The sequence below is a fragment of the Thalassophryne amazonica genome, chromosome 17 (genome assembly GCF_902500255.1).
Source record: "Thalassophryne amazonica chromosome 17, fThaAma1.1, whole genome shotgun sequence".
Lineage (NCBI taxonomy): Eukaryota > Metazoa > Chordata > Actinopteri > Batrachoidiformes > Batrachoididae > Thalassophryne > Thalassophryne amazonica.
Window position 1 is genome coordinate 63,657,102 of NC_047119.1, and position 136,702 is coordinate 63,793,803.

The 136,702-nt window shown below is 41.1% G+C and overlaps 3 protein-coding genes across 5 annotated transcripts in view; all 3 read right to left on the minus strand.

The window, feature by feature from the left end:
* ror2 (receptor tyrosine kinase-like orphan receptor 2) overlaps positions 1-24,199 on the minus strand; it is a 192,993-nt gene extending 168,794 nt beyond the window's left edge. For both annotated transcript variants that reach the window (XM_034192308.1, XM_034192306.1), the window contains exon 1: positions 23,895-24,199. In XM_034192308.1, coding sequence (XP_034048199.1) covers positions 23,895-23,958 — 64 coding nt within the window. In that variant the 5' untranslated portion in view covers positions 23,959-24,199. The remainder of the gene's footprint in view (positions 1-23,894) is intronic.
* A 7,711-nt stretch (positions 24,200-31,910) lies between these two features.
* On the minus strand, positions 31,911-93,727 carry sptlc1 (serine palmitoyltransferase, long chain base subunit 1). Of its 2 annotated transcripts, none has more exons than XM_034192567.1 (15): positions 93,508-93,727; positions 88,016-88,123; positions 85,632-85,726; positions 82,688-82,781; positions 82,482-82,554; positions 80,487-80,619; positions 77,356-77,485; positions 58,852-58,941; positions 56,465-56,572; positions 55,512-55,607; positions 51,284-51,380; positions 42,938-42,992; positions 41,409-41,526; positions 37,756-37,829; positions 31,911-32,071 (listed from the first exon to the last, which is right to left on the minus strand). In XM_034192567.1, the coding sequence occupies exons 1-15, from the start codon at positions 93,616-93,618 to the stop codon at positions 31,957-31,959; spliced, it is 1,497 nt and encodes a 498-aa protein (XP_034048458.1). In that variant the 5' UTR covers positions 93,619-93,727; the 3' UTR covers positions 31,911-31,956. The 2 variants fall into 2 exon arrangements, with proteins under 2 accessions (XP_034048458.1, XP_034048459.1); XM_034192568.1 differs by lacking the exon at positions 93,508-93,727 and adding an exon at positions 89,976-89,981.
* Positions 93,728-109,527: 15,800 nt separating this feature from the next.
* On the minus strand, positions 109,528-120,643 carry LOC117529727 (chondroitin sulfate synthase 3-like). The gene is made up of 3 exons (XM_034192583.1): positions 119,866-120,643; positions 117,355-117,638; positions 109,528-111,101 (listed from the first exon to the last, which is right to left on the minus strand). The coding sequence occupies exons 1-3, from the start codon at positions 120,416-120,418 to the stop codon at positions 109,530-109,532; spliced, it is 2,409 nt and encodes an 802-aa protein (XP_034048474.1). The 5' UTR covers positions 120,419-120,643; the 3' UTR covers positions 109,528-109,529.
* Between the last annotated feature and the right edge of the window lie 16,059 nt (positions 120,644-136,702).

The window sequence follows — 136,702 nt, forward strand, 5'->3', positions numbered from 1 at the left end:
AAGTGACGTGACACGGACCCACAACAGGGGGCGTTAATGAACGGACAATGGATAAGCCAAAAAGTAACAATTTAATGTTGTGAATCGCACAACAACGTACAGACAATAACAATATGGTGACTGTCAATCATACACCAGGTGACGTGTGGGCAGGCTCGACGATAGAAGACGCCTGGAGAGAGAAGAGCTGGATCCCCACACAGCTTCCAACACCAACGGAGCTGAAGAACACCGGAGCCGCCAAGCCCTGCGCCCCAGGTGGCCGCTGTCTTCAGCAGTCAGACCCGGTACTGCTGGCAGAGAACAAAGACAGTCCAGATGAGTGTGAGTTCGCACACTCAGTAATCCACAGTCTGTCTTAAGTAAAGGAGGGAAAACCTCCACCTCCAATCACACACACTCCTGCAGCTCCTGGTCAACCACTTATCTGAGTTGGGGTGTGAGGCGAAGCCGTCGCTGTCACACCAAACGCCAATCCTCCAGATAAGGAAACACTCCAGGAAAACGGCTGCAAATAGAAGTTCAGGTTAAACACACACAGTGTCAGGCAGCAGAGAAATTACCTGAATGGTAGTTGATTTCTCGGCGAGGAGGTGGAGTTGCAGTCCGGTCTTTGTAGTGGTGTTGATTGTTGACAGCTGTCACCTCCAGCAAAGCCGACGCCCTCTCGTGCTTGAAGCCCGCACTTCAAGCAGGGCGCCATCTTGTGGTGGTGGGCCAGCAGTACCTCCTCTTCAGCGGCCCACACAACAATATCTTAAACAAACGAACCCCAATCACACTCATATTTGAAAGTGAGGTGCAGACTGGCACTCACTATCACATGACAAAGTTTGATCCAGATCTGATCCGGATGACAGATTTTGTGGCCATTTAAATTTAACATCGAAAACCCCATTTAATGTATACGAGGTCTATTAGAAAAGTATCCGACCTTATTATTTTTTTCAAAAACCATATGGATTTGATTCACGTGTGATTACATCAGACATGCTTGAACCCTCGTGGGCATGCGAGAGTTTTTTCACGCCTGTCGGTTACGTCATTCGCCTGTGGGCAGTCTTTGAGTGAGGAGTGGCCCACCCTCTCGTCGATTTTTTTCATTGTTTAGGAATGGCTCAGAGACTGCTGCTTTGTTTGATCAAAATTTTTTCAAAACTGTAAGGCACAACTGAGTGGACACCATTCGATAAATTCAGCTGGTTTTCGGTAAAAATTTTAACAGCTGATGAGAGATTTTGGTCTGGTAGTGTCGCTTTAAGGACGGCGATCTGCGCTTTGAGGCGGCAGCGTCTCGCCGTTTCAAGTTGAAAACTTCCACATTTCAGGCTCTGTTGACCCAGGAAGTCGTCAGAGAACTTTCAGAAGAAGTCGGCATGAGGAGTTTATTCGGACATTCTATTGTTAACGGACATTTTGTAATGAAAGAACGTGCGGGCAGAGTCGCATGTCGGGCCGGACCCGACCGCGGGGCGTCGCGACAGGAAAAACACCTCCGTTGGAAACCTTAACGGACAAGTTTGAACATGCCCAAGCTGTTAAACAATTTCTCAGTTACTCACTTGTTGAAAGCCATCAAAAGCCGCCTGAATTTTACAAATGGTTTTCAACACGGAGGTGTTTTTCCTGTCGCGGCGCACACAGATTCACTGAGTCATCACGGAAACGACTCGGCGTGTTTCATTACAAAATGTCCTTAAACAGTGGACTGTCCGCATAAAGTCCTCATGCCGCCCTCTTCTGAATCTTCTCTGTTCTCTCACGACGTCCTGGGTGAATTAAGCCTTAAATTAAGATGTTTTCAGGTCGAAACAGGCCGACGACGACGCCTGGAAGCGCTGCAGTACGTCCCGCTCTGTGGGAAGTCCTTACAGCGACAGAAACACCCCATAATCTCTCATCAGCCGTTAAACGTTTCACCGAAAACCAGCTTAATTTCTCGAAAAGTGTCCACTCGGATATTCCTCACAGGTCCAGAAAAAATATTGATAAAGCAACGCGCGCCGTCTGGAGCAACGTGTGAAACAAAGGAATTCAGCCGAGAGGGCGGGACCACATCTCACTCAAGGCCTGCCCACAGGGAAATGACGTCACCGACACGCGTGAAAAAACTCACGCATGCGCACGAGGGTTCAAGCATGATTGATGTAATCGCATGTCAATCAAATCCATATAGTTTTTTTTTTTTTTATAAAACTGCCGGTTAGTTTTATAAGATACCTCGTATTTTACATTACATCTTAATCAAACATGCCCCAATCACACTCATATTTTAAAGTGAGGTGCAGACTGGCACTCACTACCACCTGACAAAGTTTAATCCAGATTTGATCCAGATTACAGATTTTGTGGCCATTTAAATTTAACATTGAAAACCCCATTTAATGTATATTTTGCATTATATCTTAAACAAACGAGCCCCAATCACTCTCATATTTTAAAGTGAGGTGCAGACTGGCACTCACTATCACATGACAAAGTTTGATCCGGTCCTGATCCGGATTACAGATTTTGTGGCCATTTAAATTTAACATTGAAAATCCCATTTAGTGTATATTTTACATTATATCTTAAACAAACAAGCCCCAATCACTCTCATATTTTAAAGTGAGGTGCAGACTGGCACTCACTATCACATGACAAAGTTTGATCCAGATCTGATCCGGATTACAGATTTTGTGGCCATTTAAATTTAACATTGAAAACCCCATTTAGTGTATATTTTACATTATATCTTAATCAAATGAGCCCCAATCACTCTCATATTTTAAAGTGAGGTGCAGACTGGCACTCACTATCACATGACAAAGTTTGATCTGAATCTTATCCAGATTACAGATTTTGTGGCCATTTAAATTTAACATTGAAAACCTCATTTGGAGTATACTTTACATTATATCTTAAACAAATCAATCAATCAATCAATCAATTTTTTTTATATAGCGCCAAATCACAACAAACAGTTGCCCCAAGGCGCTTTATATTGTAAGGCAAGGCCATACAATAATTATGTAAAACCCCAACGGTCAAAACGACCCCCTGTGAGCAAGCACTTGGCTACAGTGGGAAGGAAAAACTCCCTTTTAACAGGAAGAAACCCCCAGCAGAACCAGGCTCAGGGAGGGGCAGTCTTCTGCTGGGACTGGTTGGGGCTGAGGGAGAGAACCAGGAAAAAGACATGCTGTGGAGGGGAGCAGAGATCGATCACTAATGATTAAATGCAGAGTGGTGCATACAGAGCAAAAAGAGAAAGAAACAGTGCATCATGGGAACCCCCCAGCAGTCTACGTCTATAGCAGCATAACTAAGGGATGGTTCAGGGTCACCTGATCCAGCCCTAACTATAAGCTTTAGCAAAAAGGAAAGTTTTAAGCCTAATCTTAAAAGTAGAGAGGGTGTCTGTCTCCCTGATCTGAATTGGGAGCTGGTTCCACAGGAGAGGAGCCTGAAAGCTGAAGGCTCTGCCTCCCATTCTACTCTTACAAACCCTAGGAACTACAAATAAGCCTGCAGTCTGAGAGCGAAGTGCTCTATTGGGGTGATATGGTACTACAAGGTCCCTAAGATAAGATGGGACCTGATTATTCAAAACCTTATAAGTAAGAAGAAGAATTTTAAATTCTATTCTAGAATTAACAGGAAGCCAATGAAGAGAGGCCAATATGGGTGAGATATGCTCTCTCCTTCTAGTCCCGTCAGTACTCTAGCTGCAGCATTTTGAATTAACTGAAGGCTTTTTAGGGAACTTTTAGGACAACCTGATAATAATGAATTACAATAGTCCAGCCTAGAGGAAATAAATGCATGAATTAGTTTTTCAGCATCACTCTGAGACAAGACCTTTCTGATTTTAGAGATATTGCGTAAATGCAAAAAAGCAGTCCTACATATTTGTTTAATATGCGCTTTGAATGACATATCCTGATCAAAAATGACTCCAAGATTTCTCACAGTATTACTAGAGGTCAGGGTAATGCCATCCAGAGTAAGGATCTGGTTAGACACCATGTTTCTAAGATTTGTGGGGCCAAGTACAATAACTTCAGTTTTATCTGAGTTTAAAAGCAGGAAATTAGAGGTCATCCATGTCTTTATGTCTGTAAGACAATCCTGCAGTTTAGCTAATTGGTGTGTGTCCTCTGGCTTCATGGATAGATAAAGCTGGGTATCATCTGCGTAACAATGAAAATTTAAGCAATACCGTCTAATAATACTGCCTAAGGGAAGCATGTATAAAGTGAATAAAATTGGTCCTAGCACAGAACCTTGTGGAACTCCATAATTAACTTTAGTCTGTGAAGAAGATTCCCCATTTACATGAACAAATTGTAATCTATTAGACAAATATGATTCAAACCACCGCAGCGCAGTGCCTTTAATACCTATGGCATGCTCTAATCTCTGTAATAAAATTTTATGGTCAACAGTATCAAAAGCAGCACTGAGGTCTAACAGAACAAGCACAGAGATGAGTACACTGTCCGAGGCCATAAGAAGATCATTTGTAACCTTCACTAATGCTGTTTCTGTACTATGATGAATTCTAAAACCTGACTGAAACTCTTCAAATAGACCATTCCTCTGCAGATGATCAGTTAGCTGTTTTACAACTACCCTTTCAAGAATTTTTGAGAGAAAAGGAAGGTTGGAGATTGGCCTATAATTAGCTAAGATAGCTGGGTCAAGTGATTTTTAAGTAATGGTTTAATTACTGCCACCTTAAAAGCCTGTGGTACATAGCCAACTAACAAAGATAGATTGATCATATTTAAGATCGAAGCATTAAATAATGGTAGGGCTTCCTTGAGCAGCCTGGTAGGAATGGGGTCTAATAAACATGTTGATGGTTTGGATGAAGTAACTAATGAAAATAACTCAGACAGAAGAATCGGAGAGAAAGAGTCTAACCAAATACCGGCATCACTGAAAGCAGCCAAAGATAACGATACGTCTTTGGGATGGTTATGAGTAATTTTTTCTCTAATAGTTAAAATTTTGTTAGCAAAGAAAGTCATGAAGTCATTACTAGTTAAAGTTAATGGAATACTCAGCTCAATAGAGCTCTGACTCTTTGTCAGCCTGGCTACAGTGCTGAAAAGAAACCTGGGGTTGTTCTTATTTTCTTCAATTAGTGATGAGTAGAAAGATGTCCTAGCTTTACGGAGGGCTTTTTTATAGAGCAACAGACTCTTTTTCCAGGCTAAGTGAAGATCTTCTAAATTAGTGAGACGCCATTTCCTCTCCAACTTATGGATTATCTGCTTTAAGCTACGAGTTTGTGAGTTATACCACGAAGTCAGACACTTCTGATTTAAAGCTCTCTTTTTCAGAGGAGCTACAGCATCCAAAGTTGTCTTCAATGAGGATGTAAAACTATTGACGAGATACTCTATCTCCCTTACAGAGTTTAGGTAGCTACTCTGCACTGTGTTGGTATATGGCATTAGAGAACATAAAGAAGGAATCATATCCTTAAACCTAGTTACAGCGCTTTCTGAAAGACTTCTAGTGTAATGAAACTTATTCCCCACTGCTGGGTAGTCCATCAGAGTAAATGTAAATGTTATTAAGAAATGATCAGACAGAAGGGAGTTTTCAGGGAATACTGTTAAGTCTTCTATTTCCATACCATAAGTCAGAACAAGATCTAAGATATGATTAAAGTGGTGGGTGGACTCATTTACTTTTTGAGCAAAGCCAATAGAGTCTAATAATAGATTAAATGCAGTGTTGAGGCTGTCATTCTCAGCATCTGTGTGGATGTTAAAATCGCCCACTATAATTATCTTATCTGAGCTAAGCACTAAGTCAGACAAAAGGTCTGAAAATTCACAGAGAAACTCACAGTAACGACCAGGTGGACGATAGATAATAACAAATAAAACTGGTTTTTGGGACTTCCAATTTGGATGGACAAGACTAAGAGTCAAGCTTTCAAATGAATTAAAGCGCTGTCTGGGTTTTGGATTAATTAATAAGCTGGAATGGAAGATTGCTGCTAATCCTCCGCCTCGGCCCGTGCTACGAGCATTCTGACAGTTAGTGTGACTCGGGGGTGTTGACTCATTTAAACTAACATATTCATCCTGCTGTAACCAGGTTTCTGTTAGGCAGAATAAATCAATATGTTGATCAATTATTATATCATTTACCAACAGGGACTTAGAAGAGAGAGACCTAATGTTTAATAGACCACATTTAACTGTTTTAGTCTGTGGTGCAGTTGAAGGTGCTATATTATTTTTTCTTTTTGAATTTTTATGCTTAAATAGATTTTTGCTGGTTATTGGTAGTCTGGGAGCAGGCACCGTCTCTATGGGGATGGGGTAATGAGGGGATGGCAGGGGGAGAGAAGCTGCAGAGAGGTGTGTAAGACTACAACTCTGCTTCCTGGTCCCAACCCTGGATAGTCACGGTTTGGAGGATTTAAGAAAATTGGCCAGATTTCTAGAAATGAGAGCTGCTCCATCCAAAGTGGGATGGATGCCGTCTCTCCTAACAAGACCAGGTTTTCCCCAGAAGCTTTGCCAATTATCTATGAAGCCCACCTCATTTTTTGGACACCACTCAGACAGCCAGCAATTCAAGGAGAACATGCAGCTAAACATGTCACTCCCGGTCCGATTGGGGAGGGGCCCAGAGAAAACTACAAATGAGCCCCAATCACTCTCATATTTTAAAGTGAGGTGCAGACTGGCACTCGCTATCACCTGACAAAGACTGATCAGGATTTGATCCAGATTACAGATTTTGTGGCCATTTAAATTTAACATTGAAAACCCCATTTAGTGTATATTTTACATTATATCGTAATCAAATGAGCCCCAATCACTCTCATATTTTAAAGTGAGGTGCAGACTGGCACTCGCTATCACCTGACAAAGACTGATCAGGATTTGATCCAGATTACAGATTTTGTGGCCATTTAAATTTAACATTGAAAACCCCATTTAGTGTATATTTTACATTATATCGTAATCAAATGAGTCCCAATCACTCTCATATTTTAATTATTTTTTTTAATTTAATATTTGAAGTGCAGACTGGCACTCGTTACCAGCTGACAAAGTTTGATGCAGATCTGATCCAGGTTGTGGATTTTGTGGACATTTGAATTTAATATTGAAAATCCCACTGGGAGTACATTTTGTATTATATCTCAAACAAAAGTGCCTGGATTTACTTACGCCACCTAAATTGGATGGAAGTTCCAGTTTGTCTGTCTTCCAGTTATCAGCTGGATAACAAAGATAAGCAATGTTCTGTGAAAATGATGTGGAAAACAATTCAGAAACCAAAAAAGTTGAGAAAAAGAAAAACCCAACACCAAAAAAAAAAAAAAAAAAAATTATTCAAATGCATGAACTAAATACATACTCCTGACATTTGATCCCATGTAATTTATCTTATAAAAAGCCACTTCTAACAGGACTTCGACCTTGAACATTTTTTCCAAGGTAAAATTTTTGTGGAATTGTTAACTTGTGTTGGCAGAGGTTTGTGCTTTATCTAGTTCATACATTCTTTCAGGATTGTACACAGACTGTATTTTAACCCCAGACCTACTGATGGCGCTGTAGCGCACACCTGTAGTGAAAATCAACATGAACGGACATTTTTTTACCATGAAAGATATTCACCTTATTCAGGAAGCCAGGGTGGGCGGCTCCATTTTGTCAGCAACTATCGGTTTGCCACTGCGTCTGACGATTAGCTACGTGGGAACACAGTACACTAGAAGTGTCCGAACCAAAAGAGAAAACTATCGTTTTCAGAACGATGTTTTGAACGTGGAAAGTAGAGATCTGAGTGCTGTAGGGTTGCCAACTCTCTGAAAAATAAATAAGGGACACCTCACCGCCAGGGCTGACCGGCTGACTGACCATTGCCTTCACTCTTCTCAGCGTCTGTGTGAAACGATTTTTAACCATTTGACTGTTGACTTGACCCTGAATTTAGGTAGATGCATACATGCATTTGTTCTGATATGAACACGTGGAAAACAAATTATTATTTAGCAATTTATTTTTAGTGCACAATAAATTTTCACTCACAATTTCAATATGAGCATTCTGTCTTCTTTAAAAATAAATCTCTGTAGTGCTATTGCTTAACTTAAAATTGTATAAATTAACAAAAAAAAAAACACTAGAAAATTTGCATCATCCAAAACAATGTAACAGTGCACATTTACACATTTAGTGTAATAAAAAGTGCAAAAAATAAAGTCTGAAAAGTAAACAATACTGTTGTCGCGCACCTTTTCCACCCAGCCATTTTCCTTTTCTCATTCTCCCCTGTATTTTTGCATTCTTTTTTTTTTTTTTTTTTTTAGGAGGAGTAGTAACGACGTTACAGACATTGCTGTCCGTAGGCATATCTGCAGTGCCAGTGTCGGTGTCTGTATCGATATCAGCCATGCTGATTTGTTATTGTCGTCCAGCGACCGTCGTCTGCTCATGACGTCGGTATCTTCTTGCAAGCGGATATCCCTCGACCAATGAGGTAAGAGTGATTCTGTATTGTCAACTCGTGTCTGTCAGCTTATTGGTGAAAAGCAGGAGAGAGGCTGGGATCAAATTTACTGTAAGTTTCCATATAAAGCGCCAGTCAATTCCATTGACATTTTACAGACTTTTTTGATTCTCACAGAAATACGGGACAAACTGCGTCCCGTTTCAGGTCAATACGGAATGCACACTTTTATTTCCAAATAAGGGACGGTTGGCAACCCTAGAGTGCTGTGGACCAGCATTTAACCTGTTCCCTCCTCCACTGAAAGACAAGGACCTCCGGTGCTCACTAAAGGCGCTAAATTTGAAAAATCCACCCAGACGTGCCTATATATGTTCTTTTTATTTTGTGGAGAAAAAACCCACCACACTGCATCCTTATCCAGAGAAATGTTTGGACTATAACGCTCCATTGAAGAAACCACGGCGGATGCTAGGGAGACAAACGGTTAAGCTGTGTTTGTAGCGTTAGCTGCTATCTAATTTACTCATTTTCTGGCGTTTGATACAACCAAGCACTACATGAAATAACACCATACATATATTAATGTTACATAATCTTGGCATTACGGCGGTACTACTTGTCGGGTAGTATTGATAGGCTTCGGTGTTTTTATAGTTCCTCATAGCCAAACCGTTCATGCAACGTGACAACACAAAGTAGTTAAAAATAATCGAGGGCCACTTTTTCATGTCATCTTCCCACTCGGTTATGACCCGTGGGTGAGCCAGAGTTGATCCCTCGGAGCTTTTCAAAAAGGTTTTTGTTTCTACCCGTGTAATATCTTCCGTTGTTCTACACTGAAAACACCACTCAGCGGAAGTCCTAATGTAACCCATGTTAAAACACGAGTTGAGTGAATGAGTTAGAAGCAGCATAAATAAATAATTTTAAAGCTCCATAAATGAGTTTGAAAGATAAAATGATCCATTTCATGTAAATTAATTCATCAGTTAATTAGAAAATGTTCATACAACAATGATTTAGGGTTTAAGATTAAAAGTACGACGACCAAAATTTGTCACCGCCCTTTAAGGGATTAGCGATGCTGCAACACGGCATCTGAGTGAAGCTCAGTCAGCACCTGAGAGAAAGAGAGCAGAAGACACGTCGGAACGAACGAGCAGCAACTAATAAGCAGGAAAGGAGTGAAAATTTGACTTTGCGGATGAAAAACATGACTTACCTGGTCGGGAACTGACGGGGAATCACGAAAACTAAGCCACACTGGTTTTGGTGAGTTTTGTGCCTTCTTTTTTTTTGGTGAGGAGCTAACGTTAAAACGTAGCTGTTTGCAAGGAGATATTCCGTCATTAACTGATCACGGTTAATATTTTGAATTTACGAAGACTGTGAATGCTCTGAAAGATGTGTACAGTAGTTAATGCGGGAAGTGGTGCTGTGACTTCAAAGAGGCCGCTCCGCCGCCATTTTCGAAAAAAAAAAACAGTAATGTTACAACTCACTGTGGAATAGTTATTTGTGTAATTTGATGATTTAAACAGATTTATTATGTTCATGACCTGTTACGCAGGTCAGGTTTTTTTTCCTTGCTGGTTCGAAGCTCGGTCGGAGCCAGGATTGATCTGCTGCGTGCGGGCGTGCACGTGCCCAGATGAGATTCAAGATGGCGAGCCAGATCCAGGCCTTCAACCCATCATCTTCATTGCACCAGAGGGCGAGTCTCTGTGCACGGTGACTTCTTGCCGGGGTGGTGAGAGTATCCGGAGTTAATTAATTTTGAACGAGCCGAACTAAGGACCGGTTGAACTATTAACTTTGAACTGAACCGAACTGAAACTTTTCACTGAATGCATGAACTCATATCTGAACCTGAACTTGAATTGGAAGTGTATTACCTTCCTTTTCCATGTTGGATTTATGATTCTGAATGTGATTTGAGAAGACTGTGTTCACTTTGATATGATTGCAAAGCTGTAGGTGTTGCACATAAAGTAAAGGGGAAGAGTCAGCCCAGGAAACAAAATAAGGATTCTAATATAAGTGCAACCTAGGAACAAAAGGACTGGTTTAGTCCAATTTATTTAGTTTACTAGAAAACTGGCTGAACAAAAGGGTACAAAGAGGGTGGAGACACTCCCATTTATTATACTTTCTTTAATGTTAAGAGCTCTTGAACATAGTTTTGTTTTTTTGTTTTGTGCTTTTTGATTGTTCAGTGTATGGTATTTTTCATGTTTGTTTACAGTAAATTGTTAGCCTTTTGAATTTAAAACAACAGTCTCTGGTGTAATCAATTCTGCTCCCCACTCCTTAGAACCTAGAACTGGTCCAGTAGCACAGAAAACGGTGTGATATCGGTGTTACACTAAGCCAAAATGGAAATGCCTCTGTTGTAAAAGTGGGAGGGGCTGAATGAAGTAAATAAACGCCAGTACTTTTTCAACCTGTTCTAAAGCCTCAACCTCTGGTCCTGGAAAATAAGGCAAAAATAGAAGTGTCAAAACTTACAATTCCTTGAATGGCCACTTGGGGCTCACTCCAAAAGCAAATCACTTCCCATAGACCCTCATGTTTAAAATCTCAAATTTTACAGCAGAAATAAACAGGTTTAGAGCTTGGTACAAACTCATAACTAGTTTGCTTTTTCAGGACCACTGTATGGGATCAGTTTAAGATATTTTAAGTGATACGGTTATGAATAATTAGGGGTACTCTTTTTTCTAAACCAGTCCGTTGTCCCACTAGCTTTTAGCTGTGGAATCAGACATGTTTGCCTTTGTGAGTATTTTATTACAAATATCTGCGATAACATGGCTTGCTGTGTGGTTAAGTTCACAAACTGTTAATCAACATTTCCCAGTAAGTGAAATTTTTGAACGATTTCATTTGTGTACTATCAGATATCAACACCTACAGTAGGTGAGTTTGTCTCCACTGTTACTTTACAGTTCCTGAAGCATCGCATCAGTCGTGGTCTCTTTGAGTGACAGTTGGCTGAGTAAACTTGGGCGCTCTGAGCGTTACTTGCACAGAGGCCAATGGGTGCTAGCTATTGTGGAGGGTTGTGTCTGCTGTTTTAAAGCATTTTTTTATTACTAATAACTGTAATAATATATGCCTTGTTGTGTAGTGAAATGTCTGAACAGATCATGTAAGAGTAGAATGGGAGGCAGAGCCTTCAGCTTTCAGGCTCCTCTCCTGTGGAACCAGCTCCCAATTCAGATCAGGGAGACAGACACCCTCTCTACTTTTAAGATTAGGCTTAAAACTTTCCTTTTTGCTAAAGCTTATAGTTAGGGCTGGATCAGGTGACCCTGAACCATCCCTTAGTTATGCTGCTATAGACGTAGACTGCTGGGGGGTTCCCATGATGCACTGTTTCTTTCTCTTTTTGCTCTGTATGCACCACTCTGCATTTAATCATTAGTGATCGATCTCTGCTCCCCTCCACAGCATGTCTTTTTCCTGGTTCTCTCCCTCAGCCCCAACCAGTCCCAGCAGAAGACTGCCCCTCCCTGAGCCTGGTTCTGCTGGAGGTTTCTTCCTGTTAAAAGGGAGTTTTTTCCTTCCCACTGTAGCCAAGTGCTTGCTCACAGGGGGTCGTTTTGACCGTTGGGGTTTTACATAATTATTGTATGGCCTTGCCTTACAATATAAAGCGCCTTGGGGCAACTGTTTGTTGTGATTTGGCACTATATAAAAAAATTGATTGAATGATTGATTGATTGATCACCTCAGTTGTCTGTGCTGCAGTATTTGTGCAAAGTGAAGTTATTAATGTATAATTTTCAATGCTAACGGGATTAGCACTTCTTGCAGCTAACAGTAGCTTGATCCATTAGGTCCAGTTAATCCACGATTACTGAGGAAATAAGAGGGCCATCATGTTTAATGTCCACACCAAAGCTAACTGTTATAAAAACTGCTACTCACTCCCCAAAAATATGATTTGGGGAGGAAGACCCAAACCGAGGTTAGCCTGTTAGCTTAGCTTGGGTTCAGGCTTAAAGATAAGGGCATATCCCGCCTTGGTCTCACACACGCCACCTCTCTAACCAAATATGGGTTGGCTGTGACGTTGGCAGAGTAAGCGCTGTGAACATGGTGACACCCGGGACGGGTTCACTAGTCTGAGGTTTCACTAGTCTGTGTGTGTATTTATTCCAAATTAAGGCAAACATTGCAATTCGTAGTCACCCGTGAAGTTTGGATAATCGCCATTTCAATTAAATGCCAAAGTCTTAATTACGGAATATTGTGGATGACATTTACATTGTATGGTACATCTTAATAACCAGTGAAGTTAAAAACAAAATAACGTGATTTTTTAAATTTTTTTTATTAAAGTAAATTCACTTTCGCATCACAGATGATAGAAACCGCTTTTTAATTGAAACAAAAACCACATGTACGTATACAGCTAATAGTACAGCCTATTGAAACTTGGCATCAAAATATTATACAATTATAGACTTTTGATTTCGGTGTATTCGTGATTATGTGGACCTGGTCAGGATGGGGTTCACCGAGGCCGCGGTGAACCCCATCCTGACCAGGTGTGCATAATCACGGGTACACCGAAATCAAAAGTCTATAACTGCTTTATTATATGGTAAACAAGAAAACTGGGAGTTTGTCAAACATACTAAAACTGAAAAATCAATCTCAAGTTTCAACTCTTTATTATTACTGTCATACTGCACCAACCGACATCCCATCGATCGACTGGAGATGCCTGTTAAGTCCGTGACGAAGAGTCATCAGGCTTGTTTTCTTATAAAGTTCGCCATTCGCCTGTCTAGCTTCCGCGTAAAATCGACCGAGTACTCCATCAATCATCCATCTGTCATAAGTTTCAAAGCTGGGCGCATGTCCCTTTTCAGTGACGTACTTGCGAAACAGGTTGGCTGCTGACTGTGCATTTCTGCAGGTGTTCTTCGCATCTTTTTCGTGTAAAATTCATTTTAAGTCAGCGTCGCTAACAGACGCAAACCTGTCTTCTGCCATCTTGTCAACAAACTGATAGCCAAAGTAGGCGTTGTATCGCGTTACCTGATTGTTCGTTATCGATAGAAGGCGTTGCTCGATTAGCTAGTGCTACGCTGCACGCGAGGTGTACTTGTTTCGCACGTGCGGTCTACTCGGCTCCACCAGCGGTCAAGTCGGCATATGGTACAGCTCAGAAAGTGGCGAATGGGCCAATCAGAAGTTGGCAAAATCCCACACCATATAATAAATTCATTTATTGACCCGAACCTTCGGACTAGTGAACCTTCAGACTAGTGAACCTTCGGACTAGTGGGATGTTCCTGCGACACCCAGACCAGCAATTTTTGGACTCCAAAGCAGCTCTTTGTAAACGACCTATGGGTGATGACACACAGCGTTTGTCCAATCTATGGGCACTGCTAAGATGATGACATTTGGAACCACCTCATTCTTCAGATAACCTGTTGGCGACGTCACGGAGACATCACCCTGTAAAATGCCGTGTTTCAATAATTCCACCCCCTCCAGTTTAACACAAAGCAAGAAATGCTGTTATGTTGGAATTCACCATATGATACGGAGAGATAATGAGGATCAACTGATTAGTCACTCATTAACTTTGATACTCCAGATCAATCAAAACATAGACCTATCTGCCAACCGCTGGATGATTGGTGGATGATGGAATTTAGGAGTAGGTGGGTGGGATTTACTGTTGCGTATTCAGTGCTGATTTAATCATACACAACCATAAATTAAATTATATGCATTGCACCTGGCATGCATACGTAACTTTGTTGTACAATATTTTAGGCCGGGCATGTTAAGGTGACAGCACACATAACACATGATTATACATTATTTACTAACTGATATAGGCTTCACACTCACCAAAGGAATATTTCTGTGACTCACGTTTATTTTGTGCACAGACACGCCCCAGTGAATACAATACGCTGCGCTACCAGCAGTGAGCAAAATAATAAATTAACCCTCTGGGGCCGACGCCGTCGTATACATGGCTAAAACCAAGCTTTCCTACATTATAAATAACTTTTTAATGATATGAGATAGAAACTTACTTTTTTTTTTGCTGGAAAGTTAACTCTGCGGACTTTCGAGCCAGCCATCGGCCATCTTTGTACTCCTCATAGAAGCTGTGTGATGACGTGCGCAATGTGAGTGTCGGAATTGGTTCACCGTCACATGGTTTTCCAAAATCCAATCATAGGGCAGAGTCACCTCACATGAAAGGCCAAAGATCGTTTTCAGGAGTGATATGTTACTAGTTGGCCCGTTTGAATAGCCCCATGGGTGTTGTGTGGGCCGCTGAAGAGGAGGTACTGCTGGCCCACCACCACCAGAGGGCGCCCTGCTTGGAGTGCGGGCTCCAAGCACGAGAGGGTGCCAGACCCAGAAGAAGTGACAGCTGTCACTCATCCTCTGCACCAGCTGTCACTCGTTATCATCACTACCATAAAAGCCGGACTGCAACTCCACCTCCCCGCCGAGAAATCGACTACCAGAACCAAGGTAATTTCTCTGCTGACTAATACGCTGTCTAACTTTGTTCTGTGTGCAGTCGCATTCCTGTGAAGACCCAGAAGAGGGACAAACAGGAGCTGCACGAGTGTGTGTGATTTGGAGGTGGAGGTGCTCCCTCCTAACGGTATCTGGACTATAGATTACTGAGTGTTCGGACGCACACTCACACATCATATTTCTGCTTTCTGCCAGCAGTACCAAGGTCAACAGTCGAAGACAGAGGCCACCTGGGGACTCGGGACTCCGGTGTTCTTCAGGCCGTTGGTGGTGGAAGCCGTGTGGGACGCGGCTTCTCTCTCGTCGGGCGTCTTCTATCTTCGAGCCTGCCCACACTTCACCTGGTGTTTATTGACTGTGAAATTAAGACACGTTTCGTTGTGTAATATCACAACATTAAATTGTTACCTTTTGGCTTACTCATTGTCCGTTCATTTGCGCCCCCTGTTGTGGGTCCATGCTACGACACCTTCCCAACACTGGGTGCTCCAATGAATACATACTGTTAGGCTCCAAATGTGCCCTGCGCCATTACGCACAGTGATTAGTGAAAGCAGATGGAGAGCCTGTGATGACAATCTCACGTGCTCAAACAAAGAGTGTGTAACTAACAGGATTGCTCCACTACTTTGCATTTGAATGTTACTGGATAACTCTGTTGCTTTTACCATGAAGACAAACAAAAGGCATAGACCATTTTGTATATATTGTTCAAAATGTGCATTTGTGTTGATTGTTTAAACCTTTTTGTTGTACAGTCTTTCACACAAGACCTCAAATTGCCTTTATAAAGTGTCAAAACAGTTGTTTATTATAGTTTGCTGTGTGTTTTGAATAAATGTGTGTGGAAAATTATTTTTCGCTTTACTTTTTCCTTCCTTATTTTTGATTGTAAACCTTTATTACACTTATAAAACACAACAAAAGCATATATATTATGAAAACACAGATTGTCCTGAAAAAAGAGACATAAAACTTGATTAATAAAACATTTATGCCAGGCGAGTGAACTGTCCAAAAAATGCTCTCGGACCCCAGAAGGTTAACTACTCCATAACAGGAATGGGTTTGTGTCAAGTGTTTTACAGGTTCACTGCAAACTATAGAAATTTTACACTTCAGAAGGTTAAAATTTTATAAACAGAACAAGCTAATACGCTATCAATTTTGAACATTGTTTACGTTCACCTCCACAAAGGTCAAATGTATTCAGACGGTTGCGATGTTTGGTGACAATTCGCGTGTCAGACTTCACAGATGATTAATTTACTGCCACAGATTTGTGTGGGAGTACTTGAGCAAAAACATCGCCTCCTGGTGGACATTCAGGTAAATAATCCAATTACTGCAAGTTATACAGAAAGTCATTCACATATTGTTTCTAACCCTAGGTCTGTTTTCATAAATGTCTAATCATGTTTAGTCAACTAAACTCACTTCGTTGTGTAATTTTTTTATGTTAGTTGTTGCACAAAGCGCTTAGTCGCTAACTTTTCACATTACCTGAATAAAGTTACGAACTTGGTACAGAGGAGGATAATCTTATTTTAGTCAACAAAACGTAAGTGTCTTAACTCAAAAAATGGCGGCTATCATGTAGCCTACCGCCACTTGATGGAACACTCGAGAGCACCCTTACATCGCTCGTATTCCTCCAAAAGGAGAGCTTCCTCTGCTTTAGCTATGGTTGTAGCAGACAACTGCCATGATGTGTTTGTGACAGTTCTCACATTAGCCACCGGGCATCACTATTACACTGAACAGTGTTGTGTGCACAAAAAGTCTCGACAGAAGTGTAGAAGAAGAAGAACTGCTAGGCTAAAAGCTAAGCACATCCTTCTGCAGTTCGTATGTGTCCATAAATGTCAATAAAGCCAGTTAACGAGACAAAGGAAACAAAGGTTCACCATAGACATACCATAGACACAACGACCAACCTGGAAGTAAACAAAACTGTTGCGCATTGGAGGCGTCTCTTGGCAACGGAGCTCATGAGGCTGTTATGGCCGTGAAAATCATCAACTAATGTAACATGGCTAATCTACAAATTTAGCCATCGATGTGAAATGGTATTTAGATGGATAATGTTAGGCGACTAAGCGCAGTTGACTAAGTAAGTTTAGTAGACTAAAAGATTTGACTGCTTTATGAAACTGGGCCCTAGTTTTTTTTTCCCTTTGTTTTTTTAAACATTTGTCAACACCATTCAGAGGCCACGCTAAACAGATTTCCTGCTTGCTAAAGTTGTCTTCATCGGACAGCGATCATAGGGGTTGTGTCCACCTTTATTTTTTTGTTGTTTTTTTTTTTTAAAACTGTCCGTGCACATGACACACAGTCATCATGACTGTTCCAAACACTTCCCGCCGCCAGTCCCACATTAATAACCTCTGGCTAACATCTCTGGCGGGTCCAGTTCACGCCCCTGCCATGGGCAGGGGAGGGGAGGCAGCGGCCATAAATCGCCAGGTAAAAGCGTGTACTTTCTTTCCTCCTCGTGTTCGTCAGATACATCACAGCCTGGCCTCCAGCGATATAACAAAGCCGTGACTTCATCCAAGTACATCAAACCACACGCGTATTTATTGAAGTCTACATCTAATTTGATTGGTGAGGCATCTCGTTACAGCGGCGGGAATACTTTGTTTCCCCAAAGCCAGAATGAAACTCCACATTAAACACTCCCCCCCTGCTGTTTTATGTCTCCTTACCAAAATGGTTTTAGGAAGGAAACCGTAATAATATCAGTTTGAAAACTAAGCTGGATGTGATGGTTTGATTTGGAAGGAAGTAACTAAAAAAACATAGATAAAAAATAAACGGAAGGACAGTCATGAGAACGATGTTGGCAAATTGCTGGCTGGTAATGATTTAAAAAAAAAATAACTGTTCTGACTCGAGCCTTTTATCTGAACCAGAACAGAATTTGTTATCTTGAAAAAGAAGGTTCCTCTTCTATTAACATGCTCTAATTCACAATTTCAAATCAATTATTTTAACTTTTTTGGTTCCAGCATACTAATTTCAGGGCTACAAATAACATAATTAATTAGTGATTTTTTTAAATTAACTGTACAGAAATATGACAATAATGAAAACAAATGTGACATTTTTTAAAATTATGAATAAGATTAACGTAACATTAAACTAGAAGGCACAGAAAGTGCGCATACCTCCAAGGCCACATATTGCTTAAAACATTTTTGGATCCAAAATAAATTCAAAATATAATCCCTCATTCAGGGCATTAGCCATCTGCTGGCCAAATGTCATCAACATCCTCTCACAACTTTTTGGGTTAAATCTTGCTATGTGCCAAAAATTCTTCTTGGTCTCACTTCCAGAATATATTCTGGATCACCTCTAAAATTGAACCACCTGTTTCCCAGAATATTTTCTGTCTGTTCACCAAATGTCAGTGAAAGTCATTCATTACTTTTTGAGTTATGCTGCTAACAAACAAACAGGCAAACACCAGTGAAAATGTTAGCTCCTTAGTGAGCGTAATAAGTGGGAGGGAGACTTTGGAACACTCCTTGATATAGATCAGCAAAAGACAAGAAAGGTTATTTAAATTTGCACTAGTTTTGAACACGTCCAAAACTTTCAAAAGCTCTGCCACATTGGCCACCTCACACTTGGCTTTGTGCAGCACACAGTGTGTATGCAAAATTCGCATTGAGGTACATAGAGCTTCACCGTGTACCCTGAGTGGGTGGATTTGAGTTCACCAAGGTCTTGGGGGGACAACTTTTCCCCACTTTTGCCGAGTAGACTGCCTGCTCAAGATGACTCTGTTCCAAACGGAATCACCTCGGAAATCAGCCGAAGTGCACCGAGGTTATGGTGCGAGACCTAGTCAGGTGTGAGAGCTGTTTAATTCAAGAAAGGCAGGAAAAGCCTTCAAGCCACACAAAGGCCTGGGTTTTCATCATCTGCCTCCAACCAAGAACGCACCGATCACATGCAGCCATAAATGATTATTTTCATAGTCAACGACTTGAGAAAATAATCGTTTGGTTCTTAGGCCTATAAAAAGCCAGAAAATAGTGAAAAATGTTGATCAGTGTTTTCCAGAGATGATGGCTTCAAATGTCTTGTTTTGTCCACAACCTGGAGATGTGGCAATTAGGAGGAAAGAATGGGACTTGTCATTTTGGAGTGGAGGTGTAGGGACCTTGCGTGCATCCATTGCTTATTGGTTAGATAAAAATTTCTAATTTCTCCAAAAGTATTTGTCCGATCATCTTTCCATTTTAGCAGCGTTCATCCTTGACACAAAATACATAAGTGTTATGTGCAGACGCAGGTTGAGGAGCGGACCAACGTCTGACCAAACCCAGTGCTAAATAACCAGAAAGCGGTTCCACAAACAAAACGATTTTATTTCCCCTCCAGTGCAATAATTAGTGTATAACATAAATATTGGGTTTGTCTGGCGGAGTGAAGGATGGCGCGCTCTCCAGCACCCAAAAGGATCGAAGCCTCGGCGCTTCTGGACTCAGATTCACCGCCAAACACCCCCCAGGTGGACACGACAAACTGACTCTGTGAAGGATGGAAAAGGTGAGGTAAGTCAACAGAGCTACAGCAAATATCTTTCAGAGGCACACACTATCAGCAACACATTCAGGTCTGAATTTAAGCTTTATGTAAATGAGCAGCTTCTCACAACAGGTGGGGGATCATCAGTCCGTACGCCACGGCAGTGAGAAGCGAGCTGCACAATTCTCATCAATGTTCAAATATACTGCGTAACAAAATGCCAAATTACTATTAATGATCATTCAGACAATAATCACCTCTGATGTGTGCTGACAGCATGTGTCCCTCACCCGTCCTCCTTCACAGGCACGATGTGTCAAATCCTGGCGCGGTCCTCAGCTTCTCACAAACGAACGTCACAAGGTCGAGTTCCCGGCAATTCTGCTTGAACCACTCATGGCTTAAATGCAGAAGGCCATCTCATTATCTGCTTCAGCTGAAAGTCTTTAAGTTTACACGTGAACATCCTCCACAGGTGCAGCTAATAATGCTGATGAGGGTGAAGGACCCTTCTGCCAGCACCGTCTCAAAAAACCAGTTTGCATACCACCTGGAGAGCAAAGAAAAGAAAACAACACAAAAACATCCAGCCAAACCCCCCAACACACAACAATAAGCACACCAAAACAGCAAATGTCAGTTCTCCTCGGTTTTTGTGTGATAAAAGCCCTACACACACGTGCACACAGAGGCCACTTGGCTATTATAATATAGATTATTATTGTTTATAATAACAAATGTGTGATTTTTTTATTATAAAAATAAATAAAATAACCCACAACTTCATACTGGGGAAAATACGGTAAGTGTTGCAGGTCTAGTGAGCACCATGTGGAGATGGACTATGGATGACTATTGTCTAAAGAGTTTCTGCTGTTAGCGGCTCTCATGATTACATTTAGGATATTCTGACCAAAGAACTCTGATTGGCAGAGATTTCCCCTCAACGGCTTCCTCGCCTTGTGACTCCTGATCGGAAGGCAGCAGACCGATCGTGATTTTGAGGTCTCAGGAGCTGATTTCGCTCATGTTTTCTTATTCAGCGTCAGTGTTGGCTCCATCACTTTGAGCCAGAGACAATAAAATGATCCGTGCAGTGGAAACACTCACTCTCGCCCCCTCAGAAGAATGCTATCATTGTTCCAGCTGCTGAAAAAGTGGTGGCAACATTTTTTAGGTCGTTTTTATTTGACTGCCTCTTAAAATAAAGTTCAAGCAAACACCAATAAACTCACATAAGTAAACTTTATAAATAAAACTCAGAAAAACATTTTCCACAACCACGACTTTTTTCATATCCAAAATCTTCTTTGTGTGTGTGTATGCAGCCAATAAACTTTTAATTAGCACCAGACAAACCTTTAATGGCAGCACATTTGTACTTAATTCCATTGGAGATATTGTGTATTTATTCAACATAAACAGTGGCCATAAACTGCTGCTTGTGCCCCTTGAACTCCTCACACGCACAAAAACTACAAACACTAGGAGGTTAGTGACCTGTGACCTGTGACATAATTCATAATAGTGAATAAAACAGTCTGACCGATACAGATTTTTTGGGGTGCTGATACTGATACCAATATTAAGGAGTAAAAAACTTCTGATCCCGATATATCTGCTAATATATTCATTAAAAATGGCAATGATTCCTCATATTTCACTATCAAACCTTTATGAAAAAGAAATGTAATTGAGGTTTGATGTTTTACAGATTAAACATAAACTTCCTTCTAAATATAACCCACAACTAACCAATGTACGTCATGCTGCCTTCCAGCTGCGTGCCCTCAGATTGGCAGTTGCTATGTTGCATCACTCAGGATTTGCATAAAATAGACTTCTCAATTATTTAGGCCACGTCTAGCTAGCCTCATAGCAACCACTTGTCTCTTGTTGCTGTGAAACGCTCACTTTCATTGAAAATAAAGAACAGCCGGTTGCTTTGCCTGTGCCTCTTGTAGCTCATGTGACCAAGGGGTGACAGGGTCCCAGCCATGCTTGACAGCATTATAAACATTATCATTGTTTGGGGAAATTATGTAGTTACACCATTTTCAACAACCAAACCTTTACAGCATCATTTAGTCATAAATGTTTTCAGAACAGCAAAAAAACAGACACTCATATGTTCTGAAAGGCTCATATTGGCCAATAATATCAGCCAACAGATGTATTGATTGGGCTCCGGTAAACAAATCAATAGTAACTTGTTTGATTATTATGTTAAAGAATGTAATGCTTTTAAATAACTTAAGTAACGCTCTAACCTAGTGTTGAAAAGATATTTCCGTCCAATGTAGTGAATGAATAAAAAAACGTACATTTTTTTTCAAGGTGTGATACAATTGGCTCTGTGACAATTTGTGCTGCATTAATTCCAATAAACTTCAACATAGTAATAAACAAATAAATCAAAATGATGGCTTACAATGAAATTACAAAATGTAGATACGCTATAAGAAGAAATAAAGAGAAAACATAAACACCAACATTGAAATAATATCACAGTACGCGTCCATGAAGCCACCGTATTTTTGTTTGAAGTTGTCAAACGGTCTAAAATCTTTGGATCTCGTATAGAGGACACCAAGCACATCCAACTGACACCACTGATCACATCGTGGATATGTGGCTACTAAAACAAGGTTTCGGCTACAAGTTCCGCACAGGAAGTGATGTCACTGATCAAGGAGAGGAACAGTAGTAGCCAGTACACCAGTATTGATCAGTATGTCTGGTATTTCTATTGGTGTTTTTATATTTATATTTGCAAACTCTTTGGTTTTTTTTTTTGTTGTTTTGTTTTTTACTTTCACTTTTGATACTCTGTGTGCTTCTTACCCTGTGTGCTCCTATACAATGCTGCTGGAACCTCAATTCTCCTGAGGGAGTCTTCCCTCTGGGAAGGGATCAATAAAGTTTGTCTAATCTAATCTAATCTAATCTAATCTCTTACAAAGATCACAAATGACAGAGACCAATAAAAACACCCAAACAATAACAACCATCAAAATCTACAAGAACTCACACCTGTGAAATGATAATAGTAAGACCCTTCGGCTGCTCCCTTGTTTGCACTCAGGATCACCACAAGTCCGTGGTGGATCTGTATTTTCCTGACACAACTCCACATTACATGGAGAAATGTGGCAGGGGTGGGGTTTGAACCTGGAACCTTCCACACTAACCACTTGGCCACCATTTTGCTGTGTGAAAACATCATACTGCAGAAAAACGTCCTCTGTTCAGGTCTACAAGGACAGATGCAGAACCACTGAAGGCCTTGAGACCACTGAAGGTACCAAACACCCCGATGATGAGGGTGAGGGTTATGGTAAGGGTTAGCTTCATGGCTGCCTCCAACATCAGTACAATGTTCCAAGGAAATAAAAAGTGTGTGACGTACGTTTAGCAGCCGACGGTCATACGGTTCATCACGGCGTCAAACAGACATGAAGGAATTCACCTGAATGTTGATGGAGATGAAGGCTTTTTTTTGTTTTAAGAAACAAACTGCATTTTGAGGAAATCCTCCATTGGCTTTTCAGTGTCATTTGTAATTTGGAGAAATGACCCCCCCCCCCCCCACACACACACACACACACACACACACACCCCGATATTTTGGTCTCACTTTGGCCAAATAAACAGAGGCTGCTCTGTATAAACATCTAAAAATGTGAATGGTGGCGTTTTAATGGCATTATGACGTCATATAAATGGAACCAGAGCTCCCAAAAAAGGGTGGGGAGGGCTGCACTCGATGGCTGCAGGGGTGCTAATGGTCCTTCCACACACACACACCCACCCCATGAGGCTTTCACCACCAAATGGTAAAAGTGCACGAGGCCGAAAACAGGAAATCCAGCCGCTCTCACCCCCTGCCGGGGGGGGGAGTAAATGAGTGAGGTGGGGGGGGAGCAAAGACTCACCTCCAGCTATGCAGCCAATTAACATGACAATTAACATGACAACAGCGACACCTTTGTTCTAAAGTCCACAAACTGAGGAGACTTCTGCAAACCACAAGGACCTGAGAGGACAAAGACTGCCCCCCCCCCCCCCATCCCAGCCCCCCTCCCAGTGAAACATGGAGGATTTAAAGCTCAGATCAAAGTTTACTGACTGACGGCCACTAAATTAGGAACAGGCTCAAAGCGCAGCTTTCACATTTCAGCGGCTTTTACAATTAAAACACAGCAAAGAAAACTAACTACACACACACACACACAAATCACTTTTTACTTTTAAAACACAAACTGAGCTGGAGCTCTGATCCGGTTCTGTGGGTCTAAATCGGATTGATTAGCTGGAAACGTGAGTTTGTGAAAACTTACCGTCACATCGCAGGTTCGGAGCCCACAAAAGCATCCAGAGCAAAACGTTCAGGAAGGTGACCATCGCGTCACAAAGTGGAAAGAAAAAAAAAAAAAAAAAAACTCTCCCAAAGCGCACTGAAGGCGGTCACATCCAGACCGGACCAGGACCTCCTCTGCTGGACTTTCTGTTCCGAGTCACGAAGAGGAAAAAATCACGCACGAAGGCACCGATGGAGGCTGCGTTCATACCGCGCACAGAGCCAAGGACGTGGATCCAGATCCTCATCCAGACCCAGTCACCCCCCCCCCCCGCCCCCCCCAAACCAGACTACATCAGCAAGCAAGGGCCCCATCTGCTGTTAAAGCTGGGCCTTATTTATTTAACAAATGATCAAATGTGATCAGTTTAAAACTTTACACCGGATTACCACATGCCCTATACCACATGGGGCCCCACCTTTACCCCAAAACACTGGGTAACAAATAAATACACAAACTATATATATATATATATATATAATAAACAATGATAAAATATTCAAAATTGCATATCAGGTTGAATCGAGATGCAAAAAAAGTGAATAATTGGTGCAGAGTGGGGGTACTCTTGTGTAAAAGTATGTGGAACCGATCCATTCCCCCCCCCAAAAAAAGAATTGGGCCAGACCATTCTCTGCTGCAGATGCCTCCTTTTGATCCTAATCCACAACATAAAACCCATGAAAAGCACGTCACACTCTTCAGCAGAAGACATTTTTTAAACTGTAGCAGGCAAACTTTAGTTTTTATTTTTATTTTATTTTATTTTTGGAAACGTGGGGGGAAACTTGGTAAGATGAATTAGCTTTTTCAACATGCACAGGGACATGTGTAAATAAATAAATAAATAAAACCATCATATCATCAATCGTATCATGGGAATTGTACATAATTGAGTGTAATCAGTAAAAATAAAATGAAGCGCATCCAGAAAGTTTTCACATAATACCCCATAATGACAATGTGAAACCTTTTGAGATTGTTTGCAATTTTATTTAAAAAAAAACAAAAACAACAAAAAAAAATCATGTACATAAATATTCACAACATTTGCCAAGCTAAAAAAAACCCAACAACAACAACAAACAAACAAAAACTTTTTTCATGTTGTCATTATGGGGTATTGTGAGTAGACTTTTGGAGGGAAAAAAATGAGTTTACTCTATTTTGGTATAAGTCTGTAACATAACAAAATGTGAAAAAAGTGAAGTGCTGCCTGTGAATATTTCTGGATGCACAGGAGTTGCTCATCGAACTGTGAACTTTGGTTACTTTTTAATTGGGCCCAATTTTCTCAATTTTGAAATTGGGATCAAAATTGGTCATGGGGAGACGGCCTTTAGAATGTCTACTTCACTGGTTCTCAAAGTATGGTCTGTGGTCCTGCAAAGGTACTGCAGGTGGACCACAAGAAGTCATAGAGAAAAAATTAAGAACATTTTTAAAAATAAGACTTTAGGTTTCAGGTGAAGTCTGAGAGCATGCACTGGTGCTGCGCTTTGCTGAATCCACAACACCATGGAGCCGCCCCGGGTCCTGGATGGCAATCACGCAGGCAGACAACCGGTACATTCCCAACGCGTCAATTCTTCAGGTTTCAATTTGTAATAAAATTGATTGCTTTTTTAAAAATGCAATGAGAAGTAATAAAACAAAAACCATATGATTTAAATTGTTATTCTTGATTTGTCTGACCTCATTTAACATATTGTATATGTGGAAATTACTTCAACTTGGTCTCATGTCTCATTCAAAATTGTGAAGGTTTTGGGCGACTCAGACAACTGGCAGATTTTAAAGTGCGCCTCAGCGTTCTTGCATTTGCTGGTCTGCTTTATTTTAAATAATGTGACATTATTTAAAGTAAAAGTCGGGGTCAAGGTTAATCATGATTTTCAGTGGGTTGTTAATTCACATGAACTCCTTTTTGAACTGCACAAATGAGTTCAGAAATTACTTTTAAAAGCTTCTAAATGATTAACTGGCATAATTTGGATGCTAATTGGTGAAGATTTGGCTGTTTTTGAGGGTCTACCTGTAGAAACTGTGCCTTCCTTTGTGTCAGATCTGGGTGCATCCACCACACTGCAGAATTGACTTGGATCCTGGATGGCAACCATCCATGTAGACAACAGGTCCACTCCAACACTCAAAAATGAAGTTGGTCCAAAAAAGTGACATAAGAACATCCATCCATACATCCATAAAGAGTGCAAACCACTAAGCTACTGTGCTGCCTGGTATAAGAACATTAAAGAAAAAAAAAAAAACAAATTAAAATGTTAGGACAGGGCATCTGGAGCCCAATTTGGGATTGCCATCAGTCAAGTTCCTCCTTAGGAACCTTCACAAAGCTTCATAGTGCCTTCAGGCAAGTCAGATCTGGACACATGTGCTTTTTCTGCACATCACTGCATCCACCACACCATGGAACTGCCTTGAGTCCTGGATGGCAACCACCCATACAGACAACTGGCCTATCGTGACCTCTAGAAAGTAGCTATCTGTGTCGCAGCCAAGTGAATTGTGGGTATCTCATGGCGTTTTCCATTTGCTGGGGCGTCCATCATAGCTGATGATCCCTCACAATGTAAATGATACTCCTCATCCAAGTACCATCATGAGTGTTGCACCCTAAAGAACCCCCTCCCCCAAGAGACCTAGTACCACAGACATCCAGTCGCCACCTTAGGTCACCGCCAGTTTTCCTCCAAGTTTCACAATCACACAGTAAGAGAGGAAGAACCAAACATCTGAAGACTTGGACCTTTGTTCACCATCAAAAATATCAACATCACCAAACATGTCTGTCCGGTGACTCCATAAGATCCTCCCAGGTGTCTCTCCAAATCCAGAGGATCCAGAAACATGAACGTCACTGCAGATAAGTGGATCTCTGTCCACGTTTGAGATTTTCACCACCACACATGGCCGAGACCCAAATGATGCAGTTGGAGGCATCAGGAAGGTCTTTCTTGAAGACGGCGCTCCATTAACAAGACAGAAAAAAGGCAGTCAACCGTGGAGGAAGACGATAATCCCAAATCAATATCAAACAAGAGGCTCTGCCTGTTAACGGTAAGTATCATTTTAACTTTGCGGTTTGATTCTCCTTTTGTTGGCTCAGTGTGGATCATGAAATCAAAGCTCCAGTAGCACGTGGCGGTGCATGGTGTTGTCATATCCACTAACCGCACCACAGAACCGCCTCTAACAACCTGAGTTTTGTGCGCGCCGACTGTTTAACGTTACACAGGCAAACTACAACCCCTGGCAAAAATTATGGAATCACCGGCCTCGGAGGATGTTCATTCAGTTGTTTAATTTTGTAGACAAAAAGCAGATCACAGACATGACACAAAACTAAAGTCATTTCAAATGGCAACTTTCTGGCTTTAAGAAACACTATAAGAAATCAAGAAAAAAGATTGTGGCAGTCAGTAACGGTTACTTTTTTAGACCAAGCAGAGGAAAAAAATATGGAATCACTCAATTCTGAGCAAAAAATTATGGAATCACCCTGTAAATTTTCATCCCCAAAACTAACACCTGCATCAAATCAGATCTACTCGTTGACATTGACCCTATGTGTCTTTTTACAAGGAATGTTTTCACAGTTTTTGCTCTATGGTAAGATGCATTATCATCTTGAAAAATGATTTAATCATCCCCAAACATCCTTTCAATTGTCCAAAATATCAACGTAAACTTGTGCATTTATTGATGATGTAATGACAGCCATCTCCCCAGTGCCTTTACCTAACATGCAGCCCCATATCATCAATGACTGTGGAAATTTACATGTTCTCTTCAGGCAGTCATCTTTATAAATCTCATTGGAACGGCACCAAACAAAAGTTCCAGCATCATCACCTTGCCCAATGCAGATTCGAGATTCATCACTGAATATGACTTTCATCCAGTCATCCACAGTCCACAATTGCTTTTCCTTAGCCCATTGTAACCTTGTTTTTTCTGTTTAGGTGTTAATGATGGCTTTCGTTTAGCTTTTCTGTATGTAAATCCCATTTCCTTTAGGCGGTTTCTTACAGTTCGGTCACAGACGTTGACTCCAGTTTCCTCCCATTCGTTCCTCATTTGTTTGTTGTGCATTTTTGATTTTTGAGTCATATTGCTTTAAGTTTTCTGTCTTGACGCTTTGATGTCTTCCTTGGTCTACCAGTATGTTTGCCTTTAACAACCTTCCCATGTTGTTTGTATTTGGTCCAGAGTTTAGACACAGCTGACTGTTAACAACCAACATCTTTTGCAACATTGCGTGATGATTTACTCTCTTTTAAGAGTTTGATAATCCTCTCCTTTGTTTCAATTGACATCTCTCGTGTTGGAGCCATGATTCATATCAGTCCACTTGGTGCAACAGCTCTCCAAGGTGTGATCACTCCTTTTTAGATGCAGACTAACGAGCAGACCTGATGTGATGCAGGTGTTAGTTTTGGGGATGAAAATTTACAGGGTGATTCCATAATTTTTTCCTCAGAATTGAGTGATTCCATATTTTTTTCCTCTGCTTGGTCTAAAAAAGTAACCGTTACTGACTGCCACAATTTTTTTTCCTGATTTCTTATAGTGTTTCTTAAAGCCAGAAAGTTGCCATTTGAAATGACTTTAGCTTTGTGTCATGTCTGTGATCTGCTTTTTTTCTACAAAATTAAACAACTGAATGCACATCCTCAGAGGCCGGTGATTCCATAATTTTTGCCAGGGGTTGTACAATATAACACCATATATATTAGTACACAGCAATTATATGCTAGTCAGTGCATGAACTAGCTGTCTGGGCTTTTTTTGTTTGTTTTCTGTGGAGGATGTTAACATATTTCAATACTGCCCCCTTGTGAGCAAACATGTAATCAAACTAAATATATTGTAGTAATTATTTTGAAAAGTTCTGCATAACTTTCATTTATCTTCTGCTGCTTATCTCGCTCCAGTTTACAGTGGCGGCAGAATAAGCAGCTCATCCCATACTTCCCCATCCTCGTCCTTTAACTCTTCCCGGGGAATCTCAAGGCCTTCCCAAGATAGCTGGGAGATGTGATCCCTCCAGTGTGTCCTGGGATGTTCTTGGGGAGACAACCAGGGAACCATCCTGACCAGATAGATGCAAAAATCCACCTCAGGTGGCTCATTCATACAAAGCAGTAGTGACTCTACTCTAGTCCCTCCTAGAAAGGCAACCCCCCGGCTCAGTGTAAGTACAGACACTCAAGGTGAGGACAGGAGTGTAAAAAGACAAGTATTTTTATTGTTGTTTTTGTTCATTTATCTCCAGACATCTTTTGCACTGAGACACTGCTGTCTTCCACAGCATGTCTTTTTCCTGGTTCTCTCCCTCAGCCCCAACCAGTCCCAGCAGAAGACTGCCCCTCCCTGAGCCTGGTTCTGCTGGAGGTTTCTTCCTGTTAAAAGGGAGTTTTTCCTTCCCACTGTAGCCAAGTGCTTGCTCACAGCGGGTCGTTTTGACCGTTGGGGTTTTTCTGTAATTATTGTATGGCTTTGCCTTACAATATAAAGCGCCTTGGGGCAACTGTTTGTTGTGATTTGGCGCTATATAAATAGATTGATTGATTGAGACATAGGCCCTATTTGTCTCTGTCTTTTTCTTTTCAGTCCTGTAGGGGGCAGCTTTCTTGACACAAGTTTCTCAAGCTCAACTAGCTGGATAACCAGCCGTGAATTGGGCCTCTCTCCTAGCCTGTGATTGGTTGGTGGCCAAGAGACTGACATCAGCCTCACGTTGATGTGGCGCAAGCGCTGCTCTCCTATTGGTCGTTTAGAAGTGGGAATTCCAGTGCTGCTCTCCTATTGGCCGTTTAGGAGTGGGCATTCCCACTCCTAAACGGAGGTCAGCATCTGGCCAAATTCAGGGCCAGTTGTTGGGCGACTAACTCAATTTGCTACGTCACTAATACTATAAACCAGCCAACGGCTGCTGTCAAGTATGTAAATGACCAGGTTACATGAATATTCACAGGTCACGCATTTCTTCCCAGACCTTTTTTCCCCCCAGTGGTTTTTAATGTTACTCATTGAAGATTGTTGATGGTTTGATGTAGTACTGAGATCATCTCTAAGTATTAGATGCAGAATGCTGATCTAATTCTTTCAAATGGCTAACAAAACAGATCCAGTCATATTCACTTTACAAAAACAAAACAGACAATTCTGTTGACACACACCATTAATCACCTTTAATTGCACTGTTGTCTATAAACAGTACAGACAACACAAGCTCATATGGAGAGGTTGCTTCTTCCCGGGGTTGAGTCCGAGTCTGTGGTGGAGGTGTCAGGGAGGAGGATGCTGAGAAACTGCTCAGCATTCTGGACAGCACCATGCCACACTGGCATCCTGTCAGAGCACCTTCAGCCACAGACTGAGACCACCGAGGTGCACCACAGAATGCCACAGGAGGTCTTTCCTACCTGTTGCAAACAGGCTGTATATCTCCTCCCTCTTCTGCAGGATGAATACATAATGAACAGTTATTCAGAGTTATATGCAATATTGTCAAACATCTTGTGCAAATGTCTTTAAAAAAAACAATTCAATTACTGTTTTGGTACTCTGGCAAAATAATTTCCTTTGGGATAAATAAAGTTGAGCTTATTCTTATAACTGAAAATCAAATAATGGTAATTCACCATATTAAATTTTTTTTTTTTTTTTTAATTGTCACACCTTTGTAACATTACTTAACCTACTTTATTACAACATATAGCCTACCATAAATATAAAAACAACTTCAACATGCTTTTAGGGTGCTAACCAAATGTTAGCATCCTAATTAGCACATCTGTGGAGTTCTCAAATTTTGCCTATTAAAAAAACAAACAAAAAAAATCCTTAACATGCAAATATATGCATCAAACAACCCTAACATGTAATCAGATAATCTACTCCCTGCTGTATTTATAAGGTTCAAGTCACGTGCAAGTATATTTATTGTGTTATACATAATTTTCACAAAGATGTGTCATACAAAAGCATGTTAGCATGATGTTGTGCACAATGTACACAACAGCGGGACATAAAACAGAGATACGAGCCTGAGAATGGTGGGTTTTATTTTAGCCGATTGCATCTGTGAAGCTGTTAGACTGGTAACTTGGGGTCAGTCCCGCTCTTAGACCTATAGAGGCAGTTATTTTTTGAAAACCGACGTCTGCACACATTTACAGTTAAATAAACTTGTCTTAAAAAGAAGACATTTAATTCTTGTCAACAAATGTACAGTAACGGACAAACAGGTGCATCTTAAAAAATTTGAATATTGTGAAACAAAGTTTAATATTTTTGTCAGCTATTTCAGAAAGTAAAAAAATGTACATATTCCAGACTCATTACATATGTTTCAAGCAATCCCCCCCGCACACATACTTTTTTATAATAACAGCCTACAGCTAAACAAAATGATCAAAATTAAAATAAAACAATGCCTGAAACATCTTTGATTATTATGCAGCAAGTCTAGAAAATAATTATTTTTCTTTACTTGCTGAAATACCTGAAAAAATGTGTTTTTGCGACATCCAAATTTTGTGAGATGTGCATGTACAGCTAAAAACCTTCCAGGAGTGTCTCATTATTTTTCTCACTCAAAACAGAAGCTTAATTACATCATACAAGTCCATCAGAACACAAAACAAATCAGACATATTCACAAGTCATTAGAGAAAAGTACACAGAAATGAAGTGACACAAAAATCAAGAGAGAAAAGCAAAAATAAAAACCAGGTATAAATTCATCCATTTTTTTTGAAAGACATAGTGGCTTATTAAAAAACAAAAAACAAAATTCATGTCACCTGCAAATGATAAACTCAGAACCCTGTCTGCTCTTTGGTCACCACATAAGGAAGAAGCCATTTGGTCTATAAAAAAAAAAAAAAAAAAAAAAAAAAAAAAAAAAAAAAAAAAAAAAAAAAAAAAAAAAAAAAAAAAAAATCACATCTACTTTTCAATGCAGTCTTTTTTTAAAATCCCCAGTGAACATCAGAGGGAGTCCAGAGTCCCTTCAAAGCGCCGTCTCACCGCGCACACTGAGGATGGCTGCAGCTGCCTCTCGAACACAGGACACGGCCTTTTGGACGTCCTCGTCTGTCTGTTCGATGGTGACCACCACCCTGATGCTGTGGAGACAAACCAGTGCAGCCTTTAAACTAACAAAAAGACGCAGTTATCTGCAGTCAGCCTGTGATCGAAAAAGTATATTGTTCCAACTAGTGGCCTCAAGGGGGATTGACGAGTCACGCCTCCCATGAAGTACCAACAGGAATGAGGTCTTACAAGGATGGAACAACATACTGCGTCTATCATAACTGTATCTTGGGGCCTGTATTGTATCATAGTTTTTTTTAAAATTAGGACTGTGACGAAAGTCCAACAGATACATCAATTAGCTGATATCAGCCGATATGAGCCTTTCACCAAAATATTGGTAACGCTGTTACTTTTGCATATATGAAAAATTATTTCACCAAATAAACAGCATAGAAAAACACACTGGCTGTTGGAAATTCTGTCATTACATAGATTGTCCTGTAGAGGGTGCACCGACAACATTGTTTACAATGTTGTCAAGCATGGTTGGGAAACCCATCACCCCTTGGTCACATTAGCTACAAGAGACAGAAGTAATGCAAACAGCTGCTATTCATTTTCAGTCAGAGTATTTTACAGCGACAAGACAAGTTGTCGCTGTGCCGTCAGCAAGGTGGGACTAAAATAGATGAGAAATCTATTTTATGCAACTGCTGAGCTATGCGACACGACCGCCAATCTGAGCGATTACAGTGTGACGTACGTTGGTTATGTTTATAATTATTAATAATAAAGTTAGGAAAGACTTTTGACTGGGGTGTTACGCGGTCAACTGTCAACGATGCGTTTCGTAACCCTGATCATCAGAAAATTAAGTTTAAGTTTCTTACACAGGACGTACCTCACTCCCGTCCATAGTCCTCTTTGTAACCTGAGTTTGTTGGAGGTGCAGGGCACGTTCCTTCAAATTTTTTGGGGCTGCCATCCTGTCAGGCAGTTTTTGGGGGATGTCACATTCAGTCTCCACCTTGGTGTTTACCACAACAGGCTCTTTGATTTTAAATGATCTAGCAGCTCTTAAGCTGTCCAAACTCAAAAAGCATGTGATTTCTGCTGGACTGACAGCAGCCAAAAAAACATGTTGCAACCCTTTGGAAGCCACCTCACTACATCACTATTAGGCCTTGGATTTCATCCTTTATCCTTTCTGAATGTGGTTTGTTTAGAACGTTCGACTGCTATAATTAATGGAAGTAATGAGGCCCCACTCTAGGCCTGGGGCAGTACCACTGAGGTACTAAAAAGCCTGCTATGAGATCAACTTCACTCCCCCGCCCATAGGGTCCCTCACCAGGGTTACAGCTACAGTGGGCGGCACCGGCCAGTGCTGCAAATTTCTGCCCAGCTCTCACGTTCAAATAGGTTGTCACGCCCACCATGGATTTTCCAAAAACTGAACTGAAATGTTGCTGAAAAATTTAACAAGCATTTCAAGCTTATAGTCATACTTTTGTTTTGCAATTTCAACCAAATAATTAAAGAAATAAGAAATGTAGTTCTAATTTTCTTTGTATCTAAGCGCAGAGAGATCAGCAGTCGGCTGCTTTCAGCGCTCTGTGAAGCCGCAGAACGCTGAAAGCAGAGATTAGAGCGAATAGAGACACACTCTGACTCTGACTTAAAGGGGGAAAAAAAAAATCCTCCAGAAAAATGTTTCATAATCCAGAGTTGCTTCTGTGTCGGCAGATGCTGATAATATACTCAGAAGTTTATGTTTATTTTACAGTTTAAAGGCTTCCTTTGACCTTTTTGGAAACAGGGAAACAGACAGAGCGAGGGGGAGGAGCTTCAGGGAATCAGTGAAACTGAAAAACTGAAATCAGTCCAGGTTCAACTCTTGGTCATAAGGCAATTAGAGGTTATATTGTTTAATAATAATAATAACAACAGGACTGCAAGCAGTCATATACAGGCCCTCGTTCCGCGCAACCGCCTACCCAGGCCAGTGGGTGCCCTTGTGACCACATGTGGGCATGTGCATGCAGGGGCATCCACTCATCACATAGTTAAAATTTTAAACAAATCACACAGTGCATCAAGGAGTTATGACATGTTGATTGTTCATCCACTAGGGGGCGCTCAGTGTACAAACAGAGGGGCCGGGTGTGTTCAGGGGCCAACCGTCATCATACATGTGAAGTTTCAAGTCAATCAGGCAAAGCATGAAGGAGTTATCATGACTTGATGTTCCATGGCAAAGGGTCAAAATGGCGGCACCATAGCCGCCACACCTTTCAACATAGAGAAAAGCTTACGATAACTTTTGGTCAATATCAACTTTGGATGTTGTCAAAGAAATTTGAAGTGCATTGGACAAAATCCCTAGGAGGAGTTCATTCAAATACAACGTGAGGAAATGATGGCAAAATGACAAGAAAATTAAAAATTCCTGTTTGGAGTAGACAAATGGTGCAAGAGACTTTTTTGTACGTCTATGCAAGTCACACGTGTACCAATTTTCGTCTCCCTACTCCAAAAAAACCCCTATGGGGAGGGGTTTTGGAAAGCTTCAAGGGGGCGCTATTGAGGCAGTTTGCCCCACCCACAGGCAACGCCCCTATGAATTGTAAGAGGTTGTCATGCTTGACCTGTGTATCAATTTTCATGATGATATGACAAAATTAAAGCTGTCAAAAGGAAGAACGTAATTTCATGGCGAAAGGGCGATATTCGGTACGCCACCACACAGAAGCCGTTACTCATAAGTTCATGGCGATCATCGCTTATGTTCACCAAGTTGTTCAACATGTTTTAGAAGTGGAAGGAAGTTGATGGTGTTAAGTATGTGACATCAGGACCTGTTTAAGTATAATGTTCCATGGCGAAGGGTCAAAATGGCGGCGCCATACCGGCCACACCCTTCGACAAAGAAAAGCTTTCTATAACTTTTGGTCAGTATCGTCTGTGGGTGATGTGGAAGAAATTTGAAGTGCATTGGACAAAATCCCTAGGAGGAGTTTGTTCAAATACAACATGTGGAAGAAAATTCAAAATGGCCGACTTCCTGTTTAGAGTAGACCCATGGTGCAAGAGACTTTTTTGTACGTCTATGCAAGTCACACGTGTACCAATTTTCATCTCCCTACTCCAAAAAAACCCCTATGGGGAGGGAGTTTTGAAAGTTTCAAGGGGGCGCTATTGAGGCATTTTGCCCCGCCCATGGGCGACGCCCCTATGAATTGTAAGAGGTTGTCGTGCTCGACCTGTGTATCAATTTTCATGATGATGTGACAAAATTAAAGCCGTCAAAAGGAAGAACGTAATTTCACGGCGAATGGGCAATATTCGGCACGCCGCCACACAGACGCCATTACTCATAACTTCACGGCATTCATCACCTACGTTCACCAATTTGTTCTGCATGTTTTAGAAGTGGAATGAAGTTGATTGGGTTAAGCATGTGACATCAGGACCTCTTAAAGTAAAAATAGGACATTTCCCGCCACCACCGGGGGGCGCGATGGCGCAGGTGGGAACTTAAGATATGTAGACGTTCAAGGCGGAGCCCTCATGTTCAGCAAGTCTGAAGGATCTACGATGAAGTATGTGGGCGTGACAGCCGTTCGAAGTGAAACGGCGTGCTCCGAAAAGCTCGCCAAAGTTTGACGACCCCTAGCAGCCACGCCTTTTGACTTAATTAGAATCTTTTGATAACTTTTGATCACCATTGTGTTGTGATGATTTTGACCAAATTTGAAGACAATCGGATGAAATCCCTAGGACAAGTTTGTTCAAATGTAAGTAGTGGAAATGGGCAAAAATGGCAAAAATTTGCTCAAAATCGAAACTTAAAATCAAAATGGCCGACTTCCTGTCGATATTTCACCATGACAGTAAGAGACTTTTTTGTGCGTCCTGGCATGGTAAATATGTGTACCGAATTTCGTGAGGCTACGATGAAAAAAGCCCAATGAGGAGGGGTTTTTGAAAATTTCTAGGGGGCGCTATTTCGCGATTTTTCTGCGACCATGTGCGACGCCCCCAAAATATCGAATTTCGGATCTGGCCGGACAACTTTGGAAAGTTTGGCGAGTTTTTGAGCATGGGAAGAGGCCGAAATTTCGATTTCAAAAGTGAGAATAATAATAATAAACAGCGCAATTACAATACGGTCCTCGTAGGACGTTGCCTACTCGGGCCCTAATAATAAATAATAATAATAATAAACAGCGCAATTACAATAGGGTCCTCATAGGACGTTGCCTACTCGGGCCCTAATAATAATAATGCTATCCCACTGAAACATGTTGGGGAAAAAAAAAACCCTGTCATGACAGAAAAAACTCTGCTTCACAGGATTAAAAGGTACAATGTGTCATTTTAGAAGAAGAGAGCAAATGCTATTTGCCCATCAAATATTAATGTGTTTTCAACGTTATTTATTCTATTAACTTAGACTTTGACAGAAACATTTAAAAAGAACTTTGGTATTAAAAAAATTACATTTATGTTCTAATATTTGTGTCTATTATTCTTTCTTTCAATGCATCTAAAACCACTCAAAATTAGTTAAAATGGGGCTTGCCAGTAATGTTTTAGAGGTATAAAACCCTATAGCAGGGGTGGCCAAGTTCGGTTCTCGAGAGCCACATTCCTGACACTCTTAGTTGTCTCCCTGCTCCAACACACCTGAATCCAATGAAAGGCTCATTAAAAGTCTGCAATGAGTCTTTGGATTCAGGTGTGTTGGAGCAGGGAGACAACTAAGAGTGTCAGGAATGTGGCTCTCGAGGACCGAACTTGGCCACCCCTGCCCTATAGCATCGGGGGCTCTGCCCCCTTGACCCTGACAGGGCCCCAGGACCCCCAGACATGAGTCACAATCCCAGCACAAAAATGGTTCTAGCTAGAGCCCTATCCCTCCCCCCTTTTTTTGGTCTGTCTGTGTCTGTCTGTCTTGCATCTTTTGGATCTTCTCTAATCCAGTCAGGGTCAAAAAGTTATAGATACAGGCCAAAATATATACATACATTCACTTAAATCTTTTAATAAGTGGCACTGAAGGATCTACAATGTCAAGGCCAAGTATTAACTTCTCATTAGTGATTATAATTGATGACAACTGGTAATCTCTCTTTGCCAGCATAAAAACAATGTGTTTGACAGCAGCACTCATTTGACTGACCAATACTCAGAAGAATGGAAAAGCTCTCTTGAATCCATTTCTAACCAAGTATAGATTACAAGATCATCAGTTCAAACAGCTGCACATAAGTACAAGGTCTGGGTGAAGACCCTAATTAGGCTGTTCGGGAACAGCCCAGGAACCACAAATGCTTAGGTCTGCCATGAACTGGAAACTGCTGGAACATCAGTGTCACTGTCCCCAGTGAAGCATGTTTTACATCACCATGAACTGAGAGGTGCCACCTAAGAAAGAAACCCCTGCTCCAAAATCAGCATCTTCAAGTTAGACAGAAATTTGCAGCTGCCCACATGGACAAACTTTTATGGTCAGAGGAGACAATGGTTGAGCTGTTTGTCCACAATGACAAGAGGTTATGTTTGGAGGAGTAAAGGTGAGACTTTCAAACCTAAGAACACTTTCAGCATATAACTGGCAAAGGAGTATAAGATGCAGGACCTCCAAAAACTAGTACGGAAAAAAATACAAGCATCTTACCAAATGGTCAATTATTTTTCAAAGTCCACATTATAACAAAACAGAAGGCTGACTAACCTGAGTGGGGGCGGAGAAAGCGTTCCGACTTACCTGGGTGGGGGGAGAAAGCGTTCCTCCTTGTCCAGATAGCGAGCGAGGGTGAGAGCCACACTTCTTTCCAAACACTAAGAGAAACAAGAGGTGGCTGAATTACCAAACAACCTGCCGACATTTCACAGGATGTGATCAGTGTGACCACGTGTGGCGTCACGCCCGTGTGGCTAACATACATACATACGCGTACTGTGCAAAACATTTAGGTACCATCCATTAACATTGCAATGTCTCCACTAGGTTCTGTTAATGAGCAGCTACTTTTTTATGAGCGAAATCACTTCATCGTCATTAATATCTAATTCTAATCCAATTACATTTTTTTCTGCGAATGTGACTGGTTAATCGCGTGACGTATCAGGTGTATAATATCTGTGGAACGGTGGTCAAAGATGTATTACTCTGCGCCATGGCCGGTGTTCTGACGGGATGTCATTACTGTTGAATGTCATTCCTGTCCTCTGCGCGCAAGCGCAGTATTGTCGAGACACGGAACTGTCGAGACGCACAATTCGTCAGAACACTGCACGCACTGCTAGCGCTGTTAGCTCAGAGTGAGAGAAAGTCGCATGCCGCCACTGAAATGGTTGAATTTAACGACCGTACGAAAAGTACTGATGTGGATTCTAATACAGATTTACAGTTTCATGTTTGATGGATTACGCCGCGCCCTGACCGCTGTTAGAGAGACGCTCGCTGCCTCACAGTAAGCCTCGCCGACCAAATTACCTACAGAAAAATAAACCGTGCAAACGATGAAATTGGATTATAATGGGAATAACCCCCTTGTGTCTGATGATGGGTGGACGTTCATGCTGGGTTATACGGTCGAACATACGAGGTCTATTAGATAATAAACCGACCCTTTTATTTATTTATTTTTTAACTATATGGATTTGAATGACGTGCAATTACATCAATCATGCTTGAACCCTCGTGCGCATGCGTGAGTTTTTTCACGCGTGTCGGTGACGTCATTTCCCTGTGGGCAGGCCTTGAGTGAGATGTGGTCCCGCCCTCTCGGCTGAATTCCTTTGTTTCACACGCTGCTCCAGACGGCGCGCGTTGCTTTATCAAAATTTTTTCTGGACCTGTGAGGAATATCCGAGTGGACATTATTCGAGAAATTAAGCTGGTTTTTCGGTGAAAAGTTTAACGGCTGATGAGAGATTATGGGGTGTTTCTGTAGCTGTAAGGACCTCCCACGCAGCGGGACGTCGTGCAGCGCTTCCAGGCGCCGTCGTCGGCCTGTTTCGACCTGAAAACATCCTAATTTAAGGCTTAATTCACCCAGGACGTCGTGAGAGAACAGAGAAGATTCAGAAGAGGCCGGCATGAGGACTTTATGCGGACATTCCACTGTTTAAGGACATTTTGTAATGAAAGACGTGCACGCAAATTCGCCAAGTCGTTTCCGTGACGACTCGGCAAATCTGTGTGCGCCGCGACAGGAAAAACAACTCCGTGTTGAAAACCATTTGTAAAATTCAGGCAGCTTTTGATGACTTTCAACAAGTGAGTAACAGAAATTGTTTAACAGCTTGGGCATGTTCCAACTTGTCCGTTAAGGTTTCCAACGGAGGTGTTTTTCCTGTCGCGCCCCCCCGCGGTCGGGTCCGTCCCGACATGCGACTCTGCCCGTACGTTCTTTCATTACAAAATGTCCGTTAACAATGGAATGTCCGAATAAACTCCTCATGCCGACTTCTTCTGAAAGTTCTCTGTTCTCTGACGACTTACTGGGTCAACAGAGCCTGAAATGTGGAAGTTTTCAACTTGAAACGGCGAGACGCTGCCGCCTCGAAGCGCAGATCGCCGTCAGGCGCCGTGGGCCTTCCTTACGGCGACACTACCAGACCAAAATCTCTCATCAGCTGTTAAATTTTTTACCGAAAAACAGCTGAATTTATCGAATGGTGTCCACTCAGTTGTGCCTTACTGTTTTGAAAAAAATTTGATCAAACAAAGCAGCAGTCTCTGAGCCATTCCTAAACAATGAAAAAAAATCGACGAAAGGGTGGGCAACTCCTCACTCAAAGACTGCCCACAGGCGAATGACGTAACCGACAGGCGTGACAAAACTCTTGCATGCCCACGAGGGTTCAAGCATGTCTGATGTAATCACACGTGATTCAAATCCATATGGTTTTTGAAAAAAATAATAAGGTTGGATACTTTTCTAATAGACCTCGTACAGCTTTACCGGCGACGCGTCCGCCCATCATCAGACACAACAGGGTTATTCCTTAAATGTACAAAGAAAACCCCCCTCACACTGTAAACACCTAATCTACAATGGAGAGAATACCCACTAACCCACTCACTCACTGTACTCACATGTACTGTGATTAAAAAGTTTTCTGAAGAGGGGAAAACAAAAACAAGTGCAGAAAATGATAGACTGTGCAGCTAAAATGGTCTCTAATGCTTTCAAATGGCAACAAAACCAGAAAAACATGGAAGAAAAATGGAAAACTGCCATTTAACTGGATCAAAGAATAGCCAGAATGGCAAAGACGCAGCCAATGATCAGCTCCAGGGTGCTCAAAGAAGGTATAGGGTTACCTTTGAGTACTGCAACAATTAGAAGACGCCTATGTGAAGCCAAGCTAAGGACAAGACACCCCTGCAAAGTCCCATTGTTGAAAAAAATGACATGCGCTGGCAATTTGCCGAAGAACACATTAACTGGCCTAAAGAGAAATAATGCAACATTTTGCAGACTGATGAAAGCAAGATTGTTCTTTTTGGGTCTAGGGGCCACAGACAGTTTGTCAGATGACCCCCAAAACCTGAATTCAATCCACAGTACGCTGTGAAGACAGTGAAGCGTGGTGGAGTACGTTATCATGATATGGGGATGTTTCTCATACTGTGGTTTCAGGCTTATTTATTGCATACCAGGGATCATGGATCAGTTTAAATACATCAAAATACTTGAAGAGGTCACGTTGCCTTATGCCAAAGAGGAAATGCCATTGAAATGGGTGTTTCAACAAGACAACGACCCCCAAACACACCAACAAGTGAGCAGCATCTTGGTTCCAGACCAACAAGATTAACATTATGGAGTTTCAGCCCAATCCCGGGACTTTAATCTAGTAGAAAACCTGTAGGGTAACATCAAAAATGCTGTTTCTGAGGCAAAACCAAGAAATCCAGAAGAATTGTGGAATGTAGTCCAATGGTCCTGGGCTGGAATACCTGTTCACAGGTGCCAGAAGTTGGCCAACGACATGCAACACTGATGTGAAGCAGTTCTCAGAAACAGTGACACAACTAAATATTAGTTCAGTGATTCACAGAAAAGATAAACCTTCAAGCATCGGTTTTAGTTTATATACACTAAATGTTTTGAGTTTGTAATGAAAAATGCAGACATTTTTTTTGAGCAGCCTAATATTCCTTTTTCTTCACTTTCTGTAAAGTAATAAACTGGATACAGTTGTCATGTTTTGATTTGGAACAGAATGTGCAGTGTTCCCAATGCATTTGAGTGTAAGGAAATAAAAGCCATTATTAGGATTTTGAGTGTTACTCTTTCCATTTGTCTTTTCTTGACAGCAATCAATGTGCACGTGGACTGAAAATCGAGATTTTACAAAGTAAATAAATGAAATACATCTCTGTGCACGTGTGTGGTGACTTACATAATCGACAATGGAGCGCAGCAGCTGCAGGTCAGACTCTCTGGAGCCTGAACTTCTCTCCAGCTGCAAGTGAAGAGCCGGAGCAAACGGTACTCCGACTAACTTCAGTCCAGGAATTCTGAAATACAGTAAATATAAATAAAGTTAAGGCATTTTTATTAAATGGCGACTACTTGGAAAAGCAACGATTCACAACAATTTAAAGAAAAACACTACATGATGGGAATAAGAACATTTATTTGCAGGTTATTTTTTCCAACATGTTTCTGTGTAGGCTCTCAGTTGTCCAGGTGGTTTCCATAGTAGAGAAGCTTGAATATTTTGCAGAAGCTTCCTCAGCTAAAATTCTTGCTCTGGTAGTCTGACCTCTGTCTGACCCTTGTCGATGGCCTTGTTGAATGAGTCATTCACGTCATGAGGAGAGGCGTCAGTCCCATCGTTAGGGGGGACAGCTACCCTGTCATTAGGAGGGTGCTAACTAGAGCACAACAGGTGCTAATTAAAGCAATTGTTTAAATTACTAGCCAATAGCAGTCTGCCTCTCGGTAGGAGGCATCTGGTTAGGTTTAAAGCTCCAGCTTTTGTGGCTTCTGTTTGTTCTACTCAACAAGGGTCAGACAGAAGTCAGACTACCAGAGCAAGAATTTCAGCTGAGGATGCTTCTGCGATTTGAAGCGAAACATCCTTGCGTCAAGCAACCCAGTCCAGTCGAAGATTCAAGCTTCTCTACTTTTTCCAACATGTGAATATTTATTTCTCCTGTCTCAGACAACTTTTCAAAGGATCATTTAGTAGCTCAGAAAAATCAGTCTTGACCCCAAGACAAACCCTGCACTGAACTAAGATGGAGAAACCTGGAGGTTTATCCTACTGGATTTTTATTGTAAAGATTAACAGTAATTATTTAGATGATTTCCTATGTGTTATTAGTTCGTATAACTGAGAAAGTGTTTTTGGTTTCATCTGCAGCTGAGGTCAAAGGTTTTTATAAACTCAAAGACAAATGTCATGGCAATATTGGTCTTTCAATCATTTGTTTGAACTGTTCTCTTTAAGAAAAAAAATATTTGGAGCATGTTATTATTATTATTTTGTTTCCTGAAACAGCAAAGGATCAAAATTACAGATGCACCCAGATGATCAATTAAGTGGTTCCCGAATGCTGTAAAATGTCTCAACTTGTTACTCTCAACTTCCTATTAGTGATCAGGACTGAAGACCTGCTGCCCCCTGCTGGTGGATGTCTGGTCTGACTTGCAGAGGTTGTCAGAAAAACAAAACCCCACAAGAATTGGGTGCACGCACACACACACAACCCTGTATGAATAATTGTGTGGATTAGAGAAGCTCCAAAATAAAGTCAAACATGTGAACCCAATTTTGGTTTTTATAAAAAGGCATTAATGATGGAAGCTGTAGAAGCTGTAGAATCATGCCACCCCTGCAGAAGAATGGTTCAAAGACATTCATGATGAATGTATGTAAACGTCGGAACACAGCTGTAGATAAATAAGTGCACATGATCTTACCCTTGCAGCGCTCTGTGAACATGTTTACACTTTTCCCTCAAGATGGTAAAGATATCTGAAAAACACAAAGATGGAGGTTCAGCATTAGACAGTCATAAAAAAAAAAAAAAAAAAAAACCCCAGTCATCGCTCATTATCACATTTCCGACAACAGATCCAGAAAACTTAAATGTGGGCAGAAAGGGCCACACCTCTGTAAGACTGAGGCCAAGAAACAGAGTGTTCACCGCCAATGTTTATAACACGATGCAGCATCCACCAACAAAGAAGACACAAACTGTTACAACTACCGATGCCTGCCTAAAATCTAAAATCTGTTCCCAAATTATGACCTTTACCCTTTGAATTTCTGAGTGTATATTTAATGGACTATGTTGTATAAAAATAGTGGATTAGGACTGAACAGATACTCAGAAGACAGTATTTTTTTTAATTGCAGATCTACATTGTCATGTTCACCCCCTTCGGAGTATTTTTTTTTTATTGCAGATCTACAGTGTCATGTTCACCCCCTTCGGAGTATTTTTTTTTAATTGCAGATCTACAGTGTCATGTTCACCCCCTTCGGCCTTTGACATATTTTAACAAAGTAATTCAGGCTTCTCTATATTAAAAGTTTTAAAATTATCCTCCTTAAACTCAAACTGAAAGCAAATCTCTAAGACTTAATATAAACTGAATAAAAATATCAAAGCCAAGATGATGGGTTGCATAAGTGATGGCTTACTTTTTAGTATAACACACATAAATGATCAGTTTTATTGCCAGTTTTCTTCAGATGAGTCGGGGGATACAGTTCAGGTCAATGAATGTGTTTTGAACTTTATTTACATCAGTCCGTAAGAAATACAAGCAGTATAGTACTGCATGTTAAATCGGTCTGGAGGAGGCAGTTCTGAAAAAATAAGTGATTGTGCAAAAAGGAGAAGAGTGAGGAAAACCACCGTAAGAGTGTTCCGTGATGCATAACACAAAATGGCTGACGCACATCCAAAATGTCCTTGTAACTATCTGATTTTAACCTACCGTATTTTTCTGACTATAAGTCGCACTTTTTTACATGTTTTGGCTGAGGGTGCGACCTATACTCCCGAGCGACTTATAAACGAAAAATATACCGGTAGATTCTCAATTAATTTACCGTAATAAAACAATTTTACGTGACAGAGTCGCTCTATGTTTTAAAATGGCCACTGGAAAGGGAAATGCAATGCATCATGGGCACTGTAGTATGGCGGCTGCCCTATAGGTCACGCTAGTCACGATAACTAATCAGAGAACAGAACATTGGACGCATATTCCTCACCTCACCCAGACAATGATTGTGAAACAGTGTGTGAAGCAGACTAACACGGTGCTTGCTGTTATTCCGGGAGGGCTAACAAAACGGCTTCAACCCTTGGATATCAGTGTGAGCAGAGTGTTTAAGTTGACGCTGAGAGCTGCGTAGGAGCACTGGGTGAGTGACGGCAGAGGATTAGCGTCTGCACTTGGAAGAAGCTGGCGTCAACACCACGGGGAGTTCATGAGCTGCGCAGGCAGGTCCTGCACGAACATCGGCAGCTGACACCTGGTGTGTACTATGGTCCAAAGTGGGTAATATATTAGAAAAGAACCGTTCAGCGATGGTGCGGATTATGGTTCGGCTCGCAATGTGGTCTGCAAAATACAAACATAACCGTAGGTAAAATGCAGCTCACGAGAGGGCACTCAAGGCTTGTGTGACTGTTCCTGCGACTTCTGCCTACCATAGAAAAATAAAACTTTCAACATTACTGATAACAAGACAACAGAGAAGGCCCGAAAAAATGCCACCAAAAAGAAAATCGTACTCTGCAGATTACAAGTTACGACTAGTGAAATATGCATCCGAAAACGGTAGCCGTCACAATATTATCATCTGAACTATTCATGTTAACATACCTGTATGTCCATGCGACTTATAGTCCAGTGCGACTTATTTATGGTTTATTTTTCTTTATAATGGATAAAGTGGCTGGTGTGACTTATAGTCCGGAAAATACAGTAATTGCTTTTCAAAATGGCTGATGCACAAAATCTGCCTGTATTTGGCAAAACCATCTGAGCTTTTTATAGATGTTGAATTGATAAAACCAAAGTATTCACATCCATTTGGAAAAGAATCAGCATGATGGAACACTGTTTTATTGCGTGACACTACACTATATTGCAGACATACACAACGCGAGCAGACACCTGATTACACCCGCCTACTTCACCTCACTTTGCAGCCAACTTACACAGACACTGATTCAAGACAGACTGACCATCCACATGGGGGTGGGTTAGGTACAGGAATAAAAGTTAGAGGACAAAGGAAATCGAGGTTCTTTGTCCCAGGTGTTTGCGTGTGATCTGGTGAAAAGATCCCAGTGCTAAGATGACTATCTGTATCAGTGTTCAAACTTTTTCAATACATCTAAACTCAGAAGTCCGTTTCCTGTCCAATTCTTTTGGAGATCACTCACTGTAATAAAAAAACAAAAAAACAAAACAAAACAAAAAAAAACCTAACACCACCAAGACACCCAGACAACCCTGAAGAACTTATAGTCTTCTGTGGAGTACAAGGCTCAGGACCTCCTTATCTTCTTTGTCTTTCGGCTGTTCCCTTTAGGGGTCGCCACAGCAGATCAATCATTTCCATCTCACCCTGTCCTCTGTATCTTCCTCTGTCACACCAACCACCTGCGTGTTCTCCCTTAGCACATCCATAAACCTCCTCTTTGGTCTCCCTCGTCTCCTCCTGCCTGGAGGCTACATCCTCAGCATCCTTCTCCCTATATACCCTGGGTCCATCCTCTGCACATGTCCAAACCATCTCAATCTCGCCTCTCTGACTTTGTCTCCAAACCGTCCCACCTGAACTGTCCCTCTGATATGTTCATTCCTAATCTTGTCCATTCTTGTCACTCCCAAAGAGAATCTCAACATCTTCAGCTCTGCCACCTCCAGCTCTGCCTCCTGTCTTTTTGTTAGTGCCACCGTCTCTAAACCGTACAACATAGCTGGTCTCACTACTGTTTTGTAAACTTTCCCCTTCACTCTTGCAGATATTCTTCGGTCACAAATCACTCCTGCCACCTTTCTCTACCCACTCCACCCTGCCTGCACTCTCTTCTTCACCTCTCGACCACACTCTCCATTACTTTGAACAGGTGACCCCAAATATTTAAACTCATCTACTTTTGCCACTTGTACTCCTTGTAACTGCACTATTCCACTGGGCTCCCTCTCATTCACACACACATGTACTCAGTCTTGCTTCTACTGACTTTCATTCCCCTTCTCTCCAAAGCATATCTCCACCTCTCCAGACTAGACTCAACTTGCTCTCTACAGATCACAATGTCATCTGCAAACATCACAGTCCATGAGGACTCCTGTCTGATCTCATCCGTCAACCTGTCCATAACCACTGCAAACAAGAAAGGGCTCAGAGCTGATCCTTGGCGTAATCTCATCCGTCAACCTGTCCATAACCACTGCAAACAAGAAAGGGCTCAGAGCTGATCCTTGGCGTAATCCCACCTCCACCTTGAATCAGTCTGTCATTCCAACTGCGCATCTCACCGCTGTCACACTATTCTTGTACATCAATCAATCAATTTTTTTATATAGCGCCAAATCACAACAAACAGTTGCCCCAAGGCGCTTTATATTGTAAGGCAAGGCCATACAATAATTATGTAAAACCCCAACGGTCAAAACGACCCCCCTGTGAGCAAGCACTTGGCTACAGTGGGAAGGAAAAACTCCCTTTTAACAGGAAGAAACCTCCAGCAGAACCAGGCTCAGGGAGGGGCAGTCTTCTGCTGGGACTGGTTGGGGCTGAGGGAGAGAACCAGGAAAAAGACATGCTGTGGAGGGGAGCAGAGATCGATCACTAATGATTAAATGCAGAGTGGTGCATACAGAGCAAAAAGAGAAAGAAACAGTGCATCATGGGAACCCCCCAGCAGTCTACGTCTATAGCAGCATAACTAAGGGATGGTTCAGGGTCACCTGATCCAGCCCTAACTATAAGCTTTAGCAAAAAGGAAAGTTTTAAGCCTAATCTTAAAAGTAGAGAGGGTGTCTGTCTCCCTGATCTGAATTGGGAGCTGGTTCCACAGGAGAGGAGCCTGAAAGCTGAAGGCTCTGCCTCCCATTCTACTCTTACAAACCCTAGGAACTACAAGTAAGCCTGCAGTCTGAGAGCGAAGCGCTCTATTGGGGTCATATGGTACAACGAGGTCCCTAAGATAAGATGGGACCTGATTATTCAAAACCTTATAAGTAAGAAGAAGAATTTTAAATTCTATTCTAGAATTAACAGGAAGCCAATGAAGAGAGGCCAATATGGGTGAGATATGCTCTCTCCTTCTAGTCCCCGTCAGTACTCTAGCTGCAGCATTTTGAATTAACTGAAGGCTTTTTAGGAAACTTTTAGGACAACCTGATAATAATGAATTACAATAGTCCAGCCTAGAGGAAATAAATGCATGAATTAGTTTTTCAGCATCACTCTGAGACAAGACCTTTCTGATTTTAGAGATATTGCGTAAATGCAAAAAAGCAGTCCTACATATTTGTTTAATATGCGCTTTGAATGACATATCCTGATCAAAAATGACTCCAAGATTTCTCACAGTATTACTAGAGGTCAGGGTAATGCCATCCAGAGTAAGGATCTGGTTAGACACCATGTTTCAAAGATTTGTGGGGCCAAGTACAATAACTTCAGTTTTATCTGAGTTTAAAGGCAGGAAATTAGAGGTCATCCATGTCTTTATGTCTGTAAGACAATCCTGCAGTTTAGCTAATTGGAGTGTGTCCTCTGGCTTCATGGATAGATAAAGCTGGGTATCATCTGCGTAACAATGAAAATTTAAGCAATACCGTCTAATAATACTGCCTAAGGGAAGCATGTATAAAGTGAATAAAATTGGTCCTAGCACAGAACCTTGTGGAACTCCATAATTAACTTTAGTCTGTGAAGAAGATTCCCCATTTACATGAACAAATTGTAATCTATTAGACAAATATGATTCAAACCACCGCAGCGCAGTGCCTTTAATACCTATGGCATGCTCTAATCTCTGTAATAAAATTTTATGGTCAACAGTATCAAAAGCAGCACTGAGGTCTAACAGAACAAGCACAGAGATGAGTCCACTGTCCAAGGCCATAAGAAGATCATTTGTAACCTTCACTAATGCTGTTTCTGTACTATGATGAATTCTAAAACCTGACTGAAACTCTTCAAATAGACCATTCCTCTGCAGATGATCAGTTAGCCGTTTTACAACTACCCTTTCAAGAATTTTTGAGAGAAAAGGAAGGTTGGAGATTGGCCTATAATTAGCTAAGATAGCTGGGTCAAGTGATGGCTTTTAAAGTAATGGTTTAATTACTGCCACCTTAAAAGCCTGTGGTACATAGCCAACTAACAAAGATAGATTGATCATATTTAAGATCGAAGCATTAAATAATGGTAGGGCTTCCTTGAGCAGCCTGGTAGGAATGGGGTCTAATAAACATGTTGATGGTTTGGATGAAGTAACTAATGAAAATAACTCAGACAGAACAATCGGAGAGAAAGAGTCTAACCAAATACCGGCATCACTGGAAGCAGCCAAAGATAACGATATGTCTTTGGGATGGTTATGAGTAATTTTTTCTCTAATAGTTAAAATTTTGTTAGCAAAGAAAGTCATGAAGTCATTACTAGTTAAAGTTAATGGAATACTCAGCTCAATAGAGCTCTGACTCTGTCAGCCTGGCTACAGTGCTGAAAAGAAACCTGGGGTTGTTCTTATTTTCTTCAATTAGTGATGAGTAGAAAGATGTCCTAGCTTTATGGAGGGCTTTTTTATAGAGCAACAGACTCACATGTCCTGCACTACCCTAACATACTCCTCTGCCACTCCAGACTTCCTCATACAATACTACAGCTCTTCTCTTGGCATCCTATCATAAGCTTTTTCTAAGTCCACAAACACACAATGTAACTCTTTCTGGCCTTCTCTGTACTTCAACAGTATTCTCAGAGCAAACATTGCATCTGTTGTGCTCTTTCTCGGCATGAAACCATATTGCTGCTCACAGATCTTCACCTGTTTTCTAAGCCTAGCTTCTACTACTCTTTCCCATAACTTCATGCTGTGGCTGATCAACTTTATGCCTCTGTAGTTACTGCAGCTCTGCACATCAACCTTGTTCTTGAAAATAGGAACCAGCACACTTCGTCTTCACTCCTCAAGCATCCTCTCACTTTCCAAGATTTTATTAAACAATCTGGTTAGAAACTCTACTGCCATCTCTCCTAGACATTTCCATGCCTCCACTGGAATGTCATCTGGACCAACTGCCTTTCCACTCTTCATCCTCTTCATAGCAGCCCTCACTTCTTCCTTACTAATCTCTTTCCTGATTTACTCTCACCACATCATCCAGCCTTTTCTCTCGCTCATTTTCTTTATTCATCAGCTCTTCAAAATATTCCCTCCACCTTCTCAGCACACACTCCTCACTTGTCAGCACATTACCATGTGCATCTTTTACCACTCTCACCTGCTGCACATCCTTTCCAGCTCTGTCCCTTTGTCTGGCCAATCAGTTCAAGTCCTTTTCTCCTTCCTTACTATTCAACTTCTTGTACAGCTCGCGATATCCCTTTTCCTTCGCTTTTGCCACTTCTCTTTTCGTCTTATGCCGCATCTCCTTGTACTCCTGTCTACTTTCTTCATCTCTCCGACTATCCCAAAACTTTTTCGCCAACCTCTTTCTCCTTATGCTTTCCTGGACCTCTTCAGTCCACCACCAAGTCTCCTTGTCTTCCTTCCACTGTCTAGATGTCATACCCAGTACTGTCCTAGCTGTCTCCCTCACATCTGCAGTACTTTTCCCCTCCAACCAGTGCTTCTCTCACCTGCTCGCTAAATTTCACACAACAGTCTTCCTCCTTCAGCTTCCGCCATCTGATCCCTTGAGCTCTCACTCTCTTCTTCTTTACTTCTAAAGTCATCCTATAAACAACCATCTTATGCTATCTAACAACACTCTCTCCTACCACCACCTTACACTCTCTGATTTCTTTTAGCTTGCATCTCCTAGAAAGAATGTAGTCCACCTGTGTGCACCTTCCTCCACTCTTATGTGTTACCCTGTGCTCCTCCCTTTTCTTAAAGTAGGTATTCACCACAGCCATTTCCATCCTTTTTGCAAAATCAACTACCATCTGTCCTTCCCCATTCCTATCCTTGATACCATATCTACCCATTGCTTCCTCATCACCTCTGTTCCCTTCACCAACATGCCCACTGAAGTCTGCTCCTATCACCACTCTTTCATGCTTGGGCACACTCTCCACCACCTCATCTAACTCACTCCAGAAGTCTTCTTTCTCCTTCATCTCACAACCTACCTGTGGGGCATATGCACTGATGATATTCATCATCACCCCTTCAATTTCCAACTTCACACTCATCACCCTGTCAGACACTCATTTAACCTCCAACACACTTAACATACTCTTCCTTTAAAATGACCCCAACACCATTTCTCTTCCTGTCCTCACCATGGTACAGCAACTTGTACCCACCGCCGATGCTCCTGCTCTTACTTCCCTTCCGCTTGGTCTCTTGCACACACAATATGTCTACCTTTCTCCTCTCCATCATATCAGCCAGCTCTCTCCCTTTACCAGTCATACTACCAACATTCAAAGTCCCCACTCTCATTTCCACCCTTCTAGTTTTCTTCTTCTCCCACTGTTTGTGTAAACGTTCTCCTCCTCTTCTTCGTTGTCTTCGCCCAGCAGTAGCCCAATTTCCACCGGCACCCTGTTGGGCAACAGCACTGGTGGCGGACGTTGTTAACCCGGGCTGCGACCGATCCGGTATGGAAATTCGATTCTTAGTCTGCATAGTTGGTTGGCTTGTTTTACGCCGGATGCCCTTCCTGATGCAACCCTCATTTATCTGGGCTTGGGACCAGCACTCAGAATGTACTGGCTGCACACCCCATGTGGCTGAGTTTCAGGACCACCTTATACTTGAAAAGAAAAAGTAGTAGCATATTTTTTTTCAAGTATCAGGACCTCCTTAAACTTTAAGAAAAACAAAATGCTACTACTTTTTCTTTGCATGTCATCTTGTTTGTGCCACCATCATATCCAACATGTGTGTGAGATTATGGAATTTTTGTCACACTGCTGAGGTGCGCTAAACGCAGCGGGAACAAAAGACAATCTGTTTTTATTTGTTTGAGCCACAGTTGAGGATGAAGAGATGAAAATGGAGAGAAAGCTTCAAAAACAAAACTCCACAGCTGTGGTTTTACCGGGATCCTCCTCCATGATGTTTAGAGCTTCTATGGCGGCAGCAGCCAGCATGGGGGGCAGTGACGCCGAGAAGCAGTAGCCTTGACCTGACAGGCGCTGCAACACACACAATCAGACACGTCAGCATTCACACATGCACTCCAGTCAGAAAACATTCCTACACGAGCGCGCCAGCAGAATAAATGTGTGCACAAAGCAGTGGACTCAAAATTCACTGCTGCTTCAGCACCTGTGGAGGACAGCAGGGGGCACTGTAGATGACTGATGCTGGTGTGACTGTGTGGAGATTAATCGATAAGAATAGGTACCTTGATACTGATACCGTACGCAATGCGAGTGTATCGATTCATTCAGTGTGCATCGATTCAACTGACGGGTGAGATCGTGTTGCATCGCTCGCTGTGTGCTTGCATCGTTTTTTTTCCCGGGGCATATGGAATGCACCAATCACTGCTCCATGTTTCCTTCTGAACATGGGACGGAAGACAGAAAGCACATTTGTACCGCAACGAGAACAGCAGCAAGCAGTTGGAAGAGATTTTTGACACACCTCGTAAAACATTTAAATCAGGCGTTTGGAGATAACCTGGCTTTTTTTTTTTTTTAATGATGGGAAACTTGACAAGATGCAGGTTGTTTGTAAAGAATGCTGTGCTAATAAATGGTATCAACACGGCTGCAGATTGTAAACTGAGCTCCGGCAAACATCTCAAATTACTTTCACCAAGGTGGTACTCTGTCAGTGAGTGACTCACTTTAAGTCACTTGAGAGTGAGGTTGTCTTACTGTTTACTGAACTGTTTAAGTTCTGACAGTGTGATGAAATTGGTTCCAAATTTGAGGGAACTGATTCTTGTTCCTTAATGTTGAATCTGGTAAATTTGCTGCTAATAAGGAGTAAAACAAATCCTCTGCCTCTATTAGAATCAGAAGAAGACCATAGTACCATACTTAATTGCAGCTTCTTATTTTCTATTTAAATTTTTGGTATAATTTCTTTGCATCATGTTGAATCGCATTGTATCACATTGTGAGGAATTGAATCGCCATCAAATACATATCAAATCCCATCGAATCTGGAACAGGGGTGAATCGTATCACATCATATCGTCATGTATCGCTATATGTATCGTATTTCTGGTAGTGTATAGAGATGCGTATCGAATCGTTGTCAGTGATGAGATTCTAATGGCTAGTGTACTGTATATGTGGCAGACTGGGGTCCTATTCGGGACGTGTCCCCTGCCTGAGGCCCTATGACTGCTGGGATATGCTCCAGCCACGCTGTGACCCTTGACACGTCACACACCAACAGAGAAGGTAACAGGTAGATTTTGTGATCCGACCACAGATTTCAGGATTTCAGGCAAGTAATGAATCTGAAGCAGAAGACCTAGACCGACGATGACATGGCTGCAGGTGACATGAATATAATTCCCCGCAATTTACAAAGGCCTAATAATATTAAATGGTCATTTATATGTATTAAATTAAATACTAATTATATAAATCTCAGGATTTCACCAACATAAATGTAATACCAGGCACACAGGGTTTTTATTTTTATTTTTTTAAATGGGGATTTTACAACTTAGCCCTTAAAATAAATTCAGTCTGTACGAGCACAGTTTTTGGGGTGGGGGGAATCTACAACCCCTGGCAAAAATTATGGAATCACCGGCCTCTGAGGATGTGCATTCAGTTGTTTAATTTTGTAGAAAAAAGCAGATCACAGACATGACACAAAACTAAAGTCATTTCAAATGGCAACTTTCTGGCTTTAAGAAACACTATAAGAAATCAGGAAAAAAAAATTGTGGCAGTCAGTAACGGTTACTTTTTTAGACCAAGCAGAGGAAAAAAAAAAATATGGACTCACTCAATTCTGAGGAATAAATTATGGAATCACCCTGTAAATTTTCATCCCCAAAACTAACACCTGCATCAAATCAGATCTGCTCGTTAGTCTGCATCTAAAAAGGAGTGATCACACCTTGGAAGTGGACTGACATGAATCATGGCTCCAACACGAGAGATGTCAATTGAAACAAAGGAGAGGATTATCAAACTCTTAAAAGAGGGTAAATCATCACGCAATGTTGCAAAAGATGTTGGTTGTTCACAGTCAGCTGTGTCTAAACTTTGGACCAAATACAAACAGCATGGGAAGGCTGTTAAAGGCAAACATACTGGTAGACCAAGGAAGACATCAAAGTGTCAAGACAGAAAACTTAAAGCAATATGTCTCAAAAATCGAAAATGCACAACAAAACAAATGAGGAATGAATGGGAGGAAACTGGAGTCAACGTCTGTGACCGAACTGTAAGAAACCACCTAAAGGAAATGGAATTTACATACAGAAAAGCTAAATGAAAGCCATCATTAACATCTAAACAGAAAAAAACAAGGTTACAATGGGATAAGGAAAAGCAATGATGGACTGTGGATGACTGGATGAAAGTCATATTCAGTGATGAATCTCGAATCTGCACTGGGCAAGGTGATGATGCTGGAACTTTTGTTTGGTGCTGTTCCAATGAGATTTATAAAGATGACTGCCTGAAGAGAACATGTAAATTTCCACAGTCATTGATGATATGGGGCTGCATGTCAGGTAAAGGCACTGGGGAGATGGCTGTCATTACATCATCAATAAATGCACAAGTTTACGTTGATATTTTGGACACACTTCTTATCCCATCAATTGAAAGGATGTTTGGGGATGATGAAATCATTTTTCAAGATGATAATGCATCTTGCCATAGAGCAAAAACTGTGAAAACATTTCTTGCAAAAAGACACATAGGGTCAATGTCATGGCCTGCAAATAGTCTGGATCTTAATCCAATTGAAAAGCTTTGGTGGAAGTTGAAGAAAATGGTCCATGACAAGGCTCCAACCTGCAAAGCTGATCTGGCAACAGCAATCAGAGAAAGGTGGAGCCAGATTGATGAAGAGTACTGTTTGTCACTCATTAAGTCCATGCCTCAGAGACTGCAAGCTGTTATAAAACTCAGAGGTGGTGCAACAAAATACTAGTGATTCAATGCAGGTTCTCTGGAGGCCAGAGACCCTACTCCGAAGCGGCACCCCACTGTGGACAAAACGCAACATCCAGCAGGGGTCAGTCTGACGTTTACCTGTGTTTAAGCCCAAAAGAATTTTGGTAGAAAGGTCACAGCCCAACACCTCTGTGAGACGTGTGTGTGCGCGAGTCTCATGTGCGTCTGATCTGATCTCAGTCATTGTTTTTCTTCTCTCTCTCTTAAAAATAAATAAAACAAATAAATCTTATCTCATCAGTCTCAGAGGTCCTTTGTCGGTGCTTTCAAGTGCAGCAATGGTGAGACTTCCTGGAGTGATGTCGTAAGCACGCTGAACAGGAAGTTGGAACGCGGAATTTGTGCAGAAAAATTAAAATATTACAAAATCAGTCAGTTTATAGCATTTTGGGTGCATTATATGGGATTTACTATATTATGTCCCAACCCCCGTGTACACACAGAATACAAAATAAGGTTTTGAACTTCAAACTAAATCGCATTAAACTTTGTGAGTACAGCCAATAGTTTTACAGTGACTGCAGCCAGAACTGATAAGAAACTAATAATGTGCCATGTACTCCCCCCCACCAAAAAGAAAAGAAAAACTAAAAGATTAATTTTCAAGATTGGGAGTGAGAGAAGTGACTGCAGCTTAGCTGATGCTAATTCTTAGCTCTGTAGCTCCAGAAATTAACCACGTTCATTTATAAGGGTATTCTCCGTCTGCTCCCCTCATATCTCTCTGAATATATTCAACCAAAAGTGGCTGGATTGTATTCCTTACGTTCTCAAGAATCACTGCTACTGTCTGTACCAAGTGTCCGCACAGAAACTGGGAAGGTGGCGTTTCAGTTTTCTGGCTGGAAACTAAAGGAACTGGTTCCAATTGGCAAGTTTAAACTTTTGCTCAAAGGTTTGGAATTGAAATCCATGATTTGTAAATGCTTTTAAATAGCTGTATTACTGTATGAAAATGTCTTTTATGTCTTGAAATTGTTGTGATCTGTGCCGCTGTCTTGGCCAGGACTCCCTTGAAAAAGAGATTAGTAATCTCAATGGGACTTTCCTGGTTAAATAAAGGTTAAATAAAAATAAATAAATAAATAAATACATATGAAATTTAAACTGCAAACTGTTCTGGAGAAATAAATACGTCTGTTGACAAAATCTGACTACACGTACCTGGTGGTCGATAACAAAAGAGCGGCCGCAACAGAAGCCTCCAACAGACGCCACAGCGTTTTCCATGTTAGCGCTGATCAGGTCAATGTCATCAATCTGCAACCAAAAAGGACAAAAAATTTTAAATCAGTCAATACAAATGCAACAAACAGAGATCAGTTATAGTTAGTATGTGCTACTAAAAATTAAAGGGTGGAACCAGAAGCTCCGCGATATGATACAAATCACAATACATCGATTGCAATTTGATATACATAATGAGACGTAATAATACCACTGTTAACACTAATTATGTAGAAAATAATCTATGATGAATGTTGAACTTTAAATAAATCATTCTGAAATACTTATGTAAACCTTGATGTTTTCTGGTTCCTATTTACATATTTTTTTTCAATCATTTGGGAAAATTCCTTAAGAGGTCATTTTATCTTTGATGGGATATTATTTTTTTTTTTTAATTATACAATTTAATACAGTATAAATGTATTCCTGTTACTGGAAGAAATAATTGCTTGAGTTTATGGATAATGTATATGTCGTACATATAACATATTGAGAAAAAAGTCACAGCAATAAAAAAGTATTATTTTTAGGAAAAAAAAATGCACAATTATGTGTAGTTTAGTTTGCAGCTTGTTGACAAAAGCATCACTTTTTCCAGATAAGACTAAAAACAAACATCATTCTGAAATGCCAACTGTCAGAATTAAGGATGGAGCCAATCCGATACAATATCAGTATCGGGTAGTCAGAATGACATTCAAAACTTAATTTCCACTAAAACCTGAATGAGCTCCCATGTGCTCGTCCCTCTCTTTCAGACGGCACCACACCAGCAAGAAAATTCAGAAGAGGCGCTAAAACAGATCTCAGTGTTATTAAAGACAGTCATGTGGTGCTGCTTTTGGCACTATGATGGGAACATTGGAGCAGCTGTGTGGTGGACTCACATTGACCCCAAAGTGCTCCGTGACGCCTCGGCCATGATCCCCCAAAACTCCAAAAGACATGCTCTCCTCCAGAAAGATCCGCACCTTGTACTTGTACTTCAACTTCACCTGTAGTTTGACAACCATGAAGCACAGGAAAGATGGTGCAGGTGCAAAATCTTAGTGAAACACAAAAATGCTACATAACAGTCAATGGAAAATTTCATCTAAATACGTTTATACAAGTGCTGAGGTCAGAAGGGATAACTTTATAATAATAATAATAATAATAAATAATATGCTAAACATAGCAAGAAAAAATAAAATGGCAAAACAATTAAAATGTACAATAAGCAAACATGAAAACCATAAAACTAATAGCAGGCAATAGAGATAAATAGGTTTTAAGACTAGTCTCTTTTTCCCTCCTTTTCCCTTGCAGTGGTTAAAGGAGAGATTTTACAGTGCTGCCAGAAAATTTGTTTATACTTGACATTTATGCATTTAAATGTCATGACATAAAAAAAAACCCCTGAGGCTTCTTTTTATAATAATTGTTCTGAAATTATGCCCTTTAGACTCACAGTGAAAACTAATCTCTTCAACATGACATAAATTAAACAAAAATCTAGAAGCCAAAAGCATGGTGTGCTTAAGTATGGACACCTGCAACACAATGTAAAAAAAAACTGTTTTTTTTTATTGGATTGTAATTGTACTGCCAAGGCAACAAACAGTTGTCAAAAGAGCAATAAATAACTGGAAACTACCAAACAAAGGCTACTCGGCTGAAGAGATACACCAGAGAAGCAGAGGCCAAGAAAATAAATGGCCCATCCAGGGTGTACTCCCAGCTGAAAGAGGAAAACAGTATTACAAGAACAGACCAGACTGGAAGAACGAGGCATCACACAACACCAGTGCCAAGTTGCTGGTGGACCTAAGAGCACATCACAGCCACCTCTCAGAACAAGAGGCAGATTTCCAACAACGAGTCTCAGGGATGATATGATCCACAGCTACTGGCTGAAGAAGCCAACAGCGCTCCATGTGCACCTGGAAGTACAAATGGTTGGGCTACAAACAGCAGGTACTCAGCCAGATGGGCTAACACAGGGCAGACAATCCTGATCATGAAGGCCCCCCCCACAAGGATATGACCCCCTCAAACTACCGGCCAATTACCTGCCTCTCCACAACATGGAAGCTCCTATCAGGCTTCATAGCAACCAAGTTGAGTAGGCACGTGAGTCAACACAAGAGCACAGCTCAGAAGGGCACTGGAAGCAAGTGGCTAGACAAGGCTAGCCTAAAGGTCAGCACAGAGGTCATGATCATCATGGCAGCACAAGAACAAGCCCTAAGCACCAGATCCATAGAGGGAGGAGTCTACCACAGCTGACAGGATCCAAGTTGCAAGCTGTGCAAATGTGCCCCAGAGACAGTCCAGCACATCGTAGCAGGATGCAAGGTGGGACAGCACACACAGAGGAACACCCAAGTGTCTGGAATCATGTACAGGAACATCTGTGGCACATACGGATTAGAAGTCCCCATCTACCACCTTTTTTGGAAGATGCCACCAAAGGTGGTAGAGAACGACAGGGCTGTGGGACTTCAAATTCCAGACAAATTCCAGACAGACCAACCAGCCAGACATAGTGGTGGTTGACAAGGGAAAGAAACTGCAGTTGTGATCAATGTGACAATCCCTGCTGACAGCAACATCAGAAAGAAGGAGCACAAGAAAATAAAGAAGTACCAAGAGCTGAAGGAGCAACTGGAGCAGATGTGGAAGGTAGATGTTGATAGTTTTTTGATGAACAGTAAAAGCCGTTTTGTAGTTTGTGGTGAGCTCTGCGCTCGCTGCACGCAGCCTTCTACAAAAGAGGCTTAAATACAGACGCCACCGACTGCTTGACAACAGAAAAATAAATCATCCAAATTATAAACATCAGACATATTTAATGTTAAATATGTCTGATGTTTATAATCATGGTAGGGGTGGTGGCCAAGTGGTTAATGCACTTGGTTTCAGTGCGGAAGGCTCCCGGTTCAAATCCCACCCCTACCACATTTCTCCATGTAATGTGGAGTTGCGTCGGGAAGGGCATTCGGCGTAAAATTTGGGTCAATTCAACATGCAGATCCACCTTGGATTTGCTGTGGCGAGTACAAAACAAGGGAGCAGCCGAAGGGACTTACTAGACATATTTAATATTAAACAGTTTGCTTTGTGCTTGTTTTGTTAAAAAACGTTTTGCAGCAGCATTTGTTTTCAAAATAATGTACTTATTACTCGTACACGCATTTTTGTCCTAAGCAAAAAGATGACCCATACTGGAAACAACAAAAAACAGAGTCTAGGCTGAAAAATGACTTAAATGGTCGACCGAGTCGTTATTTACCAGCTCAGGAAGGGGACAAACATCTGCAGTGTTGATGTACAGTCCCTCCACGACAATGAACTTCCTGGTCACTCGAGCCTTTCGGGGATTCTACAAAAGACAGCGTCAGCATTTCAGATGATGAAGAGGCAGGTGACAAGACACAATGTGATCTGTGAATGAGCTCACAAAATGTCAGTTTTTGTCATGACATACCCAAATTAAACTGGCCAGCCTCTGTAAATGTAACTGACAAACATGATGTCCAACAGAAGTCTAATTATCTCCCCTTGAAGACATCAGACAGAATGATTTTCCTTCATATTCATATGTTTGCTCCCACTATCTGAGGTTTCAGCAAAATCCACAAAAAGGTTTAGGAGGAGTTGTGCTTATGAAATAAATACAGTCAGGCCTATAAAGGCACCTTGATACTTGCACAAATTTGATCTGCGCACTGGCACGCAGTCTGGTGTGCCAATGAATAAACTCATCGTAAACTTGCATGAACTGTGTGCGGCTGCATGCCAGTGTGTAAAGAAAATTTTGAAATGTTCAAAACTTCTGCCACGCATTAATTTCATTAACTAGTCGGGAACATGCGTCAATGCGTCTCGTTGCGCGCAGGGTATCTGAACCATTATGACAAAATGTTACAGCTATAATAAACATAATTTTACAGATACATTATCTAACTCATAAGAAGGTATAAAAATGCAACCGTTTTCCCAATCTACTGCAATATATATGTACAACCCCTGGCAAAAATTATGGAAACACCGGCCTCGGAGGATGTTCATTCAGTTGTTTAATTTTGTAGAAAAAAAAAGCAGATCACAGACATGACACAAAACTAAAGTCATTTCAAATGACAACTTTCTGGCTTTAAGAAACACTATATGAAATCAAGAAAAAAAGATTGTGGCAGTCAGTAATGGTTACTTTTTTAGACCAAGCAGAGGAAAAAAAAATATGGAATCACTCAATTCTGAGGAAAAAATTATGGAATCACCCTGTAAATTTTCATCCCCCAAACTAACACCTACATCAAATCAGATCTACTCGTTGATATTGACCCTATGCCATGACATTGACCCTATGTGTCTTTTTACAAGGAATGTTTTCGCAGTTTTTGCTCTATGGCAAGATGCATTATCATCTTGAAACATCCCCAAACATCCTTTCAATTGTCCAAAATATCAACGTAAACTTGTGCATTTATTGATGATGTAATGACAGCCATCTCCCCAGTGCCTTTACCTTACATGCAGCCCCATATCATCAATGACTGTGGAAATTTACATGTTCTCTTCAGGCAGTCATCATTATAAATCTCATTGGAACGGCACCAAACAAAAGTTCCAGCATCATCACCTTGCCCAATGCAGATTCGAGATTCATCACTGAATATGACTTTCATCCAGTCATCCACAGTCCACGAATGCTTTTCCTTAGCCCATTGTAACCTTGTTTTTTTTCTGTTTAGGTGTTAATGATGGCTTTCGTTTAGCTTTTCTGTATGTAAATCCCATTTCCTTTAGGCGGTATCTTACAGTTCGGTCACAGACGTTGACTCCAGTTTCCTCCCATTCGTTCCTCATTTGTTTTGTTGTGCATTTTTCGATTTTTGAGACATATTGTTTTAAGTTTTCTGTCTTGACGCTTTGATGTCTTCCTTGGTCTACCAGTATGTTTGCCTTTAACAACCTTCCCATGTTCTTTGTATTTGGTCCAGAGTTTAGACACAGCTGACTGTGAATAACCAACACCTTTTGCAACATTGCGTGATGATTTACTCTCTTAAGAGTTTGATAATCCTCTTCTTTGTTTCAATTGACATCTCTCGTGTTGGAGCCATGATTCATGTCAGTCCACTTGGTGCAACAGCTCTCCAAGGTGTGTTCACTCCTTTTTAGATGCAGACTAACGAGCAGATCTGATATGATACAGGTGTTAGTTTTGGGGATGAAAATTTACAGGGTGATTCCATAATTTTTTCCTCAGAATTGAGTGATTCCATATTTTTTTCCTCTGCTTGGTCTAAAAGGGTAACCGTTACTGACTGCCACAATCTTTTTTTCTTGATTTCTTATAGTGTTTCTTAAAGCCAGAAAGTTGCCATTTGAAATGACTTTAGTTTTGTGTCATGTCTGTGATCTGCTTTTTTTCTACAAAATTAAACAACTGAATGAACATCCTCAGAGGCTGGTGATTCCATAATTTTTGCCAGGGGTTGTATATATTATAATTAAATACCTTTGAGGCAAGATTCCAAATGCGTTCTCCACCGCACACCGCGTATGAGACAACCTGTAGCTGTAGATAATTTCTCTGATTCTGGGAGCGATGAGAAAATGGTTTAATCAGCCAAATGCTGACAGCAAATGTGTCATCGGCTACGAAATGATTATTTTATATAGCATGGCGTCAAGCAGGACAAAGCAGGACGCACTTGCATGAAAAAATTTGTGGCAATGCAGGGATCAAATTTATGTAAGTGTCAAGGTGCCTTAAGTGACTGGACAGTGACAACTGTAGTAATTTTGCCTCGGTGCATCGCCACAATGGAGCTGGGCCCTGTTTCATAAAGAAGTCTAATTGTTCATTCTACTAAACTTACTTAGTTGACTATGGCTAGTATCCCAACATTGTCCATCTAATCACCATTTCGCACCAATGGCTAAACTTGTACATTAGCCATTTTATGTTAGTCAACAATTTTCACGGGATTTTCGCACGTGCCATTGCCAAAGAAGGCATCTAATGCGTGACAGTGTTGTTTACTTCTGGGTTGGTCGCTGTCATGAACTATCCAGCTTTTGTTTCATTAACTGGTTTTATTAACATTTAAGGACACATACGAACCGTAGAATGAGCTATTTAGCTCTTAGCCTAGCATTTCTTCTTCTACACTTCCGTCAAGTCTTTGTGCACACAACGCTGCTCAGCATCAACAGCAAAGCCCGGAGGCTAATGTGAGAAATGTCACAAATACATCACGACAGTCGTCTGCTACAACCATGAGCAAAAGCAGAGGAAGCTCTCCTTTTGGAGGAATATGAGCGACAAAGGGGTGCTCGCAAGTGTTCCATCAAGTGCTGGTACACCATAGCCGGCATTTTTTGAGGTAAGACACTTAAGTTTTGTCGACTAAAATACGATTAGACTCCTCTGCACCAGGCTAAAAATGCGAAACTTTAGTTAACCAAGCACTTTGTGCAACGACTACAGTCAAAACAGTCAACTAAATGAGTTTATTCAACTAAACAAGGTTAGACTGCTTTATGAAACCGGACCCTGAAATGAAACACTCAAGACAAGCTTGTAGGGACTTCCGGTGGAGCGGGCGTTGTAAGGAATAAATGAAAATATATGCTATTTTACTCATAATTAGCTTTGCATGCTAACAATGCTAAAACTTACCAAACTGAATAAAAGGTTTTATGTTCATTGTTTTCACAAAGTAACAAATGTTTAGAAGTATGTACACCATGCATGTTTAAATGAACTAGATATTGTATTGAATGAATGAAGTTGAATAGAGTATATACTTGTGCCAAAATGTGTTTAAGGGTTTTATCATGATGCCAAATGAATGAAAATGTGTATGCCTATGCTTTGATAGGTGTGCAACTGATTTATGATGGTTCTGAAATGATACAATATTATACGGTTTGATTAATGATTGAAATATGTGCTTATGATGAATTGTATTGAACATGCTGAACTGCTGACATTTGTTGACTCTCAAACCAGTAAAGTTGGCTCTCACTGCGGTATTGTATCACTTCCTGTTTCGGAGCACAGCGGTGTTTTGCTGTATCTGTTAGCTGTTTAATCTGCGCAGTTAGATTCATCTAGTTACCTAGATAACGATTTGTTTCACAGTGTAATCTTCACGTGCCTTAACTAAAGCACTCCCTCTGCTGAATCACCTCTAAATTATTTACACATTATTCACTTTGTGTGTTTTTAGGAATCCGCTAGCTTAGCGCAGCTACTAGCTCTTAGCCGGTTTAGCATGGCGGCTTCTCCTGTCTCTCCCGCACTTTTTTGCTCTGGGTGTGAAATGTTTAGTTATTCCTCGGCCTCCTTTAGCAGTAATGGTACTTGTAATAAGTGTAGCTTATTCGTAGCTTTGGAGGCCAGGCTGGGCGAATTGGAGACTCGGCTCCGCACCGTGGAAAATTCTACAGCTAGCCAGGCCCCTGTAGTCGGTGCGGACCAAGGTAGCTTACCCGCCGTTAGTTTCCCTCTGGCAGATCCCGAGCAGCCGGGAAAGCAGGCCGACTGGGTGACTGTGAGGAGGAAGTGTAGCCCTAAACAGAAGCCCTGTGTACACCGCCAACCCGTTCACATTTCTAACCGTTTTTCCCCACTCGGCGATACACCCACCGAGGATCAAACTCTGGTTATTGGCGACTCTGTTTTGAGAAATGTGAAGTTAGCGACACCAGCAACCATAGTCAATTGTCTTCCGGGGGCCAGAGCAGGCGACATTGAAGGAAATTTGAAACTGCTGGCTAAGGCTAAGCGTAAATTTGGTAAGACTGTAATTCACGTCGGCAGTAATGACACCCGGTTACGCCAATCGGAGGTCACTAAAATTAACATTGAATCGGTGTGTAACTTTGCAAAAACAATGTCGGACTCTGTAGTTTTCTCTGGGCCCCTTCCCAATCGGACCGGGAGTGACATGTTTAGCCGCATGTTCTCCTTGAATTGCTGGCCATCTGAGTGGTGTCCAAAAAATGAGGTGGGCTTCATAGATAATTGGCAAAGCTTCTGGGGAAAACCTGGTCTTGTTAGGAGAGACGGCATCCATCCCACTTTGGATGGAGCAGCTCTCATTTCTAGAAATCTGGCCAATTTTCTTAAATCCTCCAAACTGTGACTATCCAGGGTTGAGACCAGGAAGCAGAGTTGTAGTCTTACACACCTCTCTGCAGCTTCTCTCCCCCTGCCATCCCCTCATTACCCCATTCCTGTAGAGACGGTGCCTGCTCCCAGACCACCAATAACCAGCAAAAATCTATTTAAGCATAAAAATCCAAAAAGAAAAAATAATATAGCACCTTCAACTGCACCACAGACTAAAACAGTTAAATGTGGTCTATTAAACATTAGGTCTCTCTCTTCTAAGTCCCTGTTAGTAAATGATATAATAATTGATCAACATATTGATTTATTCTGCCTTACAGAAACCTGGTTACAGCAGGATGAATATGTTAGTTTAAATGGGTCAACACCCCCGAGTCACACTAACTGCCAGAACGCTCGTAGCACGGGCCGAGGATTAGCAGCAATCTTCCATTCCAGCTTATTAATTAATCAAAAACCCAGACAGAGCTTTAATTCATTTGAAAGCTTGACTCTTAGTCTTGTCCATCCAAATTGGAAGTCCCAAAAACCAGTTTTATTTGTTATTATCTATCGTCCACCTGGTCGTTACTGTGAGTTTCTCTGAATTTTCAGACCTTTTGTCTGACTTAGTGCTTAGCTCAGATAAGATAATTATAGTGGGCGATTTTAACATCCACACAGATGCTGAGAATGACAGCCTCAACACTGCATTTAATCTATTATTAGACTCAGCTGGCTTTGCTCAAAATGTAAATGAGTCCACCCACCACTTTAATCATATCTTAGATCTTGTTCTGACTTATGGTATGGAAATTAAAGACTTAACAGTATTCCCTGAAAACTCCCTTCTGTCTGATCATTTCTTAATAACATTTACATTTACTCTGATGGACTACCCAGCAGTGGGGAATAAGTTTCATTACACTAGAAGTCTTTCAGAAAGCGCTGTAACTAGGTTTAAGGATATGATTCCTTCTTTATGTTCTCTAATGCCATATACCAACACAGTGCAGAGTAGCTACCTAAACTCTGTAAGTGAGATAGAGTATCTCGTCAATAGTTTTACATCCTCATTGAAGACAACTTTGGATGCTGTAGCTCCTCTGAAAAAGAGAGCTTTAAATCAGAAGTGCCTGACTCCGTGGTATAACTCACACACTCGCAGCTTAAAGCAGATAACCCGTAAGTTGGAGAGGAAATGGCGTCTCACTAATTTAGAAGATCTTCACTTAGCCTGGAAAAAAGAGTCTGTTGCTCTACAAAAAAGCCCTCCGTAAAGCTAGGACATCTTACTACTCATCACTAATTGAAGAAAATAAGAACAACCCCAGGTTTCTTTTCAGCACTGTAGCCAGGCTGACAAAGAGTCAGAGCTCTATTGAGCTGAGTATTCCTTTAACTTTAACTAGTAATGACTTCATGACTTTCTTTGCTAATACAATTTTAACTATTAGAGAAAAAATTACTCATAACCATCCCAAAGACGTATCGTTATCTTTGGCTGCTTTCAGTGATGCCGGTATTTGGTTAGACTCTTTCTCTCAGATTGTTCTGTCTGAGTTATTTTCATTAGTTACTTCATCCAAACCATCAACATGTCTATTAGACCCCATTCCTACCAGGCTGCCAGTTGCTCAAGGAAGCCCTACCATTATTTAATGCTTCGATCTTAAATATGATCAATCTATCTTTATTAGTTGGCTATGTACCACAGGCTTTTAAGGTGGCAGTAATTAAACCATTACTTAAAAAGTCATCACTTGACCCAGCTATCTTAGCTAATTATAGGCCAATCTCCAACTTTCCTTTTCTCTCAAAAATTCTTGAAAGGGTAGTTGTAAAACAGCTAACTGATCATCTGCAGAGGAATGGTCTATTTGAAGAGTTTCAGTCAGGTTTTAGAATTCATCATAGTACAGAAACAACATTAGTGAAGGTTACAAATGATCTTCTTATGGCCTCAGACAGTGGACTCATCTCTGTGCTTGTTCTGTTAGACCTCAGTGCTGCTTTTGATACTGTTGACCATAAAATTTTATTACAGAGATTAGAGCATGCCATAGGTATTAAAGGCACTGCGCTGCGGTGGTTTGAATCATATTTATCGAATAGATTACAATTTGTTCATGTAAATGGGGAATCTTCTTCACAGACTAAGGTTAATTATGGAGTTCCACAAGGTTCTGTGCTAGGACCAATTTTATTCACTTTATACATGCTTCCCTCAGGCAGTATTATTAGACGGCATTGCTTAAATTTTCATTGTTACGCAAATGATACCTGGCTTTATCTATCCATGAAGCCAGAGGACACACACCAATTAGCTAAACTGCAGGATTGTTTTACAGACATAAAGACATGGATGACCTCTAATTTCCTGCTTTTAAACTCAGATAAAACTGAAGTTATTGTACATGGCCCCACAAATCTTAGAAACATGGTGTCTAACCAGATCCTTACTCTGGATGGCATTACCCTGACCTCTAGTAATACTGTGAGAAATCTTGGAGTCATTTTTGATCAGGATATGTCATTCAAAGCGCATATTAAACAAATATGTAGGCCTGCTTTTTTGCATTTACGCAATATCTCTAAAATCAGAAAGGTCTTGTCTCAGAGTGATGCTGAAAAACTAATTCATGCATTTATTTCCTCTAGGCTGGACTATTGTAATTCATTATTATCAGGTTGTCCTAAAAGTTCCCTGAAAAGCCTTCAGTTAATTCAAAATGCTGCAGCTAGAGTACTAACGGGGACTAGAAGGAGAGAGCATATCTCACCCATATTGGCCTCTCTTCATTGGCTTCCTGTTAATTCTAGAATAGAATTTAAAATTCTTCTTCTTACTTGTAAGGTTTTGAATAATCAGGTCCCATCTTATCTTAGGGACCTCATAGTACCATATCACCCCAATAGAGCGCTTCGCTCTCAGACTGCAGGCTTACTTGTAGTTCCTAGGGTTTGTAAGAGTAGAATGGGAGACAGAGCCTTCAGCTTTCAGGCTCCTCTCCTGTGGAACCAGCTCCCAATTCAGATCAGGGAGACAGACACCCTCTCTACTTTTAAGATTAGGCTTAAAACTTTCCTTTTTGCTAAAGCTTATAGTTAGGGCTGGATCAGGTGACCCTGAACCATCCCTTAGTTATGCTGCTATAGACTTAGACTGCTGGGGGGTTCCCATGATGCACTGAGTGTTTCTTTCTCTTTTTGCTCTGTATGCACCACTCTGCATTTAATCATTAGTGATCGATCTCTGCTCCCCTCCACAGCATGTATTTTTCCTGGTTCTCTCCCTCAGCCCCAACCAGTCCCAGCAGAAGACTGCCCCTCCCTGAACCTGGTTCTGCTGGAGGTTTCTTCCTGTTAAAAGGGAGTTTTTCCTTCCCACTGTCGCCAAGTGCTTGCTCACAGGGGGGTCGTTTTGACCATTGGGGTTTTTACGTAATTATTGTATGGCCTTGCCTTACAATATAAAGCGCCTTGGGGCAACTGTTTGTTGTGATTTGGCGCTATATAAATAAAATTGATTGATTGATTGATAAAGTGTTTTGGTTTAAGGTTTTCATAAATAACATATGCTTAAGTAGGGTGTAACATGTTGGTTTAAAACATGTCAGACATTGACCATTTTAATAAAGTCATGAGTAATGCCTGACATGTTTCATATGTTCAAAGGTCATGAGGTCAAGATGTGTACTGCAAATAATATTGTTGCCTCTGTTTGTAATCAAATGGTTTGCACATTTATGTTTGAACTATGCTGATCAATAATGAACAGCTGATTGACTGTATTGTTCAAAATTAATTGCTGCTTCTGCATTCTGTAAAATGTGAGTGATTTCATACTTTGACTGTGAAAGAACTTTGCTTCCACAGGGAGAACAATGACTGGATTATTTGTTATCGGGGAGGCAACCTTGAAAGTGTCTGGAGAGACATAATAACGCCACTGAACTAAACACATGGACCTGTTCTCATATGGAGCTGAAAACAAGAAAACAGTGATTCTTTAACACTATTCTACATTAATTAGTTACACTCGCCGCGAAGGCAGAGTGGGGGTGTATGTGCTGGTAAACCTCTGCACCCAGGGCGATTATCAAATCAGTTCCCAAAGCCTGCTTTATTTCTTCTTTCTACCATGGAGTTACATGTTTGTGCTCAGACTGAGGACGTGGGGGACTGGGAGCCCTGCCCAGACAGATTTCTGAACTGCAAGCTTAAAAACTCTTTTTGAAAAGAAGAGTGTTCTTTTTGCTGCACATGCTGTGGGTATCAGTTTTGTGGCATTAAAGATGTGTATGCATTCTGAATCCATTTTTGCGCAAAGATGAATGATTTTTGATGACTGATCTGCTCTGCTGTTTTAATAAACCTGGTAGGATTAACTTGAATTCAAATTATTGTTGTCTGTGTATTGTATTTGCACTGCCCATGGACTCATGAGGGGAAACCTGAGATTTTCTATGTTTTGAGAAAAGGTTATTTTTGTAGTTTTTCCCCAACAGCGTCTGACATGGCCACGTAATGCAAGTGCTGTGGAGTCGCAGTTTGTGCAGAAGTTCATGGCAGAAGTTCTGGATATTGAAATGGGCCTGGAGTTCAAAATTGAGCATGCACACAGAGCAGGTCAGCAGGGCAACTGAGCCTGGCATGTCCTGGTAAGTTTCCTGAGGTTCTGAGTCAGAGAGATGGTGCTGCGTGCAGCTCGGGAGAAGGAGTGTGTGGAATAGCAAGGAAAGAGGATTTCTTTCTTTCAGGATCTTTCCCAAGATCTTAAGGCCCAGTCACACGGCACTTAACGAAGGGTGACGAAGCCCTGACGAAACAAGAAATCTGGACTTTCGTTGACTGTTGACTTTCGTTCACATCGTTTAACGTTCGCGCAGCCTCGTTCCTGCAGCTGGTGCTACGTCAGGATTTTTAAACTGTTGAAAAATTTGAACAAAGGGCAACGAAAACCTCAATTCGTCTGTCTCGTTTTGCTGTCGTTCTTGACGTTTTTTAATCGTTTGTGTAGTTTTTGTAACGTTATTGTTTAATTTGACTTCGTTGGAGCAGCTGAACGTTTTCACAGTGCAGAAGCCGGTTTGTGAGTGCTGAGGCTGCTGCTGCGTTCATGTACCGTCGGAAATTACAGGGAAAACTCAGCCTGCTTGCTTGGATTTTTTTTTTATCTGTGTGGGGGACAGCTTCAATGGGCTCAGGCACATTACATAGGCCAGAATTAATCTTTTGTGTGGATATAATTAATTATTTTGCCACAAGCAACTGTTGAATTTGAAACAACGAAAACGTTGTGTAATTTCCGACGGTACTTGAATGCAGCATCAGCGGCAGTAGGAGCTCCTTCGTGCGCTCATTATTTTGTATTAAATATAACAATATGAGTGTAGGAATGACAATCCAGTCCTTCTGTACATGTGGCAACAGGCAGATGAATCAAAATGATATAAAGAGCTGTTCTGGAAGGAAGAATTCACGTTGTGGATCAGTGATCAGCTGGTGGAAATAACCGCACGTGAGTCAATGCGCGCGTTCACATGCACTGATTAATTTACTGCTCTGATATATTCAATCATCTTTACACTTATATTTATATTTATTCCCCCTTTTGACAGTTTTCTGTTATAAATCAATATATATGGCTTAGAACATAATACTGTGATACAGCAGTGACCATGGAACCCTTTTTTTTTTTCTTCTTTTTTTTTTTTTTTTTTTTTTTTTTAAATTGGAGGAAGACGGCGTGCGCAGCGTGTCAACAGACAGTGAGGGTTCTGATAATGATGGAGATGATCTCTCTTTTGTTCTGGACGAGGAGCAGGTGGTCCACCAACGTGCGCACAGATTTCCACAGATTCCGTTTGCAGTTTCTCCAGGACCCAGCGCCGAGTCCTGGAACGCAGAGATGCAGACACACACTGCTCCAGCTGTGGCTCCAGGCACATTTTGTTAAAGCATCGAGATCGTGAGCTTCAGTTTTGTTAAGTTCCTCTTTTGTCTCTTTTGCGCTCTTGCTTCGCAGACTGTTCGGTGATAAAAACTTTTTCGACCACCTTTTCTCAACGAATTGTGACTTTTTTACTTTTTCCCTTCGTTCAGGAATCGTGTGCCGTGTGACTGGGCCATTATTCAGAAGCGCAAAAAATTTGACAGAGTGAAGAGACAGCTTCAGGAGAAAGGGCTTTGTTACTCTATGTTGTACCTGGCCGTGCTGAGAGTTGTGGCGGACAACATCCGACACACCTTCACCTCTCCTGAAGGTGATGGACTTTATCTCCAAGAGAGCTGGATAAAAATGCCGTGGGGGCGGAGAGGATGATGCCGCTTACGGCTCCATTTAAAGGAACGGTTACGTGAGGACAAAAACCTTGGGACAAAAACCTATTTCCTCTTGTTCTATCCCACCCTGCGAAAGGGAGTATATCTTTTATTCAAATCCACAGTCTTCATATTCAAGAATAGATTATTTCCTATTATCAAAAGAATTCGTTAGTGCAGTTATCTCTGCTTCAATTGGAAATATTGTGCTTTCAGACCATGCACCAGTTGAGGTGATGTTGGGTTTTAAAACAGAATCCGAAACCCCTCAAGGCTGTTGGAGACTTAATACCTCTTTGCTCAAAAATGAAAAATCGTGTAACTTTATCGAAAAGGAAATTCTTGAGTACTGGGAATTTAGTGACGCATCAGCTTCCAATCCCGGACTAGAATGGGATGCATTTAAAGCCTGTTTGAGGGGTCACTTAATACAACACATTTCTTATTTGAAAAAACAAGCTACTGTCCGATTATTTGAATTGGAGAAAGAAATTAAGGATCTTGAAAAAAATGTATGTATCCCAACTAGACCCAGTAGTTTTTACCCAGCTGAATAAATTGAAATTTGAACTAAATTCCATACTGCAGAAAAAGGCTGAATTTTCATTATTCCAATGTAGACAGAAGTATTACAAGCAAGGAGAAGCAGCAGGGAGATTTTTAGCCCAAAGAGTAAAACAGCGGCTTAATCGCACCTTAATAATTTCTGTGGAGAATGAAAATGGGACATTAGTGACAGGGAGAGGAGAAATTAATTATTTAAGATATTCTATCAAAAAAACTGTACACTTCACAGGGTGGGATAGAACAAGAGGAAATAGGTTTTTGTCCCAAGTGGATCTACCAACCCTGTCTGAGGAAGAGCAAAAGGAAGATATTACACTGGAAGAGGTTCACAACAAGCTATAAAGAAGATGAGCTCTGGGACAGCTCCTGGAAACAATGGGCTAACAGATTTCTATAAAGAATTTGCAGACCTACTAGCACAGAGGCTAGTGATAGTTTTTCAAGATGCAATTAAGTGGGGTAACATGCCAGAGAGTATGCAATCTGTGGTAAACAACATTGATACATAAGAAAGGCAAAAATCCACAGCAGTGTGGAAATTATCATCCAGTGTCTCTTATAAATGTAGATGCTAAAATACTGACCAAGATATTAGCCAGGAGGCTGGAGGTGCATCTACCCAGCCTAATTCATCTGGATCAGGTAGGGTTTATTAGAGGTAGGTCTTCAGCAAATAATGTACGTAGACTACTACATTTAATCTGGCAGGCAAGGAATCACACTGAACCCATAGTTGCTTTCTCTTTAGATGCGGAGAAAGCTTTTGATAGAGTGGACTTACTTGTTCAGAACACTAAACAGGTTTGGATTAGGCCCCTCCTTTATAAATTTGGTTAGACTTCTATATCGTAATCCCAAGGCCTCTGTGTTGGCAAACGGGAACTTGTTCTCCTGTTTCCCCTTATACCGGGGTACAAGACAGGGCTGTCCCTTGATCCCTCTACTTTTTGCACTTGCATTGGAGCCCATAGCAGCGGCCATCAGGAATAAATCTGTTAAGGGTACTTTAGCTGGAAAGTTGGAACACAAACTATTTCTATACACAGATGATATTTTGTTAGTGACCTCAAATCCAGAGACAGCTGTTCCTCAAATTTTGTCTTTAACTGATACTTTCTCTCTTCTTTCAGGCTATAAAATAAATTGGGAAAATCAGAGGCAATGCTGCTGTCTAGACTATGCCCACCAAGTATTATACAGAATTGGCAGTTCAATTGGCTCCCGTGAAGTTTGGTGTACTTGGGGATAAAACTTACACGAGGTTTAAAAGACATTATGACAGAAAGTTTACTTCCCCCCCCCCCCCCCCCCCCCCCGATGAAAATTGAGAGCACTTTACAAAATTGGGCTAAATTAGGATTATCTCTGTTGGGTAGAATAAATGTCCTGAAAATGATGATTATCCCACAAATTAACTATATTTTGCACTTGCTACCCATAAGTCACCCATCCCCTTTACTTAAAAAAAATTGAATGTAGCAGTAGATTTCTGTTTTATGGGGGGCAAAAGACATCATTTAAACAGAAAAAAGATGAGTGCTGCAGTTGAAGATGAAGGCCTTAACCTACCAAGAATAGGTTGGTGTCATTATGCCTTTTCTCTCAATCGACTAAAATAGACATCACAGAAGCCCATGTCATGTCCCGGGGCTCTGACTGAAAAACTTACAGAGCCTATTCCATTGGAGGCTTATGTCTCAAACTGGATGTGAAAGTCCGTCTAGTAATCTGTTGCTGTGATTCGCCAAAGAAACCTGGCAAAGATGACATGATATTATTGGCCCTGACCCTTTCTTTAATAAACAGTCACCTCTTTGGCATAATGAAAAGTTGAAAGTGGGGGGGAAAAAACCTCTGTATTGGAAATCATGGGCTGTAGCAGGGATTATTTATGTTGGAGATGTTTTTGAGGGTGACAACTTAATGTCCTTTCAACAATTGGCAACTAAATACAAAGTCCCTAAACAGGACTTTTGGAAATATTTGCAGTTACGAAGCTGTATATTACAACATAGACTTCCCATTTACTTAATCCGAGTTACAAAAACAAATGCAGGTTAATCGGAGATTTAACTCTCTGGGGTCTGAGGGCATTTTTTGGACAGTTCACTCGCCTGGCATAAATGTTTTATTATTGCTGTTAACAGCTCTCCCTGCATCCCACAATCAAGTTTTTATGTCTCTTTGCTTTCAGGACAACCTGTGCTTTCAGAATATATATGTTTTTGTTGTGTTTTATAAGTGTAATAAAGGTTTACAATCAAAAATAGGCAAGGAAAAAATAAAGCGAAAAATAATTTTATAAAGGTAATTTGAGGTCTTGTATGAAGGACTGTATAACAAAAAGGTTCAAACAATAAACACAAATGCACATTTTGAACAATATATACAAAATGGTCTATGTTTTGTTCTCCATTGATATGGTAAACAGTGCTTTATGCAGAGAAAGCAACAGAGTTATCCAGTAACATTCACATGCAAACTAGTGGAGTGATCCTGATAGTTACACACTCTGAGCACGTGAGATTGTCATCAGAGGCTCTCTGTGTGCTCCTGCTTTCACTGATTACTGTGCGTAATGGCGCACGGCGCACTGAGTATGTACTAATAGTATGTACTCATTGGAGCACCCAGGAGGCTATTCAAACGTGCCAACTACAACCCCTGGCAAACCCCTGTTGCACCAAGTGGACTGACATGAATCATGGCTCCAACACGAGAGATGTCAATTGAAACAAAGGAGAGGATTATCAAACTCTTAAAAGAGGGTAAATCATCTTGCAATGTTGCAAAAGATGTTGGTTGTTCACAGTCAGCTGTGTCTAACCTCTGGACCAAATACAAACAACATGGGAAGGTTGTTAAAGGCAAACATACTGGTAGACATCAAAACGTCAAGACAGAAAACTTAAAGCAATATGTCTCAAAAATTGAAAATGCACAACAAAACAAATGAGGAACGAATGGGAGGAAACTGGAGTCAACATCTGTGACCGAACTGTAAGAAACCGCCTAAAGGAAATGGGATTTACATACAGAAAAGCTAAACGAAAGCCATCATTAACACCTAAACAGAAAAAAACAAGGTTACAATGGGCTAAGGAAAAGCAATCGTGGACTGTGGATGACTGGATGAAAGACATATTCAGTGATGAATCTCGAATCTGCATTGGGCAAGGTGATGATGCTGGAACTTTTGTTTGGTGCCGCTCCAATGAAATTTATAAAGATGACTGCCTGAAGAGAACATGTAAATTTCCACAGTCATTGATGATATGGGGCTGCATGTCAGGTAAAGGCACTGGGGAGATGGCTGTCATTACATCATCAATAAATGCACAAGTTTACGTTGATATTTTGGACACTTTTCTTATCCCATCAATTGAAAGGATGTTTGGGGATGATGAAATCATTTTTCAAGATGATAATGCATCTCGCCATAGAGCAAAAACTGTGAAAACATTCCTTGCAAAAAGACAGATAGGGTCAATGTCATGGCCTGCAAATAGTCCGGATCTTAATCCAATTGAAAATCTTTGGTGGAAGTTGAAGAAAATGGTCCATGACAAGGCTCCAACCTGCAAAGCTGATCTAGCAACAGCAATCAGAGAAAGTTGGAGCCAGATTGATGAAGAGTACTGTTTGTCACTTATTAAGTCCATGCCTCAGAGACTGCAAGCTGTTATAAAAGCCAGAGGTGGTGCAACAAAATACTAGTGATGTGTTGGAGCGTTTTGTTTTTCATGATTCCATAATTTTTTCCTCAGAATTGAGTGATTCCATATTTTTTGCCCTCTGCTTGGTCTAAAAAAGTAACCGTTACTGACTGCCACAATTTTTTTTCCTGATTTCTTATAGTGTTTCTTAAAGCCAGAAAGTTGCCATTTGAAATGACTTTAGTTTTGTGTCATGTCTGTGATCTGCTTTTTTTCTACAAAATTAAACATCAGAATGAACATCCTCCGAGGCCGGTGATTCCATAATTTTTGCCAAGGGTTGTAGTAACACATCACTCCTGAAAACGATCTTTGGCTTTTCACGTGAGGTAAATCTGCCCTACGACTGGATTTTGGAAAACCATGTGACAGTGAACCAATTCCGACTGGACACTCACACTGCGCACATCATCACACAGCTTCTACGAGGAGTACAAAGATGGCCGATGGCTGGCTTGAAAGTCCGCGGAGTTAATTTTTCAGCAAAAAAAAAAAAAAAAAGTAAGTTTCTATCTCATATTCAAAAGTTATTTATAATTTAGTAAAGGTTGGCCTTAGCCATCGTATACGACGGCGTCAGCCCCAGAGGGTTAAAGGTGGCGTATCTCAATATTATAGTTTTATGAGAAAATCTCACCCACCTAAACTTGAGGCTCTTAATGGAGCATGGGAGATAGATCTAGGGGGTGAGATTGCTATGGAGAAGTGGGAAGAAATTACTAGATCTTGGCATAAGATATCAAGAGAGACACAGATTCGCTTAATTATGTACAAAATCATACACAGAATGTATTGGACCCCCAGTAAGATGGCAAGGCTAAAACTCTGTGATTCGGAGTTATGCTGGAGATGTGAGAGGTGTGAGGAAACACTTGTACACAAGCTGTATGAGTATGAAATGACACAGAACCTTTGGAAAAAGATATTATTTATCAACAAAATTCTTGAGATAGATATATCTCAGAGCCCCGAGCTAACCTAATGAGGCTATCCTGTCAGCAGACCCTGTGCAAGTTGGCCCTCGCAACGGGGTGCAGGATCATTCTCAGACACTGGAAATCAAAAAATGTTATTCCAATCAATGAATGGTTAGAGGAAATGACCAAAATGGCCAACTATGAACAGTTGATGTTTAGGCTGAATGATCAAGAGGACGTGTTTTTGAAATTATGGGGCCCCTACTTGAATCACTTACAAAATGGGTGATGAGTGAAATATACTAGAGTGATTTTCATGTGAATGATGAAACATTCAGACTGTAAAAGGTCTTGGCTGTGAAGTGTAGGAGGGTGGTGACTGTGGGAGCAGAGCAGAGGAACTGGAAAACATTAATCTGGGACTCGTGGAGTATGTCTCTCCCACCACCCACCACCCTTTTTTCCCTTCTTCTTTCTTTCTTGTTGTTAATTTGTTGTAGTGGGCTTGTTCTTGTCCCAAGTGTTGTATGTGCTGGTTGTGTTGTTTCACTGTTTCAAAGTTCATAAAGCAATAAAAACTGAATTACCAAAAAAAAAAGAAAAAAAAAAAGACATGCTTGTAGTGTCACCTTTCACCTTTAATTCAAGGTGTTTAACAAAAACATATCACATTAATCTACAAACTACAGTAATTTTTATACATAGTTTCTCCATTTTCTGAGTAGAGGGGACTGGACAAAACAATGTAAGGATTATCTTTCATACAAATCATATTTCCAGCCAGATTTCTTTATACAAGTCAAGGAATGGATCCAAGAACATTCCCAAAACACTGAATGGAATTCAGTTACCAAAATCAAACAGTATGGTATGGTACAGCAAATCTGTCTGGAGTACACAGTTCTCAAAAACTGAGTGCCTTTGTGAGAAGGGGACTAGTGAGGGAAGCCACCAAGACACCCAGGACAACAAGTTTTAGGCTTCTGTGGCTGTGGTGGGAGAAACTGTGCATCATGCAACTTTTGTCTCTTACATCACCAGCTATACAATGTTATCGTGGAGTGGAACAGCGAAGAAGTTCCTTAAAAAGAAGACATGAAATTTTCCAGTTTGCCAAAAGACACATAGGAGACATGAGCCGAGATGTCATGCGCTTGCTTGTATGACCACTGATGAAAATGAAGTGTAAGACATATTTAGCATCCTGGAAATGTCCAGATATCGATCCCCAGAATAAACTGGCTGTAAAAATGCAGATCTGTATGAAAACTATACCTCATATCTAGTCTGACCCATTAGTTGTCCAGTACCCAAAGCAGACGGCTGAAATTTCTAAACAGTTAATGCAATATTTTTTTGTTCAACTTCTTGACGTAAAAACAATCCACACTACAAGCACATCTTGATTGCTTCATTTCAACTCCACTGCAGAAAAATCAAAAGAGTGCAGTGTTCAGTTGATTGGGGGGGGTCATGTTGTTAAAAGCCGACAGCCTCTGCTGCCTTGCATTTGGCTTGAGGCAGCCTGGTGTTGGGTCGGCACTTTATAGCCAACACATGGAAAGAATAACGCAAAATATCAGGAATTGAGGACGGAGTGTCTGCTGCACCATCCCTGTGCCACCCTGAGCCCAAAGGTAGCTGAGCTCAGACAAAAAAAAAAAAAAAAAGGTATTTTCCCCACTGTTTTACGAGGGGTGCACCATGAAAACACTAAGAGTAGACAAGGAAGCATCTGTTCGAGGAATATGCATGAAAATTACACACCACCTGCACCTCAAAATGCTCACAAAGGAAGTGAATAATGGAAATTATTCAAGTCCACGTATCATAACGCCACAGTCATGACGAGTGACAACTTTGACAGATTTCAGTGAAACTTCACAAAACTGACATGTGAAGATGTGATGACAGAAAATCATTGAGGTCCAACATCTTCAAGGGGACATAACTGGACTTGTGTTTAGATTGGATAATTCCATGTACAGAGGCTTAACACCTCATTAATTCAGGCATTTCATGACAAAACATTTACGACCACAAATATACACTTAAAACAGGCAACCACTCTATGAGCTTGATCACAAATGTCAAGTTTCAGAAGCCGTGCACACACGTTTTAAACAAACTGTCATTACCTTTTGGTCTTCCAGTTCTTGCTCCTTGAGCAGTCGCTCCAGATCCTCCATGTCATTGTGTTTGAAGAATTTGATGAAGCTGCGGGAGGCCTGAAGGCCCTTCTGGATGGAGAAGCAGGCTGCTTCGTCACTGGGCAGTCGACCAAGGAGAGAAACCAGAGTGTCACTTAACGGTGTAACATAAATCCTAAAGCAGAATCATTCCATAACCAGAAGGAGGATCCATGTGGTTCATGCATTCTTGTGTGTTGAATTTTTCCAAAATCTTTGAAGATTTAAGAGCTCCAATGAGGTCAAATACAGTTTTGGGAAAAGGTTAACGCGCACCTGAGTTAAACCCATTCATATACAGGCTTCTCTCATTGCATGTCTTCCATGGCCACCATTAATTTCTTTGGAGAGCTCCCACCTCCACATATTTCAGTAAAATGTCTGATTTCATCACAAATAAAAAAATAACGCAATGCACTGTGTTCTTTATATTTTGCAGTTCATTTAATTATTAAGATCCTATTGTGCAAATCAAGGAATATTTATAGATCAGCCTCTGTGCACTTGCAGGTATTAATGAGACAAATTTAACTCCATAGGAAGTAGCTTTGAGTTAGCATGCACGCCAACATCCACAAAATATCTTGTAAATGACTGCAGAGATGTTATCAGGTTACAAAAACAGTGTTTTCAGTTTTGGAAGTGTTTATTTCTCTATAGCCTTTACATAATATATGACACAGAGGTTATATTTACACACAAACGAAACAGAGTTTTGCACCTACAACCCCTGGCAATAATTATGGAATCACCGGCCTCGGAGGATGTTCATTCAGTTGTTTAATTTTGTAGAAAAAAAGCAGATCACAGACATGAAACAAAACTAAAGTCATTTCAAATGGCAACTTTCTGGCTTTAAGAAACACTATAAGAAATCAGGAAAAATAATTGTGGCAGTCAGTAACAGTTACTTTTTTAGACCAAGCAGAGAGAAAAAAATATGGACTCACTCAATTCTGAGGAATAAATTATGGAATCACCCTGTAAATTTTCATCCCCAAAACTAACACCTGCATCATATCAGATCTGCTCATTAGTCTGCATCTAAAAAGGAGTGATCACACCTTGGAGAGCTGTTGCACCAAGTGGACTGACATGAATCATGGCTCCAACACGAGACATGTCAATTGAAACAAAAGAGAGGATTATCAAACTCTTAAAAGAGGGTAAATCATCATGCAATGTTGCAAAAGATGTTGGTTGTTCACAGTCAGCTGTGTCTAAACTCTGGACCAAATACAAACAACATGGGAAGGTTGTTAAAGGCAAACATACTGGTAGACCAAGGAAGACATCAAAGCGTCAAGACAGAAAACGTAAAGCAATATGTCTCAAAAATCGAAAATGCACAACAAAACAAATGAGAAACGGATGGGAGGAAACTGGAGTCAACGTCTGTGACCGAACTGTAAGAAACCCCCTAAAGGAAATGGGATTTACATACAGAAAAACTAAACGAAAGCCATCATTAACACCTAAACAGAAAAAAACAAGGTTACAATGGGCTAAGGAAAAGCAATCGTGGACTGTGGATGACTGGATGAAAGTCATATTCAGTGATGAATCTCAAATCTGCATTGGGCAAGGTGATGATGCTGGAACTTTTGTTTGGTGCCGTTCCAATGAGATTTATAAAGATGACTGCCTGAAAAGAACATGTAAATTTCCACAGTCGATGATATGGGGCTGCTTGTCAGGTAAAGGCACTGGGGAGATGGCTGTCATTACATCATCAATAAATGCACAAGTTTACATTGATATTTTGGACACTTTTCTTATCCCATCAATTGAAAGGATGTTTGGGGATGATGAAATCATTTTTCAAGATGATAATGCATCTTGCCATAGAGCAAAAACTATGAAAACATTTCTTGCAAAAAGACACATAGGGTCAATGTCATGGCCTGCAAATAGTTCGGATCTTAATCCAATTGAAAATCTTTGGAAGTTGAAGAAAATGGTCCATGACAAGGCTCCAACCTGCAAAGCTGATCTGGCAACAGCAATCAGAGAAAGTTGGAGCCAGGTTGATGAAGAGTACTGTTTGTCACTCATTAAGTCCATGCCTCAGAGACTGCAAGCTGTTATAAAAGCCAGAGGTGGTGCAACAAAATACTAGTGATGTGTTGGAGCGTTCTTTTGTTTTTCATGATTCCATAATTTTTTCCTCAGAATTGAGTGATTCCATATTTTTTTTCCCCTCTGCTTGGTCTAAAAAAGTAACCATTACTGACTGCCACAATTATTTTTCCTGATTTCTTATAGTGTTTCTTAAAGCCAGAAAGTTGCCATTTGAAATGACTTTAGTTTTGTGTCATGTCTGTGATCTGCTTTTTTTTCTACAAAATTAAACAACTGAATGAACATCCTCCGAGGCCAGTGATTCCATAATTTTTGCCAAGGGTTGTAGCTACCAGCCTGTGACATCACCATCCTAACGTCCGCGAAATGTCTTATAAATATGTTCAGAGAAGCTGGAAGAAAATCCGTGAACCAAAAATGAAATGGGGAACCACAAAACATTCCACCTGCTGTTGTGAGGGACGCACGGTCGGACAGGCGTGCACAAACCATGGCAACGGTTTCATGCGCACTCATGTTCACACACACAAACAGTCACGTGCAGTCACGCACGAAAAATTAATAAAACACCACAATTATAACAATTAATTCCTGTTATAAAGAGCGGAGTTAGCGACAGCGACAATGTTGGATTCATGGTGTGTGTGGTGGTGGGGGGTTCGGCACAGTTACACCCATGTGTGTTGCTAGGTGACGCCACACTCGTGTTGCACTTTAACACTTTTCACAGACAGGTCGAATGTGATCGCCTGCTGTCTACTATCATACCAGGTGCGCGATTAGCCCCGCCTTTTCTACTAAATTACAAACAGGCAGATTGTTGACAGCCGAAAGAAACTACAAATAGGCGAGTGCTGTTTCATCAGTTGGACTGGATATTCATGTTAAAATCCATCTTGCTTTTTAACAATCATGTGGTATTTCAATTGCTTTAAAATAATGATGATTGCATCCCTGTCCAGTAGTACTATAACCATGTTTGTATGGACTGTTCTTACACAAAAACGATGTCACCCCTCTTGGAATAGGCAGGTATGGCACTGGCAATGGTTGCAAAGCCATAGGAATAGATGATAGCCTCTTCAGTTTTCATAAATTTGGAAAGACGACTCTCCAGCTCCAGATGAACATCTGCAGAAATGAAATAAATAAATAAACAGACAAATCCAGTAAAACTGATTTCACAGTAACATTTAAGTGTGTTCACGTTGGATAATTGCAGAAAAAAAAAAAAAAAAAAAAAAGGCCATAAGAGAAAATACCTTCACAATGCTGAAGGTGAACAGAAAAAAACCCTCCAGAAATTTGGAATACCAGGATTTCAACAAAGAACTCAACCAATATACATGGACATATAGAGAGAGACAGACTGATATCTCACTCTATATCTACATACAGAGATAGTATATATCCATATATTGGCTGAATTATTTGTTGAAATTCTGGCATTGCAAATTTCTGAAGGATCTGTATAAAACCTTAACTGTTTGTGTCATTGTCAGTACTGTTGCATCTAATTACACTGGTCAACAACAACCAAAAAATTTTCTTGCATGGACTTTAAGACCTGATTTAGGGTAATTTTTTTAGGGTACATTTTTAAACCAGGTTCGCAAAATGTGAACAAGAGCCGTAATATTGTTTATGGTGCCGAAGAGGTGCACAAGACTGCAGCTTTTGCTTCAATGCTTGATACAAGAAATATGTTTTCATATCTAAAAAAGGTGGCATGATTGGCAAAAACTAACACCAAATTTGGATTCAGCATCCGCAAATTACCCAAATTCCGTTGAAAAACTCCATGCAAGAAAAATCGTGCTGACTTTTTTATAATGGACTAATCAATCAATTAGTTCTCAATTAGTCAGTCACATGTTAGTTAATGGTGAAAAATGTCAATCAATGTAATCCCGACCTCAAGTGATTCTCAACCAGAGTCTGACATTGTTGAGTGTACTGTAGCCTCTAGTGTAAACAGGAGGAAGTGGTAAACATCTAAGGACATTCTTAAAATCATCCACAGGAGTCATAACACATGGTTCGATTGAAATCTTAGACTGTACAAGGAGTTGAGAAAAGCGGGCTGTGATGGGCCTGAGAATCTGTGATCAGGGACACGCCGTCTGTGGTCTAGTGACCTTCAACCTGCTTACAGAGGAATCAAAGCAATTTTTTCCTTGAAACCTATACCCCCTCCTACTGCAGTTATGGCTGAGGATGGTTCAGTCCTGACAGATCCCTCTTCTGTACTGTCACGGTGGGCCACCTACTTTAAACAGTTACACAAGGGTGATCCTTCTGGCACCAGGGTTCTTTGAGCCGATTCTCCAGCCAATTGTGAACCACCAAACTTTTGTGAGATCTCAAAGGCTATGAAAGGGATCTGCAGCATTGGAGCTGAGCTTCTCCAGGCAGGTGGAGACGCTGTTCTCCTGGCATTATAAACAATCTTTGTTTAAATGAGGGAGACAGGTATCATCCCTACATATTGGAAGAAAAGACTTTTTGTCCCAATCTGGAAAGGGTGACTGTATGGATTAACAACTCTTGGGGTATCACACTGCTCTCTGTGGTGGGGAAGGTGCTTGCAAGGATTATTCTTCATAGTGTGCAGTTTGCTTGCTGCTCAGTGACGGGAACAGTCTGGCTTCACACCCAAGAAGTCAACTGTTGACTACATTCTAGCCCTCCGAGTACTCGTGTAAATATCAACAGTGCTTCTTTGCAGCCTACTTTCATTTTTGCAAAGCATTTGATTCAGTTGCTTGTACTGCTCTCTGGAGCATCCTGAGAAATTGTGGGATCCCTATGAAGTTTCTGGATTTCACAGACCAGTCTTAGACTCCAGAAAACACAGTAAATTATGACTACAACAACTGTCAAACATGACTGATGGGCACATGTACAGAAATCTATGTGCAGTGTGACCTCCGCAGTGCTTTTTGCTGACTGGATATGATGTGCTAGAAACAAAAAAAAAAAATTTTACTTACCAAATGTTCCATAGAATCCCCTTGGGCCACATGTACCAACACCATATTTTTTCAGAGATGATAAAGCCTTTTGCTGCATTGAAGAGAGAATGTTGTTAACAGTTATATGACAACTGTCCTTTTGTGCTTACTGGAAACATTAAAACAGAACAAAACTCAATCTATTAAAACAAAAGGAAACACACTGATGTGTTCAAAATACCAACCTTAACCCGGTCGTTATCAAGCAGACCCAGGAAGTTAAATGAGGCAAAATTAATGCACTCCTTTCCATTGATTATGATTTTGTGGCTCGGAGGTCTGTAACAGACAAAACCAATTTATTTGCTCACCTCAAAGCATAACAGCCTCAACATCAAATGCAGATCACCAGAGAATTGGCCATTTACTGTCATACTCCCAGTGATTTTGTATTTTATTCCAATTACCAGCCACATTCAAAATGGATGTCAATTATTCCAATGGATTTGTCAAGTTTGACATCATATAGACAATCAATGAGGGGCGGGCAGATCAGTTTTTGGCATTTCATTATTTTAGTGTATAATACTGAGACTTTGTTAATGCTATGTTTTAATGATGTGGGAGAATTATGTAGTTTTGTTACATTAAAATCATAATTAGACATGATTTAGAACAAACTCATTAGTACACAACTCTTAAAAATTGGCTTTATTCAGGACTGAAGGGAAAGTTAAATAAGGCAACAAATTTGAGTGTACCATCCTAATTTTGAGTCAGTTATCATTACATTTTATTATGGCATTAATTTTCAGAGCATCAAAAGGTGCTTGAACTTAAACAACTAGCAAATGTTCCATTTGATTTCATTGTTACACAAATTCAGGCAAGTCAAATATCTGAACTTGAAATGCTGTAAGTTGACTGACATTGCCTAAATTTCATAAACACTAGTGGAGTGCGGGGCCAAACTGTCAACTGCGTTTCATTTTGCTGGTTGAAGAAATATGAATCAAAGTTTGCTTGAAAGTGATGTTGGCAGTGTTTCAATCTGCTACAAAACCTCTGGTGTGGCTCACAGGAACAGAACAGAAAGAGTGAAATACAGTAAAACTCACCTAAACCATCATCGTATAAACTGGATATTCACACTCAGACAAAAGTAAAAGTCCCAATGCTTTTGAGTGGTTTTCCATATAATAAACACCATATATACCGGATTTTGTAGAATGCATTTTTGCTCACATCGGACAAAACATCCCGCCCCATCATAAGGTATTTCTATTAAAAACCCCTTGCATGTACTGGATAGAGCAACTCGAACATGTCCAGTAACAGAGGTATGAAATGAAGTTCAGCGGTACTGTATTTCCATGATTAAAAGACCGGCGGTTTATTTTTTTTTAATCCACGCTCAGACACAGGAGCTAAACAAGGCAAGGCTGGTAGCGCCTTGGGGCAACTGTTTGTTGTGATTTGGCGCTATATAAATAAAATTGATTTGATTTAATTAAGAAAATGCTGCTTGTTGCCTGCACTGTAATATGGTGTTAAGTTTCACACATATCCCAGAGTGTGACAAACCAAACCACTTTAGATCAGAGCGCTCTGCATGGCTGCGAACCCTCTCCATAACCTCACGTGCACCTGCTAAATAACTGAGATAGCAAAAGGTTGTGATTTGTCACTTTTACGTTTTCACTCCTTCCTCTCCCATCATATTTTAGTTTGCAGTGTGCCTGCCAATTTTGGTCATGGATCAAATACGTTTGGCAGAAAAGTCCACATATATGACCAACTTCACAACATGGAGTCAGAAACGTTATTGCATGGCCATAGAGTTACGGATCTGGAGAAGCATAAGTCAGGCTTTAGGATTTTAAGGTACCACTCCGCAGCAGACATAGAATAGAGTGACAACTAAATAGAATCCTTTTTTAATGCACATCATATCCGATGGCTTATCAGATGAAGCTTTGACCCGGTCATTAAATGAGGCAGGTTTAGATTCAAGGTCAGGCTTTTAATCAAGGAAATACCCAAGTCTAATTGGTGCTGGGGATTCCCAATAGATTGTTCAATGCCTCCTGACTGTAACTAATCTGTTACATGCATATAATGGATTCTGTCCACTTGTAATGTACTTCTATAATGTATTTTTTGTCCATTTTATAACTAGAACGAATTTTGATTATAAGACAAAATTCACTGGTCCACCTGAATCCATTAAATGTGAGTTTTACTGTACAACAACTGATAACCGGCAGTTCTTAAAGGCTGACAGGTGAGAATAATAATTCCATTTATTTATATAGTGCAAAATCACAACATAAGTCATCCCAAGGCGCTTCACAGGGGTAAAGTCTAACCCTACCAACCCCCCAGAGCAAGGGCATAGGCAACAGTAGTAAGGACAAACTCCCTCTGTGATTTTGGTTTGTAGGAAGCAACCTCAAGCAGACCTGACTCAGAGGGGTGACCTTCTGCTTTGGCCACACTACCAATAACAACAAAAGAAAAATGAGCCACAACAATGCATTGTCAAACATGAAAAAACAGATATCCAGGTACTTATCAACGCCCAATAATGTAGACATCCATGAGTGAGCTCACAAAAAGACCCCCCCGGCCGACTGTTAGTTAATTTCATATATCATATAATGATAGAATCATCTGAATTAAAAGGGATTAAGTGGTGACACATTTCAGTTATTTATAAACTTTTCATTATAATTAAAAATAAGTTTGCACAGTACTGCAGCTGTATTTATCTTATAAAATGTGGTAACTGCAGCTAGTGAAGAAATTAACTCTGCATTTACTCAAATACGCCACAGAATACAACTGAGTTTTTATTTTTTGCCACTTCTGCATTAAATTTCAGATGCTACATCTTTATCTGACAGTTAAAATTATGCTGCAGATATTATTTTACAGACAAAATGTGAAGAGAAAACATGATGCAATGATGTAGAAAAAAGTATATATAATTTCTAAATTAGCTGAACCATCACAAGCTACCTCACTAAAATGCTCAGTAATGTCACTACACGTAAGATGCTGTTCTGAAATTTAAAATTTGGACTGGCAGGACATCCATGTGCAAATAATTTTTTAAATTTTTAATAATTTTTTTGTGACAGTCAAAGCACCTGTGACAATATTAGAGGGAAACGATGTCCGCTTTACCCTGTGACAACATCATAGTTGAGGGAAGGATGGTCTTTGGATACGGAAGGAACAAGGGGCTCCGGCTGCCACTCCTCAATCAGGTCCTCCTTTTCCTGCAAAATAGAAACACATAAGGTAGGTGTGTCCCCCACTCCGCTGATACAAAACGTCAGTAGGTATTGCAGGCAGGGCGTGGCAAAGCAAATGAATTAGGTTTGTCACAAAGGTCCTATTTTTTTTTTACGATTTTTGCAAATTTAGTTTAAAAAAAAAAAACCCCTAAGGAATCACACATACACAGTCTTTGCCATGAAGCTCAAACTGAGCTCGGGTACATCCTGTTTTCACAGATCATCCTTGAGATGTTTCTACAGCTTCATTGGAATCCACCTGGGGTAAATTCAGTTGATCGGACCTGATTTGGAAAGACACGCACCTTCTACATATAAGGTCCCACAGTTGACAGTGCATGCCAGAGCACAAACCAAGTATGAAGTCAAACCTCCGAGACAGGATTGTCTCGAGGCAGAAATCTAGGGAAGGGTACAGAAACATTTCTGCTGTTTTGAAGGTCCCAATGAGCACAGAGGCCTCCATCATCTGTAAATGGTAGAAGTTTGGATCCACCAGGACTCTTCCTAGAGCTGGCCACCTGTCTAAACTGAGCAATCGGGGGAGAAGGGCCTTAGTCAGGGTGGTGACCAAGAACCTGATGGTCACCCTGTCAGAGTTCCAGCACTCCTCTGTGGAGACAGCAGAACCTTCTAGAAGGACAACCATCTCTGCATCAATCCACCAATCAGGCCTGCAGGGTAGAGTAACCAGACAGAAGCCACTCCTTAGTAAAAGGCACATGGCAGCCCACCTGGAGTTTGTCAAAAGTCACCTGAAGGACTCTCAGATCATGAGAAACAAAATTCTCTGGTCTGATGAGACAAAGATTGGACTCTCTGATGTGAATGCCAGGTGTCAAGTTTGGAGGAAACCAGGCACCATCTCCACAGTGAAGCATGGTGGTGGCAGCATCATGCTGTGGGGATGTTTTTCAGCAGCAGGAACTGGGAGACGAGTCAGGATTGAGGGAAAGATGAATGCAGCAATGTACAGAGACATCCTGGATAAAAAACCCGCTCCAGAGCGCTCTTGACCTCAGACTGCGGCGACGGTTCATCTTTCAGCAGGACAATGACCCTAAGCATACAGCCAAGATATCAAAGGAGTGGCTTCAGGACAACTCTGTGAATGTCCTTGAGTGGCCCAGCCAGAGCCCAGACCTGAATCAGATTGAACATCTCTGGAGAGATCTGAAAATGGCTGTGCACTGACACCCCCCATCCAACCTGATGGAGCTTGAGAGGTGCTGCAAAGAGGAATGGACAAAACTGCCCAAAGACAGGTGCACCAAGGTTGTGGCATCATATTCAAGAAGACTTGAGGCTGTAATTGCTGCTAAAGGTGCATCAAAAAAGTATTGAGCAAAGGGTGTGAATACATGTGATTTCTTTTATTTTAATTTCTTTTTATTTTTAATAAATTAGAATAAATAAATATATTTTCCTGTAGTCACTGTGGGGTGCTGAGTAGAATTTTGAGGGAAAAAAATGAATTTACTCCATTTTGGAATAACGCAGTAACATAAAATGTGTAAAAAGTGAAGCGCTGTGAGTACTTTCCTGATGCACAGTACGTGACGGATGCATTGCTTTTGATGATTACACCAAGCAACCATGACAGTTAAAATACGATTTTAACCAATATTTCTCAAGAATGTGTGAAATTTTGACTCACTGGGTGTAATGTTGAGAACTATTGATTTCTCAAAATGTTAAAGATGGAGAGTCACGCCCTACTTTTTCTGGGTCAGGCTCAAAACTTCTCAATCGCCCCTCATACACAATGAATGTGACTTAATTTCACTGTCAAGGTGATTTGTCACTGTTTATTTGGTTTTGTTCACTAAGAAGTTGTAATTTTCTATTAATAACAATATTTAAAATAATATCTAGCGTCCTATGGAAAGAAAAGATTTGTACATGAGTGTCAAAAATATTCTTATCTACAAAAGGGGGGCCTTGCAGAAAAAGTTTGGGAGCAACTGATAAAAAATGTGAGTGCACGGCTGGTTGAGGCCTGTCCAGCAGCGACGACATTCACTGTTCATCACCCAACAGTGGTGATTTAACATTGGTTATATTCTCCAGCAGAAAATCATATAATCCACAAAATAATGCCAATATTTTCAAAATGTACAAGGAAACAATGTCATTGCCACCTGATTAGTATTCATTCAACTAATCCTGAATCCTGGCTACATTAAACTTGCTTATATGAGAGTTAAATAAATGTGCACAGAAGCAATATTCTCTATACCGTGTGTTTTGTTGCTTGTCTCTGCAGTTTACCTTCTCCGTTAGTTTATAGGTCTCATGCAGTTTATAGGTTTTTGAGAACAGAAGTCTGATGATCCATAATATGAGAATTCCTTCCAAAATCAAGTGATAAGCAGGAGCCTGAGAAAGACAAAGATATGATTAGTTTGTTGGCAGTTTGGTAAAAGAGAAACGTCTTATCTCATGTGCATCAAATCAATTACTGCTTCAAACTATGAGGAACTGATTTGTTAATGAGCAGAAGACACGTCATCCAACAACAAAACCCCCAAATTTTTTCAGCATTTATCAAGCAGAAAAACTTTCCAGTAAAATATGATGCCTTCCTGATTTTCTCTTTTAAAACACATCAAGAAGTAGTAATAGGAAAAAAAAAAAAGCATACATGTAATGTAGGAGAGAAATATAGTAAAATACACAATTTTTCCCCGTTCCACATTTAGAATTAACACCCTTCTTAAAAAATAAAAACAAAAATTCATCCTTCACTTAGTTGATCAGAAATTGCTTGGGTCAGTATGACGGTTGTAAAATCACTCTGTGTTTGAGACAGTTCATTTAACAAATCAAATCATTTTAGTCCATGTGACCACAGCGAATTCTGACCTCATCTGCCTGCATGGTTTGAAGTAACCCGCTCCCCCTAAGACTGGGTTTCCTCAAAAGAGATAAAAACAACAGTTTGGAAGGTTCAAAACTCTTGTATATCCTTCTTACTGATAACTGTAAATACTGCAATACATTTCCCACATTAATAGCTGGACTGATCCTATAACACCAATTCAGAAAGTTCAAAATTGGGTGATACTATTTCTTAATGTTTGCTGAGCATCTTGTTTGCCTCCCTCGCGCCCATCATTGCAATGTCTCATTTAGTTCTATGGTCCAGCGCATTGTCACATTGTGCATGTCAAAGGATAATGTAGTAGGTTAATGTAACTCAGTCCCTCCAGAAATTTGCAATGCAAGAAGTTCAGCAAATAATTCAACCAATACAATAGCTGTCTCTCTCTCTTATATATATATATATATATATATATATATATATATATATATATATATATATATATATATAGTATTCAGCCCCTTGGTATTTCACACATTTTAATTTGTTCATAAAAAGTAAATCAGGCTTTTCAATATAAAAATTTCTAAAATGATCTTCCTTAGAGTCAAAGTGAAAGTAAATCTCTACAACTTGATATAAATGAATTAAAAATATAAAAACCAAGATGATGGGTTGCATAAGTAATCAGCCCCTTTGGTATAATACCTGTAAATTAGAGCCCGGCCGATATAAGCCCTTCTCAAAGTACTCACTATTGGCCGAAATTTTGCTAACAGAACGCCGATAATTTCTCATAAACAGAACAGTTACTGAAATAATGTTTGTGTCTGCAATGTAAAATGTCTTTGCACTGTTTGTCCAGTAGATGGAGCTCTGACTCCATTCAACTGAGAGCTGCTTATATCCCTGCTTAAATGTGTTCATCACCGGCCCCCGTAATTCACCGTCACACTGCACTGATCGGCTGACAAAAGCATACAAGTAAGTTTATAAGGAAGTTGTTTGTAATAACTTTGTGATTATATTCACCCCACATTACTCCCATTTCAGTTCAACTCAGTTTGATTAACTCAGTTTACGTAGTAATGTGTCAAATGTGCTTCATTGCGTCGGTCATGCTTTTTATTAAGCCCACGTTGTGTAGACCTTATTTCTAGCATGAAAAACTTTCGTATACTGCTAAGAGGTTGAAACATTCAGATTTACTGGTCGTCCGGAAGGGTTCTGGGACTTACTGCCATTCGCCATTAACCCTCTGGGGCCGATGCTGCCGTATACAATGGCTGGGACCAAGCTTTACTGAATTGTAAATAACTTTTTAATGGCATGAGATAGAAATGTACTTTTTTTTTGCTGAAAAGTTAACTCTGGACTTTCTATCCAACGTCGGCCATCGTGGTACACCTCATAGAAGATGTGTGATGACGTGCGCAATGTGAGTGTCCAATTGGAATTGGTTCTCTGCCACATGGTTTTTCAAAATCCAATCGTAGGGCAGATTTACCTCACGTGATATGGCAGAGATCGTTTTCAGGAGTGATATCTTACTAGTTGGCCCGTTTGAATAGCCCCCTAAGTGCTCCAATTGCATTTTTGCATTTTTTTGAACTTGAAAATTCTTCTCTGTTATAAAGTTAATCAATATGAGGACAAAGCTTCAGCTTTTAGCTCATGCCTTTTTTGTTAAGGGTCCAAAAAAAGAACATTTTATTCATTTAAAAAAATAATAATAATATCGGCTGATTTATCGGCTATCGGCAAATCAGACGATTTATCGATTATCTGCATTTTTTCATCCAAATATTGTTATCGGGCTCAAAAAAAATCTGTATCGGTCAGGCTCTACTGTAAATAATCAGTTTAATTGTTTTCTTCCAACAAGTCAGGGGATGGAAACAAGAACATTTCCAAGTCACTGAATATGTCTTGAACTTTATTTACATCAGGTATGAAGAAATACAAACAGTATGGCACTCTCTGGTAAATCTGTGGACAGTTCTCAAAAACTGAGTGACTGTGCAAGAAGGAGAACTGTGAGGAAAGCCACCAAGACAACCCAGAAGAAGTTACAGGCTTCTGTGGCTGTGATTGGAGAAATTGTACATAGTGCATGTTTTGTATTTTGTATCCACAGTTATACAGCTTCATGACGAAGTGGCACAGAGGAGGGTTTTCTTTCACCAAAACATTACATCCAGGCTTGCATCTCAGATGTACCTTCTGGCAAATTGTGTCTCGTGGCTAGGCTCACCTAGTTTTTAGAAGAACAATTCAAACCTTTTACTTCCTGTTAATGACATTATTTTTAATGTTAGTTTACTGTCTTAATGTATTTATAAATTGTTTAAGTTCTTGTTGTCTTATACACACAATTATTTTTATGTTTTGACTGTAACTGCTCCCAATATCATTAGCTTTGTTTTGATTTACAAACATTTCACTTAAATCATGTTTCTTCACTTTTTGACTACAACAAATTGTCCTTTAATAGTAAATGTGTGTTTCTTAACAAACATGACACTGCCAGACATCTCACTGAAATGTAACCTATGGACTTCAGCACTACAAAATATACCACACCAGGAACAGAACTGAAACTGTCCTTCAATAATTTTATGTCTGTGAGAACTAAAAGCCTTTTTTGAAAACGTGAGGGACAGATTCATTTTGATGAAAAGAGCTTCTCTGTGTTATCAGCTGTGAGCCCGTTTCTGTTTTTATCTACAATGTGTGACACTGAGCTAAACAGCCTTTCACTCTCCACACAATTTTTTTAAACTTTTAATTAAATACATCCCAGTAACATGCACAAATACAGAAGAACGTAAATGTTTTTCCCCCAAGGTGGAACACATTGGAGGAACACATGTGCACGCGTGCGCACGCGCGCACACACACACAAACAGCATCTCTGCAACACACAAACAGAGAGGCAAAACTGACTAATTTTAACATTATTTTATTTTTTCTTTGTGAATCATGGGATAATTTTCTTGCGTTCAGACAGAATAGCCCGTTGCCTGTGGTAACTGAGCTGTTAATGAATGAGGTGCGCAGTGACTCAACTTCTTGCCCAAATTGCAGCTTGTGAAGGCAAGCGGAGGGTCAGAGCACAACGCCACAGACATTCCACAAATGGATGACACCTGTAGCGGACTGAGCCGGTCTCCCATCAGCCTGAACACCCACACCAAGGGCTGAAACTCACCAACCTGATGGAAACCCTGATCCGAGTTCTGACTAAGGAACTGGCACAAAGTGCCGAAATCACGGAGGAACTTTTTTTTTTCAGCCACATGAGATATTAAAGTATTTTCAGATGTTGTTTTCCAAACTCAGGAGGCTTTGTGTGGATTATTTTTCTTCAGGATCGTATGATGACGATCACTGAAACGAACACGCAAGACTTTTTATTTACTGTGTGTGACTTTACTTCACATGACGGACAGCGGCTTTCAGCCGCAGCCATAACGTGGAGAGCATGATGGACAACATTGATGGACGTATTTCGATTTATGACTAAATTACATGAAAGCCTGTAAAAATCCAGAAATTAGCTGCATCACTGTTTAAGCCACAGTGTTCAAGACATATGAAAAAAGTAACGTCTTATAATTTGGAAATTACACAGCGTGAAAATCACACATTGAGAGGTTGACATCACACTGCTGTAAATGGGTATCGGGTCATGGAGTATCGGAGATATTTTCTGATTACAAGTACGTGTAAATGAATACGGGATCAGTGCATCCCTAGTTAAAATGGCACATACGCATGCACAGCTGTTTGTCTTTTCTGCATTCTGCTAAGCAGGTGCTTTTAATTTGACAGAGGATGGCAGAAGACATTAAAAACACTACACATTTCACTCATAGTACCAACATAACACTTATCTAAACTGACTAAACCAGGTGAACCACAAAAACACAATAAATCAATAACACAAACAACACTGTTAAACTAACATTAACCACAATAACATTTAAAACCCCTAATTCCCAAGGTGCATTGCAGCACAACGTCCATGGATTATTGGTTAGCGAAAATTACTTATTACTCCAAAAATATTTGTCCTATCAACTTTCCATTTTCACAGTGTTCATCCTTGACCTAAAATACATAAGCATACCAAACGGCAAATGTCAGCTCTCTCCGATTTCAACGTGATCAAACTCATACGCACGCACACAGAGATGATAACTCAGCCATCAATGAGGCCATAACACTCATGTTGCATTATGGATCCCTGGAAGACCACACAGTCCGTCTGTGAAAGTCACCAAACATTTTGGTGAAATCAAACCCTTAGGGTGGTGGGAAACTTAATCAGCAATACTATCTGCTGAGAAACCAGGCGTATCCAAACCTGCTTAAGAAATCTACAGCCCTACACATTTTTCATCTTTCCAAACTCATCAAAGTTCACAAAAAAGAAAATGGTGCATTTATTAAACATATGGCTCATTTAATGATGGATCACAACAAAGAATCTAATATTTACTCTGCAGCAGTCCTGACAATAAGCCCAATTTAATGACGTAAATAAGGGTAATATGGAATTAATCTTAGATACCGTTATAATTATTATGCTTTTGAAAACTGCAGATGACTTCCATGTTACTTCAGGTTATTTTGTTCTTCACTCTGATTGGTCCGTACGTGAAGAGTTACGCTGAAAGTGCTGATACACGGGTGCCAATTGGCTGGATGATCCGTCAATCATATTTTAGGCGACGGTCGCTTCCTATCTCTTAAGTTTACTTGTAACAACAACGGACAAAAGTAAAAATTCACACATGTAGCTTAACTTGTGCGTAAAATTCACACATGTAGCTTAACTTGTGCGTAAAATTCACACATGTAGCTTAACTTGTGCGTAAAATCTTTATAATATGAGGTACAGAGAGAGAGAGAGAGAGGAAAAACGAAGAGTTACCTCGTAGAAAGCTTGCACCATCTCCACCAACACCCACTGCTGTCCGGACGCCATCGGCTCTGAATTTACTCCTTTTTTAGTGAACACTGAGCTGTGCGGACCTTCAGCCATTTACTTTGTCAGAATGCTCAGTGCCAAATTCCCACGTGCCCTGAAAAACTCCCAACAACGGAAGGGGGAAGAAGTAAATATGCTAGGAATCCCACAATGCAACGCTTCACCACCACCTCGGCTGTGATTGATGTACAGCGACGCGCGCGCCCTCTGCTGGTGGTGACGTGAAGTTTTCCCAATTATGAATCTATTTATGTAGGGTTTTTTTTTTTTTCAGATTTTCTGAAGGGAAAAAAAAACACGAGAACATTGTATACATTTTGCACAACCGAGCACTGTTAAGAGCATAGTATTTATTCCGGAGGAAACAATGAAGAAAGCAGCACAAGTGACAAACATTTTTTAGTAAAATACATCTTTTTATTAAAATAAATATGACCTCCTTGCATCACATACTTTTCCTCTCATCCTTTAATGAAACTGGTGACTGATCATGCAATTGGTAGAAGTTGCCCTATGCACAGTTTCTGCAGTCACAGCCACAGAAGCCTATAACTTCTTCAGAGAGGCCATGGTTGTCTTGGTGGCTTCCCTCACTTGCTTACTTCATCCATGGTCACTCCTTTTTTGACCACTCCAGATTTACCATACAACTAAATTAGTTGACTAAAATCATTTAAATAACATCTGTAGGATATTACATAGGCTAAAATTTGTTTGTCTGCCACTTGTTGGAGCAGCACCTCTTCACGTGAAATAACGTCGACATTATTTCACCTGAAGGGGGTCGCAGAAGGAGCCTATGGAGGTCAAGTGTTTGATCTTCCTGAATGAGCCTCTCAGACTGTCAACTTGTAATTATTGATTGTCGAACAACGCCGCAGAGTGACGCTAAGGTAAGCAGATGACTCTATAATCAGCCATTTAAAAACATTTAACATTTAGCGAAGTAAATATGAATATTTCCCTCTGAAGGATTCTCTCCAAGGGCAGCACGGTGGCTTAGTGGTTAGCACTGTTGCCTCACAGCGAGAAGGTCATGGGTTCAATTCCCGTGGCCTTTCTGTGTGGAGTTTGCATGTTCTCCCCGTGTTTGCATGGGTTTCCTCCGGGTGATCCGGTTTCCTCCCACATCCAAAGACATGCGGGTTAGGTGGATTGGAATCTTTAAAATTGTCCTTAGGTGTGCGTGTGGGTGTGTCTGTTTGTCTGTCTATTTGTGGCCCTGCGACAGACTGACGTCCTGTCCTGGGTGTACCCCGCCTCATGCCCTATGACTGCTGGGATAGGCTCCAGCCCCCCGCGACCCTTAATTGGACTAAGCGGTAGAAGATGGATGGATGGATTCTCTCCATGCTACCAGACACTTCTAATGACATCTTCTCCTGTTCCGTGGTGACACGGAGTGGTCTGCTTGTACAGTGCCATTACATTGTGTAGCCAGTCAGCCCGTGACGGTTTTTTAATTCAAAATCAATACTGCATCAATTAAATTCATACCGGTGAGACAACTAGCATTTAAGAAACTTTATTACTGATTTTGGTGTTTGGGCTCTAAACCCAGCAGCACAGTGGTTAGCTGTTGCCTCACAGCAAGAAGGTCATGGGATCGATTCCCACCTGTGGGCCTTCTGTGTGGAGTTTGCGTGGGTTCCCTCCAGGTACCCCGGCTTCCTCCCTCATCCAAAAGACATGCAGGTTAGACGGAATGGAAACTTTAAATTGTCCATAGGTGTGTGCACGACTGTGTGTCTGGGATCCTGTTCAGGGTGTACCCTGCCTCATGTCCTACGACTGCTAGAATAGACTCCAACCCCGGACCCTTAATTGGAGTAAGCAACATGAGTGGGCTCTAAACCTCATCTCTTCCTGCAGATGCTTGCTTGCAACATTGGGGAGTGATATACACAGACAGATAAATGGATAGACAGATAAAGATAGATAGATAGACATTTTCCCAGTCAGAACCCCGAGGTGGATGTTAGGGTCGAGGTGGAGCTGAGCAACAGTGGTGACATGGATGCAGCAGTAACAACATCTGACAGGCAGAGGGGGAGTTGTAAAATGTGCATTTTTAAACAGCCGCCCAATTTGGAGGCAGTGTTTAGTGGATTATGTAGAACAATGAGTTTTAGAAGGAAGTATGTTGTAATTATGTGCAGTGAGGAATGTCAAGCATATATCAAATCAATTTTATTTATATAGCGCCAAATCACAACAAACAGTTGCCCCAAGGCGCTTTATATTGTAAGGCAAGGCCATACAATAATTACGGAAAAACCCCAACGGTCAAAACGACCCCCTGTGAGCAAGCACTTGGCAACAGTGGGAAGGAAAAACTCCCTTTTAACAGGAAGAAACCTCCAGCAGAACCAGGCTCAGGGAGGGGCAGTCTTCTGCTGGGACTGGTTGGGGCTGAGGGAGAGAACCAGGAAAAAGACATGCTGTGGAGGGGAGCAGAGATCAATCACTAATGATTAAATGCAGAGTGGTGCATACAGAGCAAAAAGAGAAAGAAACACTCAGTGCATCATGGGAACCCCCCAGCAGTCTAAGTCTATAGCAGCATAACTAAGGGATGGTTCAGGGTCACCTGATCCAGCCCTAACTATAAGCTTTAGCAAAAAGGAAAGTTTTAAGCCTAATCTTAAAAGTAGAGAGGGTGTCTGTCTCCCTGATCTGAATTGGGAGCTGCTTCCAAAGGAGAGGAGCCTGAAAGCTGAAGGCTCTGCCTCCCATTCTACTCTTACAAACCCTAGGAACTACAAGTAAGCCTGCAGTCTGAGAGCGAAGCGCTCTATTGGGGTGATATGGTACTATGAGGTCCCTAAGATAAGATGGGACCTGATTATTTAAAACCTTATAAGTAAGAAGAAGAATTTTAAATTCTATTCTAGAATTAACAGGAAGCCAATGAAGAGAGGCCAATATGGGTGAGATATGCTCTCTCCTTCTAGTCCCCGTTAGTACTCTAGCTGCAGCATTTTGAATTAACTGAAGGCTTTTCAGGGAACTTTTAGGACAACCTGATAATAATGAATTACAATAGTCCAGCCTAGAGGAAATAAATGCATGAATTAGTTTTTCAGCATCACTCTGAGACAAGACCTTTCTAATTTTAGAGATATTGCGCAAATGCAAAAAAGCAGTCCTACATATTTGTTTAATATGCGCATTGAATGACATATCCTGATCAAAAATGACTCCAAGATTTCTCACAGTATTACTAGAGGTCAGGGTAATGCCATCCAGAGTAAGGATCTGGTTAGACACCATGTTTCTAAGATTTGTGGGGCCAAGTACAATAACTTCAGTTTTATCTGAGTTTAAAAGCAGGAAATTAGAGGTCATCCATGTCTTCATGTCTGTAAGACAATCCTGCAGTTTAGCTAATTGGTGTGTGTCCTCTGGCTTCATGGATAGATAAAACTGGGTATCATCTGCGTAACAATGAAAATTTAAGCAATGCCGTCTAATAATACTGCCTAAGGGAAGCATGTATAAAGTGAATAAAATTGGTCCTAGCACAGAACCTTGTGGAACTCCATAATTAACCTTAGTCTGTGAAGAAGATTCCCCATTTACATGAACAAATTGTAATCTATTAGATAAATATGATTCAAACCACTGCAGTGCAGTGCCTTTAATACCTATGGCATGCTCTAATCTCTGAAATAAAATTTTATGGTCAACAGTATCAAAAGCAGCACTGAGGTCTAACAGAACAAGCACAGAGATGAGTCCACTGTCTGAGGCCATAAGAAGATCATTTGTAACCTTCACTAATGCTGTTTCTGTACTATGATGAATTCTAAAACCTGACTGAAACTCTTCAAATAGACCATTCCTCTGCAGATGATCAGTTGGCTGTTTTACAACTACCCTTTCAAGAATTTTTGAGAGAAAAGGAAGGTTGGAGATTGGCCTATAATTAGCTAAGATAGCTGGATCAAGTGATGGCTTTTTAAGTAATGGTTTAATTACTGCCACCTTAAAAGCCTGTGGTACATAGCCAACTAATAAAGATAGATTGATCATATTTAAGATCGAAGCATTAATTAATGGTAGGGCTTCCTTGAGCAGCCTGGTAGGAATGGGGTCTAATAGACATGTTGGTTTGGAGGAAGTAACTAATGAAAATAAATCAGACAGAACAATCGGAGAGAAAGTGTCTAACCAAATACCGGCATCACTGAAAGCAGCCAAAGATAACGATACGTCTTTGGGATGGTTATGAGTAATTTTTTCTCTAAGTTAAAATTTTTATTAGCAAAGAAAGTCATGAAGTCATTACTAGTTAAAGTTAAAGGAATACTCGGCTCAATAGAGCTCTGACTCTTTGTCAGCCTGGCTACAGTGCTGAAAAGAAACCTGGGGTTGTTCTTATTTTCTTCAATTAGTGATTAGTAAGTAGTGAGTAGTAAGATGTCCTAGCTTTACGGAGGGCTTTTTTATAGAGCAACAGACTCTTTTTCCAGGCTAAGTGAAGATCTTCTAAATTAGTGAGACGCCATTTCCTCTCCAACTTACGGGATATGGATGGAGTTTCTTATATGGAGTAAGCAGCTCAGGTTATGTGTGAACTAGCTCACAGTCTCAGCTCATTTTTGTGCAAAATGAAGAGTTGAACCCCACAACCTCTAAAAAATAGAGCCCAGGTTGAAAAATGTTAAACTTACCTTTTAGGAAATCTTCCACCACTGTCAATTAGCTGCATATACGACCATTTTAGTTGAGTTTTTGACAGACATTCACTGAGCTACTGTTTGTGTTCAGGTTATAAGTCGATGGCTATGTAGTTACAACATTTCAAACAATGTTCTTTTAGTGAAACAAAGATTAATGGCACAGTGGTTGTAGTACAGTAGTTCCACACGTAGGGGTGTTAAAACAAGAACACTCATAAAAACACCCCAACGCACCAAATATCTGTATGAACAAACTTTATTAACTGTCAATTATTCATCTCTACTACCTTGTATATAAGGTATTATTACTATAGCATAATTTGAACCCATTATATATATATATATATATATATACACACACACACAGTAGTGTCCAGAATAATAGTAGTGCTATGTGACTAAAAAGATTAATCCAGGTTTTGAGTATATTTCTTATTGTTACATGGGAAACAAGGTACCAGTAGATTCAGTAGATTCTCACAAATCCAACAAGACCAAGCATTCATGATATGCAGGGGCGTAGCACCAAATTCTGGGCCCTAGGTACTAGCCATATTGAAGGACCCCCCCCCCCCCCACTGTTACGTTCTTTCTTCTTAACGCAAACACCAAATATCTAATGCGTAGTCAAACCAGGTCTAAATCATGTATACCTTAGATCACACCTGGGAGTCAGAACCCATTTTAAAGTTGGGGGAGCAATATTGAGTTGGGGGGTCTGGGGGACCAAATTGCACCATTTCCTAGAAAAATGGTGCAATTTGGTGCATTCCCGTCTGTTAAAATGCATAGGAATGCACCAAATTGCACCATTTTTCTAGAAAATGGTGCAATTTGGTCCCCCAGACCCCCCAACTCATTATTGCTAGCTTTCAAGCTCACCTCTCTTTTCCAAGAATTTGGTTAGCAGCTGCTTTCCCTCATTTAGTCTTCTTTCCCTGTCCTTTTTTTCTCTTCTTTTTTGAAATCCGGACTTTGATTTTTAGGAAAGACATATTTTATTTCAGCCTAAACACTAGGGCTGCAACTAACGATTATTTTTCTAATCAGTTCATCGGTCGATTATTTTTTCGATTAATCGTTTTTTGTTTTGTTTTTTTGTTTGTTTTACTTACATGTGAGTTTTGCCATTATTTCTTTAAGTGAGTTATTATTAAAAGGCTTTGTCACACAACATCCACATTTGACCTTTTAACAAAGTTATGTTATATTCTTGTCAAAAACATACCTGGAGTAGTGTTTTGTTTTATTTTGCACATACATACATCACTGACACACCACAAAGAGATTTCCATCAGGTTTAGATGCCAACAGCAACTATCTCAACCACTGACAACATATTACAGCAAGAGTCCACAAAAGTATTTTAAAGGCCTGACGAAAGTGTAATATGTTATATTTAATAAGATATTTTCATGAAAAAAGACACAAATGTGCAGTTTACTGCATTTTATTTTTTTCTTGTGTAAAAACAGCTTAGATGCGGTTTGACCAAAACAAATTGTCATTAAACTTAAATAAAACAGGGATGAAGTGGAGGTTTAAGAGTCACTAGGTGTTCACAGTAAACAGTTATTTCTATATTTATTTATGTTCATTGTTAGTTGGTTTAATCTTTTCTGTTTTGTTTTATCAGATTCTTTTTGTCCGTTTCTCTAAAACTGTATTGTTAGTTATTAGTTATTATTACTATTATTGTTGTTGTTTCTATTATTATTGATATATAAATAAAAATAAATGAATAAAATATTACAATTTGTAATATATTTGACTCTTACGACAACAAACGCTGAGCCATGAATTATTATACAGAAAACAAATGTGCTGACAGCTGCAACAGCTTAATGCTAACGTCAACATTGAAAACGCCATACACATGCTAACGCGTTAGCATCGGTCCTGTTTTTAAGTTATAAAATATATCTATCAACTGTTTCAGAAGACCATAACAGGTCAGATTAACATAAAAAGGTAATACTCACAGAGATATGCTCTTTAGGGTTTTAGTGGGGAAAAATTAAGATTAAGCGAAATAAAACACTGAATCAACAAAGCACCAGATCGAAGCACTGCTTCGATCTGCGAATCACTGCTTCGATTGGTTCAAGGTTCAAAGCAAAGCCGCATTTGAAACATTTGCGGTGATACAAAGTTATTTAACAACTGATGACTAAATTAGTTGACAACTATTTTAATAATCGATTAGTTATTTCAGCTCTACTAAGCACCTCCTCTTCTTAAGCACCTTTCTTTCTGTCTGATCCCGGATGTGTGTGTGAGTGAGAGTGTGTGTGTGTGTGTGTGTGTGTGTGTGTGTGTGTGTGTGTGTGTGTGTGTGTGTGTGTGTGTGTGTGTGTGTGTGTGTGTGTGTGTGTGTGTGTGTGTGTGTGTGTCGCCTGGACTAAACCATTGTACAACTGTGCAGGGGTGGAAGGGCCCTCAGAGATCGTTCAATATTATTGTTAGAGCAGAATTATGTTTTACAACATTTATACATTCATTCTGATTATATTTTTACAACAAGAATTGTATGGACATTAATAACGTGCAACACAAAAATGTATTTAATGCCAGTTTTTTGTGCCCCCCCCATGCTCTGGGCCCTGGGTACATAGTACCCTTTACCCCCCAGTCCGACGCCCCTGATGATATGCACACTCTTAAGGCTATGAAATTGGCCTATTAGTAAAAAAAAAAAAGTAGAAAAGGGGGTGTTCACAATAATAGTAGTGTGGCATTCAGTCAGTGAGTTCGTCAATTTTGTGGAACAAACAGGTGTGAATCAGGTGTCCCCTATTTAAGGATGAAGCCAGCACCTGTTGAACATGCTTTTCTCTTTGAAAGCCTGAGGAAAATGGGACGTTCAAGACATTGTTCAGAAGAACAGCGTAGTTTGATTAAAAAGTTGATTGGAGAGGGGAAAAAGTATACGCAGGTGCAAAAAATTATAGGCTGTTCATCTACAATGATCTCCAATGCTTTAAAATGGACAAAAAAACAGAAACGCGTAGAAAATGGAAAACAACCATCAAAATGGATAGAAGAATAACCAGAATGGCAAAGGCTCACCCATTGATCAGCTCCAGGATGATCAGACAGTCTGGAATTACCTGTAAGTGCTGTGACAGAAGACGCCTGTGTGAAGCTAATTTATTTGCAAGAATCCCCCGTGAAGTCCCTCTGTTAAATAAAAGACGTGCAGAAGAGGTTATCATTTGCCAAAGAACACATCAACTGGCCTAAAGAGAAATGGAGGAATATTTTGTGGACTTATGAGAGTAAAATTGTTCTTTTTGGGTCCAAGGGCCGCAAAGTTTGTGAGACGACCCCCAAACTCTTAATTCAAGCCACAGTTCACAGTGAAGACAGTGAAGCATGGTGGTGCAAGCATCATGATATGGGCATGTTTCTCCTACTATGGTGTTGGGCCTATATATCGTATACCAGGTATCATGGATCAGTTTGGATATGTCAGAATACTTGAAGAGGTCATGTTGCCTTATGCTGAAGAGGACATGCCCTTGGAATGGGTGTTTCAACAACACAATGAAGAAATCATGAAAAACTGTGGTTATACAACTAAATACTAGTTTAGTGATTCACAGGATTGCTAAAAAAAAGCAGTTTGAACATAGTTTTGAGTTTGTAGCGTCAACAGCAGATGCTACTATTATTGTGAACACCCCCTTTTCTACTTCTTTTACTAATAGACCAATTTCATAGCTTTAAGAGTGTGCATATCATGAATGCTTGGTCTTGCTGGATTTGTGAGAATCTACTAAATCTACTGGTACCTTGTTTCCCATGTAACAATAAGAAATATATTCAAAACTTGGATTAATCTTTTTAGTCACATAGCACTACTATTATTCTGAATGCTACTGTAAGTCGACAGCTATGTAGTTACAACATTTCGAACAATGTTCTTTTAGTGAAACAAAGATTAATGTCACAGTGGTTGTAGTACAGTAGTTCCACTTGTTGGAGTATTAAAACAAGAACACTCATAAAAACACCCCAACGCACCAAATATCTGTATGAACAAACTATTTACTGTAAATTATTCATCTCTACTACCTTGTATACAAGGTATTATTGCTATAGCATAATTTAAAGCCATTATATATAAAGGTAATACCATGAACTCAGCTGTAACAGTATTTATAGAAATGACACTCAAAGCAAATGTTTGAAGAAATTTTTCTAATTAACAAAAAAACCCTAAAATGTAGAGGTAATCTGGTACTTTACAGCGAAAAGCAGAAATAAGTGACATCCAATATACAGTATTTATTTCAGCATTTTCATGACACAATTAACTGTTATTTTGTAGGATTGTGGTAAATGTAGTTAACAGTTTTCAGTTTACAGGGGTACCGGTACCTTATCAGGTATCAAAGAATGATAAGACATAGTCCTAAGGCAGGAGTGTAACCCTGACAACTCAGACAGTAAGAAAAAGATCAATATACTGGAATGGCAACATAGAATAACAACAGCATGAATATAATAACAGAATTTCTGAGCCGAGTTCACAAAAGTCAACGTCTTCTATATCACGTATCCTGTATAAAACACATATAGACGCACATATCCTTTGGGAAATGCTGTAAACACAAAGGACATAGTAAAAAATAAATAAAATTGCACTAAAGCTCTTGAAATGTAACATCAAATAACCAGCCATACAAAAAAAGCACTGGGTCCATAATTTTATAGTCCACACCGCACCGTCCTACTTCACATCAGAATCTAGGACTGATTCATGTCAGAAAAAGAGCCACAAAGTTGAGTCAATGGCAACATATTGGTACTTCCATTAATGTGAATTTAAGTAGAAGAAAAACTTGGGTAAGAAACAAGTATCACTCAGCCTATCAACATGTGGCCATTTAATTTAATGACTGTAATTTAATCATGTTCTGACATTTTTGCCTTTAGTAGTCAATTGAGAACAGCAATACAGCCCAAGGTGTGGCATCACATATCTTAGAGTAGGGTGAACGAATGTCCTGTTTTCCCAGGACATGTCCTGTTTTCACATCAGGGTCTGTACTACGAAGCGGGGTTAACTTACTCAGATGTAACCCAGGGTTAACTTCTTAAACCGGGGTTGACAAAACCTGGTGTTCTCAAGTGGTGGTAATCAGTACTACGACGCTGATTAAGATGTTGACTTGTTGAACCTGTGTTAACCTAACTGGAGTTTGGGCACGTTCACATAAAAGGGGCAGGTTGCAGCGCACGTCACCATTTTTCAATGATGGCGCGGTCACCTTACTTTACCGAAGAAGAATGCATGATTATTATGCGGAGCTACGAGGAATTTAAATGAATGTTAAGGGGGAAATTGAACACATCGTCTGCCAATAAAGCAAGACAGGCTTGTTGGCAACGTATTGCTGATCGGGTAAATGTGTAAGTATAATTCAATTGTTCTCCAAATCTGTTATAGATGATTAACCTGTGGAATGTCTGATATGTGTAAAATAATGACCTTCTTTCATTAATTACGCCCAGATGCAACACGATTCAGAAGTGGGCATAGGCCTACTAATAGATGTTAGGTTAATTTAATGTTTCCTAAATAGGCTACCTATCTAAGGATTTAAAGCCATTAATGGTCATTCTGTTAACATAGTTACATATACCACTTTGGCATGAAGGTTATCCAACAGGACAGCCCCATGTGGGGAGAAAAAGTGAATGTGAAATATGTAATTATAGTAATTGTATTTTAGAATATTTAGAAAAATCACTCAAACCAAAGCAACCCTTATGTGGCTGAAATAAGTGAAAAGAAGGTGATCTTAGAGTGGACTACACGATAATGGGTATATGAAATAGGCCGAATAGAACGGCTATACCTGCACATTGATACTGTGAAAAGATTTGCAATTGACATAATCACCCTCGTGCTCTCCCAGGGGTGCAATGATTGGGATTTGCGTGCAATCAATGGCTCCTATTACTCTTGGGAAACCTAGGAGAAATTGTTATTGATAAGCCCCACTTTGCCTAATTAATGGACATTCATTAGACCTATTTTGAAATTAGTAATTACCTGCGATTGCATACAACCCTTCTTTGATTTGCATTGCGGATAAATGGCCAGGGAAAACGATAAATGCATCGACCAGTTTAGATAGAGCAAGTACTACCTTGCGAATCATACGACATACAGTATTCTTGCTCAGATGATCAGCATCACCGATGAAATACAAATGCAAAATGCAAAATATCTAAGCGCAAGGCACATTATCTGCTCGATTGTCAGGGCATTGCTACAATGGTTGATGTTACAGACGTCTGGCCCGATCAGCTGACAAAGATAACGAATTCCCTCAGCTGAGAATCTATATCTTTCATGGAGAATATCGTCCGGGTATGTCAGCGGATTCTGGCGGTCTTTAAAAGCCCTCGCCCTGCGAAGACAGCCCCTCACAATTTGTGCCCCAATATCAAACGGATCATCCAGGTAGGCCGGCATTGTCTTCGGAGTGATTGAAGGTGGATGGGCGGTACTTTTAAAGGGAGTGGTTAAGCGAAAACCTCAAGTTAACCTAGAACATAACCTGCTCGGAGCAGGTTTGGCATGCAGCGTAAATTGCCATGGCAGCATACCTCGATCAAAACCTATCCACCTTTCGTAGTATGGGTTAACCGGGAAGTTACTCCACACGTCATCATCTTACTCCCGAAGTTACCCTGATAAGCCAGTAACCCCGCTTCGTAGTACAGGCCCCAGATCTTGGCCATCCTTTTTTGTTTTTTTTATTTTTAAACACAAAGTGATGGCAATGTTCTGGTTTTCATTGGGCCATTAAACTGACTGGCATTCGGGGAGCTACTAATCACCGGAACTATAGGCAGAATGGCACTGGAATAACTGGTAATTGGCGGAATGGGTCGTTTTTGTTTATATTACACCAAAAAAAAAAAAAAACATTGATGAGATGATCAGGACTCACCATTAAAATAATCAAGTTATTTAGGCACTATATAAAGCTACAGGTCGGCAATAGAAGCCCCAAACTCTTGACAGAACAGCGACGGAATGGCAGAACGGGAGCTTGTGTGGTGCCATCTAGTGTTAATGTTGGTAAATTTTCCCAATATGGCAATCTGCTATTCCGGTGATTAGTGCTAATTGGGACAAAAAGGAGATATGTTCTTGAGAGTAGAGGGCATAGTAAGGTGCTGTTCTGTCAATCATTCCATCAATTGTATTATCATTCCTGTTCTGCCAACCGTTCCGGTTCCGCCGATTAGTACCAGCTACCAACAGAGTATCATTTAAGTACCTCATTGCCGGGCCGTGTCCTGGTTTTCAGTCATCAAAATATGGTCACCCTATCTTAGAGTCGTGGCTACAGGTGGAACCACCAGGATAAGATTTGGTAAGTTTAGCTGAAGACCAGTGTCTCTTTAAGGTAGATTCAGGTGAGGTTCAAAACGTAACGTCACACCAAATACATCGATTCTCATGACAAAAATCACCGAGATCAGGTTGTGGGTTTGAATGATGACAAAAAAATGGAGAGAATCAAAGAACTTGATGTTTATATCAAACATCAAGAAACACAGATGGGTCTCAGCAAACACTAAAACCTAAAATAGATTTCTTTTTGTACATATTATCTCCCTGAAATGTTCAAAATTGTTTATCCTTCTTCGAACCTGGTGATTTCTGGTATATTGCAGCAGCGTATCTTTGAACAAGACAGAACTCCTAAACTGCTCAACTTTCTAACATGTTGTCCTTGTAGATGCCACACTTGTGGGACAAAGATGTAAAAAAACAACATGATGAATATTGTAGCCAAATACAGCTTTTGTTTAGATTAACTTTCATAATTATATTTTTCTTCATATTACCCCTGAGTTTATTTGGCAAATTAACTACTTTTTTGAATAACTTGTGGCAATCACAGCTTCATTAGAGCAATGCAAAATGTAAATCCTGCAGGGAAGACGGGAGGCAAAAATCATAAAGAACTCCTGGAGGTCTTAAACTGATAGGTCACTAAAATTCCCATATTCGTGTACGCTACACTTCCATTCCAATATTTTACAAGATAACGGATCCCCTATCATACTGCATTCAATTATCACACAAATTTTTGAAAGTTTGAATGAAGAATCCATCCCTCCATTCATTATCTGTACTTATTCCTGTTAAGGGTCACAGGGAAAGGGGGTGGAGCCTATCCAAGCGAGAACACAATGGACAGGCCACTAGCTCATGAAGATTTGACGTACTAGAGCTCTTGGTTAAATTATACGAGGTCTGTCCGTAAAGTATAGGTCCTTTTTATTTTTTTCAAAAACTATATGGATTTCATTCATATGTTTTTACGTCAGACATGCTTGAACCCTCGTGCGCATGCGTGAGTTTTTCCACGCCTGTCGGTGACGTCATTCGCCTGTGAGCACTCCTTGTGGGAGGAGTTGTCCAGCCCCTCGTCGGAATTCCTTTGTCTGAGAAGTTGCTGAGAGACTGGCGCTTTGTTTGATCAAAATTTTTTCTAAACCTGTGGGACACATCGAAGTGGACATGGTTCGAAAAATTAAGCTGGTTTTCAGTGAAAATTTTAACAGCTGATGAGAGATTTTGAGGTGATTCTGTCGCTTTAAGGACTTTTCACGGTGCGAGACGTCGCGCAGCGCTCTCAGGCGGCGTCATCAGCCTGTTTCAAGCTTAAAACCTCCACATTTCAGGCTCTATTGATCCAGGACGTCGTGAGAGAACAGAGAAGTTTCAGAAGAAGTCGGTTTCAGCATTTTATCCGGATATTCCACTGTTAAAGGAGATTTTTTTAATGAAAGACGTGCGGGCGGATTGCAGCGTCGGCTCGCAGCCGCCGCGACGCTCCGCCACAGGAAAAACACCTCTGTTGGAAGCCTTGAGGACAAGTTGGAACATCTCCAGCTGATAAACAATTTCTCATATACTCACTCCACTGAAAGCCATCAAAAGCCAACTGGATTTTAACAAATGGTTATCAACACGGAGGTGTTTTTCCTGTGCCGCCGTGCCACGTCGGCTGCGTCCCGACGCGCAGACCCGTCCGCACGTCTTTCATTAAAAAAAATCTCCTTTAACAGTGGAATATCCGGATAAAATGCTGAAACCGACTTCTTCTGAAACGTCTCTGTTCTCTCACGACGTCCTGGATCAATAGAGCCTGAAATGTGGAGGTTTTAAGCTTGAAACAGGCTGATGACGCTGCCTGAGAGCGCTGCACGACGTCTCGCACCGTGAAAAGTCCTTAAAGCGACAGAATCACCTCAAAATCTCTCATCAGCTGTTAAAATTTTCACTGAAAACCAGCTTAATTTTTCGAACCATGTCCACTTCGATGTGTCTCACAGGTTTAGAAAAAATTTTGATCAAACAAAGCGCCAGTCTCTCAGCAACTTCTCAGACAAAGGAATTCCGACGAGGGGCTGGACAACTCCTCCCACAAGGAGTGCTCACAGGCGAATTACATCACCGACAGGCATGGAAAAACTCACGCATGCGCACGAGGGTGCAAGCATGTCTGACGTAAAAACATATGAATGAAATCCATATAGTTTTTGAAAAAAATAAAAAGGACCTATACTTTACGGACAGCCCTCGTATTGTACCTATATTAATGGCAAATGCCCACCAGGTGGAGATATTGCTCCATTTCAAGAACCTTGAGTACAGGCCCCTGTGGGACATGACGACGAACAGGTTGCTTATGGTAGTAGACCTGGTTTCAGGCTTGATAATGTACCATACTGGGGCTAGACATTCTTGACCCGGGCCAGTATTACCTCTTTATCATCTCTTGTATGTCTTACCTCCTTTCAGTGTATTTAGGGATAGTACAACTGCAGTCACCTTTATTCGCTTTTGGATCATCATCATCATCATCTTCAACAGCTTATCCGAGATCAGGTCGCGGGGGCAACAGCTCTAGCAGGGGACGCCAGACTTCCCTCTCCCGAGCCACATTGACCGCTTCTGACTGGGGGATCCCGAGGTGTTGCCAGGCCACTGTGGAGATATAATCTCTCCACCTAGTCCTGGGTCTTCCACGGGGTCTCCTCCCAGATGGACGTGCCTGGAACACCTCCCTTAGGAAATGCCCAGGAGACATCCTTACCAGATGCCCGAACCACCTCAGCTGCCTCCTTTCAACATGAAGGAGCAGCGACTCTACTCTGAGCTTCCCACGGATGACCGAACTTCTCACCTTATCTCTAAGGGAGACACCAGCCACCCTCCTAAGGAAGCCCATTTCGGCCGCATGTACCCGTGATCTAGTTCTTTTGGTCATGACCAAACCCTCATGACCACAGGTGAGAGTAAGAACGAAGACTGACCAGTAGATCGAGAGCTTCGCATTTTGGCTCAGCTCTCTTTTTGTCACAACAGTACGGTAGAGTGAATGCAACACCGCCCCTGCTGCTCCGATTCTCCGGCCGATCTCACGCTCCATTGTCCCGTCACTCATGAACAAGACCCTGAGCTACTTGAAGTCCTTCATTTGGGGCAAGACCGTATTCCCTACCCGGAGTAGGCAATCCATTGGTTTTCTGCTGAGAACCATGGCCTCAGATTTAGAGGTGCTGAGCCTCATCCCAGCCGCTTCACACTCGGCTGCGAACCGATCCAGTGAGTGTTGGAGGGCACCGGCCAATGAAGCCAACAGGACCACATCATCTGCAAAAAGCAGTGATGAGACCCTGAGCCCACCAAACCGGAAATCTTCCTCCCCCTGACTATGCCTTGATATCCTGTCCATGAATATCACAAGCATGATTGGTGACAAGGCGCAGCCCTGGTGGAGGGCTGCACTTTTGGATATGTGTGTATATTTAAACAGACAATTCCACCTGTTTATGGTAGGATTGCCTCTTTTTTGGAGGCTGTGCAAGACCTGTATGAGGCACAGGACTTGCTTTGTCAGGAAATAGAAATGTCAGCGCTATGGCGATGCAATGATTTTTCCTCTGAATGATCTAGCAAGTACAGCAAGTATGCATTTCAGTACTCAGGTCCACAGCAACTGGATGAGGCCAAGCAGACATTCATGTCACCTGGCTGAAGCTGACTGATGGCTACTTTCAGCAGATACGAACTGACATTTGATCTCCCTAGGTGGCTCCACTGGGTGGTGGGCACAGCAATGCATTGACAACTTGACCTGTACACCTCTATCACAGCACAAACAGCACACTGCTGTCTACATTCTAGCTTAATTGAGGTAAATCTGGATGAAGCAGTTGAACAGAGATGGTATATCAAGATGTTGTTCTGTTATAGCCGACTTCTATGTGTTTCTCCAGCCACAGCTCGGCTAACTGCATTGTCGACGCATATGTACTTGCCCGTGACCCAACACACATTTTGTGTTGCTTCTGATCAAGGGTAGAATTACAGTGAACAGGATGATAAATGTGGACTATTCCTGGTTCTTGACTGCGTAACACATTTAACCCAGAATTAATCACTTTCGTGAACAAGTCTACATCTTCCAATCCCCAGCCTAAGATTGAGGTGTCAAAGCCACCAGATTTTTGCAAATCACTCTTAAAAATACAAACAATTCCAAATCCATAGTCCCGCCAGAACCCACTTTTCTTGGTCAACACAAATTTGTTTTCTCTCAAGATGTTCTCAGCGTACACTATCTTGGGGTTGTACTCACTAAAGACAATAGGGAAATAGACCTGTCTCCCTTGGATGGTATTGTCTCTGCAGCGCTGCAAGGCTTCTCCACTGAAAATAAGATCAACATCACAGAAGAAGAGCAGTGTGTCATTATCAAGTTGTGAGGAGCCCAGCTCTAGTGCCAGTCCTCGTGAAAAGTTGCCTGCCATGGGGATTACAGACAGGTCAGCTTTGGGATACTTCCTGTAGTAGCCTTTGATTAATTTAACATGTTTATCTCGGTCCTGATTGTTCTCAGTGTCCACCAGAACGATGGACAACTTCACATTTTGTTTGGGTATCAAACACACTTTCTCAAAATTCTCCATGAAGCGGACAAAGGTGCCATAACGACCAGACAGAGGGACAAGGATGTTGACCTTCCTCTGGCTTTGATCCCACATTTCCCTAGCTGATTGATAGAACTGGAAAGGTGAAAAGAACTTCAGAGAGTTTGATAAGAAGGACAGGGACTGGGACTCTGAGTTGATGGCAGCCACAAGTTCATCTACATCTAATTCATTCGTTTCAGTGAAGTAGGGTCGGCTGAAGGACTGCTGCAGGTAAGCATGACGCCTCACAGGCACCGTTATTTTGCGCCCCTTGTGTTTCTTGTACAGAAGCAGCAAGTCCAGTATGTATTCTGCTCCATGCACGGGATCTACCCTGTGGTAGCCGTATTGTATCTCTTTAAAATCAATTACACGGCCACGTGCCTTAGAACTTTCGTTAATCATCTCCATGACCTGGAGTATAATGTCTTCCAGTGCAGCTCGAATTGAACCTCCAAGACTTTGGCGTACCATCTTGTTCTCAACAGAAGAATAAAGATGTCGGGCAGTTAGGAAATCCCACTCAATGACATCGTTCCTCTCACTGGGCTTGTAGCGCATGTACGAAGGTGGTATCCCGAGTTGCCGATCCTCCCATAGCACTTCCGTGTCACTAAGGTGACTCATGATCAGACCTTCTCGGTGGAGCAGGATGCTGTGGTGACGGAGCCTTGAGATCTCATGGCTCAGCATGAAACTGTGGAGCCGGTACTGGTAGGCTGGTTTTTTGTTGGGGTGTAGAGTGATGGCATTATGGACTTTGCTGCTGTGAAGTTCTTCAATGAAACCTTTCTTGTTGTGTTCATAGTTCTCATAGAAAAGCTGCTGCATCTGTAGAAAAGATTGTAATACCATAATATAATTAATTATAAAAGATATAATTAGTCATCAATTCACATTTATTAATAAAAATAATTAAACATGTCTGACAACACGAAATATAGCATATAGCTGATTTCATTCAAAATGCATTGCCTATATACAGTATAAATCAATAATGCCATGCAGACATTCAACCCTGTGGTCAGTGGTGGTTTTAGATTAAGATTCTTTTATTCTATGAGCCATTGGTGGCAGATATTGCCACCAATTACCGATACAAGCCCTGAGGTCCATTGGTGCTGGAGAATATCTCTGGATTCCATATCATGAAGTAGAAGAGAGTCTAGAATTCCCCTTTTATGGGAAGCCAATCTGACGCCAAGGCTGCAGTACCCATTTACAGTTGGGTGGACAAAGACCATGTAGAAAAAGGTCCTGATTTACTAAAGGTTTGCATGTGTAAAAATGTACGCAAACACCATTTCACTTGCAAATACACCTGCATGCTGACTTATGAACAGTGCGCGATGAGGATTGCATCTGTCATGTGCAAAAAAGCATATTGTCAATTTAGTGTATTTACCTTCATGAATATGCAATTTAGGATTTGTCCACCAGAATGCGCACAATTCTGGGAGGAAACATGCAAACAGGTGAGGTTTGCACACACAACATGATTTATCAAGGTCAAAAGAAAATTTCACGGGTGCCGATTGTGTCTGTATTTTGCGAGTTTGAAACCTTGGCATGAATGTGTTTGACAGACTGCTGTTCTAGAAAACAGGCTGCACAGAATTAAAAAAATAAATAAATAAAACATTCATAGCACTTGCAGTTTGCAGACATCAAGCACATTTAACTTGATTTTGTGTTTGTTTCTAGTCTTAACAGGTAGACTAAAAACAGACGCACATATCAGAGTCTGTGTGGGACATCACGGCTGTACACAAAGGATGCAAATCTATTTCAGACATTTCATTTTTGTTCCATCCATGGTATTTTAGCAAACTGGTGAATAATTACAGTGCATTCTGCCAGTGGAGCACACAAAAACTGTGTTCACAGGGGTCAAAAAAAAAAAAAAATGCTCAAATCATAGGAAAAATACCACATTATTTGTCTGAAGGTAAGGATTTCAAATAGCTGTAGTTTGTGCTATCTATCGCCTCAAGTTATGGAATTACAGAACAAAAACTACAAAAATTGTGAAAAGGTCAAATTTCAGTTTGTAAAGGGTCAAAAATTAATGATGCTTCAATTTGATAATAGTTTGCACCATCTGCTATCCTTAGTTATCAAGTTACAGAGCATCCGGAAAAGTATTCAGTCCAGTCAACTGATTCTGCTCTTTTTCTCTCTGTCCAAGGCACGGATGACATCGTGCAAGGCTGACAGCTGTGCACCACAGGTCACTAGACTGACCATGAGATGCCCTGGCTGAAGCTGATGCAGCACACTGCAGTCTGCCTTCGGAATGTAATCCTACATGATGATGGGATGGATGGATGAATGCTGGCCCCGTATCCCAGGGTGCTATATGATCCCCTGCCAATGACTGCATGCGCATCTCAATAATGCACCTTTGCTTTGATGCTATTCTGTTTTTTTCTGTTTCTTCAGCTTGGTAAAAACTCTAACTATTAGAATGGCCTAAGCAGTGGGTCACCCGTCTGAGTCTGGTCTGCTTGAGGTTTCTTCCCCAACATCATCAAAGGATGTTTTCCTTACCACTGTCACCTGTGTGCTTGCTCTAGGGGTTGGTAAGGTTGGACCTTACTCGTGTGAAGCGCATTGGGGCAGCTTTGTTGTGATTTGGTGCTATATAAATGAAATAAATTGAAACTGAATGGAATTATTCACAGTGCACTTTTTCCACATTTTGATAGGTTACAGCAGGGGTAGGCAACCTGTTCCAGAAAGAGCCATGAGGGTGCAGGTTTTCTTTGCAGCCACTGACTCCACCATGTGATTTCACTGATTAACTGATTCCATCTGCTCAAAGTGATATTAATCAGTAAAATCACCTGGTGGAGTCAGTGGCTGCAAAGAAAACCTGCACCGTCATGGCTCTTTCTGGAACAGGTTGCCTACCCCTGGGTTACAGCCTTATTTCAAAATGGAGTAAATTTTTTTTTCCTGCAAAATTCTACTTAACACCCAACAACATGAAAAAAGCTTCTTTTGTTCTTTTAACATTTTTGCAAATTCACAAAAAAAAAGAAAAAAGAAAGAATTCACATGCACATAAGTATTCACACCCTTTGCTCAATACTTTGTTGATGCACCTTTATTAGCAATTACAGCCTCAAGTCTTCTTGAATATGATGCCACAAGCTTGGTGCACCTATCTTTGGGCAGTTTGGTCCATTCCTCTTTGCAGCACCTCTCAAGCCCCATCACGTTGGATGGGGAGCGTCAGTGTACAGCCATTTTCAGATCTCTCCAGAGATGTTCAATCAGATTCAGGTCTGAGCTCTGGCTGGACCACTCAAGGACAGTTGTCCTGAAGCCACTCCTTTGATATCTTGGATGTGTGCTTAGGGTCATTGTCCTGCTGAAAGATGAACTGTTGCCCCAGTCTGAGATCAAGAGCGCTCTGGAGCAGGTTTTCATCCAGGATGTATCTGTAATTGCAGCATTCATCTTTCCCATCCTGACTAGTCTCCCAGTTCCTTCTGCTGAAAAACATCCCCACAGCATGATGCTGCCACCACCATGCTTCACTGTAGGGATGGTGCCTCCAAACATGACGCCTGACATTCACACAAAGAGTTCAATCTTCATCTCATCAGGCCAGAGAGTGTCATTTCTCATGGTCTGAGAGTCCTTCAGGTGCCTTTTGGTAAACTCCAGGTGGGCTGCCATGTGTCTTTTACTGAAGAGTGGCTTCCATCTGGCCACTCTACCATACAGGCCTGATTGGTGGTTTGCTGCAGAGATGGTTGTCCTTCTGGAAGGCTCTCCTATCTCCACAGAGGAATGCTGGAGTTTTGACAGAGTCACCATCAGGTTCTTGGTCACCTCCCTGACTAAGGCCCTTCTTCCTCAATCAGTCAGTTTAGACGAGCGGCCAGCTCTAGAAAAAAGTCCTGTTGGATCCGATCTTCTTCTGTTTATGGTTGATGGAGACCACTGTGCTCATTGGGACCTTCAGAGCAGCAGAAATGTTTCTGTACCTGTTCTCTACTTGTATATATACAGGTGTGTGTCTTTCCAAATCATGTCCAATCAACTGAATTTACCCAAGGTGGACTCCAATATAGCTATACAAACATCTCAAAGATGACCAGTGGAAACAGGATGCACCTGAGCTCAATGTTAAACTTCATGCCAAAGGCTGTGAATACGTATGTACAAGTGATTTGTTATTTAGATTTTTTTTTAACTTTTAATAAATGTGCAACAATCGAAAAAAAAAAAATCACATTATCATTATGGGGTATTGTGAATAGAATTTTGAGGGAAAAAAGTAATGTACTCCATTTTGGAATAAGGCTGCAACATAACAAAATGTGGAAAAAGTGAAGCACTGTGAATAATTCCATTCAGTTTCAATTTATTTCATTTATATGCACCGTCGCAAAAATAGATCACAGAACCAGTGGTGGGCACAGTTCCGATAATCTGTTAACCGATAATTATCGAAGATAATGTTTTCATTATCGGATTATCTTTTTTAGATAACTTTAAAAACCATTATCGGACTAATTATCTTGCAATAAATTTTTGTCCGATAATTTTAGACCGATAACGTGGTAAATAAAGCTGAACAGCTACAAATATTTATAAAACTTAAAATCAGTTGAGCACCTACCTGTTAAATGTTTCGTAGCTGATGTGTAGTTCTACCCTCTGCAAAACAGAGAAGAGATGCTTTAAGAAGAAACCGCTCTATCCTCTGCAGGCAAAGGAGAACTGGTCCCAAAAAAAAAAACTAATTTCTTTTGACCCCATATTGATACGCGGGCAATATCACCCAAGTCATCCAGAGGCATATATTTTTAACTTATGGTTCAACTTTTAACCAAACTAATTTTGGACAAGTTATTTAAATTATTGTCATGTCTGAAGCTTTATAAAGTGAAAATATCAGATATATGTTTTAGTTTTAAAGTAATGTGCTAATTTTTAAGGTTTTAGTGTGGATATATGCTGTGCCCAGCAGTGCATTATGGATAGGATAGGGTAATCTCAGTACGTTCATGACATGAGAAATGCATTTGAAACACTCTGATCAGGCTCTACGGAAAACAGCATTAAACTCTAGTGTCTAAAACTCTCGTGAATATATTATCTTGGTTTATAGACGTTGTTATTGTGTCTGCGTTTATTAAATTCCACGCATCTTAAATGTAGCAGACACGGATTATCTGGAATTTTGTTTTGGCAAATTTTCAAGGTCTCTACTGCCATCTACTGGCCAGTAGTGTTCATTCGCCCTATTGACGTATCCCATAATCCCTTGCGTGCCAGTGAGTCGCTGCAGTCAAACAACATATTGGGAATCAACACGATGACAGCTGTAAATGAATTTTTTTATGCTTTTCGTCACATTAATAAGAGACTGCTGCATGATACCCTGAAAACTTGCTAAAACAATTATAACAAATAATGTGTCTGCTACGTTTAATCTGCATGGAATTTAATAAACGCAAACCGAATTTCAGACATATTATATATATTAGTCTCGAACAAAGAGGACAAACAGTGTTGTAAAGAACAATAATCAAAACGTTAAAGAGCAAACTTCACTTTCCCCCAGAACGACATGATCAGGAAGCGAGCGTCGCTCACAGCAGCTCCCACTGAAAATAACAGAGAGGCAGCCTGTGATTCTCGCATGTTCACATAAAATAAACGCAATAACAATGTCTAAAAACACAGAGAATATATTCACGAGAGTTTTAGGCACAATATAAAAATAGTTTTATGTTGCGATGTTAATGCTGTTGTCCGCGTGCAGCGCTTAAAGTGCAGCGTGATCAGAGCGTCTCAATGCAGTTCTCAATGTTACTGAGATCTCGCAGCATGGTGACCTCTCCGAGGTTTTGCGGGATTTGAAACGTCAATAGGGCCAATAGCCAATATTTATGTGTCAAGACAATATTGAGTGCACGTTTTACAATATAATAAAACGTGCGCACAGCATCATAAAATGTGCGCACATTCTCTCTACATGCAAAACATTTTGCGATGACACTTCCAGGGCTCTGTAAAAATGCCTGTTTTTACAAATAATAAAAAAAAATGGAATATTTTACAAAAGCACATTTATCTGTAAAAACGAACACACGACACACGTCACATTAACGTGTTAGTTTACATAATGAATGACTGAACCAATCAGTGTTTAGCAGAAGAAGCACATTTTACCCAGAATCCTTTGCGATCTGTCTGTGTTTTTTACAAAACTTCAGAATTAGTGCATTATTCAACATTAAAAGATATTTGTTATATTTTAACTTTGTACAAATGACAGAATTGACATTAATGGAGTTATTCTATCAGTATTCATTTTATTTATACACCAAACCATAACTCAGCATTGCTTTATTTTGGAAGACCTCGGCCTGACTGGAGCATTGTGATTGGGTAGAGAGCTGAGCTTTGCGGCTACTCTCAGCTTGCTTCTGTGCTGGAAGTCATGTAGTAAACAAGAGCTTCCAGCAGGTGACAAGATGTTCAAAGACATAAGTGTGGGCTCATTGTTTGGGTCTGTTGTCGCTTTTGATGTTACCAGAAGCGATCGTGGTGTTAAAACTCAAATTCAGTTAGCTAGTAGTTGCAAATGTACCAGAGACAATACTGGAATTTATCGGTTATCTGTAACTTCCGATACATTTTTGGGTGGTTTATCGTTTTATCTTTATCAAAGATAACTTTTCAGTTATCTGATTATCTGTTATCGAAGTTAATTTTTTGGTTATCTGTGCCCACCACTGCACAGAACCCAATGGATGGTGACGAAGTATTAAAACTGTTAAAACTATTCCTTGTGAGGCTTGGAAGTTATTAGGCCAGTAATTAGCTACACAACATTATTAGATGACTTTTCAGTTATTTCTTTGACTTGAAAATGAACACCAACAGTCACCCAGTAGTGACTTTGATGATCTAAAAAAAAAAAATAAAAAAGGTACTTGAACAAGGAGCTTTTTTAACCAGAATGGTGCAAACTGTACCTTGTTGTGTAACAATCCAGAAATTCTCTTACAGATAGAAATTCTGAAACCACAAGAAACGTAAGACAACTGAATGTTACCTCGTAGGACCAGACACACTGCGTCCCTCCGAAGCGGCGCACACAGCGGCCCACTTCCACATCCTCGTGGGTGGTGTACATCTCCCTCAGACAGGTGCTGATGTGAGGTACCATCCTCCGGAGAACTTCTCTGCTGAAGATCATCCCGGGGCCTCCCATACAAAAGTTTTCTCCAAGCTCAAGGGCCAGCCTGCCTAATTCCTCAGCCATGCCCAGGCCTGTCTGGCCAAGGTACAGCGGCTTACTGCTGTTAAGAGAGCGAAGGAACAACTCCAGCTTCTCACCTGGCAGTGGGAAAGACGGGACAAATAAGACTTGTTAGGACATCGTTCCCCAGACAGGAACATTTTGCAGTGGGGGTGAACTCGAACAGAAACCACTGCCTCTGGTTGGCACTCCCCTGGTTGGCGTGCCCATTGCTGCTGCTTGCAGGTTGTGCACAGGACACTTTATATCATCTGACACCTGACTGTCAAAGCATTTCTACAATACAACGGGTAGATTTTGTTGAAGGCACCATCATGTCTGTAACTATATGGACAGGGACAGTTTTTGTTATTTTGCCCCTGTATACCACCACCATGGAGTTGTAATGAAACAATCAAGATCTTCTTGTAAAGTAGACTGTCAGCTTTATTTCAAGGGGTTGAACTTTGAAAGGCTTCTGTTAATGTCATTTATGCCTTTGTGGTCGCCAGAATAATTAGGGAATAACCCTGTTGTCTGATGACGTTCATGCTGGTTATACAGTCACAAATATAGCTTTACTGGCAATGTGTTAGTGGAGCCGGTAAAAAGGAGTTTTACACGACGCGTTAGCAGAGCCGTAAAACAGCTATTTTCGACCGTATAACAGCATGAACGTCCACAAATCAACAGACACAAGGGGGTTATTCCCATTCTAATTCAATTCCCTAATTTGCACGGTTTATTTTTCTGTAGGTAATTCAGTCAGTGAGGCTTTACTGTCGAGCCAAGGCAGCATCGCTGCAACAGCGGTCAGGGCGCGGAGTAATCCATCAAATGTGAAAATCCATCAAATGTGAAACAGTAATTCTGTTTCAGAATCCACATTAATACTTTCGTATGGTAGCTTAAATTCACCCATTTTGGTGGCAGCATGCGACTTTCTCTCGCTTTCAGCTAACAGCGCGCAGCTGGTGTTCTGTCGAATTCTGTCTTGTCGCATTGATCGACAGTTCCGTGTCCCAAAAATAATGTGCATGCACAATTGTACGGAGGACAGGAATGCCATTCAACAGGAATGACATCTTGTCAGAACACTGGTCAGGGTGCGGAGTAATACACCCAAATGTGAAACGGTCTAATATTTTGCCACCGCTACCCCGATATTATACGGTCTGAAATCTCACACGCTTAACCAATCAGATTCATAGAAAAAATGTAACTGGATTAGATTTCTGCACAGAACAACCTGTAAATTTTACAGTATAAACCTGCTGTAATCTACGAAAAAAAAAAAAAAATTAAACCAGTAAATCCAACAGCATTTTTTTTCCCAAGTTATGCATAACATTGATTTTTTTACACTAATTATGTTGACATGTTGCTATTAAACTAATCATTTCTGTAGAACTTAAATGCCGCAGTTAGTTATTGTAGAATAAAAATCAATTTAATGGGATTTTATTGTACTGCTCCCATTTTGCTGAGGGTCACCACAGCAGGTTTGGCACAGGATTCACGTGTTGATCTGATTTTTCCGAACATAACTTCAACGGTATAAGGAGAACAGGCTGCAGGCGGCCTTGAACGTGGAATATATGATTTGAGACAAAGCACACTTAGGGTTTGTGCCACCGTGCTGTGGAACTGAGGAACTACTCTGAAAAGACTATCGCTGAAAGCACCTGTCACATTAATGTGTCACATCCGCCGTGTTGGACATGCACTTGTCACTTAACAGTGTGTGTGTGTTTATGAGGAAGTGAAGAGGTGAAGTGTAGCTTTTAATGTCACATAATTGCACTTTAGATTTACTTCTGTCTTCTGTGCCCATAATGAACTTTTGGACTACATGCGACACACCGCAGAACAAAAACTGTTTTCAGATGTAGCCAGAACTCGTTACGTCCACCAACAATGATCCACTGAAAGTGTATTTTCCAAGACTGGAAAAAAAAAGGCGCCCAAGGTGGTTCAGGCATCTTTTCCAGATTGCCCCTGGATGCTTTGCTGGAGAGGTGTTCCACGTCCCATTGGGAGGAGGCCCCGGGGACGACCCAGGACACGCTGGAGGGACTACATCTCTCGGCTGGCTTGGGAACGCCTCGGGGTTCTCCTGGTGGAGCTGGGGGAGGTGTGTGTGGATCGGGAGGTCTGGGCAGCTTTGCTTGAGCTGCTGCAGACTCCGGATAAAGCGGAAGAAAATGGATGGATGGAAAAAATTAAAGCCAATTTGTCCTTTAACTTCGCTGCAATGGACCACGCCCCCCCCCCCCCACTTTGGGAACTAAAGTGTATCGTCATTAAGGGGGTGGGTGGAGTCACCTCTTATGTAGACGTCATCGTCGGCCCGCATGAACCACTCGTACCGGTCCAGGTAGTGGTCGTGGATGTACTTGAGCATCATGAAGGACTTTTTCTGCGGCGGGTAGGAATCGTCCACGGCGGACAGTGACACCACCGGGACCGGCCCCCGGACCGAGTCGGACCCGGCGCTGGAGAAGAACTCCACCTTCCCGGGGATGGAGCGCGCCCACGTGGCGTGCGCGGCGGCGGCGCGGGAAGCCAGGTACTTTTTGGCGGTCATGACGCCCACGTAGAGGAAGTGTTTGGGTCGAGTCCCGCCGCCGCTACCGGAGCCCAGCGAGATCTGCTCCTCCTCCTGCCGCGGCGGCGGGCCCCGGTGTGCCGGCGGGCCCCGGTGTGCCGGCGGGCCCCGGTGTGCCGGCGGGCCCCGGTGTGACAGCGTGGCGGGAGTTTTACCGGCGCACTTCTCGCTTTCCAGCACGTGAGGCAGGATGAGCCACGAGCACGCGCTGAACCCGAGGAGCACGCCGAGCATCAGGCTGCTGCACGCGCTGCGCGAGCGGAGAGCCATGAGTCCTTAAGAAGAGGAAAACCAAGAGTGCTGACGTGGATCCAGCGTCTCTGGACACGCAAGTCCGAGATCAGGCTCCTCTAGCTGCCCCCTCACAGTCCGTCTAACTCGAGTCCGCATCCCACAGCGACAAAAACACTTCAGAGATCAACGCTAATCATGCTCCGGTGTTCTAGATGACTCTTCTGACGGTTTGTCAAACGAATCCGTGTTTTCATGCCTCTTCTCACTGTAACCCAGATCAGACCGCCCATCACCAACGAAGAAGACGAGCGTTGATACCGGAAGTGCGTCAGTGGCCATCTTGCTACACCCACAGACGCGTTACCAAATGTGTCGCTGCACCTCAGATAGTCCGTTTAGTTAAATACGTAAATGCATAAATTGTAGTCTGTTGTGTTGTGTGTGTGCTTTTTATTTATTTATTTTTTTTTGGGGGGGGGGGGGGGGGGGGTTGATATATTATAGAGTAAAAAAATGACAATATTGATATATCTGCTAATTTATACATAGAAATGACAACGATTCCTCACTTATTATGAAACCCTTATAACACTAAAATGTAATTGAGGTTTCATGTTTTACAGCTTAAACATGAATAATAAATACAACTTAAACAACCAACCAGTGCACAGCATGCTGCCCTCACACCGCCTTCGCTCTGATTGGTGCATTGCCCTGTCGCATTGCTCAGCATTTGCATAAAATAGACTTCTTCTATTTTAGCCCCACCTAGCTGGTGGCTTAGCAACTTGTCACTGTAAAACATCCAGTCTGATTGAAAATGAATGACTGCTAGTTGCTTTGAGTCTGTTTTTTTGTTTTTGTTTTTTTGAGCGGTAAACTTTGATGATCTCAGATGAAGCCATCCTGGAAGAAGAAAAGTTGCAGTTCCTTGACTGGCCACTTGATGCTGGCTCCAGAAGCGAGCAGGTTTCCATTTAAATCTGTACTAAATTGTCCAATGTTAGAGCAGAAATAAACATGTTTACAGCCTGGTCTCTATAGATAGTTGCCCTCCCATGACAACTGTACAGCAGTATTTTTTTTTTTTTTTTTTTTGAAGTTCTTAGTTTAGGATGCTTTAAGCCATAGTATTATGCATGATTAGGGGCGTGATCACTTTGAGTTACACCTCTTGAGTAGAGTTCCAACTATCACAGCATTAGTTACTCAGAGGTCACTCGGTGTGGCTGCTAGATGTAATGGGGGGCTGTGTCTTTTAATTTTAGGACAAACACCAGGGTGGGTTTCATATAGCAGTCTAATCTTGTTTAGCTGACTAAACTCACTTAGTCAACTGATCGTTTGACATTAGTCGTTGCACAAAGTGCTTAGTCTGCTAAAGTTTTGTGTTAGCTGACTAAAGTTTTTAGCCTCGTACAGAGTTGGTTAATCTTATTTTAGTTGACAAAACAGCATCTCACCTCAAAAAATAGCGGCTACTATGTACCACCACTTGATGGAGCAGGAAGAAAGGAGAGCCTTGTTGCAGAAGCGAGTGTTCCGGGACTGGAATAATCCATTGGAGATGTTTACTGATGCACAGGTCGGGAGCAGAGGTCCTTTGGTGCGGTGGACTTGTCCATGTTTGTAGCAGACAACCAACCCAGAACTAAACAAAACTTGCACAAGGGTCTAGCTACGGTGGGGGGCACCGGGCGGTACCGCCCAGCACTGCAAATTTCCTTCCGGTATCGCACACCGAATGCCCCCCCCCCAAAAAAAATAAATAATTTTGCCCTGCCTCCACTGCGCTTGCATCATTTGGTGACCACAGCAGCTCGTCTGAGACGGACTCTCTTCACCCAAAGTGATCAAAGGGAATAATGTGATTATTAACCATCAGATGACAAAGTAAAACCTCTTAAATCATTCTAAAGTCAGTTTTAAGCAGAAACAAGGCCGTTTTAAGCAGAAATGCGGCAATAATCGGTGAGTCGCTACTGATGGTATGAAATGGCAGAGGCCCAGTGAACGCAGCACCAGCAGCTCACGCTGCCGCTGCACTCTGATCGCTTTCTCCTTCTTTTATGATGAAATCATGCTGAATTTATGTGGAAATGATTGTTGTACAAAAGCTTCAGATATTTGTCGCTGAGATGGACGATGACTGGAGTGCAGTTTTAAGTAGAAATGAGGTGATAATCTGCGAGCGGAGACACTGCATCTCAATCCGTTCTGATTTAAAGGAAAAATAAATCCATTAAAATGTTTCATAAAAATAATGTAGAGTGTCAGCGTCCGTAGATGCTGATACATTCAGAAGTTAACGGTTTATTTTACAGTTTAATAGCTCCCATTTCCAAAAAGCTCAGAGGAATGTTGAGAGCGAGGAAGAGGGGGAGGACCGGGGGGCAGGAGAGAGTGCACACGAGAGAGGGGGGGGAGGAGAAGGGGTGAGAGGAGCCTCATTCAGCTCTTGTTCAAACAAGACAATTAGTGGTTATATTGTTTTTGTTGTGTTTTTTTAAGTAATGCAATCCCACTCAAACATGTTGGGGAAAAAACACTGTCATGACAGAAAAACTCTGCCTGCTTCACTGGATTAAAGAAGAAGAATAGAGCAAATGCTATATGCCCATCAAATATTAACCCTTTGGTGTCCGAGGGCATTTTTTGGACAGTTCACTCGCCTGGCATAAATGTTTTATTATTGCTGTTAACAGCTCTCCCTGCGTCCCACAATTAAGTTTTCTGTCTCTTTTTTTTCAGGACAACCTGTGCTTTCAGAATATATATGTTTTTGTTGTGTTTTATAAGTGTAATAAAGGTTTACAATCAAAAATAGGCAAGGAAAAAATAAAGCGAAAAATAATTTTCCACACATTTATTCAAAACACACAGCAAACTATAAGAAACAACTGTTTTGACACTTTATAAAGGTAATTTGAGATCTTTTGTCAAAGACTATACAAAAAAAGGTTCAAGCAATAAACACAAATGCACATTTTTAACAATATATACAAAATGGTCTATGCGTTTTGTTGTCCATTGATATGGTAAGCAGTGCTTTATGCAGAGAAAGCAACAGAGTTATCCAGTAACATTTGCATGCAAACTAGTGGAGCAATCCTGATAGTTACACACTCTTTGAGCATGTGAGATTGTCATCAGAGGCTCTTCATCTGCTCCTGCTTTCACTGATCGCTGTGCGTAATGGCGCAGGGCACACTGAGTATGTACTAATAGTATGTACTCATTGGAGCACCCAGGGGGCTATTCAAACGGGCCAACTAGTAACACATCACTCCTGAAAACGATCTTTGGCTTTTCACATGAGGTAAATCAAATCAAATCAATTTTATTTATATAGCACCAAATCACAACAAACAGTTGCCCCAAGGCGCTCTACATTGTAAGGCAAAGCCATACAATAATTACGGAAAAACCCCAACGGTCAAAACGACCCCCTGTGAGCAAGCACTTGGCGACAGTGGGAAGGAAAAACTCCCTTTTAACAGGAAGAAACCTCCAGCAGAACCAGGCTCAGGGAGGGGCAGTCTTCTGCTGGGACTGGTTGGGGCTGAGGGAGAGAACCAGGAAAAAGACATGCTGTGGAAGAGAGCAGAGATCAATCACTAATGATTAAATGCAGAGTGGTGCATACAGAGCAAAAAGAGAAAGAAACACTCAGTGCATCATGGGAACCCCCCAGCAGTCTAAGTCTATAGCAGCATAACTAAGGGATGGTTCAGGGTCACCTGATCCAGCCCTAACTATAAGCTTTAGCAAAAAGGAAAGTTTTAAGCCTAATCTTAAAAGTAGAGAGGGTGTCTGTCTCCCTGATCTGAATTGGAAGCTGGTTCCAGAGGAGAGGAGCCTGAAATCTGCCCTACGATTGGATTTTGGAAAACCATGTGACAGTGAACCAATTCAGATTAGACATTCACATTGCGCACGTCATCACACAGCTTCTATGAGGAGTACAAAGATGGCCGATGGCTGGCTCGAAAGTCCGCAGAGTTAACTTTTCAGCAAAAAAAAAAGAGTAAGTTTCTATCTCATATCATTCAAAAGTTTTTTTTAATATTTAGCAAAGCTTGGTCTCAGCCATCGTATATGACGGCGTCGATGTGTTAATGTGTTTTTAACCTTTTCAATGTTATTTATTTTATTAACAGAAACATTTTAAAAAGAACTTTGGTATTACAAATTTTACAACATAATGGTTTTTTTTTTTTTGTCTAATCTTGTTTTCGATGCATCTAAAACCACTCAAAATTGGTTAAAATAGAGCTTGCCAATAACTTTTTTTGAGGTATAAAACCCTATAGCTTCAGGGGGCTTTGCCCTCTTGATCCCTGCCCAGGGCCCCTACACCCCTGGCTGTGAACCGCGATCATGTAATTTACCTGGCACTAAAATGGCTAGAACTCTTCACTTGCGCATTGCAGGCATTTCTTGGCAACGGCACTCACGAGGCCGCTTATGCCCATGAAAATCATCGATTAACGTTAGATGGCTAATCTACAAGTTTAGCCATCAATATGAAACAGAGATTAGACGCCTAATGTTGGGCGACTAACCTTAGTTGACTAAGAAAGCTTAGTCGACTAAAAGATTAGACTGCTTTATGAAACCAGGGACTGGAATAATACGGCTTGCTGTGTGGTGAAACTTCCTAAGAACGTCATGTAAGGTGTCCCTGCTGCAGTATTCACGCTGGGTGAAATTCTCATCTTATGTAATGTTCTGTCAGGGATAAGGATGAAAAGTTAGGAGCTACACTTTGATCCCTGTTCTGACAAAATCAAAGTCAGACAGACACACAGATAAAGGGCAACAAAACGTGACTTCCTTTGCGAGGCTCCAAGATCAGTGATGAGTCGTTAAGATCAAAATTCAATGCTCAGCACAATTGCACACACCATCCTGTCTTCAGTGAGGCCCCCAAGCTATCTGACTGATGTGATGCCAAACGGCACAGCCGCATCATGTTGGACAAGCATCACACGCAACAGTCACAGATGTGTGCACGGCAGAGCTGAACCGCAACCCAGACGGCCACAGGATCTCAAAGATCTGCCTCTGAACATCGATGGTGAAGATCTTCAGCAGAGCTTTGCGCTGTTCATGTTTAATTTGAAAGTGGGGGAGGGCAGCAGCGCTCTCTGCTAGAGGGCTGCATTGGGATTGGGTACCGCCGGGTCCCACGGGACCCAGAGCAAATCTTGCGGGAGTGGACGGCCAGAACTTCGCTGCAGGTGGGAGTGAGTGGCTAAAAAATAAACACTGCTGGAACAGAAGCAGCAAGATGACTCAGTCAACAAAAGAGAATAGTGTAAAGTACGCGTGTCCACACGCTACTTTCATCTTAAATAATTTGAACTGTCACATGAAACTGTTTTTAAACTGAAAACCACTAAATAGTAACGCTATTCCTGATCAGTGTGTCAAAAGACATACAGGCCAGGGATTCAATGCAACAAACAATCCCATGAATTTCTTTATTAATTGCCTAAATGATGTGTTTTCCCCACAGGACGGGAGAAAACACAAAATCAATGCATCTCTATTATTGTGCGCTCAGTGTTCCGTGAGTGCGGGCGGGACTGGACACACCCATTGCGGAAGCGGGCGGGACTGTAGCACACACGTTGCGGGTGGGAATGGTCAAAATTTCAGTGGGAGCGGGACGAGGAATAGAGTCCTGCGCAGTGCTCTCTGCCCAGTTTCTACAGGAAGCTTGAGACTAGAAACAAAGTGCAAATAAGCAACACATGATATAATCGCACTGAGCGTTTACTCCTTCAATGATGCAATTCTTGAGATGAATTCTAACGACAGGTGCTGGTGGGTTATTACCAAAACTGTTGGGTATTTTCGCCTCCAAACATTCTTAAAACCTTGATAAGACAAACAGAGTCAAGAAACACCAGTGAGACAGAATGTCAATTTTAGCTCGCGAGGAGTGCAGTCAGGCTGTACACCAAAGCTACACTAAAGTCTGGCCTGTGCTCCCGCTCTTTTTATTAAGGACTTCCCTACATACATGGGCGGTACAGCTCCTAAGGGGAGGAGTGATAGCGCGTGAGCTGTTGCCGCAGAACCGCTGATTGCACAATACATTCAGGACGTTCAGAACCTTTTTAATCTTGGGCTCGATTAAGATGTGTTTAAGACATCTATCGATTAATCACACTTCTTCTGACACAAGGACTAATGTATCATAATCACACTGTGGTTGGAACATTCAATTCTCTATTCTTTATCTCACTGCTCCGCTTACGGCTGCATTCTGCCTGGGTCATCTTCACATATCCTGAAAAAGAGCTTAGCGTGCACACAGAGATACCACAACTTGCAGAAACACTTCATGTCACATATCTTAAGTAACCTTCACCCATCACATCAGTACAGTACACTTTATCAGAGCAGAGAGAACTACATTCTACCAGAGCAGACAACACAAAACATGCATGATAAAATAAAACAGTGTATCTACAGAATAACTCCAACATTCCCCACTGTTTATCATGCATTCCAACGGTATTACATCTTCACCTAAAAGTAAACAATTGTTACTAAGCAACCACTTCTTATTCAGATTTTCAGCTGCAATTTTCAGACACCACAGACTTTAGGTGCGTCAACAAGTCCTTGGCTAAAACGGGAATGGCTTTTACTGGGAGGAGTAGGGACACTAAAGCACAGTAGCCTGACACATTCCTAGGCAATCTGTCAAAAATTCTATTATCTCCACACCACCACCACACGCCACTTCGGCTGACTGGTATAAATGAACCGTTTATCTGTATTATTCGACTACACCACTTGTCTTATTACATTTTCAGCTAAAGCTTCATAGGCTAAGAGTGTGTTAACTCATCACGTCAACAGTTCAAGCTTGAACTGGAGTTGTGAGCTTTTCAATATCATCATAATTCTCAACACAGTCATTATAGTTTTCTCCACTAAGGTCTGACTGTTTCAATGCTTGATATTTTGGCATAGTTTGTTGGAAAGCCAGATTACACTGTACAAATGTATTTGACACCAATTTGCCAACCATTGTTTTGATATAAGGGATCACACAACACATGCAAAGTCCAATCAGAATTAGGACTATAATAACTGGTGTCACCATTTTCAATAGTAACTGCCACCATGGTCCTGAAGTCAACCAGGACCAGGGATTCCACCGGTTCACGGCTAGGGTGTCTTTATGCATTGCATCACGAAGTTTATTCAGCTCTTCCAATGCGTCCTGCACATCCACTGAATGAATGGAGTCTGGGATGAAAGTACAGCATGTTGTGTTCAGCAGAACACAAACTCCTCCCTGTGAACCAGTAAGCAAGTCTAAAACCATGCGATTTTGCATCACCATGGTACGTAAAGCATCTATTTCAGTGTTTTGAGCTGCTACTATTTTCTCAGTTACATTCATGAACAGACCCAATCGATAATTCAGTTTCAATCATTAATGAATTTTTTTTTTTTTTTTTTTTTTCCACTCCTATCCAGGGGAACAATGAATGTGCTATTTTATCTCCTACAGACCACAATTTTTGATCCTTTGGTACATCCGAGCCCCACATGTGATCATGTGGTAACACATCTGGGTATATCGATCTCCTCCGTCTGGTGCTGCCATTCTTCTTTGTGGGGGTCCTTGGCACTACCACATATGTATGGTCAGTCACCTGGGTAGGTGCACACACACCACCCCAATTTGGTGGGAGACTCATGTACAGTCTGGAACCACAAAGCCAATAGATGTCATCATACACCGGAGTACCATTTACAGGTGGTAGCAAAAACTTACTAACATAAGCACATGCTTCATCCGTTCCCCATGGACAGGAGCCTGTATAATTACATCCCCGTCCAATGTGATGAAGATAAGTACCATCCACATATTATGTTTTGGTTAGGCTTAAATTATTTGATAAAACATACGTTTGGGTACACAGACGTTTCTTAATTTTACCTACAGTTTTATTCCCTGTCCTGTAAAAGCAAATCGGGAATGGCCGTTGTGATGACAATTTAACGTGATGATATTTTTGCATTTCCCTTCAGTCTAGTCAATGGAGCAGCACTTGGGCACGCTTGTACGTCCTCTGTTGAAATCCCTATCATATAAGTGGTTGCACTGAGGCAAGTGGTGTTACGTCTTGTCAGATTTGCTGAGAACTGTTGCCCCCGAAATACAGTTTGATTATGCATCTGTATGATAAGACATTCTGTCACCCTAGCAGGGTACGGTTTAGCCGTCAGAGCTGGGTGTGTTGAGGATATAGGCATTTGCGAACAAACATAACAATTAGTAACGTAATTCCATAGCCAATAAATGAACATCTCTGTACCACAAATTAGTATGGTATATATGAGGGTGTCCATCTGTCTCATTCACATTATGAATAAATCTCTTCTGACGTTGCTTGCGTTGTTCTCTGGCTCGGTCCACAGTGAGCTGCAATTCTTGGGTCAACCACCAGGCCAGGAATCCGAGGAGCACGAAACACACTAAGATCACAACGCAACCGGCTGCCCTACCAACAGTCCGGCAGCGGCGGCGCTGAGCACGCCGCTCCGGGGTCTGCTGTAGTTCAGTCATGATTGCTAGGATACAGTGTTGTTAACCAACCTCACCTAATAGTGCAAGGATCTCCCTGCTTCACTGGCATTGAGACAATCTATTGCTAATTAAATAGACTCCCTTTGTAGCCAGACTTCCCCTTACACTATGGAGGCAGCCAACACACGCTGTATCTTACAGTGACTTAGATGTATCCACGTTGATCTCTCTGCTATCTTTACTGCAGTTGGTGTTGTTAACAGCACTTGGTATGGACCTTCCCAACGAGGACTGGACCAGTTCTTCCTCTTAATCACTCTGATGAACACCCAGTCTCCTGGCTGGACTACTGGAAGGCCATCCTGTGGAAGATCAAAATTATTCGGCAGTAAATGTGTTTAAGTTATCTCTTTCTGTGTTAATGTCTTTTTCATAAAATCTGCTAATGTTTGTTCCTCATCTGCTGTTTTAGTATCCATGTCAAAAATTGGTAGACGATATGGTCGTCCATAAAGTATCTCAAATGGTGTTAACCCTGATGGTGTTGGTGTTATTCTCATATACAATTTTACTAGGTCCAAACATTCAATCCAGGTTCGTTTTGTCTCTTCTATACATTTCCTTAATCTTATTTTTATTGTGCCCTTTGTCCTTTCCACTAATCCTGCACTTTGTGGGTGGTAAGCAGCACAATGATGTTTTAACTTAATTTTCATGTGTTCTGCTACTCTTTGTACAGCTTCATTTACAAAATGTGTTCCATTATCACTGTACAATGTCTCTGGTATTCCATAATACGGAACAATTGTCTTACACAGTGCTTTTGCTACTGTTAAAGCATCTGCTTTTTGTGATGGAACAATTTCTACCCATTTTGAAAAGGCATCAATTAATACTAGACAGTATTGATAAGGTCCACATCGATTTAGTTCAATAAAGTCCATATGAACAATTTGAAAAGGATACTGTGGTTTTGGGAATTGCCCTCTCCGGGGTCTTATACTTCCCTGTGGGTTGTGTTTCAATCAGGTAACACAGGCTTTACAAAAAATTTTTGAGTATAAATTAAATCCATAGGTAGTAAAGTATTGGTCTACCATATATACCATCCCCCCTGTCGACACACCCATGTGTCGCAATTGCAGCTGCTTTGAATAAGCTTTTGGGTAGGATGGGTTTGTTATGTATACAATAAAGTCCTTTGGGGTTGCCCCATTTTTCAACCACAAATGTCGTTCCTGCGCTGGTGCCTGTTTTTGCATATCCAATAAAAGGTCAGAATCTATTAATGGTTCATTGTCTGTCTGGCAGGCGATAAGAATGTATCCAAACGTTTGGAATAATAGCCAACTGGTTTATTTTTATTACCATGTTGTTGTAGCAAGACTGCACACATGAATCCCCGTTTTGTGTCCACCATGAGAGTGAATGGCTTGGCATAATTGGGCAGAGATAATACTGTGGAACTCACAAGTTCTTGTTTAAGAGCTGTAAACTGTTCTTCAGCTTCTTTATTCCACTGTATTTTGTCAGTCATATCCATTGGTATAGAGTGTATTAAATCCTGCAATTTCTGCACCATCTCTGCATAACATGGAATCCAGGCTCTGCAATAATTACAGATACCTAGAAAAGTCATCATTTCCTTTTTCTGCTTCAGGTTTTAACGGATATTGTTTGATCCGTGGTCTCCAATCAGATCGTGGCTTAATTTTGACTGGCGGAGTATTTTTCAACAGTCCTACATCTGTGGGTGCATTCACCCAGAGATGAGGAGGCAGTTTGGCCAATAAAGTCTCATCTTCCTGTGTCAACAACACAGATGTTGTTAAATTTCAATCATCCAGATCTACTTCATGTATCACCGGTGTCGTCCAAGCACTTACAAACTTGTATTTCCGATACAAGCCTGTGGATGGACTGAAATCCCACACCGACATTGCATCTGCTTCATGCCAATCAGTTGCTTCCTCAGCTATTTTAACAATTCTTCCAAGGTCCTTCCAGGACTGAGTGTCTGCCCTTATCAGTGAAATATGCGGCACAGCCTCAGGTTTTCCTCTGTACCATTTGTCTGCACTTTGGGTCAGCACTACACTACACACAGAGGTGGTTTTTCTGTCTGTGTATAGGTGTGCTACTGTCTGTAATTCTGATGGAATTTTCAGAAATCCTGCTCCATACCTTTCATCCTTTCGTGGAGTGAATAGCATAGTTATGTGTAGATCTTTAGGTGACATCATTACTACATGTTCTCTGTTTTCACAGGTCATCAGACCTTCCTCCAATAATTGTTCAGTTTGTCTCAATTCCGACAGATCCAAAGAGTACTGCCAGGCCTGGGCCAAATTTGTATATACAGTAGCGGGCTGCCTTTTTTGTTTTCAGATTTCTTTCTGCGTGTATGGCGTGGTCTACATACTCTTGTAACCCAGCTGTTGGGAGCGTTATCATGTGTTTGTCTACCCATGCTCGGATATCTGATCTGGAGTTGGCATGGAGTGCATTTGTCAATTGTTGTTCATACACGCTATCATTTTTCAGTGGTAGAAGACCACTGTGCACTTTAAAAACTTTTTCCATTCGATGTCGATAGTCTTCGAATGGTTCATCATCTTTCTGTTTTGTGCGATTTATTTCTGTGTAATTTGACTTCTGCTGGTATTTCTGCTTAATTCTCAGCAATAGTGCGGCCAATCGATCTTCCAATTCCTGACTATCATGGGCTAATGGAGTGTGGTCTGCCTCTGCAGGATCCCAATCTCCTGTTACATCAGCCCAATCCTTTGTCACAGTTGCCATTATGACTTGTTGAACTTCATCCCCTCTAAGATTGTAGGATTTAACCAAAGCGGTTACGTCAATAATGTACTGGGCTACATCTTCTCGTGGGGGAGTTACACCTTCCACAGCTGCCTTAACGTCTGCTTGTGTCCAAGTTCGGTACACAAGAATAGTTCTTGGTCCTGACGTATGTGGATTTGCCACATGAATCATTGGATAGACTCCTGATCCACCTGGTTCCTGATCAGCCGGTGGGGCTGATGGTCCAGGTTGTTTTTCTTCATCTTTTGGTGTTTTGGATCGTGTTCTCATGACGTGTTGTGTAGGGTCTACATATGATGGGGGTTGTCCCTGTGGTAAATCTGGATAGAGTTTATTCTCCTTTATTTCAGCTTCTGGCTGACTGTGTTTTGTAGTATCCAATTTTACTACCATTTCTACTTTTGGAGCCGCAGGCCCTGTCTCATTATCTTCTTGTCTGTGAAACATCACGTTCCCCTGCTCCTTCTTATCATTTACTGTTTCTTTCTGTCTTTCCTTTGCTTCTCTAAGGCCCTTCTTTCGTTTCTCAACTTCTCTTTCCCATGCTACAATTTCACCTTGACCTTCTTTTTTTCCTTTTTTTTTTTCTTTTTTTTTTTTTCACTTGTTCCACACTTTTTCTCAATACTGTTCTTTAGTTTAGTTAATGATCCACTTATCTAAGTGTTTTGTTGAATTTGGATCAATTTTATTCATGTATATCCAATCTTTTGTTTTTAGATCGTCCCGGGACTTAGGTCTCTCATTTTTACTGTTAGATTTTCCCATTTTGTGTTTTCAGAACGTTTTAGACCAGTGATGGTTTTGCCCCTACAGGGTCCTAATCCACTGGTGTTGTTACAATCACAGGGTAGTAATCAATTATTCTGAGAAGTGCGTTCCCTTTCGCCACCCCGGAGGGCACGGGAAGGCCTTGCCTTTGCTTCTTCTCAAAACTTACTACTTACTTTCCTGTGAGATTTTCATAGAGGGGAGTCGAAGTGACTCCACACTCTCACTCAGTCACCTTTATTACACTCACACACAGTTATTTTATTTATACAAATACATAGAAACACTTTTAATAACCGTACGCGTATTCTTAGGCCAGGGGAGCTCGCCCTCCCGTGGAATTTAACTAATGTCCTGCATTAGGGGACTCCACCATCCCTGCGAGGTTTAACTGCCTTTTCACTGTGCACTTATTTCCCTGTTCAACCGTGACTTTCACACTTTTATTCCCTACCGGTACACGTATATAAACAGAGGAGTCCGCACCCTCCTTCGGAATTTAACTACGTGCGTTCCTCGCCATCGTAGAGGAGTCCGACCTCCTCGCAGAATTTAACTGTTTCATTAACAGACGATTCTACGCCATCGCTTGCGGAATTTAACTGTTTATGTGATCTGATCACCACTCACTCAGTACTGTTACAAAGAAATTCTACTCACTGACTCGACCTCCTGTCTGTCTTCTTCGGGAAAATCTCGTCAACCAGACGATGCCAACGGCGGTCGACAATTGCAGACACGATCAATCGATCGGACCTTGGCCAAGGATTTTCGTCTGGACTTGACGACCTCCGCCGGACACCTCCGGTGTTGTTGAGATCCCGGACGTAGCCCCCAGTCAATGTTGGGTATTTTCGCCTCAAAACATTCTTAAAACCTTGATAAGACAAACAGAGTCAAGAAACACCAGTGAGACAGAATGTCAATTTTAGCTCGCGAGGAGTGCAGTCAGGCTGTACACCAAAGCTACACTAAAGTCTGGCCTGCGCTCCCGCTCTTTTTATTTAGGACTTCCCTACATACATGGGCGGTACAGCTCCTAAGGGGAGGAGTGATAGCGCGTGAGCTGTTGCCGCAGAACCGCTGATTGCACAATACATTCAGGACGTTCAGAACCTTTTTAATCTTGGGCTCGATTAAGATGTGTTTAAGACATCTAACGATTAATCACACTTCTTCTGACACAAGGACTAATGTATCATAATCACACTGTGGTTGGAACATTCAATTCTCTATTCTTTATCTCACTGCTCCGCTTACGGCTGCATTCTGCCTGGGTCATCTTCACATATCCTGAAAAAGAGCTTAGCGTGCACACAGAGATACCACAACTTCAAGAAACACTTCATGTCACATATCTTAAGTAACCTTCACCCATCACATCAGTACAGTACACTTTGTCAGAGCAGAGAGAACTACATTCTACCAGAGCAGACAACACAAAACATGCATGATAAAATAAAACAGTGTATCTACAGAATAACTCCAACAAAAACAATGAACGTACTGGAGTTTAACCTCTGATGATGTGTTTATTGGGGATGTATTCAGCTGTGTTTGGGTGTTAGACAAGACATATAAGGGCAGGATCTCCTATTTTCCTGCACCATCCACACTCTTTTGGACATACATCCTCCTGCTGCTGATATTGTTGAAAAAGAGTCTTATATTTAATTTATTTATTGCCATTGATTCAGTTTTCTCATTTTTGAGTGGATTGCCTGATGTTATTACCAGCAGGAGACGAGGACACTGGCTGTGATGGAGCTGCTGGAGCTGTTGAGGTGTCTCCAAGAAGTTCTGTGTTGTTTTGCTAGTCATTATCCTCTGGGTGTTAATACCTGGGTAATTATGGGTATGGCAGCGAGCAGCAGTGGAATCAGGAACCCGCCTGGCTGAATTAATGCTCCACGTTTGTGTTTCAGGCTTGTTTTTTGCCCTGTAAGCAGCCGGACAGTCTTCTAGTGCTTTTTAAAGTGCAACTGACATGATTTGTTACGCTTTACATAGCAAGATGTACTCCGTCTCAAATAATACAATAAAAAGACTGAAAAGGTGATTTTAAAGATTTTAAGATTTTCAATTTCCCCACAAATTTCATCTTCCGTGTTCCTGTTGGAGCAGTGAGCCGCATGTGACGTCACTCCAAGAAGTTGTTGCTTGAAAGTACGGATACTGGACCTCTGGTATTGATCAGAAAAGGTGTCATTTAGTAGCAATATGCATCTTAGGTGTGTTGTGGCTGAAGCACAAATGGGAAAGACGACAAGTTGAATGTGAGTATTACACCAAACAGCTACAAATTAGATCTGCAGCTGGACTGCACATTTTTTGATGATCACTTCGTGGGAGGACCTGTGCTTTTGTCTGAAATGTGAATAAACGTCTGTTCCTGTCACTTGCAGTGTCCTGTGTTCTGATCATCACATAAACAGTTGTGGCTAGAAGTTTACATACACTTATCATGGGCATGAATGTCATGGAAATTGTGGGCTTTTAGTGATGTCTTTGGACTGTTCTTTTGTCAGGGTGGAATGATTGTACAGCATTCATCATTATATAATGGTTGAGTGGATCCTTGTCATTTGATTGGTGGCTTGTATGTCAAGTGACATGAATTATTCGTACCATTTGTCCCCGTGTTTCAGTGACCGTGCAATAGTTCTTTTTTAGAGTGCAATTTTGGTGCTGTATGAAATGTGCTATTGCATGCCTGACTGCACATGCTCACACTACCGGGGGCGCTGTTTAGCTAAACATAGTGGTGTTTGTTTTGCTGGTGGTTGACGATTTGAATGAACTAATTGATGCTGCTAATTCTTCTAACACACACACATACAAAACAAATCCACCATGCCGTAAGCCATCTGGAGTCATGAAGAGCTGGTAGGAAGAACTTAGGATGAAAAACTGGACAAATTTCGGACACGATTTTTCGCTGGAGTGAAGAAAGCAGATGCCAGTCTGTACATGAAGTCAATGTTGGCATCACGGACTACTGAGAACAATTTTGGACTCCTATTTAAAGTTTGTGTTGGACTGTTAAACACCAGTGACCAACACCAAAATGTAAGTCCCTTTCTGTTGTTTATAAATTAATAAAATATCAAATGACAAGGATCTATTTTCATACAACGGCGTTTTAGGGCCACATAGAATTTTTTTTTTTTTTTTTTAGACTTTGAGAATAAAGTCGTAATATTACGAGAATAAAGTCTGAATTTTAAGACCTCGAGAATAAAGTTGTTATGTGTCGACGCAGGTTGAGGAGCGGACCTGCGTCTGATGGAACCCAGCACCAAAATGACCAGAAAGCGGTTCCAATAACAAAAACAATTTATTTCTTCACCCTCTGGTGCATAATAAAGTGTGGAAACTAAAACAGCGTCATTCTGGTGGAGTGAAGGCTGGCACGCTCTCCAGCGCCCAAAAGGATCGAAGCCCGGCGCTTCTGGACTCACTATTACCGCCAAACACCCCCCAGGTGGACACGACAAACCGACTCTCTGCGAAGGATAGAAGAGGTGAGGTAAGTCAGCAGTTACAACTAATATCCTTCAAAAGACACACACTATCAGCAACACATTCAGGTCTGTATCTTCAACTTTATGCAAATGAGCAGCTTCTCACAACAGGTGGAGGATCACTCGTCCGCACGCCACAGCAGTGAGAAGCAAGCTGCACAATTCTCATCTCAATTCAAATATACTGCGTAACAAAATACCAAGTTACTATCAACGAGTAGTCAAACAATTAGTCACCTCTGATGTGTGCTGACAGCATGTGTCCCTCACCCTTCCTGCTTCACAGGCTCGATGTGTCAAACCCAGGCGCGGTCCTCAGCGTCTCACAAACGAACATCACAAGGTCGAGTTCCCGGCAATTCTGCTTGAATCACACATGGCTTAAATGCAGAACGCCATCTAATTATCTGCTTCAGCTGAAAGTCTTTAAGGTTGCATGTGAGCACCATCCACAGGTGCTGCACATGACGTTGATGAGGGTGTGAGCACCATCCACAGGTGCTGCACATGATGTTGATGAGGGTGAAGGACTCTTCAGTCAGCACCTTTTCCACAGACAAATCAGTTTCCATGCCACCTGGAGAGCAAAGAAAAGAAAAGAACACCAAAATGTCCAGCCACACCCCCCAACACACA

Coding starts and splice junctions, on each gene's coding strand:
- LOC117529727 (XM_034192583.1), bottom strand. CDS start 120,418: ATGGCTCTCCGCTCGCGCAGCGCGTGCAGCAGCCTGATGCTCGGCGTG. Junction 117,639..119,865: donor CGATGACGTCTACATAAGAG/GTGACTCCACCC, acceptor TCCCACTGCCAG/GTGAGAAGCTGGAGTTGTTC. Junction 111,102..117,354: donor AGTGTGTCTGGTCCTACGAG/GTAACATTCAGT, acceptor TCTTTTCTACAG/ATGCAGCAGCTTTTCTATGA.
- sptlc1 (XM_034192567.1), bottom strand. CDS start 93,618: ATGGCTGAAGGTCCGCACAGCTCAGTGTTCACTAAAAAAGGAGTAAAT. Junction 56,573..58,851: donor TTTGTCCCCTTCCTGAGCTG/GTAAATAACGAC, acceptor GTCAAACTACAG/GTGAAGTTGAAGTACAAGTA. Junction 55,608..56,464: donor CGGAGCACTTTGGGGTCAAT/GTGAGTCCACCA, acceptor TTTTGGTTGCAG/ATTGATGACATTGACCTGAT.